This window comes from Nesoenas mayeri, assembly GCF_963082525.1.
Source record: "Nesoenas mayeri genome assembly, chromosome: 27".
In the NCBI taxonomy this organism is placed as follows: Eukaryota; Metazoa; Chordata; class Aves; order Columbiformes; family Columbidae; genus Nesoenas; species Nesoenas mayeri.
In genome coordinates this window covers 2041326-2185504 of record NC_137555.1, presented here as the reverse complement: position 1 = coordinate 2185504, position 144179 = coordinate 2041326, and the positions used below count along the sequence as shown (strand labels likewise).

At 42.9% G+C, this 144179-nt stretch overlaps 4 protein-coding genes across 6 annotated transcripts; 2 read left to right on the top strand and 2 right to left on the bottom strand.

Moving 5' to 3' along the window:
• Positions 1-33096: 33096 nt before the first annotated feature.
• Positions 33097-40740, bottom strand: CDCA2 (cell division cycle associated 2). Of its 2 annotated transcripts, none has more exons than XM_080360138.1 (12): positions 40665-40740; positions 39418-40010; positions 39185-39315; positions 38499-38652; positions 37824-38026; positions 37041-37119; positions 36371-36603; positions 36084-36171; positions 35544-35716; positions 34994-35072; positions 34640-34692; positions 33097-33513 (listed from the first exon to the last, which is right to left on the bottom strand). In XM_080360138.1, the coding sequence occupies exons 2-12, from the start codon at positions 39947-39949 to the stop codon at positions 33325-33327; spliced, it is 1914 nt and encodes a 637-aa protein (XP_080216264.1). In that variant the 5' UTR covers positions 39950-40010; positions 40665-40740; the 3' UTR covers positions 33097-33324. The 2 variants fall into 2 exon arrangements, with proteins under 2 accessions (XP_080216264.1, XP_080216263.1); XM_080360137.1 differs by lacking the exon at positions 40665-40740 and adding an exon at positions 40547-40561.
• Positions 40741-41129: 389 nt separating this feature from the next.
• Positions 41130-49639, top strand: KCTD9 (potassium channel tetramerization domain containing 9). Of its 2 annotated transcripts, XR_013923366.1 has the most exons (13): positions 41130-41212; positions 42143-42264; positions 42870-42913; positions 43073-43169; positions 43660-43718; positions 44293-44421; positions 45026-45093; positions 45196-45291; positions 45719-45868; positions 46225-46330; positions 46553-46686; positions 47079-47239; positions 47460-47578. XR_013923366.1 is itself a non-coding variant. In XM_080360104.1 (12 exons), exons 1-12 carry the CDS (start codon positions 41165-41167, stop codon positions 47574-47576), a joined length of 1170 nt encoding a protein of 389 aa, XP_080216230.1. In that variant the 5' UTR covers positions 41130-41164; the 3' UTR covers positions 47577-49639. The 2 variants fall into 2 exon arrangements, 1 of the variants encoding a protein (XP_080216230.1); XM_080360104.1 differs by lacking the exon at positions 47079-47239 and having other exon boundaries at positions 47460-49639.
• A 2946-nt stretch (positions 49640-52585) lies between these two features.
• On the top strand, positions 52586-54936 carry GNRH1 (gonadotropin releasing hormone 1; the record flags this gene model as incomplete). Its single annotated transcript, XM_080360264.1, has 3 exons — positions 52586-52726; positions 53028-53123; positions 54898-54936. 3 exons carry the CDS (start codon positions 52586-52588, stop codon positions 54934-54936), a joined length of 276 nt encoding a protein of 91 aa, XP_080216390.1.
• Positions 54937-59933: 4997 nt separating this feature from the next.
• Positions 59934-124013, bottom strand: DOCK5 (dedicator of cytokinesis 5; the record flags this gene model as incomplete). Its single annotated transcript, XM_080360182.1, has 52 exons — positions 59934-60035; positions 61818-61933; positions 63368-63506; positions 65742-65919; positions 66662-66828; positions 66937-67074; positions 67865-67948; positions 69893-70069; positions 70537-70623; positions 70987-71071; positions 71272-71353; positions 73246-73387; positions 74546-74650; positions 75329-75418; positions 76187-76306; positions 77183-77273; positions 77380-77420; positions 78124-78280; positions 78485-78570; positions 79538-79692; positions 80167-80225; positions 81077-81177; positions 81504-81582; positions 82191-82285; positions 85391-85489; positions 86135-86230; positions 86901-87037; positions 87304-87410; positions 88231-88301; positions 89036-89147; positions 89637-89771; positions 90999-91099; positions 91860-91949; positions 92467-92564; positions 93387-93579; positions 93913-94016; positions 94513-94585; positions 94737-94835; positions 95096-95220; positions 95713-95838; positions 96447-96589; positions 97887-97959; positions 98652-98781; positions 99888-99969; positions 100243-100400; positions 100541-100676; positions 101514-101662; positions 103624-103720; positions 104551-104606; positions 105435-105475; positions 109143-109226; positions 123971-124013. The coding sequence occupies 52 exons, from the start codon at positions 124011-124013 to the stop codon at positions 59934-59936; spliced, it is 5634 nt and encodes a 1877-aa protein (XP_080216308.1).
• Positions 124014-144179: the final 20166 nt, after the last annotated feature.

Below are 144179 nucleotides of genomic sequence, written 5' to 3'. Positions count from 1 at the left end.
AAGATGAGGTCCAGCAGTGCACCTCTTCTAGTTGGCTCCTCCACCCTTTGCATCAGAAAGTTATCGTCATGCAGAAATAAACCACCAAAAGGCAGGTCTGAGAAAGCACGTCAAGAAATCTTTTAAAGCACTATCTTTAAATTTATTTTGAATTCAAGAAATTCAATTTTTTGAGGAGTTGAAGCAAGGCAGGAAGAAGACACATGTACCATCTTGTACTGCACTACTGTTAGGCCGAGATTAATGCTTATTGAAAGTAATTCAGATTCCTGCAAATTTTCCGGAAAAAGAGAATCAAAAAGTACCTTTAGAGTTTGCTTCCTCCTCAAGTACCAGTGGCTGCATTTTGTGCTGTAACAAACACAAATTCCTACTGAGCTGCTAAATAAATGCTAATGATTATGATCATCCTTTTCTTTGCTTTCCCCCCCTCCCTCCCAGGATTTTGTAGTGTAACTGAACACACCAATTTATCTGTGTTACCATCAATGTTAAACTGAAGATAGAATACTGTTTCCATTCACAAACAATTTGCTGGAAAGCATCCGGAGTTTGAAATGTTGATGATGGGTGGGGTTTTTTCCTCCTTTTTTTTTCTGCATTGTTTTCAAAGCAATTTAACAGAGTTGAAAAGGTATGGAAAAATCAAAGTTTCGATAGAAACGAGCATGAAAAAAATAACCTCCTATATTTAACCAGTCTTAGCAGCGAGCAGATATGCTAAGTGTTGCAATTCCAGTTATACCTGCTGTTAAACAAAACAAGAATATATTTTAACAAAAGCTAACTAAGACCAATCAGGTTGTTTTAAATGATATTGCAGTAAGTACCTACTAGTACTGAGTTAGTTTTTCAGAATGAAAGCAGGAGGTACCAGAGCCACAGCAGATTCTGGTGTCTCTGGATGAGATGTCAGGAGAGGGATGGAAAATCGACCAGCTTCAGCTTTGCTGCTTGTTTTTACTTTCCTCATGCTATTCAGTATATTTACAATCTGCACATTTGTTACTATAATAAATGATCCATCTTTCAATATTTCAGGCTTCTTTTGTGGATTTGACTACAGATATTGACCAAATAAGAATACAAAACGTTCTTCGAGGTTGTAAAATTGAGAGGCTGTAAATCTGGTTTTTACCTTAAGTTACAATGGTGTCAGTCGTAGCGGTTTCAGCAGTATAAATTCATTTACTTCAGGCACAAGGACAAAGTGGGACAAAGTCCTATAGGAAATGAATTTGAAGGTTACCCACTGGATCTTGGACTTCTACACTACTTAGTATCAGCCATGCTTTGGTGAAGCTGAACAAAACCGGCTTCCTCGCTGCTTTCTGCATTCGTCCGTGCAGAAAAGAATGAAAAGCACAGAGGAATTACGCTTCCAGACGGTATCAGAAAATGCAGAGAAGTTTGGCTTATTTTATTTAATTTTTTATTCCCTCATTTTGCATCCTCTGCTTGGAAAGAGTTGGCTAAGTATGTCAGGTTCCTGCCGTAATTGGAGTCTCTGTCTACTGAGATCTACAGTAAGTAATAAATAGATTCTCACCTACCTACTTTCTGAAGCTATTCAAAGCCCACCTGGGCTACTGATGTTCTTGCTTACAATGGAGAATAGAGAAGGAGCTGAAGGATTTGACACTGCCTGAAACAGACACTTAATAAATAGTGTTCTCTTAAAATTATTAAAACCAGCTGGCCTTGCTGAAACAGTGTAGAATTTAACTTGGGAGAATGAAATAAAGATAAAGTCAGAATAAATTCATCTTCTGCTTCCCAGCCTTGCTTTCCTCATCCCGCTCCCTTCCCCCAAGGCACCAAACCTGTTTTTCATAACTGCAAAGAGAAAGGGGGGGAGAGAAGAAAAAAAATCCAGGAATTCCTACTAAAAGACATCAGCCAAATTTCAACTGTTCCAAAAAACATGAAAACCATTTGAACATCTCCTGTGTCTCCAAGAGACTGGTAATTCCCAACGTTTGGCTGCTTAGCTTCAAAAATCGAGAGGGACAACAAAAGGAAAAAGGAAAATTTAAAACACAGGAACAAGCTTTCCAGTCATGAGTAATGATTTTCAGGGACCCAGACTGAAAAACACCTGCCTTGCTGATAACTGATTCCCTTTAAGATATGTCAAACTGGACTGCCTGGAACACATTCACCTACAGTGAAATTTTTCACTTTGAAAAGAGACTTAGCTCCTAGATTTTCCATTAAAATAACATCAATCTGGTTTTTAATCCCTAACGGAGTCACTGAGTGTTTTGGAACAAGCGCATCTCCGCTCAAGTGAAGTCCAGCAGCATCCGAATATCGGAGAAAAACTAAGAACGTTGAATATTTTAACTGGCATAAAGATTCACTGGCATGAGAGGCCCAGCATCCACACCCAGGGAAAGGTTCACAAGTTCTTCACTGACCACACGGTCCAGGCTTTTCCAAGCATCACCCACAGACCATACAGCACCAGTTCAACTGAGGCTCGTTCTGGAGATGAGCTGATGCAGGATGGGATATAAACCCTCCTGGGAGAGCGGCACAAGCACCAAAACAAACCTCATATGCAAAATAGACTGAGCTACGGCCTCAAGGATTTTCAGTACCTGAGGTTTCTGTTCAAGATTAAGAGGCAGCAAGTTGTTTTGCAGGCAGAATAGAGGAAAAAAAGGAAAAGAATATTCTTAGAAGCTCATTTGTCATGCGACACATGATAAGTGACTTGAAGAAATGCAGGCACTGGCCATAAAGAAAAAATAAAAAGTATCATTAATTGTTGAGCTTGTGTTCAGAGGTCAGAAGCCTGAGGTTGAAAGGTAGTGGGGGAGCATTAACACTCACAGACACGGAGGGAAAGATTCTGATCTTTCCTATGGTGATATAAAGGTAGAAAGATTCCTCTGACGGTTTAGCAGTAAGTGTTTCAAAAAGATGGACCCAATTTCAAATCAGCTGCCATTTTTGAAACAGCCAGTGTGGTACATGGATCTTTAGCTGGCTTGTCTTCCTAGAAACACAAGTTAACAACTGCCAGAACGCTGCATTTTATACAAAGTCTAAGAAAAAGAAGGTTGTATTATTAGTATGAAGGTTGAAGTATTTGAAGGAGCATTTGGTAAGAGAAAATGTACCTTTAGATACCAAGCCTGCTGTCTGGTGGGGACGTCCTGTGTGTCTTTCAGAATTTCACGGTAAGCAGGAGTTAAAACCAGAAAACCTGTCAGAAAACAGCAAGTTTATTTGGATAAAGTGCCGCACTTGGCTCCTTTAGTCCCGTCTCCCAGTTGAGCAGGGTTGTTATCTAAAAAGAACAAGACACAAATACTAATTTTTATTGCAACCACCAGGGTTTAGACTTCCAGTTGCATTCGTTTTATTAGGAAGCGGGTGATCAAATTCCTCGGGCAGCGTGGGACATTCTGAAAGGAGCATTTTCACTGAATTATAACAAGAATAAAAATCCCAGTTGGTGAAAGTAAAATACTTGTAAAGAACATGTCACCTCCTCAGCTGCTGCGGTTGGCTGGAACGCTCTTTAAAAGCTCCTTCCGCAGCCCGTTAACAAAACGACACCTTCAGCACACGATCCACACAAGGCTGTGTTGGTGCTCAAGTTCAAGTTCTGCCAACCACCTGCTAGAGCCGTTTCTTTCACAAGAATTTCCTATTATTGTGTTTTGTTAGTCTGGGGGCAAATTTATGACCCAGGGCCTTTATTATGCACCACTTTTCATCAAGTTCCATTTGTTTTAGTTAGAGCTAATAGTCAAAGAATTGAATCACAAGACTAGGACAAGGTCCTAAACATGTATGTTTTTCTTTAATTTTAATAAAATAATGCTCAGCTCTGGCAAAAATCTTCCTTTTGTAGATTTTAAAGCAGTGTGTAGGACAGAGATAGGGAAATGGAGGCAGAACCTGTCCAAAGTCATATAGGAAACTTGTAAAAGAAGCAGAAGATGCACATTCCAGTTCTCTCCAGCAGCTCAGGCAGAATCTGACAGTGCTTAAAGTGTTTGCAACATCATAAACACGCAGATGAAGTGGTTGGGATATCGCATTGAGAACAGAACAAGCACTGGGAGAGTGTCCTTGTCCTGAAAAACAAGGCTCCGAACTAATTCGGAGGAAAGGGGGAAACTGGCAGATGAAAGGAGGGGGGAGAACTGGTCAACAAGAGGCACGGAACAGAACTGAACCTCTTCATCCACTCCTTCATCAACATGGAAGCAATTCAGTCTGAGGTCCACCTGACCCACCAAGGGTGAGTCAAAAAGGAAAATATCATCACAAAACCCTCTGAAACAATAGAAAGTCCAAAAAAACCCCTCTAAATAAGAGCCCCCTCCCTGGTGCTGGTGTCCCTCCCGCACCTGACGTGTCGCAGGGCTCACAAACACCTCGTGTGGCTACCAAGACCTTGCAAATCCCAACATGCCATTAACGGCATGAAATCAGAACACAAGCCTTGATTTATGGAGGCCGGATGATTCCGTGTCACTCACTCACCGTAAATTGATTAGGAGACGGCGAGGTCCTGTTAGAGAGATGTCATATTCATGCAGAATTTATTGCCTGATCTCACGCGAGCACACGGGGAGATGGAGTCACCATGATCCTGATCAGGGGGGTGTCCCCTGATCAAGGCAGAGATGTGCACCAAGGTGCGACCTACAGCCACGAGGACTTGGGTAACACCAGCCACTTGGTAGTTGGTGGCTAATTAGCGACAAGGTCCTAATTGCCTTCAGTAGGCTTTGAATCAGGCTGAGTGGGTAGATAGCTGGCAGTTCCCCAGAGCCAAAAACCTGAAATAGTCACTGTGAGGTGGATTCGCAGCACGGGGAGTACGATTCTGCTTATGGGGAGAAGCATCTCGAACCCTCCCGCGTGTCCCATGTGTTCCACCTGTTTACCAACGCGCGCGAGGACCAAGACGAGCCGCACAGGGCTTTTCATCTTCAAAGAATTTTGCAAACCTGCATGTCTTTGCTACAGAAGGATAATTACCGTAAAGCAGACAGCATGGATTTGTTTAAGTGAGAGAAGATTCTCAAGCTAATTTTAGGGATTTGAACAGAAGGCGACACTCCAGCTGGGAGAAGATTTCCGCCGAAAAGAATTTTTTGATGAAAACCAGAGGGCGAGGGGGGAGTTTCACAACATTATTTCCCCTCCTTTTCCTAACCTGCGCGGTGAAATCCACGTGGGACACGCGTTGGTAACAGCCTTTATCACCGAGGGATGGTCCTGCAAAGGCTGCCAGCAGAATCGGAACCGGAGACCTTCTGGAACAGACAGATCTCAACCAGGGAATAACAAAGGAATCTCGTGGGCTGGTTGGTTGTTTACAGGAGGAGTGGATCAACATGGTGCCCTCAAAGAAAGGAAACCTTTGGGGTCCTGAACACAAGCGCATACCTTAACAATTCCTCTGTATCTGCATCACAGCCGGGAGTTGCTGTTGCCTTAACCTGAGGCAAAAAGCAAAGCTCCTCAACATGCTGAAATACGGATCCTTCCCCTCCTCCAAAGGTACCGGACTAAGATAATCTACCTGAGATTTCTGAGCGAGGTTTTGTTTGGTCTTTTTAAGGGAACCTGGATATTTGGCAGAATTTTTCACTTACTCAAGAATGCAATTTTCTGAGAAAAAGAGTTAAAAAGCAGGGAGGTTTCAATCAGCATTAGCTCTAATTCACCTGCTTTGCAAATAATGAGAAATTTCCTCCCTTTTAGGACAACAAAAAGGTAGAAAATCCTCCAGCCGCAGCAGGACATTTCTTCACTTTAAATTGCAAAAGTGAAATCTCTCTGCAATGCACATTTAAACTGCAAACAAAAAAAAAACCAACCTAAATCACTGAAGGTTTGCAAAATATTTCAAGACTCAGAGTTACTCTTGGAATTGATCTTCTAGGAATAACTAAACTAGCAGGAAACGCACAGAGGAAAGGCTGGACAGAATTCTCTCCCTCCCTTTCCTACCACTGCAGCAACACCCCCCGCGTGCTCTGCTCTCCCTCTTTGGAATGCACAGTGAGAAGAAATGAGACAATGGACCCGGGGCTAATGTCCCTGGGTGCCCATCCAGCTCTGCTCCAACTCAAAAAAAAGACATTTCGAGTTGCTCAAGAAACCCAAACGAGTATTTATAACTTCCTGACAGCCTGGATTACACAAAGCTTTAAGATCACTCTCAGTCTGCCTTGTCCTTTCTCTCCCTCTCGACGATAAAACCTGTAAGTCTTCAGGGGGAGCCATTTTTCCCCCAGATCCAGAATCGACGCTTGGAATCTGAAGACACCCCTCGCTTTGAACGGCACTTGTTGCCAAATCGCTCTCTCCCCATCCTGTAGCAGCTCAAGGCTCCGTTCCATCAGCGAGCGTTTCTTGAGCAGCCCTGATTCAGAAGATAATGGAAGGCACAAAAGGAAAGCCTTCCAAGTGGTAGGTTTCAGGGATAGAATAAGCATGAATCCTGGCAAAAGCCATGGTGGGACTGCCAAGAAATTCTATATGATGCAGGTGCAAATAGTTTTTAAAATTCAGACTCATTAAAATATGTATTTTGCAAAAGGAATTAAATTAAAACATCTGGGAACTAGGGGAAAAGGCTGGGGGCTTGAGAGGAGAACGGGGTTAGGCGTATGCATATATACACACACACAATTACTTTGTTTCCAGTTAAAAAGTGGATTTGAAGGCCCCGGACTTCATCAGGATCCATAATTGTGGGAAAGTAACCTGAAGATGCCAAACAACAGGAAATTACCAGAAGAATCTGTCAGCACAATCAGCTGCTATTTTCATTGTTCTTTGGCAAATTTATACACAGTCGGGAACACCTGGGCTGGCACGCAGCCCGGCCTTGACTAATTGCCAAGGGAGAGGAGCAGTCATTTGTCTTCGGTGGGGTTTCCTACGCTCGCTCCTCAAAACATGTGGTTTCACTTTTCCCCTCTCTCTGCAGGAAATGGCAGGACAGTGAAACGCAGAATAAATGAGTTCGATTCCAAGAGGTTGCCTCCTCAGAGGCCACTCCAAAAATAACTGTCTTGTGAGAGGCTGTTAATAACCAAGATTCTATATACTGTCTTCAGCAAACAACATTTCAAAGGCACAGTGTTCCTTTTCTCCCTGGACCCTATGTACATTAAAAACATTGTGGGGGGAAGAAAAGGAAGGGAGGGGGAGAAGGAAGAACCTGGGCAGTTAAGAGTCCTGTATATTTTTGTGGGGAATTCACACTCTCTTCGAAGTGCCTTGCAAAATCCAACGCACCTCAAGGAAGTTGCTTGGATTTTCCTCCAGGGCCAAGCAAAATCCTGCCACATTTTTCCAACGTGATTTCAGGATGAGCAAGCAAGTCTTTGTTAAGCAGCTCTGTCGATCTCCACCGTCATTTGTTGAGGAATTCCCCTTGATTTTACCTTAAGGACGGCTCGCTCTCCATCTCGTGCCTCCCACACCCTTTGAGAACTTGGCACACCTGATCTCAGTAGGATTACACCAATGCACAATTGTTTAATCCCGAGAAATTCAGGCACAATCCCACCAGCAGTCAGCAGTATCGAGTTAGCCTTTTGATTCCAGAAAACGACAAAGGATAGTCTAAGATTTGTAAAAGCAAGGCCGTGGTTCCTGCGCCTTGCATTTAAGGATCCATTTCTAACTCACTATTTGAAACAGGTATCTGGTGCATGTGTCTTATATTAAAAAAGCAAGTCCCCTCCCAAATGTAAGTTTTGAAATGGATTTTAAAGCGGTGTGACAGACAACAGAAGAGTCCCAGCGATCACCTGCATCGTAGCTTTATCTCTGCCGAGACGTTGGTTTTGACATTGTAAGACTGCACTTTAGAAGATCACCTCTTTACAAGAACCACCTGTCTGCAGCGACAGCTTTTTCCTTTAACCTCCAAACAGATTTTTAAGGTTAACATACCACTAAAAAAAAGTGCCCCCTCCTCCCATTACCACTGATTCTTAGCAAACCCACGTTACCCCTCTAGGTAGCACAAGCATGTTTTATGTAATTCTTTTTTAAACCTGAGAAACTTTCTCATTTAAATTGCAGAGTATTTTACCATTTTGGATGGTCTTATGTCACAGCAGCAGCAGGATGTTTTATATTGAAGTGTATATCTGCATTTGGTGTATTTTCACCTGCATCTTGTCCAAATCCCACAATGATTTAGTATCTTGGCACTCTTACAGCAAAGAATCAACTCAAACAAAACCCCCAAAGCCCTAAAAAACCCATTTAAAACATACAGCAGATGATCATTAGGTTGGGTGAAGGAGCTAAAGGAACATTTGGGTTTCATTTGGTTTCAGTTGCAGGGTAGAACTAAACGGTAATTCTAAACTGACCCACCTTTTCTTTCCTTTCCTCAACACAAGGTGAAAAATGTGATAGAACATTTTACAATATGCAGCACATCGGTTATACTGCAGCACTGATAGAGTTCAGACTTGGCTTATTTTCTCTACGACTGAGATGTTTTGACATGTTTATTTGTTTAATTTGTTTATTTTGACTAGCTCTGATTATAATTGGCAGCAACGAGCAGAATTAACATTAGACAGTGTCTTAGACTTGTCGGTTACAATAATGCAAAAGGCATGTGAAGACAAATTCTCCCAAGAAGTGACAATAGCTGGAGTTTGGTTCAGCTGCCTCCTGGTTTCCCTGATGCACAAGTGACAGAATAGCACTGGAACTACACGCTGCCCATGGATTTCAGTGCCACAGGATCAGACCCTCGAACAGCTGAAAACACACCAGCTCTTAAAATTATAAAATGTCTTTGTCAGTTACTCCAAAGCCAACAATCCGATCCATACTGACATACTATCCTCCGAATTAACAGGTTTGAATTGGAACCTTGACATGAATATCACAGGATGTGCAAAGTGCATTTAGCCTTAGATGTACTCGTTGGACTGTTACTGCCAGTAAAGAAAAGGGCTCATCTCCTTTCCAAATCAGACCCTTCATTTATTCTTTGGAGCTTATTCATGTCAGGCAATGAAGACTTTCCTCAACATCACTTTCCTAAGATATCCATCACCATTGTTACTTTCTTGCACCAGGACAATGGTTTCTAGGGTACTTTTCTGGGTTTGCCTTGGGTTTTTTGTTCTTAATTGCAGTCACCGAAATGTAACAAGAGTTAGAAAGGAGGGAGGAATCTATTCAAGACAGGCACTGTAAAGCACTTTCGTCAAGTCACAGTAATCCAAATGTTTTGCTTCAATTCAGTTTTAAACAGCTTGTATTTAAACTGACAAAAACAAGAATATTTTCTGAGCTGCTGCACCCTTCGCACAGGCTACTCTGCCATGATATTGCAGCCCATATGTTCCACAATATCACACTTCTCAGCGCTACCTAGGTGAACGATAACGCCAACAAATCCCCTTCTGTGCATGTAGACAATACCGCGTGCGGGTGATAAATCTGGAGCCAATTGACAGAGTTTACTTTCCATATCTTGCGGTGCTCTGCAGAGGTGATGACACTTCATCCTCTCTGAGTTTCTCTCCTGCTCGCTACCCCAAAACACTGTTTCAGGCCTCAAGTCATGGCCACATTTTAGCATCAGAAGATATTTAAACGAAAACGCTGTCAGAACACTACGTTGCTACATTACCGAGCAACTAAAGCATTCCCTGAACTACTGAACCTTAAAACACCATCTTTAACCTCTACCAGTTAAAGACCAAGATCAAATATTCAATCCAGACCTTTCCCATGATTCCAAAAAAACCCCACAGACTCCAGCTGCAAAATCCAGATTCTAACGCACGTTTCCAAGAGCCTGACATTTTAAAATTCAGAGTCCAAACATCTTTACAGTGCAATAGGTATCCAGGCCAGATGTCAAATTCTTCCACCTTCTCAAAAGGAACATTCAGGTCTGAGATCATCAGAGATAAACTTATGACACTTCACCTGCAAATCCCAGAGAACATTAGAAGGGGAGTGAAAAGAAAATGATCCAGTTTTTTCCAGACAGGAATCTGAAGCACAAACAAAAAACCCCATGATGTCAAACACAAGAAAGGATCATAGAATTCAACTGTATGCTGTTTAGTTTTTAGCAGATTATGCTTTTTCTTTTCCTAGAAATAGGCATTACCCGCAGGCAAGCTTGCTGATGCCTAGTGCTAATACAAAGCCTAGTGGCGAATATAAGGGACAACTACTATCAAACAACCAAGTTGTTTAAATACGAAGAAGACAACTCACGGCCAAAATAACGTGGTAATCGCACGGCCAAGATAAAGCAAATGAAAGCTTTAGGCAAGAGACCAGATTTGAGACCAAAAACACAGCCCAAGACAAGTAACCGACATTCTGATTTCCAGATGACTCATATGTCAGCGAATATATGGTTAAGACCACCATGTGGGCCAAAACCTCTACAGTTTGCTCGTCCACCAGCTAGTAGGACTTTTCTGAATTAGGTGAGTGGGTTTTGGCCTCATAGATCACCAGCCGTGTGCATTCAGTTTAAATATCCAGCCAGTGTTTCAGTGAAGATTCATTTGTCATGTCCCTTGGCACTTTCCAGTCTAATTATTGAGGGCTGTACAACCCCCTCTCCTCACCCAAGAGTCTATTGTTTTTAAAGTGAGAGGATACAGCTCAATCTAAAACCAAGAAAAACCACAAGATCTCAGTTGCACATAATTGCAGAAATAGGTAGAATCTTCAATTTCTAGCCTGCGCTTGTGTAGATCAGGGAATAACTTCACAGCATCTTTTAAACTCCCTTCACATATGATCTTTTAAAAAAGCCAAGCAAACAAACCAACCAACCCCTCAGGATCTGCTCAGTCATCTTGCTCATATAGCAACATTATGGACCAGGTTTTCTCCAGATTTTACACAAAATAATTCATGAGTATCCCCATTTTACTGGTGGGAAACTACAGCTGGGCAAAGAGACAGATGAGCACGCAGACACCCCCAAGCTCACATCCTAAAGTGCCGCTCACTTGGAAATGCATCTTTTCCCTCAGCATTTGAAATGACAGTCTTTTCCAAACAATTCTACATGTGCAAAGGGGATAAAATACCTATAAGAAAATGTGTTCTACTGGTGAGCTTCCCGGGGGGTTTGAATGACAGAGCGTACAACACCTCAATAGTGTCTATTTAAACAAAGGAAGCACATTGTACATGTCTCCGACATTTCTCCACAGAGTTCAAGGCAGCAAAGGTCACTGTATACTATACCTTTAAATAAAGTAGCCCAGATAAAGGGGAGAAGCCTCAAGCAGAGCCTGCCAGTTGTGACAGGAGAGGGCTCTGTAGGTAGCTGTCTGTTGCCATCCAGTGGACAAAAAATATAAGCCAAAACCAGAGGAATAAGGGTCCAGAATTCCCTCTCAGTGTCTTTCCTTTTGGACTATATCTGAACTCCTGTTCCACTATGTTATGAGCTTCTTGTTGTTTGCTTTTATGATAGAGAGAATTTCTTCTTGTTGATTGAAAAATCCAGTGAAAGAACAGCTTGGATCAAATCTACATTTCCTTTAATTAGCTCGAAAGACAGGCTGAGATGAAGAAGGCGGAAGGATGAATGGGAAGGGGAGAGTAGATGAAACTCTCATGCCAACGGCAAACAAAGGGTTTGCTTTGCAATTTCATGGATCGAGCAGTGGTCAAGGGGTGAAAACCCTAACTGAAAAATTTTAAATAGTACTAAATTAATGTACATTGAAAAGCTGGCTAAAAGTTTTCTTTTGTCATTAACAGTTGTGATTCAAGTTACCTCCGGGCTCTTCCTCTCCTGTTGTAGTTTACCCAGGGATAACAGTGTTCAGTGTAATTTATGCAATGCCAAGCCATTGGGCTAAACCTGTACAACAGGAGTTTTTGATGCCTGGCAGCCCCTTTCAAGTCACCACTTCACAAGAGCAAACAGCAAGAGAGGGAAGCGGGAACTCTGGCTGGAGGAGTTGTTATTCCTAATCCCACCCTTGGAGATTTATGCTTATTGGCTTCGATGACAAGATCAGAGCAGCTCAGCAGTCTGCCAATAATAGCAGCTAATACATTGACATCATGTGCCGTATAATCCAGAGAAAGTCGCCCTGCCTCAGTTTCCCCACACAGGAAATTGCAACATACCTTGACCTTAGTTTATTACATCTTTTGAACTTTGTAATTGCAGAGTCCCACTAAAAATTAACTATTATTAATACGCTATCTTGTGTGAAGATGGCACCCTCATTTCCATGTGATTTCAGTCTCCAGAACTTTTTCAGTTGGTAAACCAGCAAGGTTTTCGCTATTCCCCGAGAGCTCTGGGAGCTCTCTTACCCTCACAGAGTCACAGAATGTCAGGGGTTGGAAGGGACCTGGAAAGCTCATCCAGTGCAATCCCCCCATGGAGCAGAAACACCCAGATGAGGTTACACAGGAAGGTGTCCAGGCGGGTTGGAATGTCTGCACAGAAGGAGACTCCACAACCCCCCTGGGCAGCCTGGGCCAGGCTCTGCCACCCTCACCCCAACAAGTTTCTTCTCAAATTTAAGTGGAACCTCTTGTGTTCCAGTTTGAACCCATTACCCCTTGTCCTATCACTGGTTGTCACCGAGAAGAGCCTGGCTCCATCCTCCTGACACTCCCCCTTTAGATATCTGGAAATATGAATGAGTCCCCCCTCAGTCTCCTCTTGTCCAGCTCCAGAGCCCCAGCTCCCTCAGCCTTTCCTCACCCGGGAGATGCTCCACTCCCTCCAGCATCTTTGTTGCCCTGCGCTGGACTCTCTGCAGCAGTTCCCTGTCCTGGTGGAACTGAGGGGCCACAACTGGACACAAGATTCCAGGTGTGGTCTCCCCAGGGCAGAGCAGAGGGGCAGGAGAACCTCTCTGACCTACTGACCACCCCCTTCTAACCCACCCCAGGTACCATTGGCTTCCTGGCCACAAGGGCCCAGTGCTGGCTCATGGTCCCCCTGCTGTCCCCAGGACTCCCAGGTCCCTTTCCCTACGCTGCTCTCTAATAGGTCATTCTCTCAGTCTCAGCTGACACAGGAGTAGGAACCCAGCTGCACAGCATCTCACGGGAATGGATCAGTCAAGTAAAATGTCCTCAGGGAAATGTTTTTTGGTAACCCCAGCGAGTTCCTTGTTGACGATGCATTCAATATATATACATACAGGGGTCAAACGCACAACCGGATCCATCAGCATCCAATAAAACAGCCCTCTCTTGTCAGGTAGCTCCATTTACACCACTGTAGGGTATAAACCTCAAAGCTTTTCCCCAGGTTTTGCACACACCAAACAGCACCTCAGCAGTGGACGGTGGCAGCAAGTTCCACCCGTTGACTTCCCACATGCTGAGAAGCACAAGAAATCTAACAAGTAAACTACTGTGGCAAGATCTCCAATTTGATTTCTGCAGATGTCCTGATAAATATCCAAACATTTCGGCAGTTCTCCAAACTTATGCTGAATTACAAACCTTCTCGAGACCTGCTCCATTGTTATTCTTCAAAATTCCGTCCAATTTGGATGGTGAGGCGTTCAAGACTTTTTTTTAAAGCGCAAAGTGAATGAAAGGAAGGGGGAACAAAAAGTGACTAACCCACCCCACCATATTTATTCTGTTATGTATCATTTAAAAAATGAGCACTAAAAGGCTGAGTGGAGCTCACCTGACGTTTTTTAATGTACTGTAATTTCTCAGGAAAACGCTTTGTGAAAAGTAAGCAATATATCCTAGCATATAAGTATGTAACCGTAGTTTCCCCCACCATGCAAAACATCTGTGACCTTGCACAGAGGTCATCTCTGCAGTAGTGTTTCTCTTTACTTTTAAAGAAATGTCAAGCCATTTTTTATACAAGACTTATGACAGGGTGCTGTTTATTGTATCACAAAGCCACTATAACTCCAGCACAAGGAAACTGCTATTATTTGGAGAGTATATATCTTTCTGACTAGCAGTAAAGATGAAAATAAGAAGGGTCCTTTTCAGAGAGTAAAAGTCAGAGTCTCCCCTAATGACACCAGAATCTTCTCTGTGACTGAAAAATGAACCATTACTGGACTACTCAGTCAGATTAAGGCTCAAATTTTATGCTGGGATTTTCTATCAGGTCACACAGGGTTTGTGCTCATCTACCACTGAAAATGGTGCTTAATTCCCATTTTTTTGAGGTCTCTCACATGACCACACAATCACTGTAGCCACTAGTCTTAACATTTCAGCTCCCTTCCGCAGAGATGGCCTTCCCTCCCCACACCATTCTACACTGAATCAAATTTTCTGTTTCATGTGGCAAGTGTTGGAGAAAATGTCAAGGACAATTTAGGGCAGAATAAAAATCATTCCCAGTCACCTCTATTTCCTTTTTACCTTTATCATGGAAAATTGCTTGTGGCTGTTTCTGGTAGCTCTGTTCGGTCCTGAATGAGTACACTGTGGGGGCACCAGGCTGTGACAGCTGCATCTTTTAAATCAGAAGTCTAACTGAGATCCTAACTAGTTGTGTTCATGGAAGGTCCCTTGGTACTTTTCGCAAGACTAACCTCTGTATCCTGGCCAAATTCCAGCTCAAGTAATTACAATCTACTTTCCCAAACACCCTTCTTCTTTCCCTGCAGCACTTTCAATTGCATATGAAATTATTCTATTATCTAATTATAATAGGGCCCACAGACTCCTGTCAAGCCTGGGGATTCGATGCGGTGCTGCAGAGAGAGCAGCCGCACACAGAGTCCTCCGGCTCCCCAGCAGCACAGCGCCAGCGTTCAGACCTGTGACTACGTCGCCGTGACTCGGAAAGGGCAGACTGAAGAGCAGGCTTCAATTTGAAATACAATACAGTACATTAGTAAAAGAACAAGAAACGAAAGAAAGAAATACGTACGCTTAAGAAAGCAAGCAAAAGAAGGACAGGTCCCCGCTGGTGGTGTTTTAGGCTGACTGTGCTGTTTAATCAGTACCAGCCCCACAGCAGTTGAGCACAAAGGTGTTCAGTGCAGATCTGCACGGTTAAGAAAGCACCGTCCAGGAATGGCCCAGCCAGACCACGCACGTTGAAGAACCACCCGAAGAGTCATCATCTAATGGGTCTGTCCTGTACCTGGAGTATCCGTGCTGGCTATAGATCACAGATACATAGCTTCCAATAATGCAGTTCCAAGCTCAAGTTAGGAACTGTTGCCAAGAGGGAAGATATATTGGACTGGCTTAACACCGTGTGAACGGAACTACCTGCCTTGGTGCTTCACCCCGTTTTGAAACCTTTGCTTTCTGGAGTGAAGGGGGAGGTGGATTGGAAGGGATCAACCTTTCCTCATGACATATGCGCACAAGCATTGAAGGCGAAACACAAGGTGTTTCAAAAAGAAGGACCCAGTTTCAAAGCAGTATAATAACAAATTGGGTCCATCTTTTCGACATACCCTCTACTAGATTTGTTTATGAACTCCATTCCCATTTAAGTAGCCAGATTTTAAAAACCAAGCAAACGCAAATACAACAATGCATCAGAAGTTTGAAATACCTTTTCCAGCATATTCAATGAAGTCAACTACTCACAAACACTACATGGCTTGAAATCAGAGAGATGGAATTTAGGAGCATAGAATTCGATGGGTCAACAAGTCTTTTTCCCGACCATTTTGGGAAATTATCTTTGAGATGTTTAACATAAAACTGACCACAGAACATTCATTTGCTGCAATTGCATCCCAGCACTCAGGAATTCCAACAGCAGAGTAAAATAAAGTGATCAGAAAAACGTCAGCGACTTCTTTGAAATGTTTGTTTGTGGTTCACTGTCACTAATTGGAAAAAGAAATATTGGAAGTTCTTTGGGGAGAAGATTTGTTCACTTTTTTCTGCTACCCATCATAAGTCTTATATTTATGTAACAGCTATGAAGACATTTAAGTTGAGATTGTTGTTGCCTTTGCACCTTTAAGCATAGGTTTTGAAGTGTGTTTCCTTATAATGCTATAATTTAACTTGAACATTTTCAAATGAAAATGGCAGCAGGATGCAGCCAGCATATGCTATGTAGTCCACAGAGGGCAATTATTAATTTCCCAGTGGATACCTTTTCTTATGGTGACTGGCAGTGGGGGTTTTTGTTTGCTTTTTATTTTTATTATTATTATTATTACTCACGCCTTTTATTTAAAACATTGCTAGATGTCTGTATCTCAATACACCTGCTGTGCCAGTGATTACACTGTGTTTAATGGCATGTCTATCTTGGGAAAGCACAGCCAAGTGTAAGAGGGGACTGAGAAGGACAATAAAACAGCTGTTGAGTTTGTATGTCCCTACGTTCCCTTTGAGGAGCTGTGACCAACCTGCTATGGCCTGAGGAGTATCTGAGCTCCAGCCCTGGCTCTGACACTAACAAACTGTTACGGTCTTGCTCAAATCTGTAACTACTGAGCGGGCTTGTAGCTAAACCCTGAAATGGTGCAGGAAAGAAAGATGAACTTTTCCAGAAATGTCTTCTACTGATCTAAATTTTCTTCTGCTGAAGCTAATAATTGACATGAGGACAATGAAACCCCAGTAGTAACAGCCCCATCAGTGCTAATGAAAATGTTTCAACAATGAGTCTCTGAAATGCCCCAGGATCCTTGAAGATCTTCCCTAAGAATGTAAATCATCATTACAGGCCAAACTCAATGGACAAATTTCACACCTCATCACAGAGTCTGACAATCTGTCAACTTGGACTAGGAAAAGACACGCACAACAGTAAAGCAAAGACATCAGTGCAGGTCTACAAGAACACAACTAACTACACTTTAGTTCAAGCTTGACATTTTGATTTTGGTCCTTACCGGAAAAACGTCAAGCGTGGAGATGGATTTTTGCTTCTTCCAAACACAAACTGTCTGGTCTTCTGCAGACAGACACTCAGCCGATAGCAGCGGCTGCAAACATGATGCAGGCAGGACCAAGATCCACACTTAAAAACAAAAAAAGGAAAGAAAAATCAATCAAACTTGTTTTAAATCAAGTGTGAACAGCTCAATGACTCTACAATATCAAACCACTGTTACCCACAGTGCTACCACACTTTGTGCATTTCTAACAGCTTCTCCTCGGCAGGCAACAGAAAAACACCAACAGAAGTTCTGCTTTATTCTAGGATGAAGCCCAGAATCCGCACGGGTGGATCCTGATATCTATTTAGAGTCCCATTAATTTTAACGAACAGTAAATGAGACAAAATAAATGATTTTTGCAGATTCACCCAGAACTTCTTCCTTATGAAGCTGCTCTTGACAAGAGTCATTCCAAACAGAAGTCCAAGTTCAAATGCAGCAATATAGCGATACATGAAAACCAAGCAAGTTTCACAGACTACATGTTACAGATACCGGGCACGGAATTGGTGGGAATAAAGATTTGATTCCCATAATACTTGGACAACTCATTATTAAAAAATAAAAAGTATTCCACTAACTGCATCATTTCTAGTGGCCTCTTTGCACACTTGAGGCTGAAGTAGTTACTGGAGAAAGATCAAGGGTTAAGCTGCACAATAGCACAAGACTTTGAAAGAAATAATAAAAAAAAACTTCATCTAATTTTTTTTTCCAAATTAAATCAAGAACATTCATAATTAGTTTTTACACCGGAGACATCTAGTGGGAAATGAAAGAACTGAAAGAGCCATAAGCTGCCTTCGCCCTTTCATTAATATTTGCTCCCAAATGCAGGTCAAATAAATCTAACTCACAGTTTGAAATGAGTAGCTTTAAAACTGATGTATTACTTTCTGCTCGGATTTATGCCACCCATTTTGGATAATTACTCCCAATGCTTTTTCCCTATTGTATTCAAAGCTTCTTCATAAGAATGAAACGAAGTTGGGTTCCTTGAGATCTCTTCTGCTTTTAATAACTTCTCATTCCCCTCCACCCCTCCCCATCCTCAAAGATTACTTCCACCTTTGCAATTTAAAGCAACTGGATTTGTGCTGGCAGACACCTTGCACTCATTTATATATGGGTTTTGTTCCCTGCTATGATAAATTTCACTGTCCAGGCACACAGTAAAAGACCATCCTGCCCTGCATCCGGGGCCCTAAACCTGTGAAAACGTACCCATGTGCTTGAGTTTATACACCGAATAATTTACTGAAGCACATATGTAAGCCCTGTCCTCACAAGATTTATGCACGTCAGTAGGGTTACACACAGTGCATAAAGTTAAGCGCTTGTTTAAGTCATTATAAAACCAGGCATGGAACAGGCAAAGGGTGAAACGGAAAAGAGATGCATAGAAAGGTGAATTAACTTGCCCTGTGTCACAGTAGTCAGGTCCACATGGCACAATACAACAACTGTCCAGAGACACTTGAATTAGTTCTAAAAACTTGCTGTCGCAGGAAGCAGTTTAGTCCCACTAGCAAACCGCTCTGCTCAGGCTAATGTACCCGTTAGGCAGGAGGGCTAATTAGTCTGAGCAACGCATCACGCCAACACCGCTCTACAGCTTTCAGGAGCTGAGCTGAAACATCTATGACTGAGCAGCATCACGTTACGCTTCTTAAGAGCACGCAGGTAACACCAGTAGGGACGGAATATCTTCAGCGCTTCTACTTAGTGTTTTGGTTTATTGCCCATCTGGCCGCACCAGCACGATGGCAGGGAAGCCATTCTGCCGAAATCCAGCGCAGGAGCGTGTCTGTGCCTCAGTGCGGCACAACAAAACAAACCAAAGGGAAGTACCTACTAACTCCATTCCAACCATTTTGATGTAGAGAGAAACAAAGGTAAGAAGTGGACGACTGTAAGAAAATGCAACACAACTTTGTGCCTTACTCTGGGCACGGTGCTACAAACAAGACCAGAAAATGTGTCCCCAGTTCTCTGGGCCGTGCAGAGGAGCCAAAATAACCACATGAGTTCTTCCCTACAGATCTGGGAGTGACACTGAGGCCTTCAAGGCTGATCCATTAGAGACTTCTGAGCTGCCATTTCATTACAAACCAACATGGGAAATAAAGCCTTCTCTGCTGCCGCTCCTTTGAGATCTATAGGCTTTCTAGAGGTTTCATAAGTAGTGTAAAGTGACAAAAGGCAGTTCCCGTTTATTAGTATCTGCCTCCTGCGTATGCAGAGAATTAAGGGCAGGTACATACTACCTGTGGTTTACCGGCTACATTTGAAGTTAACGATTGCATAACACTGGATCAGCTTAGTGCTTAAACTTCTACTTCATTATTTTCACTTCCTAGATATATAGTTGCTTAGTTATGACCTTTTTTTGTGAAACGTTGTTCTTCAAAAGACACGTACCTGCTTGCTTCCCTTCCCTCAAAAGACCACATACCCAGCTGTCTCAAATCTGAAGTAACAGACCCATTTGCAGCACATATGATGGAGGCCTCCAAGGCTCAAATTCATGTTTAAACTACATTCAAAGCTCAGTATCTTTTTGGCTTATATCTTCATTGACTAAGCACCCCAAAATGCTGCTGTCTGAATTGCAGGTAGACTGAAATGAGACCTCAGATTGAAATTCAAGGAAAATCTGAACGTGGCTTGCTCTGGAAGGAGAGAGCTCACAGCAGGAGAGACTGAGCCCAAGGGGAGTTAAACCAGGACTGCAACTGGAGCAAAATCCCTGGAGATGAGCCCAGGCACTATGGAGAGACAGCCCAGAGCTCATAGTGGCTGTGGATAATATCTAAGAGCATTTTGCACTGGAGTTTTTTAACTGCCTGGGCAGCAAAACTTCACAGCTCCTCTATAACCTCCCAACAAGGAATTAAACCTGGTGAAACCAAGTGAACCTCAAAGCAGGGTAAGGGTAACGCTGCTAGAAGAACCAGGGTCCATTTTTTTTATTTCAGGAATTATTTAGCCAGGAAAATCACTTCAAAGAACAGATTTCCTGAAAAGCCAACCATTCAGACCATGGAGGGAAGAAAACAAGAATTATCACTGTTGTCTAAAACCACAGCTTTGCACACAAAGCAACACCACAGCCATTCACAGAGCAGCATTTGCTGTGAGCCAGCTCTGAGGTGATATCCTGTCCCCCACACAGCACCCCAACAACATGAGGTTTTCAGCTTCTCCCCTCCTCCTTTCAGGCATCAAGCTACACTCATTAGGTCACAGAAATAGAGAAAATATAAATAGAAAAAGTAATTTAAGAGGAAAATGCTCAGAGAGAACTTACCCTCTGCAAAGTGTCCTGTGTCCAGAGCCAGTGCTGAGGAGGAGACTGGAATCAGGGGTGATGGGCAACACCTGAGCCCAGCCTGCCCACAGGTGACAAATCACATCACCCCACACCTGTGTCTGGAACGTCCTCCTGGCCTTGCCATGCCCCTCCTTTGTGGAAAGGCATCCACAATGCCACATAGCCACAGAATTCAACCAGAAAAAAGGAGAAAATGAGAATATAGTGATTTCCTTTCTGTATTTCAGCATACCTGGAGTTACAGCCACTTCTGTTGTGAAAAGGGGAGTTAAAAACTTGTGGATTTTTTTAATCTGTTTTGGGTTCATCACAGTCATTTAATCATTATGTCACTGATTCCTGTGCATGTGTATAGATTTCTCTGCATGCATTACTTGTTAAATCTGTCTGAAAGGGCGGAACTCAAAGATGTACCAACGTTCTCTATGCATAGTAACTGCTAAATCTTTGAGAAGCTTTTGTCTGCAGGGATGTGCTGGTTTAGGTGTGGCTTTCAGCAGCACATCACAGAGGAAGGGCGCACCCTTGGCAACCGCCAACGTTTGATTTCTGCACTTGTTTATTTCTTTGCTTCCCTTCAGCACATCCAGCAAGTAATTGTGAAGGGAAAACTTGTCCTCTCCCAGAATGAGAAGCTCTAGGATATCTGAAACACTATAAAGACAAAACAAAACAAATTGCATTTGCTTACTTCTCTAGAGGGATTAACTGAAGTCCTGCCAGCTAAAAGGAAAAAGCTTGAAGAGCAAGAAGCAGCTACATGGAAGGGAGGATAGGAACATAGACTTCTTCAGGCAAGGAGACTTGTTCCACCTGCTGAAGCAAATAATTCCTCTTTGTTTTGTTTCTTCCTCCTTTACAGTAGAGCTAAAGTCTTGTATTCCTTGTCCCCACCTGCTGGTAGCAAAGAATTACCAGTTTTCTAGGCTGGATCATAGATGAAAATGCTTAAAATGAAAAACCAAGTTGTATGGTGATGAGGAGAGGGGAGAAATTTGAGAAAGACAGAGTGAGATATTAAGCACTTTGCTGAAGAACAGCTTTGGCTGGAGCAGCCAAGATGCATGTGGCACTTGGGCTTAATCGTGAGTCAAACTGGCCATTTTCCACAGGCCACTGTGACTTGCAGCTGCCCTGAGTGAAAGCAGGAAATTGCATTTTTGCTATTTATAAACTGTGAGAGTGAAATAACATGAATACTGTATGCCTCTCCCGATCCCCATCTGTGGGGTTTTAGGTATCTTACATGCCCCAATAGATTGTGCTTCTCAGATCTTACAAGGGCGTTCTCATCATATCAACCCATAGCGTGGTTCAGCATAATTGCACTGTTGCCTTCCATTATATTAAACTAGAGAAATTACCTTTTGGGTCACAGCTCAAGCTAAAATGGTTCATTTTTTTGCAAGTAGTAGGAGCCAGTGCTTTTGGAACATGGTGGCTGTTTTATCTGCATTGACTTTGTTACCACATGGCTCGTTGAAGCACGGTCAAAATCCTAACAGGGCTACAAGCTTCTTTACAGAGCTTATTTTCTCCTGGCCTTATTCACATTTTGTACCTTCATGTATGTCAAAACCACAACAGAAGAACAAAGTCTCAAAGTCAGCCTAACACGGCAAGGATTATCTCTAAATCAGTGCAGTTTGCATGTAGCCTAATGCAAAAATGTTTCAGAAAGAAAAATCTATGTGATGCAGCCATACAAACATTGCGGCAATAAAAATGAATGGGGTCACTTCCAGTGCAAATGTGGAGTTACGCCACCAGCTGAAGAGTACTAACACGTATCACTTCATGCTGCAAACAAACACTAAGCTTAGGTTGGTGTTATAGTAAAATGCACACATATAGATCCTATACCTTGTAAAAGAAGTAGCTCAGGTTGCAAGCAAGACCTTCTGCAGCATTTCTGTTTGTTGCAACTTCCCTGATGAGTCACCTATGTGAGCTTACAACAGAGCGCTAACTTACCCAAGTGAGTTGTTCAAACAGATTATGGCTTGTAAGCTTTCCCCAAGTACAGCACTGGTAACTAGAGACTCTGGTGCTGCACTACTTACCAGCTGAAAAAGAAATCTACTTTCCACTAGATATTGTGACGTTCAGCCTTTCGGGGCAGGAAAATTCCCCAAGGGATGGGAAAAGCTACAGCTGATGAGCACATCCACTAAAACAATCAAAAGGGCACCGTGATTGTACCAAGATAATGACAGGAAATAAAGATTCTATGCACTGAACACTCCAGTATATTTAATCAAAATGCTTCTCCAAAGTGGCTTCCTAACTTAAAACTTGTTCTGGCATTTTGGAGCTTCTGAGATCCCTCCTGTCACTGTCACATTTGGTAATCAACCCTATAACCTGCGTCAGTCTCAAGTCCTTCCATGGCAGACATTTCTTCCCTGTCTACAGGAGGCTTATTAAGACTCGTGTCTACAAAGCACCTGGAAAAGGGACAACACAGTTTCAGAGAAGTGCTACCACTTCTTTCAAAAACTTTATCCTTAGATCCCACAAAATGTGCAAACGTGCTCTGCAAAGCCAGCGAAGGGACTAGGATCTATTGTAAGTATAACTGATACTTTTCATAAATGGGGCAAAACAGGAGAAAGGGACAATGGAAAGGAGTTCCAAAAAGATAATGTTTCATTGTACAAACACTGCAAGCGAAACTCCCTCTCAGCTGGGCAGCTGAAAATAGTCCCAAAAGTGTCAACTCATCCAACCACCATGAGAAGACCCTTCCCAAAACCTGCTCACGGGCAAGAACCCACCACCTGACTCTGTCTTTGTCATTTGGAAGAAATTCTCCTAAGAGAAGCCTGAAAGGTGTCTCTTTATCTTAGAAAAAGGTGTAAATTCCTCTGCCAGGATCCAGTTTCAAATGGTGTGGCCATTTAGTAGAAAAGCTCCAGACAACCTGGATCCCAGGACTCTCGAGTGCTGCGTAACAGAACCATGCAGAGGCCATGAGGCTGTGGCTGAGCATGCCTGATGCACCTTTAACAGGCTACATCAAATTAGGAGTCCAAAAAGAAATTATTACCTCCCTTCACTTAAACATCTATTCTTTCTTAATAAAGTATCTCAGGCATTGAATTTCAGGCTCAGTGTTTTCAGGGATATACGGGTTATTTCCAAGCCGAGCTATTACCAGTGAATGCGGTGACATTAATATGAGTAAATGCAGGAAAAAGGATGAAATAAAACATATCCTATTGAAGGAAATGAGAGCTCCTTAAGAAAGAAAAACACACATAGGAAAGACGTGGGCATATCAGGATACAAATGGGACACTGGGGAGTGCCGGATTCCACAAGCATGATGTTATTGAAGTGTTTGATACCAGAGTAAGCACCTGCAGATATGAATTACATCCTTGTTCAGACCACTAACATCGGAGTACTGACATCTCAGGAAGTGCTTATGTTATATTTCAAATCCCACTGCCAACTGCATAAATATCAAATAAATCAATCATAGATATAAAAGACATTATCTTAAAGACTTTAAAAGGCTGAACAAGCCACCTCTCTTCTAAAAGTGGCATCACCGTTAAATCATTGGGGCTTTTTCAGTCAGTCGCACCTGAACGGCAGCAACATTGATGCTGTTGACCATCAGACATTAAATGCTTCACCTCCGTACACAGAGATAGAATCAGTATAGAAAGAGTTAAAACCAGTAATAGCTCAGTGATCATATCAAAGATTTTGCACACTGTAAATGCACTTTCCTCCTTCCAGAGGTGGGCATCTCATTTTACACGTGTGGAAACTCTGCAAGGACTTGTGCAATATCAAGAGAGCTCTGGAATGTCAGGAGCACAACAAGCTCAGGACTAAGAGTCCTTGTAATGTTTATGAGACCATGCGGTCTTTATTTTCCAGTGTATTTTGAGAAGGTTTTCCTGACCAAGACAGAAAATGCCATCTAGCAATGAAGTGTTCTTGTGATACAAAGACATTTTGTCATTTGCATGTATCAGCGAAAAAGACTATTAAAAAATAGACGACGAATATAGTTCATCTAATTGTAAAGAAATCTTGTGATTTAACTGGAAGTGGCTGTCTTGAAAAATCCAGGTTTGAAGCTTCTGCTACATTTTTAAAATGAAAAGTGTGCAATTATCAAAATAGAAAACCAAATACAGTAAAAATAATTTGAATTGTAATAATTCTGTGAGCTTTAATAAGCTAAGATCTTACTAGTGTTACGGAATTCTGGATTTTAAGAACACTTTTCAATTTAAGAGTTTCCCCATAAGCTCTTCTTAGATTAATTTGTTATTTTTCCTTGCTTGCCATGGGAGTCTTAATTACTATTGCTCCAAATACAGCTACCATCCATCTTCATCAAGCAGGGACTATTTGGCCACAGCGCTAAATCATCTGGTGCAATCAGTTTTTAAGTTTGTTCTACAGTGAAAAAATGGCTGAGAAAGGAAGCAAAAGTAAATATATCCTTTTAGGTTTTGTTAACAGCAGCAGGAAGATAAAGTGGCTGTTCTACCGAATATTCATAAGAGTTCAGAATTTTTAAGCAGAAGTGTATTATGAGCCACATTCTGGAAGACATGGGGGAAAAAAAAAGGGTCTGCTGCAAAGGACAATTTCTGAATTGGAATGAGGTTGTGAATTGAAAGTGTTGGGACAACGGAGGCCTCAGCAGCCCTGGAATTGCCGATGGCTGAAGTCTGTGCTGTCACCGACTTGGCTGCATTTGTTCTACGGCAGAAATAAAACATCCAAAGGGCTGGTTGCATCAGGGCTCTGGCCGACAGGTCCAAGTGCTGCTCATACAATCGAGCCTTTTTTTCCCTATTAGAATAACACAGTACCACTTGTACGCTCTCATCCGGAACCCACTGCAGCCAGCACGCGTATTTCCACCCATTTCAGTGTGATTCAGAACCGTCTCTCTTCTCACAATCTCGCATTATCTACTATACAGTTCGTTACGGAATGGTTTCATAAACTGAATGTAGCAATAATATGCACAGTGTAATTAGTGTGTATTTAATATGATTACATAATTTGAATATTTTGGCAGAAGTCTTTTACAATCCTGTGCCAATTTCCAGTCACCAATTTTAGTGCCAGTCCCTCAGCAGCTGGACCAGCTTAATGGTCCTTCTTGTTATGAACAGTTAAAGTCTGCCTGTGATTTTATTTTTCTTAAAAAAACCCCACCTTTTAGAAAGATTAGATATCAAATAGGAATAGAGAAAGCATCTGTAGGGCTTGGCCTTCTCTTCAGCCTCTCATGGTTGTGGAGTATCCTACCCTTTGAGTAAGAGAACCAAATTAAATTAAGCGTTTGCTTGGTTTTGTTTTTCTAAGGAGTGACTGAAGGCGCCAAATGAAAGATTTGGGATACAAAAAGCCTCTGTTTTCCCATCAAACAAAACTGGGGAGTAGAACATGTTTTGCCCCAAATACTGATGAGAACACGACTCACAAGTACCAGAGGAGGCTCCTTTCTAATTCAGCTCCACAGTGCAATTCAAGCCACACATGAACCACTAAGTGACCTGCCCTGGAACATGTTTGTCCAGGATGTTGTTCTTCTAAGTTGTACTACAGTGGTATGTATTTTCATTTTATATCCTGTAAGGTGTGTGAACTAAAGATGAACAATTCAAAACTGTCCAAATTCAACTTGCACCTGAAACATGCTTTTAGGTCCTTAACCGTCTGCAAAACCAAACACAGACCTTTATAGAATTATTATTTGAAAGCTGAGTTGCCATATTTAAAAAAAGAAAAATCTGAGATCTACAGTACTAAATTTAAGGAAATATATTTCTCCTTGTTCTGAGGTTTTCATCCAATATAGGAAATAATATCAAGTGCCTCCATCTTTGATGGGGAACCAGTCCGTCCACAAAGGAAACACAATCCTGCTGCAGCTCAGACGTTGTTCATATGGCTGCTGTCCCATTAATCCACCCTAGTCCCTCCATCCTCTTAGTCTTCTCAGAGGTCCCTCTTATTTTAATCCCTAGCAAAACCCCTAAATTCAGAGTTTCCAATGAAGCTTTGATAATTAAGATTTCATTAACAGTTTGCACACAAAACAAACGCATCTTTCTGCAGCGTTACTGTCAGAAATGAGACATTCCATGACCAGAGTTCAGCTCACAAGATACACTAAGAGCGGGGGAAAATGTAATGACAAAAACAAAGAAGGTTCAAGTTTCCTTCAGAAAGTCTAACCACCCCCCTTCCCTCTGTTCAGCTGCAGTAAGGTGAAAGGCTAAATGTGGACAGAACGGTAATATGTAAGCGGTTTCTAAGCTTTCTGGTGGGAATACTTAACAGCATAAGTATGTTTCCCCTGGAGACCTTCTCCACCATTTGGTCCAATTTCTTACTCCAAGAACTGAACCAATTCATGATGTAATGCTCCAGGGAAAACATTCCTCTCGAAAAAGAGTATCTTCCTAGGGAGAAGTTTGAAGAAAACATCTTAATATTGTTTAAACAGCTTTTGGCACGGTCATACTAGTTGCGCTCTATTCAATACTGAAAGCAGAAGAAAGGCAGGCTAAAAATATGGAAACAGAAAGTTTTAGGATTTAGTTTAAGACTTCTCCTCAGCTACCACCCCAAGTCCCTGGCCTCTGCTGATCCTTGGTGGAATGAGAGAGAAAGAAATATTCAGAAGCAGAGATTTTCTTTGCTAACAGAAGAGGAACAATTTAAGGCTTTGGCTATTCTGTATGTCAATATGAAACCACATCTTTAATTCTGCCCATAGCCTTATCATTTTCTTTAACTCTTACATAAAGGTGCCATTCCAAGACACTTAACACCGCAGATAAGGCAGTGACTGAGGCTTTTTGTGGCTCTATTAAAAATCACAGAATCCCAGAATGTCAGAGGTTGGAAGGGCCCTGGAAAGCTCATCCAGTGCAATCCCCCCATGGAGCAGGAACACCCAGATGAGGTTACACAGGAAGGTGTCCAGGCGGGTTGGAATGTCTGCACAGAAGGAGACTCCACAACCCCCCTGGGCAGCCTGGGCCAGGCTCTGCCACCCTCACCAGGAACAAGTTTCTTCTCAAATTTAAGTGGAACCTCTTGTGTTCCAGTTTGAACCCATTACCCCTTTGTATACCTGTAAACATTAATGAGGTCACCCCTCAGTCTCCTCTTCTCCAAGCTCCAGAGCCCCAGCTTCCTCACCCTTTCCTCATAAGGGAGATGCTCCACTCCCTTCAGCATCTTCACTGGTGTCATCAGCAAACTCACACTCTGTGAACCAACTTGGAATTTTGGTGACTGGCAAGAGTCAGACTTTGGTGTATGAAGCACGAGGAAGCGTTGGGAAGGCAGAAGCAAGGGCAGCAGGCAGAGCAGAGGGCAGCACCTCCAAACCCGCGGCAGTGAAACACAGCCACGCAGGAAAACTCAGCGAGGTACCACAGGCCTCTGTCTACTGTGAGAAGCAGTGGGAGACACGCAAAACCAAATGTAAAGTGAACATTTGAGGCCTATATTCCATAGCTTGTATTATGTAATGCTTAACATTAAGATAAGCTACATGTACATTACCTACCTTATATAAACCTCACAAAGCTTTCCTTGCAAAACTCACCATGGGTACTTAGGATTTTTTTTTCCTTGCAAGTAAAATGATCTTTTTATTCATCATTAATATTTGTACCCACATGATTACTTTTTCCTCTATAGCACACACGAGGATACTCAACATACCCAACTCACAGTTCAAACACGAATTCCCTTACAACCTTAATAGATTTGCATTAGTGAATATTATTTACTACCAAAACTCAGCTTTACTGACCTTCTAACCATGGAACTAAGTGCATTTGTTTGTCCAAACATTTGTGTGACATAGGCAGGTTATTTATGACAGTGAAGCGTGGCTTCAGAAGCATCGTCAGGATGACTCCATTGATTTAACGGATGGTGATATTAGATCCATATTTTCCACCCTGATGTTACAGCTGCTGGCAAATAAGTGAAAGACAAAGAGCAAGGAAACTGAGTAACAACTTAATTCAAGAATAGCACAAAACCAAACCCAGACCACAGAGGGAATAAAAAGACCAGGTTTTTGATTCCCAGCTTGTTTAGTTTACTACATCATTAGGGCTTTCCAGGAACGATCACTATTTGTTCTTGCAACTTCCGTTCAGACTTTGAGATACCTTGTTTTTAAATCATTAAAGATTTAAAAATAAATCTACTTAAACATTAAGAGTTTTGCACATTATCTCTTCAAAGGGACTTGTGCTTGCAGGGTGGGATTGTGAGGAATAAAAGGTTTGTTTGCAGGGTGGGCGTCATCCAGACGTGGTGTCTGTTTTGATAGATTTAGTTTTAGTCCTTCGTTGTTACAACACTTGGAGGCCTATGGGCGTGGGTGGCTAAATTAAATTTATTATTGATAAATATGGTTGCTCAGACTATAAAACACGTTGAACAACATGAACTATCTGGGTTACACCAAGGTCTTCACTGATCTGATTGGCAATGCCGAAAGGCAGCAGTAATCCTGCACCATAAAGAGGGTATTTAACCTGAACTCGAGTGAAGTTGGCAGCCAGTCCAGCGCAAGCTTCTGTCAAGAGGTTTTGCTATTAGTTTGCTGGGTCTTGTGTTTGTAGAATTTTCAGTTTCTTGGTGGACCCTAAACTTTTAAAGCCTTGAATCACAACTATTTATCACCCATCAGGGAGCTACATAAAATGTATTTTCCTTCAGAATGACTATTCTCATAAAAAAAACTAATTTAAAAAAAAAGAAGACAATCAAGATTTGATTTTCTTTTTAATCTACAATCTACCCCAACTTACATGGATTCTTACAACTAAATACTATGAACCACAAAAATTAATGCCACCTGCAAGCTGTAAATACGTGTATTATTTAATTTTTTCCCAAGTATTTTCTTTGGCTGCTACATTCAGCCGAACAAGGCCTAAAAATTGTCAAACTAAATTCTTGTTTAAGAGTAGAGCTCTAACTACTGCCAGTTTGAGTGAAACACACATCCAGGTTTAGGGAATATGTTTTGTTTGTTTTGGCTGCAGCGCAGGGTAGAACATTTTCCATCCCATCCGAATGCAGTCAAAAAGGTTTTGAAATATTGCACAATAAAAGCCATTCATTATATCTGTCTCCTCTCCCTTCCAAAAACAAAAATGGCTGACCAGTTCCAAAGCTGTGCAGGGGGCAGGAAAATGGGAGTCAAGGGGTCACTGGAAAGAACCCAAGACTAACACCAGGTTTTTCAGGTTTGAGTTAGAGAATATGTTCCATGCCCTCATTCCCAGCGCACACAGGTTTTTCTTCTCCCCCCTCCAAAGCTTGGTTAAAGTAGTTAATTGCTCTGTTATGCACAATTTACAGGACTTAATTACAAAACTAATACATTAGCCTTCTTGTCTATAAGTCACAGGCCCAACTTCTTCTTTTTCCACGGGGACACAGTGAAATTAGACCTGATTTCAAGTTAGAACATTTTATTTGCACTGTTTACCTCCTAATTTTAAAGAAGTGCTATTTGAAGGAATCCGCAACTACACTTTACAGTTTGTTTTTAGATTTAGTTCCATTGCTTACCTACCTGTTAGCAGCTTGAAAATGAGATTTCTTTCACTGCCCACTCCTGTGTGCTTAAGCTATACTTGGCATACTCCAATGGCTTTTTTCCCCCCTCTCTCCATTTCCTTGTACATAGATCTAACAATGCTTTTCTGTTTGCTCTTCGTGCATAGGTCAGTTCATCACTAAAGTCTTTCCAGGTCTAACTGAGCTATGGGAGTGCTAGAGGAAGAGTAGAGCACAAACATTTCAGTGCATTTCTAAACAGCAACTAGACGAGATGAACACACAATAGATAAATTCATATGCGACACTTCTGTGCTTCAGTACCCCCTTCTATTGCCCAATTAGTCAGAAGCAAGTAGAGAAAAATAAGCTGAAATGCTATGTAATTACACTTACTTATTAACAACATCATAATTACAGAGTGGCAAAATAATCAGTGTTTCTAGGACCCACTGCTTGTCCTCTATGTCAGTCAGCACATGATAATTACATGGCAATCTGCTAAATGCAATTATTCAGCAATACACACTTAGTGCTGTTATCATACTTGAGGCCATTTAAAGTCTATACAATACAGCACTTAACGTTAGTGAAGTACCTTTAAACACAAAGTAATCTTTGTCACAAGTCTCTAAAGAGAGAAAAAGCACCCCTTTAGAAGAGTAAATGAGAGGTGAAAGAGACTGGCCCACATTGTGGATTTGTTTAGATGCCACTATAATACACAGACTGACATGGACCTCAGTACTGCACAAAAAACAGTCAAAATAGTGACTCGAAGGGAAGGCTCCAAATGCCCGTTTTCACACGGAGGCTACGCAAACTAAAACACGACTCAGTCTTACACTGCTGACTTGGTGCATTCTTCTGTCTAATGACTTTGCGAGTAAAGCCACAGGCTGTATCACAGTGACTAAGCTAACCGCATGTGACAGAACTGTTCACATTTACTCCGGATAGTGCTGCAATTAACTTGACACCTGTCTGCACTTGCACACAATCCACCTTTATTTTCATTCCTACACCCCAACATGGCAATGAAGACAAGAGACCACTTCAGAAAGTGCTTCTATTGATTGAAGAGGGATCTTGCTGGTCCTTCAAAGGCTAATGTTAATTCAGCTTTAGAAAGGCAGATCTGAAAATGGAACAGCACTGTTCACACTTCGTCTGCAACAGCACGGGCACCAAGTTGGAGGTGACACTATTTCGGGAGTCTGTAGAGATACTCTCCTGAGGAAGAGCAGCGAGTCCCATGAGATCTGGATGTTTCGATACTCAGATCATTTTGCTGGCCTTGCATGACGAGCTCTGTCCCAGCTTCCCCAGGTTCTTCCCATGCTGTGCGCGCAATTCTCCGGATCCCTACTCCAGAACAGATTCTATCTCAGGTCTTAACGATTCAGCAAGTCCCAAATCACCTCTCGCAACCCTAATCTCTAGCAATCAGAAAACACAGCCAGCAGAGACCTCAGGAGGCCATCCAGGCCCTATCCTTACCCCTAGGAAGGATCATATGTCATTCCTGACAGATATTTGTTTAATCTGCTCTTAAAAGCCTCCAGTGATGGAGATTCCACAACTTCCCAAGGCAAAGTATTCCCGTGCTCAACTATCTCTGCTGCTGGGACTTTTTCTTAATGTTTAACAGAGACATTTTTCTGTAATTTAACCACATTTTTTCTTGTCCCATTCCATACAGATATGGAGAACAGATTATCACCCCCACTCCCTTACAACAACCTTCTGCATAACTGAAGACTTGTTTCCTCTCAAATCCTCTCCAGATTAAGTCCCATTAATTGCAACCTCTTTATTTCTCTGTAGGTTCCAACCTCACCCTCATGCAAACAGCCATCAAGCATCCAGGGAGGCGTCACAGCCCCAAGCCTGACAGGATTCATGAAGCGTTAGGACAAGACTCTCAGATACATGGTGTGAATTTGGGGTTGCCCTGTGCAGGGACAGGAGTTGGACTCAATGACCCTTGTGGGTCACTTCCACATCGGGACATTCTATGACCTACATATAATTCCTAACAACCCTTCTCAACCAAGCTGTGCTGGGAGGAAAACCCAAGCTGTTTTCTTCGCCTTACCCTTGCTCTTCTATTGCTGACTCTACTTACACTTCACATATAAAGTGCACTTAGCCTACCCACTCAAGAAACCCCATGGGAGAATTCCCTTCTACTGCTGCCATGATTGATGCCCAGGACAGCAACACCACAAACAGCACATTCTGGGCAGCGTTTCAGATGAAGCCCTCTAGCTAGCTTACCGCCTCTTCCTCCAGGACAACTCTTTACTTGACCTGACTATTCAGGTCTGGTATACATTATCCGACACCCACGGTCTCCAACGGTTTCGCTCACTGCTAGATTTGATATCTAAACTCTGCTAGGTAAACCCTAACATCTCAGCTGCAACTGCAGTGCTCTACTGTTTAAGAACACAATGTGATTTCAACTAGTCATATTGGCATTCATTGCATAAGCATCTCACTTTTCCAGATTAACCTCAGTGCATTGTTCGCTTGCTGTTTTGTTGTTTTTTTTTTTTGAATGTTAGAAATAGCAGCTATTATTAGCTTTGATCTCAAGCAGCTTTAGATTTTAACCTTACCTAGTACCTCTTCAAGGATTTTGTACATTATTTTTAAATTCAGTTACAACCATAAAACCTCATGTCAGACTGCCCTCTCCTGGTAAGCCAACACACCGCTGTAACAACAAGGTGCAACCCAAGTAACTGTTGCCATTCTGTTTCCAAATCCAACATTTTCATTGTGACACAAAAGCAAACCCCAAAATGAAACACCGAGGAGACTGTTTTGATAACTTCAGTAATGTTTCCGAAGTAGCATAAGATGAACAGTATTTAAGTGTAGAAATTTCTTTCAAGTTGCCTTAGTTCTTGTCTTGGGAAAAAATAATGTCTGTAGAGAAAACGTGGCATAAAAATGAAACTGTTCTGTTTGCTTTCAAGCTTTACAAAAGCAGTCAAGTACATAAAGTATTTTATTCCACATCAATTATGTTAAAAACAAGGTCACAGAAGAGATCATTTTCAACAGAAAGCTATTTCCTTCAAGCTGGCATGGGTACTTCACTAGGGCTGAAACAGAACAGTATGAAAAATGAGAGCAACAGCAAGTGTTGGAGTAACCACCTACAGTCACCACTCTTTATTAATTGCTCAAACTAGAAAAATGAAACCAGTAAGATGACAGGTCAACTACTGAATAATGCACACTGTATTTAATACACATACACCGAAGACTGGAAACATCCAGAAAGGAAATACAGCTTTATTGTATGATAAATGTTTCATTTTTCATAGCCAATTTAATGTTTTTAAATTAATGTTATATACAGTAAAGATTTACAAGCTTTTTTTTTTTGTTTTGATCTGATATCCAAGTATAAATTAACCAGAAAACTCATAAGGAAATACAAGTGCGAGGGAGAAGAAAACAGCACTTGAGAGAATGTAAGAATCTAATACTGACCTTCACTTTAGAAAATCAGAGAAAGCTGAACACTCATGCTGCGCGTCACTCTCCTTTCACCCCTGGTATACAAAACCTCTGGAATTTCAGGGATAGGTGTGAGAAGAGGTTTCTTCGAAGCCATCTCTCTTTCCCCATATAAAGATTTTTTAACTTTTTTTGTTCTTCTTTTCTCATAGCTTGCACGTCTTCTTTTCTGAAAAGATTGAATAGAGCACAATGTACAACAGGAAGAGCTTTTTCCAATACATGGCAGATAAAAATAACAGCAGAGGCAATGTAGGCCCGCTGATGAATGAGGTGGGTGCCCCGGTGACAGAAGATACAGAGAAGGCAGAGTTACTGAATGCCTTCTTGGTCTCTGTCCACTCTGCGAGGCTGTCCTGAGGAGCCCCGAACCGCTGAGGCCCCAGAGGAAGGCCGGACAATGGAGGAGTTTGCCTGGATTGATGAGGACTGGGTTAGGGAGCAGTCAGGCAATCTGGACACCCATAAATCCATGGGTCCGGATGGGATGCACCTGCGGGTGCTGAGGGAGCTGGCTGAGGTCATTGCTGGACCGCTTTCCACCATCTTTGCCAAGTCTTGGGAAATGGGAGAGGTGCCTGAGGACTGGAGGAAAGCAAATGTCACTCCAGTCTTCAAAAAGGGCATGAAGAAGGACCCGGGGAACTCTAGACCGGTCAGCTGCACCTCCATCCCTGGGAAACTGATGGAATGACTTATCCCTGATATGCCTGGAGATGGCACCAAGGATAAGAGGGTCATTAGGGGCAGTCAACATGGCTTCACCAAGGGGAAGTCATGCTTGACGAACCTCATTGACTTTTATGAGGACTTAACAAGATGGATGGATGACGGCAGAGTGGTGGACATGGTCTACCTTGACTTGAGTAAGGCATTTGACACAGTCTCCCACAGCATCCTCACAGCTAAACTGAGGGAGTGCGGTCTGGATGAGCGGGTAGTGAGGTGACTGTGAACTGGCTGAAGGGAAGAAGCCAGAGAGTCGTGGTCAATGGGGCGGAGTCCAGTTGAGGCCTGGATCCAGTGCAGTGCCTCAGGGGGCAGTGCTGGGGCCGGTATTATTCAATATACTCATCAATAATTTGGACGAGGGAATAGAGTGACTGTCAGCAAGTCTGCTGATGACACCAAGCTGGGAGGAGTGGCTGACACGCCAGAAGGCTGTGCTGCCATCCAGAGACCCGGACAGTAAAAACTCTTATAAGTGTCAGGAGGCATAAAACCCAACAATTCTACCCAAAGAAGTTAAAAAACGTAACCAAAAAGAACTAAACAACATCACTAAAGAAACTTACCTTCCTTCTAGTAGAAGAACAAGTTGTTATCGTATCAGATTTGTCAGTTTCTGCTATTGCATAGGAAGAAAATAAGAATATTAAGTTAATAAAAATTAACCACATTAGAGGAAATCACCCAAATAAATTCTAACATTATACAGAGCACGTTTAGTCATCTTAGTGTTGAGTAACGTTTTCTGCATGAAGGACTATCAAACATGGCAAGATAAAACAAACTTAAGAGCTTGCTTTACAAAACAGAAGAAAACAAAACTTATTTGTTAACAAAACAATTAGCACTTACACAGCTTTTACAGTTTTCAGATACAGAAAGATGCATTATGTCATGACAAAAACTCAAGTTGGAGTTACCTTTTGCATTGTCAACAGGTGAGAGGTCGTCTGCAGCAACAGAGCGCTCCACTAACTCTTGAGGAGGCTCAACAAATTCCTTGAAACAAAATAAGGTATTTTAGCAATACATTGTACCAGATATATACTAGAAAACACCTTGCCCATTACCGTTTGGAACAGCCAGACAATTGTGGGGTTTTTTGTTTTCTTTTCCTTAAAGAACGTGGCAGCTCATTTGCTATATATGGCAGAAAGAAATAGAGTCTCAAAAGTATATAAACAAGCCAAGCCAAAAAAATTTCATGGGCTACTAGTACTCAACCTTAAATGTAGCCCTACAGGTCAAAATGCTATTTAGAATTCATATAGCAAAAGAAAAAGTTCTCAATGCCATCCTAAAACTTCAAGGAGACTGGATTTTAACATTCTAGTTAATTCTTTTCAAAAGCAAGCAGACTGGGGAAAGATTAAACCAAGATTGAACATTCATAGAGATTAAGAGGCTGTTTCTATAGCTAAAACAAAAAACCCCAACACAAAAAGCACACCGAAAAACCCAAGGACTTACATCACTGCAATCGAAGTCAATACTTTGTAAGCCTGGATGTCGGATGGGTGTTGCTCCTTTGCACAATGGAGTATTTGCAGGCAAAGTTTCGTCAAATATTTCTGGGCTTAGAGCTTCTCCAAAAGTAACCCTTCTCTTCTTTGGCTTTTCGGAGCTCTGTCTTTCAGTTTCCTCTGTTGTAATAAAATACACAGACTGTTGGTGAACTTGAAACTCTCAGAGTAAATACTTTTCAAGGTCTTTTTATGGGTCTTAACATTCTCTTAAAAATCACTCCCCGCAACCAAACAGCAAAATACCACCTTTACATGTACCATGGATTCAACCAGGATTTTCAGCATAGCTTTATTACACTGTCAAGAATTAAGGAAGAAAGAAAATAGGCTAGAAAACAGTATTTTCCACTTCACACAGTAGAATGCCATGTGAGCTGCTTCAGTGGTGGTTACTGAATATCATTCTTCAGATTTAGCAAAGAAGCAAACCATTATGATCCCACAAAATACTCTGCTTATTTAAAAAACAAGAGGTGAATCTGACCTGTTTGCAACGTTTCAAAGGTTTCTGCACAACTGGAGACTGTGAGAGATTCACCTTCTCCTCCATAGACTGCATCGTTTAAGGATTTCTATCAAATTTAAATGATACAACCATTTATTCAACACCATTTCATTCAAATATTGTCATTGTTCAAATCAAAAGTGAAAATAATTTTCGTGTAAGCAACATTTATTAACCAGTCCTATTGTTTAAACAAACTGCTTGTTTTCTAAATTCACAAATGTGCATCCTTAGAGTTGTAACTCTGTAGAAGTCAGAGAACCAACCTTTGCGTTCTCCGTTAGTTGCTTCACTGGCGTTTTCTTTAATATAGATGGCAGACGGGAGCCACTCTGTCCGTGTTCGTCTGAGGGAACGCTGCCCGTTTGCAGTGGTGTGCTAGGTGCCTTGCTGTCATCAAATGCTTCCAGGTCGGGTTCTTCTGCAAAACTAACTTTCTTTCTGCTTAGATCTGATACGTTACTTCTAACATCCTCAATGATGTCATCAAAATGGAAATCTTTAGAGAAAGTAGACAGATATGACAATTAAAGACTGAAGTAAAAGTGAGGAGACTTTAGTGTTAGCAACATGAAATATAATGTGGAGCGCCTCAGAGATCAGTACTGGGGCCAGTATTATTCAATATATTCATCAATGATTTGGACGAGGGAATAGAGTGACTGTCAGCAAGTTTGCTGATGATACCAAGCTGGGAGCAGTGGCTGACACGCCAGAGGCTGTGCTGCCATCAGAGACCTGGACAGGCTGGAGAGTTGGGCAGGGAAACATTTAATGAAATAGAACAAGGGCAAGTGTAGAGTCTTGAATCTGGGCAGGAACAACCCCAGGTTCCAGTATAAGTTGGGGAATGACCTATTAGAGAGCAGCATAGGGGAAAGGTATTCTCTAAAGCAAGAACATAGCAAAGATTGCAACAGTCACAAATGCTCTTACCATGGCCTGATCCTAAGATATCTCCAATTTGACCAGCCTTCAATGACTCAATAGGACTGTCTTGCTTACAAACCCATTCCTAGAGAAAAAGATATGTGATTATATGTACATTTATAACATCTATTTATATACACACCCACACAACACAATAAAGGAAAGAGAATCTGCTGAGTTTTTTGTGAAGCACTTGACATAAGTCTGGTTTGCCTCTGTCCTCATTACTCATCTGTAATATCACGAGGATACTTCTGAAAGTGTTGCTTCAAGTTAGCATCACAAGTACCAACAGGAATCAACACAGAAGAATAATACTGAGGTTTTAAATATTTTTCACCTGATTGCTGAACCTTTTAATCCAAAAAGAACAGGTGACACTTATCTGATTGAACAACCTGACATTTCTCAAATCAGTCTCAATATTCAAAGATGGCTGGTGGTGGAGGTACAAGTAATGAAATGCTGCCTTTAAAATAGCATCAACTACAGAGGTTTTTTAATCCCATGAAGAAGGATTTCAGTGTTTTCTTAATCACTAGAAGACTAGAACTGATTATAGCATCCACATTGAACATTTGCATGTAAAAGACAACTGACCACAGCCTCAGAGGAACCAGCAGCTGGTGTCTGAGGTTCAGCTACAGTCCCTGTCAGTCCAAACGGAGCCGTGTCCGTGACAGATTTTGCTTCCTTTGACTTGTCATAATAAGATGTAAAATTCCTACAAGGGAGAGTTGCTGTGCTACTTGTTTCCTCCATGTTCTTTGCCCTCACTCATGTAAGTACCTTTGAAACAGCAGCAGCAGGGTCAGCGACAGTCACGTTTTGGCATGAAGACAAGATGGTGCACATCTTGGTATCAGAATTGATGCTGTTGGTCAAACTGTGTCTTAAATTGTCTTTCAGATCAGCTCCACTGTTGTCTGAGATGAACTCTTCACTCCACTGCTCCACATTCCACTGTTTTGTAAAAGGTGCTTTGTCCTGAGCTGCAACAATCCAAAAGAAAACAAAAATCAAACAACAAACCACAAAGACAAACTTCAGATTTTTCAATGAATGCTCTTTTTGTGTCTCTTCACCAAAAGGATGGTGAGACTGAAAAAGTGAGGTAATTTTCTAGTCAGGAAGAAGAAAACACATGACTTTTTTGTTCTACTTTGAAAATAACATCACCAAATCTTCAAAACAAAGCAAGTTATTATTTTCATATAAATGTTATTGACACCACCAATGCTGGAGAAACAAACATTGTAGTTTTACACTATCATCTTCTCACAGTTTCCACAGCGCTGCCCTCTCCTGCTTTTGCAATACTTCCTATTTTCATTAAGGAGAATGTCAACACCACAGTAACATTTATATTAAGTGGATTTAATATTAAAGTGTTTGTAGTTTTGTACTTTTGGGCCTAAAGGAAGACCTAAAGCAAATCATTGACCAGAAATGTAACCAACTCACAACAGCCTGTTTCCTGGGAAGCATCATTCACTTGTGACAGTCCAGAGAAGCCAGTCTCCCCTCCTTCTTCTTCTTCTGATAATTTAAAAGATGATTGAAAGGCATTTATCTTTTCCTTCAACGACCTGACATTTTCATGTTTAAAAGGACTAACCTGCTAAAACAAAATTAACCTCATGAGACACTATTTTTCCCCAAGATGACATGTGTTATATCACTTTGTATTTGTACTTCATAAAACAAACTCAAAGAAACAAATCTTGTATTTAGTCTGCTGCAATCTTAGTTGTATGGTAAAAATACGCAAGAAAGGAACTGTATCAAGAAATCTGCCTTTCATAACCTGTCCCTCTAGACCACATTCAGAATTCACTTCACTTCGAACTGCCAAAACCTCCATTAGCTAAAAATCAAGCATGGCAACTGCAGAAGAGTAAAGCTTATGTTAAACAAAGATAAAATATATGAGCAGGCTACATATGCAGAAAAGACTCCAGACTCTATGCAAACAAACCCTCTAACATCCCCTTATTCTCAAGGCAGGTGTCCAAGAGAAGCCAATTCAACTACAGCCATGGTTACTCCTTCTGGCTTCTTCCTGAGATTTGTCTTCTCCTTCCACCAGCGTATGTTGATTCCTGGGGGGAACCGAACTGACACGTGAGATACCTGAGAAAGACTCTCACCTCCGTAAAAGCAGCTTTTTGCCTGTTGATTCTCTGCTGGGCAATGAATCGAATAAGCGTATTATTTTCTGGCGACCCTCGTGCTCCAATGGTTGATCTTCGTCTAAATTTTAATGAAGTTGGAGACTTCCCTGAAATGGGGACAGGAGAGGAAAAACAAAAGAACCTGACCTAAATGAAAGCTGGATTAGGTGGCCTCCGCGTGTCTCTCTGAGAAGTTACTCTGTCCTTACCTATAGATGGTTTAGTAAAACTTTCTTGAGTAATCCCAAATTCACCAATTGTTACAGTTGCAAAATCAACAGGTGTTTTCCTGAGTTTCTCTGCTATTCCCCCATCAGATTTCTCTTCTGCTTTGTCCCTATTAGGCGTCAAGTAGCATTCACCCCCCAAAGAACCAGATCCACATCTTGCAAAGTTGTCTTTACTGTTCAAAGGCAAGGGAGGTTCAGCCACCACGTCCCCTTTTAATGTCCCAAAACAGCCTTCGAGGAACTGACAGCTGCCCAAACCCTCCTTGTCGTGGTCCGGCTCCTTCTCCAGGCGTTTGCTGTAGCGCCGGGTCCGTTTCTGCGGCTGTGCCTGGTTCCCATCAGGTAAATTCTCCTTCCTGGATGCCTTGACAACTTTGGATTTAGTCGCTTTGCAAATCTTCTTGTCTTTTGGCAGATCAGGGGAAGAGGCCTCGTCCTTCTCTTCAGCACATCTACTCTCGTTTTCTTTAAGCTCTAGAGGGGCATTTTTACTCATGGATCGTCTGCGCATTGTTAGTGATTTATTTTAAGAACCATTCAATCAGCCTTGGCTCTCCTGTAATTAAAGACACCTATCAAAAAGAACAAAAGATTTTAATAGGTATTTGGGAAGAGCAAGAGTTCGCTATCATTTCAAACTGCTACCAAAGGTTTAACAGTGTGGTGGACAGTCAGCTCTCCAGAAAGCTGCACAGAGAGGCCACAAAATGCAAGCACTTTAATGAAAAATACCATGTAAACCTCCAACGGAAGCACTTCATGAGTAAGGAAGTATAAGGCTGTACTTTCACCCTTTATTAAACTTCAACTTCATGTGTTAAGCATCATCACACTGCCAGTTTTTCTTTAAACATTGCAGCAGTAGCAGGTTAATACTAACTGGAAAGTTTTAAGACACAGCATTTTTCGCAGGGAGCAGCGCCCAACCCCGGTCGTTCCCAAGGGCCTCACCACCCTCCCCCGGGCGCCCCAATTCCCTCAGCACCACCTCCCAGTGCACCCCAAAGCCCCTCACAGTCCCCACACCCCCTCAGACACCCCTCTAGCGTTTCCCCCTCCTTTACACCCCCTCAGGAACGCACCCACCCCTCCCTGCACCCCACCTTACCACCAGCCTCCCCGCGTCCCCTCACGCCCGCCCCAGCGACCGTTGCCGCCTCACGCATTCAAACCGAGCCACGCTACAACGTATCCCTCCGCGCCGCTCGCCCACCCCTCGCACCCACCGGCCACCACGGCCAACGGTGCACGGAAAGAAGCGGCTCACACAGGAGCCGGTCCCAGGCTGCCCCGGTCCCCGGGCGCCGCTCGGGCTTCACGGGGCGGGGAGGAAGGGAGGGACTCTTTGTCTTTCTAGGCGCGGAGGGATCACCAACGGTCGCTCTTGTGCTGAAGTGCAAGTTTGGAAAGAGAAATAAAAAAGGTCCATTCGCGAGCCGCACCCACGTGACAGGCGGCACCAATCAAAGGCGACTCTGCTCCAAGTCACGCTTTATGCAAATATAGGGCTTTACTCCTCCTCTGATTGGCTATCGGCTGCGCCAATGCCGGCCCGCCCCCACCGCTCCGTTGACATTTCCCCGCCCACCCCCCCTCGCTCCGCCCACTTCGGTGGAGCGTGCTTCTTATTGGCCAGCGAGTCAGGCGCGGCAACACCGCCATTGGCCAGAGCGCTTGTCGGTCAGCGCTCGCTGTCTTCCGGGTTCGGAGCGGCGGCCGCCGCAGCATGAGGCGGGTCACGCTGTTCGTGAACGGCAGCCCCCGGAACGGGAAGGTGAGCGGGGGGTCCCGCGGGGACGGGGCTCCCGGAGCGCCCGGGGCGGTGACGGTGGCGGGCGGGCGGCTGGAGCGCTCGGCCGCCCCTCCCGGGGGCCGCGGGGGCCGGGTCTGGTGCCGCTGCCGGCGGAGCGGGGGGGGTCCCCGGCGGCAAACAGCGGCTGTTGGCCTGTCTGGGGAGGGGGGATCGCCACAAGGCGAGAACTTCTTGTTGGAGTTCAGGTCACCTTGGTTATTGTCACCGATTGGGGCACCGGGGCGATCCGAGGCTGGAGCGGCTCAGCTGGGGGTTGGGGTGTTCACCTGGAGAAGAGAAAATCCGGGGACACCTTAGTGTGGCCTTTCTGTGCTTAAAATAAAGATGGGGATGGAGTTCTGAGTGGGGCCTGTTGCGATAGGACAAGGGGTGATGGTTTTAAACTAAAGCAGGGGAGATTTAGGGCAGATATAAGAAATCGTTGATCCCCAGGGTGGTGAGAGCCTGGCCCGGGTTGCCCAGAGAGGTGGTGGATGAACCATCCCTGAGACATCCCAGACCAGGCTGGACGGGGCTCTGAGCACCCTGAGCTGGTGCAGATGTCCCTGCTCATGGCAGGGGGGGCACTAAATGACCTAAAAAGGTCCCTTCAACCCAAACCCTTCTGTGATGATCGATTCGGGTCCTGCTGACATGTCCCTGTATCGTGGGGAGCACATACATTAAATCCTGCGCGGTATCAAGTCTCTGTGTGGTCTAACTAATTCTGCACACGTTCTGTGGGATAGCCAATAAAAACCAATGGTTTAAACTCTGCTCTGTTTAAACCCATGTAGTAATGTTTCAAGAGTGAAAATAAGGTAATGATAGCCCAGGGACTAAGTCTGAAGTGGCAGAAATGATATGAAGTGGTATGAACGCAGTGCCTGCAGCCACCTCTCTGTTCCACAGGTTGTGGCCGTGTATGGGACTTTATCAGATCTGCTCTCTGTGGCCAGTAATAAGCTGGGAATAAAAGCGACCAGTGTTTATAATGGGAAAGGTGGACTCATCGATGATATCGCTTTGATTAGGTAAGGCTTACCCAGTGAAACTAAAATCATGGGAGCGGATTAACGGACTTGCTATTAATCCTCTGACCTTAATCGATAACCAGTGATTTCCTTAAGAACAGATCTTGTCATTGCCAGCCAGTGTGCCCAAAGGTGCTTTCCTGCCTCAAGGTAAAATAACACTGTCTTTTGAACTTCAAAGCATTTCCGTCTTGATGAATCAGAACTTGATACAAGCTGGAGTTTATGCATTTAACATCCCCCTGTGCTGATTCACAGCGCAGTGCACGTACCAGGAAAATCCCCCCGTTCTAGCTGGCACTTGGGTAAGTTTGCTTTGAAAAGGAGACAAACTGGAGCATTGCCTTGGCTTCACAGAACACTCCAACAGCGCGGAGAAAAGCAACTATTTTGTAAAAGTAAACAGAAGTAAGAAGTGATGCCTACCTGGCTGATATCTCTAGTGAAGTCACTCCTATTACAATCCACTGGAACCTGCAAAATTAGGATCAAAATCAGATACTAAAGTTCTAACTAATAGCGACCTCTTATCATTTACTGAAACTAAAAACTAAGGGTTCACTTACTGATTATAATTAATCTTTCTCTTCCCCTGCCCCTTCCAGGGATGACGATGTTTTGTTTGTCTGCGAAGGGGAACCATTCATTGGTAAGTCTGTAATTCTTACGTTTAACCTTGTGCTTCATGGGAGGAGGTTCTGTTAAGTTTTATTTCCTGGTGTTTTCAGAAGGTTCCTCTTACCACAGGGAGGATTCAGAAATATTCACAGTTTTTCTAATAATTACTGTGTCTTGCTCATCTGTGCAGATCCTCAGGGCGATGGGAGACCTCACGAAGAACTAACAGGGTCACACACGGATTGGTTGACACTCAATGTTGGAGGCCGATACTTCACCACTACACGGTACAAATGCAACTAAGTTGGTTTTGTTCTTAAACTACTTGATTTCAGTGGTTATAGCAGCTGGAAGTGAGTGTACGTTCAGTTCAGAGGCTTCAGATGCTCTTGCAAAAGAACAAGAAAAATAACTTACTATGGAGTAGGAGTTCTTTGACTTGTGCAACTTTCTATTGCCTATTTGCTACCACAGTTTTGCAACAGATTAATTCTTAAACAGTTTACACATGAAGTAAAGCTCAAAAAGCCTGAAGAGGCCTGGATTTATCATTAGAATATCTCAGTTAAGTGAGTGCTTTGTATTTAAATTACCATTGCGATACCTCGGGTCAGAAATATATTTTGTTAGCACGCTATATGAAATGAAATCAGTTCAGTGCTGTAGCCATTGGAACACGTATCGCGCACCAAGGGCAGAAAACACAGCCCAACCAGAAGGTTGGCTCTGGAAGAAACACTCCATGTGAAAATAAAATTGTACTGCCTTGTTTTCTAGGAGCACTTTGGTTAATAAAGAACCTGACAGTATGTTGGCCCACATGTTTAAAGATAAAGGTCAGTATATTGGAGTAAACTTTACTTTCTAAGCTGAAAAAATAGCAAAGTAGGGAAAAGGCACTAGCATGTCGAGACTCTTGTTTATACATTAAACTATCCAAAGTATTAACGTATCCAAGCAGGACGTGTTGTTGTTCTGCCCGTGTAATGCTTATCATCTCACAAACTGCAAATAGAACTTCCATCCATAGTTGATATCGTGGGGTCTTTTTTTGGTTGGTCGTTTGATTTTTATGTTTTCATCTTATTGTTGCTCAGTTTTGCCAACAGAAGCGATGGGCAAACGCGGTATGAAACAGCCTTTAGGAGATTAAAATCTCAATGCTGCTTTTATTCTAGCAATGATTCTTATGTACGTGATAAAATGTTTTAGTTATTTATGGCACCAGTGAAATAGTTTTAAGGTGATTTCCCTCCTCCCCCCCAGTTTTTTCCTTCCTTTCCACCCAAAAAGGCCCTTTGGGTGGAGTATTTCATAACCCAGTACTCCTTTGTAGCGACAGCCTGAAACTGAAGCGAATGCTCTTTTGTTAATATATGACATTTAATTGTGTGTATGTCGTGGAAACAGATGCATGGGGCAATAAGCAAGATCACAGAGGAGCATTCCTCATTGACCGCAGTCCGGAGTATTTCGAGCCCATTTTGAACTATTTGCGTCACGGACAGCTCATTGTAAACGATGGCATTAATTTGCTGGGTAGGTATTACCTGTATGACAGCTCCTAAATTAATACACTTTACAAGCTGAACTTTGCCCTCAGGTAAACATGATAAAGCTGGTGGGACTTTGCTCATCTAAACGTTTGAGATTTTTCTTTGGTGAATTAATTCTCAAGCATTGCAATTCCACGTGCTTGGTTTAATGAAGAGATGCTGTTTAAACTTATTTATCTTGAGAGCATTAAAAATTCTCCGCACTGGATTAATATCCGGCTGTAATTCAGAATTTGATATTTTGAAGCTAATGCTGGTATTGGAAATACCCTTTTTGGGTTATTTTTTCCTTTTAGCTGCAAGCAAGCTCACTCTCCTTCTGTCCAGTTACCTCTAATAGAATTTATGTGGTTGTCAGTTTTATTACTTCACAGATTTCTTAGAGACTCCTTAAACTTCAATAAGTTCATCTTTGTTAGTGTAGCAAAAATGTCTAAAAGTTATAACAAGTAGGGAGAATCGCTAGAATTGATGCTTCTCCAATAGGGAGGATGGATTAACCCAAATTCGCTGGCACGTTCTTGCTGTGGCTCTTCACTCTCATTAACAGCTCCCTGTTAATAACGACTATTTCTTTCTTTCGATAGGTGTTTTGGAAGAAGCCAGGTTTTTTGGTATCGATTCACTAATTGAACATCTAGAAGTAGCTATTAAGGTAACTTGTTTTCTCTAAGACACGACTGCACAGGTTGTGTTCTTCCAGGCAATAAGTGATTGAGTCCTATCCGCGTTAGCTGGTAAACCACTCTCTCCACAGAACTCCCAGCCGGCTGAGGATCATTCTCCTATATCGCGAAAGGAGTTTGTCCGATTCCTACTGGCCACCCCAACCAAGTCCGAGCTGCGATGTCAGGTGCGAAAATGCAAACTTTGTCTTGATCTGTAGTGTCTGGTGGCGAAATATCCTGCAGCATCGTGTGACATCGTGAAATTCCAACTCATTTTTAAATGGGTTTTGATCCCAAGCTGTGGCAGAGAGACCTTAACATGAAATTCAAGTGCACTATTTGGGCTGCTTTCGTTCGTTAGGTTCAAAGTTTCCTGGGTGAACAATTTAAGCTGATTAAAACGTCCTTGGTTATGCTAGTGCGTTCTACAATGCTTAATAGCTTTGTATTTACATTTCATTACCCTTAAGCAGTAGAATGGATGGTCTTGTGTGTCTATATCTATAGCCCTGTGTATATTTATATACACATGTACACATACACAATTCTCTTAACTGTTTTGTGTTCAAATCTACGCCTTCTGTAACTTTTGGGGGGTTGTTTTGTTTTTAGGGTCTCAATTTCAGCGGAGCGGATCTTTCCCGTCTAGATCTTCGATACATTAATTTCAAGATGGCAAACCTGAGCCGCTGCAACCTCGCACACGCCAACCTGTGCTGTGCGAATCTCGAAAGAGCCGACCTCTCTGGATCAGTGCTGGATGTAAGAATGGTCACGTCCTGGAAAGTCTGGGCTGTCCTTTAGCTATTTTAACAGAAGAGGAACTGGAACAAGCAGATAAGCGTAAAACATGCAGTTCTTCAATATTTCCAGCCATTGTTCTAGTTAGACCACTTCAAAAGCTTTTTGAAGCTATCTTAAATCTAAAGAGAAAAAGGGCGGTGGGTGAGAATCGTCTGCCTTCCTGGTGCTAAAGAAACAGCATAGCAATCTTAGACAAGGCTGGTGTGCTTTTATAGGATTCACTTCCAAAACAGAAATGAAAAGCATACTCTGATCATTTTTGGTATCTTTCATCTTGGCACTTTTCTGACTGTCACGACCTGTCTCTCTCTCAGTGTGCAAATCTCCAAGGGGTGAAGATGCTGTGTTCCAACGCAGAAGGAGCGTCTCTCAAAGGCTGCAATTTTGAAGATCCATCAGGCCTTAAAGCTAATTTGGAAGGTAAGAAGCTTTTGCCTGGTAGGTGCATGTGAAAGATTTAGCTGTGGTTTGTACAATCCACGTTTTCATGAGAAGAGGCCACAGACACCAGACTGTGTGAACATAAGATTCCAAGTTCTGCCTCGACCTCTATCAATTGACGTGGCTCTGAGGAGGCATCCTCCTGGAGATACGGTGTTTTGGACTGTTTTTCCTTGTAAAACTACTGTGTGTGTGTTCTAGGCGCTAACCTGAAAGGCGTTGACATGGAAGGCAGCCAAATGACAGGAATTAATCTCAGAGTGGCAACGCTGAAAAACGCAAAACTAAAAAACTGTAACCTTAGAGGAGCAACTTTGGCAGGAACTGATTTGGAAGTGAGTTATGATCCATTTTATATCCCAACTAGTCAACTGATGAAATGTTGAGGATTGCTGGCTTTTGGCTGAGCTCTCCAGCTTCAAACTAGACAGAGTGTGCTGATCTCTTTCAGTCCTAGTGAGCTACGGATGATCTAAGGAATCACATTTCATTCTAATTTGGATTTGCCAGCACCTCAAAGCCGCATAAATGGCTTGTACCATCTCAAAAGTGATGCACGAACATGTGCTACACTGAACTCTTGGGGTGAGATCAGGCCACCACTGAAGAAAAATGCAGTTTCCTGGGTTTGGGGGGGTGTTTTTGATCCTGGGATGTGATTTGTAGAGTAATGATGGCATCTTACCTGACTGGTGGCACGTGGTACACTGCTGTCTCTGTTAATTAGACAAACTAGCTCCTTTTGCAAGCTGTGGACTTGGCTGTTTCATCCTCAAATACTAGAGAAGAGTTCAGAGTAACGTCTGGTGAGATTGCAAGAGGCAGCTTCTTTCTGGCTTTGTTCAGCAAGCATTAGTAAAGCCTGGAAGATAATTTGATATGAAGAGTGTAAGTCTAACAACTTAAAAACAAGTCCAGATGTTACTGTAAAAAAAAAACTACTCCCTTACAAGAAGGAACTAAAACTCTAAACTGGAGTGATAGACTAAAAACTTACACTTAAATTTATGGAAGTATATGTGGGTTGTGTGTAAAGGTAGTTAAGGTAAAGTTTAGAACTAAGTTCTGGGTATACTCAAGTAACGTTTATTTTCTTTATGCCATTTAGAATTGTGATCTATCAGGTTGCGATCTACAAGAAGCTAACCTGCGGGGATCGAATGTCAAAGGAGCCATCTTTGAAGAGATGCTGACACCTTTGCACATGTCTCAGAGCGTCAGATAGGGCAGAAAATACGCCGAAGAGGAAGGAATGGAAACATTTATTGTGACGTTCTTCACCTCCTCCCCTTATTCAGTTAGAAGTCATGGTTATTAGACAACTTACATTTGCGGTAGTGCCTACGTAAACTCTTCTTTGGTCACTTTTAGGGGAGGGAGATTTAAGAGGTAGAAACGCTGTTTCTGCCTTTGTGAACAGAGTGAGGAATGGGGCTGGTTCTACAACCAGAACGTGCGGCCGGTTTGGGGCGGGAGGGTTAAATAGCTTCATTGTTTAGCATTGCCTCACTTCGGAATGCGTTTTAATTTATAAAGCACAATATATGCAATTCTATTTATTAAATCTGTAGCTGCAATATGAATAGAAAATGTTATTCATGGATAGTAGCAACAAAGTTCAGGTTTACAGTTAGACTAGTGTATTTAGAGTTAGTTTCGTCATTCATGCACAATGTATTAAATGAGAGATGTGGTTTAGACATTGTCCACAGGATGTTTTCAGGTACTCTTCTGGGGTGAAAACAGGAGTTAACTGTCATCATAGGTAATTTATTGCCTTGTAGTAGTTTGAATGCAGGTATAGAACAGCTTTATCGTCTTCTATAACGTGCAGGGGAAGCGGCTTCCACTGAAGGGATCTGCCCACACAGCGGATTTAGTTCTAAAACATCCCCGTTCGGAAATTGGATGTCTTGTTTAATCCTTTCCAAATGAGTCTGCAATTGCACTATCAATCACGGCTGGTAAGAGAAATTCTCTTGCTTTCAGGTGTCCTGGAGGAGCTGGAGATTTTTCATTCTTTGTGGGGAATTAAATGTACGTAGGAAAATAGAAAATACTGTCACCAAAGCAGAGCTAAGCCCTGGGGCCACAGCACATGCTCCGTCATCCAGCATAGGAACAAATGGCCCGTTTCCCCTCAAAATACTATGCAAATATGGAATTCTTGAAAGTGTGGGCATAATCCCTTACTGGCCAGATCTCAGTGTCCCACTTCACGCCTGCTTCAAGTGGCTGTAAAAGCATCTTTCATAGGGCAAAGTGCCCTTTCCACAACTGCTTTACATGTGAGCAAATGGGAAACTATGCGAGTTCTGCAGAGCAGAGGCCGCACAGCATCTCGTGAAGTGTAATGAGCTGTTTCCATTGTAGTACCGATCTAGCTCTCATCTAACACATTTCTTTTACACACAATCAAAAAGCACACAAACCTATACCAAAAAAAAAAAGGTGCATCAAGAACTCTTACCTCAGATGCTTACTTAAAACACCCCAAAGTTAAAACTAAGCTTGAATCTAAGGAAATGCAACTGTTACTGGAAGTTAAGAACCAATGTATCCTAAAGCTTATGGAAGGTGACTGTGTTGTTAGCAGGCGTTTGAGTTCCACCCTCACTTCAGGGGGTTGGTTTTTCATTTTAGTGCAGATTTCTTGTCCTCTGAACGGTTTTGTTGTCTCCATAGTTGTTATGAAAATGCTGCTTTGCCATCAATCTAGAAAGATGAGATCAAGACCAGTATATGATTTCATCGGGAGGAATGGCAGGATTCTCCCTTCTTTTCAAGTTGAGTTGACTCAGGCATATGACATGAACTTCTGGGACTCAAAATCCCAAAGCCATCTGGTTCAGGATTGGGATTTGATTTCCTCCAGATTCCATGGCCTCTTATCTGGCCCTGGGACAACACGGTGAATACACCTCTAGGTTCAAGGGAGATATTGCAGTGTGATTTTGGAGTCACACCTCATCGCTTTCATTGAGAGTGATGTGTATGTTGCAGTAGAAGATTCGTAGGGCTAGAGAAATAAATGAATTATTTTTCTTTATCATATTTTGTAGCTGGCAGAAGTAAAATATTGTATGGAAGAAATATCTATTTTCATAATCACTGTGTATAAACTATATTTGAACTTTCACTGAAGCACTATGTTTTGAATAATCACAGCATGTGGCATCATTCATTCACAGATGAATTTAAGGTACCTCTTTTGCTATGACAAAGCTGTACGAATAGCCCAAAGTGGCCTATTTGGAAATTGCAGGTTCCGGCGTAATTTAAATTGCATTAATAAAAGTGTGAAATATAAAAGTGTCTTGGTTGTCTTAATTTAAAAAAATCTCAATCTTTTATGGGAAGGACAACAAGTTAGAAGGGAACACAACTTTTAACTATGATAGCTTCTTGTATAGAGACTTAAAAATACTGCAGCTAAAGTTTGGTTTGCCCTTTGTAAGAGCTTGACTGTCACCTTAGCCTGGATTTGTGTGTAGCCAGTGTCTTCTCAAGGTAACAAGTGTTACCTTGTGTTGTGGGGAGTGCCGCAAGGTTTCTGATGGAGTTTGGGAAATTTCACATGTATTTTGTCTTGTCATTCATCTGGAGCACTTCTGGGCTCTTCTTTTGTCTCCACCCTTCATATTGGCTTAATAAAATAGTTGGAGTCAGAAGTCATGAACCACAATTTACGTAAGTATGTGTGCTATTTAAAACGCGTTCCACGTTAGATTGTCACTGCACAGCACAAGCAGCTCAACTGTTCCGTCTTAATGAGGAAACGCTAAAGCACTTCTGGAAGAAAAAGGCTTTGGTCTGGAAAGTGTTCCTGGTTCAGTCTAATTAACTCTGTGATAATACCAATACATCAAATCAGTGCTGTAGAGCACCTCAAGAACAAAACTGGAAAAAAATACAGTTCTTCTTTCCGTTTCTCGCCTCCAGGACCCTTCTTTGGGGTAGGAATGCTGTCTGGAGAGCCCAAGAGACCCAACAGGGTAGGATATGCCTTTCTAAAGTGTCTGATAAAAGGGAGGTCTTGATTCTTGGAATGGGAACCCCCCAACCCCAGGTTTTCCTGACCAGTCCCTGGCTCCCGTAGGTACTTCACAGCACTAACAGGCATCAGCATTTCTCTCCCCAAACCAGAAAAATGAGTGTACTGGAAGCTCTGGGAGCTCCTCTGAAAAGTCTCCATCAACCACACTGCAGTGTCTGAAGAGTAAAGAGAGGTCGCAGGATGAAAACCCAGCTTCACGTTGGATTTTTTGAGAGCACAAAGCTGGCACCTCCCAGCCCTTGGATCACACTTCGTTCAGACTCGGCCACAAATCAGAGTAGTCTGGTGGTTTGTGTTACACGAGGCCCTAAAAGTACTTGTGGGCAAACAAACCAGCCGTAATCTGGTTTGTAACCTCCCAGCTCCTTTATGTGACTTACGACCATGGTCTCGAGTTCCAGAGAAGATGTGGAGCGGGTCCCTCCCGACGTGCTGTTTGTTCCAGCTTCGAGCTGATCCAGCCTGCGGGCAAACATTGGTGTGAGATATTGAGGGTAGATTTGTTAAACCTAGCTTAAAACACTGGCTTAGGAAAAGGTGCAATTATTAGGCTAAGCAAGCCCCCTTCTGCCTTTAAGCGTCATCCCTCAGGGTGAACAACATCACTGTTTACCTTTAAATAACCTTAATTTCTGCTATGCTCATCAGGGAAGAAATGAGCCCTAAGATGGTGTTACAGGAAAATCTCCCTTCTGCAGTGATGTGCCTACGCCAAGCTAATATTTCTCCCACTGAAACGATCTATTTTCACAGCTTGATCAGTTTATCAGCCAAAGTTAAATGTTGGCTACTCCTGCCGTGAGTAGGAGGAGCATTAGAACAGGAAGAATTACTCTTTGCTGGAGCCACTAAATCCTCCTTAAATTATTTACTTATTAAATTACTTTTAATCCATTAACCTCCAAAGGGTCATGGGAGCAGGAAGAGAGGATGTTTGGAGAACACTAAACATGATATATTCAATTGCACACAAAACAGAGCATAGGAAGTCAAAATAGCTGCCAGATGGAGAAAAGAATTACATTTCTGCAGTCAGAATTACTGAAGTCCTGCATGCCATCAACTCCTTTATTAAACTGCAGCGTGTGCGTTCTCAAGAATGCAGAACATGCATAAGCACACAATATACAATATCTATAAAATCCAAAATAATAGCAGAGTCCTATTCATGAGGCTCCATCATGACAACAAAGCACCTTGAAAACTGATGTACCAGTCCCTTTGATCAGTTTAACTTTGTGTTTTATAAAGCAAAGAATATCAAGGAAAGGACTTTCAAAGGAGTGAGCGAAACGCTCTGTGCTCATTTATGCCCCTAAGGGCTGTTTCCTTCACACCTGATCTACAGAGATAGAGACGCAGCTGAATTCAAGCCCAAGAACTTTTACTTCAAAATTAGAAGTCACTGAAAGAAGAGATTGTGTATTTTCCAGCCATCAGCTGGATCGGAACGTCGGATTTACAGCCTCTTAAAAGAAAGGCTGTTACTTTTATGGCTCCTAGAGAAAACAGCTGAATTTAATAGCCACGCCAGGGGGGTTCCAATTATGCGCTTTACTTCTGCTGCATTAAAATGATTTTAAGACCGAAATTGCAGCCTGTGAGAGAGAATCAGATAAAGTCACCTGCTGTGAAAGGTTTGGGAGGGACTGTCTATAAAAGGGAGATGACGAGCACGATTTTCAAACAGAGAAGAGCTGGGGTTCATCTGGAACCTCTCTTGGCAAGCAGGTAATGTGCTTGAACAACACATCATATTCCATTTTCATGTATTCCATGCTTACAGATGCTTGTAGTAAAAGAAACCTGCATTAAGAGAGGCTGCAAATAGCACTTTTTGAGGAGCTGGGGCATTAGATTAGAAACTGGCTAAAATGAACATATTTATCATGTATCAACAGGGACTTGGATGGAACCTTTGAGGTCCAGACATTCCCTAGAACTCAGAAAGGGTGTTCAAAACCCCTAATTTAGATCTTCATCCAAGTTTTTGAGATGTTAAATCTCCTTTTAATGAGCGAATCTGCACTTCGAGAGGCTCCAAATCCAGCTGTGGCTCACACAGGCACAACACACAACTGGAGATCCAGAATTATAACACTGTCGTAGTTTTATAAGATACAAACGGACCTGTAATGTCGTTGTGAGATCAGAAGGATGTTTTGCTCTCCCGCAGGATGGAGAAGTCCAGGATGATCTTGGTGGGCGTCCTCCTGTTGGCCCTGTCCATGGAAACCTGCTCGGCTCAGCACTGGTCGTACGGGCTGCAACCGGGGGGGAAAAGGAACGCGGAGAACCTGCTGGAATCACTTCAAGAGGTGGGTTCTGGAGGGGAAAACAAGCCTGTTGTTTTAGCAAGAAAAGAGTGACACAGGCTTTAGTGTGTACGCGCATCTCTGGCTCTTTCCCCCCAGACATACATACATCTGTATGGACAGACGTATTGTTTTAAAGTAGTGATTGGCATTAGGGCAAGATGACATTTGACAGCCTTGCGTTAGAACCTGCGAAGGAGACGCATTTAAATAGTGTAGTGGAGCAGTTTCATCTGTAACTCGGGTAAAGGGGCTTTAGCAGAAAAATGTCTTTTCGTGACGGCTGTATCGCTTCCCAATCCAGATCGCACGCGACATGGAAAAATTAGGGGAAGTGCAGAAGAGCGAATGCCCGGGCTCAACGCAGCATTCCAGGCTGCGGGAGCTGAAGGAAGCCGTGGTAAGTGTCACATTCATCCTTTTATCCCTATGGGGAATTAGAGATCAGTCCAGGCTGGGAAAGTACACGGAGGACAGAGAAGAAAGGTGCTGGAGGAGCAGGAGGGGGCATGTATGTCGAGTTCGCATGGCAATACTGGCTCTGCCCTTTAAGTACCTCAGAGTTCCAGTCTTAGGCCAGGACTACATTATTCTTGATGCTCCCGCTGTAGCGATGTCATTACTCAGTAAATTAAAAACAAAATAAAGCCAAACACATTCTACTGGAATACAAATCTCTGCAGCACTCACAGATGCTCAACTTCAAAGGCGCTTTGCCAGTGGAAGGATGGAGCCATATGGAAGATGCTGCTCCCAAGGTCCCCAGCCTGGGAAATGTATTTTCCATTAGATGCTCTAATGCAATGACAGCAGAGACTTGACATACACGCTAACTGCCACACAAAGGATGCTCCCCAGCAAAAACGTGCTCTTTAATTAATATAGCGACACCTTGATGAGGCCAGATGGTCACCGCTTTCTGGGAAGCGTCTGCGCTGTGTTCGAAGTTGAAACACTCAAATCTCCACTTCATTTTTGAAGCCAAACCCAAAAGTTTCAAGTAAACATTCTTGTTTTTCACTGAGGAACCTGGCCTGAAAACAGCTCATAAACTCGGTAACAGGAATATAGACGGGTAGAGTCTGACTTCCATTCGATTTTTGTATAGAAATTACCTAAACTCCAACTTTTTAGGTTCTCTTTAATCATATTGGTACTGAACATCAAATGGGATCTTTGCCCATGACTCCGGCTTCCAGTAACACTACCTGCACTATGAACAGCAGCTTAATATGAGCTTAATATGCTTAGGCTATTGTTTAATTGCAAGAGAATTTGTTAGGCAGGAAATGATACCACAATAATTACCAGGATGCTTGAAATGAGTCGAGGGCAATTTGGTCTTTTATTGCAGAGCTGAAGGGCCCCCCCATTGGATTCTCAGGTTTGCGCAGAAACTGCTGGTAATCTTGCACATACGTGTAAAAACTGCATCAAACTCTTAGTTTGCAAGTCTTATTCCTGTAGCATAGTCCAAACTACATGGCCTTCTTCTTTCTAGCCACTTAATGACATTGAAAGCAAATTAATACTGTTGCAGATGCTTTTTCGGTGTAAAGACTTGCTGCAGTTGAATGGGAATACCGTGCAATGAAAGGGGAGGTGTCTGCAATGAAAGGGGAGGTGGAAAAACCTCCAATTATCTTCATCATTTCCTGGAGAAGCTGGTAGTGAGCACAAACAAAACCACGAGATACAAAAGGGGGAAAAAATGACCCATCCAGACAGCACATGTATCCAAAACACCTCAGGCTTTCAGCTCAGAGGTAACGCCATAAACAAACATTCAAAGAGGAGACCAGAGCCAGCAGGATGTGACACGGGAACAGGGTTTCCATCCGAAACGCGGTTGAAACTCTGTGGGTTCCCGTGCACTCTGAGCTGCCGTTAGCACCGTGTTCAGCAGCTGTTGGGCTGGAGCCGCCAACAGGTGCAGCGCTGGGCACGAGCTTTGGGATGAAAAGGTCCATTATGAGCGTTGGTGACATTATACCGTGCGATCACATCCACGGGCAGGTGGCAGAGAGATCGTGTCGGGTCATATTTATGTCATTCTAATCCTCCTTCCAACAGAGACCGCAATATGAATATTTTAGCGTCTGACCAGGCTTTAAAATTCCATCAGCCAAGTTATTTCTTCTCTTTAAAATAAAGCATCCGATGTGTGTTTACAGGGAAGTCTGATCGAAGGAGAAGCCAGACGGAAGATTTAAACCCACAAAGCCAAATGGAACAATGGACCAAGAATACAATTTCAGAGCTACGTTAAAATCAACTCCTTTGCTTAGATGGCGCTATGTGCATAACTGCTCTGAAGTCACATTTAAGTAGCAGAGCATAATTGTGTAGATTATTAGCTTGTATGTAAAAGCGACAGGGACTTGGCAGCGCCGAGTCTGCTCTGTGTCCTGCAATGAAAAATGTGGCTTAAAAGCTTTTGTTTCAGTTGTACAGACAACGCGTGGACAGAGGCACCGTCCGATCTCATTGCTCTCTGGATAAAACTCGATATGACTTTGTTAAAAACCACGAATAAACTTACTGTTCGGGTGTCATTCCACTTGCGCTCCGGTAGTCCATGTATGAAAGACTTTTATGTGCTCGTGTTTTACCGGTTCACTCATAAAAACTACATTTATTTTAAAAAGGTATTTACAAACTTTACAATAGTTAATACATTAAACAAAAAAAAAGACCATGAAAATTTATACACCTTTGCTTTACAGACTTAGTGAATCATATGGCATTTACCCAGAGAGATGCAGACTCCCTTTCCAAAGCTTAACTCCTGCTCTTTCTTCAGAGCCACTTTAAAAGCTGCATTTTTGGCTGATTCAGTTGCAGAGGACTAAAAGAAAGAGAAAAAAAGGTATTTGCAGTCTGCAGAGCTGGGGTTTATACTAAACCGTCACATCCAGGAGCTCGAAACACTCACAAAACCACGTTACACAACATCCAGATTCTCCTGAATTCAAGACAAATGTCTCCCAAGCTCTATCATGTCACAGAACCTTTAAAACACCAAAAATGACACCGATTAACAGCATGCATGCTTGGGCTGGATTTCAGAGCTGCTGAGGACTTACACCTCCAGTTAAAACACACACAAACTCGCTCTGGTCCACTAGAACATTTGGTCTGTGACAGTAAATAAGGTAGAGAAGTTCTTAATCAAAAGAAATAAGTGAAAGAAGGTAGCAGTAGCAAGTCAGGAATGTTTTCACTATTAAAAGAACCCTACAGTTAAATTAGAGACGTCTTATACTTCTTATTTCCATTTACAATTACAAAAATAAATAAGGAGAGAAAATCTGAGCCGTTCCCACAAGTCTAACTCACTGTTCATGTGTGGAGCAGACACTGGGCTGCACAGTGGGAAGGTTATTGATGCAGGTCCTGCATATACATGACGGTATTTTGTGGCACTGCAGATCACAGAGCTGTTCTCCCTGGAATCGGTGTCCTTTCCTAATCCAATAATCCACTGCAATGGAAAGCTGTCTGCTCCCCTCTTCCCCTGCTGTGGATTAGAGCCTGCAACATTTTTAAAGGAATTTATCACAGCATGATAAATTTTAATTAAAAGCTCCAGAAAACAAGTGTTGAGCATATTTCTCCAAATAATAATAAAAAAAACCAAAATCCTCTAAGACTTGAAATTTAAAACTGGCTTTGAACAGCACGGCTATGAAATAGGATTAGGTTTTGTCTTCTCTGCAGACTGGATATGTAGCTTTGAGATTGTTTTATTCAAAACCATGAGCTGTTTGCTTTAATTTCTGGTACACAGAGACAACATCATTATGGACAGTTCTCCTACCCTCATTTATAGCCCTCCAGTCCAAAAGCCATTAGGATACATTTCCAACAGCACCTAATTAACATGGAACGATGACCCTCACTTTGAAAACAAAGCAGTGAGGCTTTAAATTGCCTCTGAAAATTAAGTCTCAGAACTTAAGCATTGTAGCAAAAGGCAGAACACTAAAAAAGAATGAGGGACCTGGTGGGATTTCTCATAAGAGTGTGGGCACTTAATTCCACTTAATTAAAATCAGTCAGGCCCCGTGCTTATTCACACACTTAAATGCCCAAGTGCCTTTAAAAATCTGACACTTAGAAGACAACGTTTTTCTAAAACTGGCACAAAGGCCTAAATCATTTAGGCACAGCACAGAAATTCCGCCTTGTACCTCTAGGCAAACTGTGCTGACTTGTATCAGCTAAGAACAGAACCACAGCCAGTAATGTGTTTAAGAAAACCAAATGCCTATTTGTGAGTTAGTTCACCAAAAGGCAAGAAGGGAGAAGAGTTTACAGCACTCTGGACTCTAGAACTAAAATAACACTAAGAAAGAAAAAATCTCCCAGTTCTGACCCCTTTTCTGGCATAGCAACTTTTCATATATATTCCTAATGCTGGCAGCTGCATGATCCAAGGAAGGAAAGGAGAGAAGAGGATAATTAACCACTTGCATGCTAAGTACTCTGTTCATAAATCCAGCCTATAAAACTGCAAGAATGGCAGTCGGAACCATGTCTCCCCAAGTTAAAGAGCATTATGCAAAGGGTCATTAAAGATCAGCTGAAAAATCCTTCCTGTGGTCAGATTTGTAGGGAATAGTTCCCTCCTCCAGGAAAAAAAACAACCAACTTTTGCATGTACAAGGTCCGGCTATGAGTTTAAGCTACGAAAGCAGATCAAAAAGGTAGGGAAATGAAACTAAAGAATCACTTGGAACCAAAACACCCAAACGTGACAGGTAGTTTGTTACCCTCTACACACAAACCATCACCTGGGATTCCAGCAGAGTCTCCTGACTTACCAAAGGAGTGAAAAGCAAAGCTGCTCTGAAAGGAAATGCACCTAAGAACGAGAAAACGGGCAGATGTAGAGCGGGGAAAGGCACTGAATTCACAATAGGTGGTGTTAACACGTCCTGCTCTCCAACCCAGACCACATCCTGCTGTTCTGCCTACAGCAAAATTCTCACCGAAGACAGAAAGTTCTCACTCAAGTGAAGAGTTTCAGAGGATCCTTTGGTTGGCTTGTGCAGCAGAAGGAAGACAACGGCTGCAAGAAGAGCAAGAATGGACAAAAAATGAAAGACGAGAAAACCCTTGTGGTTTTCAAGTCAAGCAGCATCCACATCCAAGAACATCATGTGGAGCTGACACGTCCACAAAGGTTTCAGAGATTTCCCCTGAGAAGGAAACGGCCCCGAAGACGGTTGTATGTACGCTATAGCAAACCCAACCGGGGATGTATGTGATGTGACTGCAGCTTCCAAAACGCTTCCAACCTGCTTTGTGATGTGAATCCAATGTGACCCTTTGTGGAAAGCAAGCTGGTTGGGAGCAGCAAAGCACATCCAGCTTCTGCAGGTTTCTTTGGGAGTCACGCTGAAGGCAAAGAATGTGTAGGAGCAAAAGAAAGGACTAGTTCAGACTGAACAAAGCAAAAAACCCAAACAAAAACATGATCATTTTTGCAGTAAGGTAATAAAAGCCATTTAAGTCATGTGAGCAGAATTATGGTGTCGTAGCCTGCAAAGAAACAACAGGATTTGTATTTACTACTGTGAGCAACATCCTCAGCAGCATTTTTAGTGTCTTCTACCAGACCAGCAGAAGCTAAATGACAACTATAGGTAACAAGCAAAATTATTTCCTGGAAGACAGAGCCCACGACAGCCTCTTCATCAATGCTGATGATAAATAAACAGGCCACAAGCTGTAACCGAGCAGCTAAAGTTTTGTATCATTTCAGAAATGAACTTGGATCCAACTTCCTCAGCTGGTCCCTCTTCATGATGAGTTTAAAAAACCTCGAACCTTCCAAAAAGTTTGAATCTGAACTTTGCAAACTCCCACATTTCCCAAGTTCCACAGTAAAACAGAGTGAATGTTTTCTCTGGAAAATATCAGTGAAAAGTAACAGCCCCGACACAAGCTGTGTATTCTATAAACAGGTGAGTTACACTGCAGCAGGCTGGAGTAATCCAAGCCACAGGAAAGCAGATGGTTAATTGTCAGGTCTTCCACATGCATCCCAGATCTAAATGGCTCCTTGAAGTCTGGTGGCTGTTAAAAACCTGTTAATAGATGGAGGGAGGCTATAAAACAAAGTGCAAGTGCTGCCACAAATGGCTGCAGGGAGAAAAAGAGGATGAGAAATAACTATATTTGTGTGAATTTGCCCAGCCTAAGTAAAGGTCACGGTAACTATGAGATTTGTTCCTGAGGTCAGGATGTATAACGAGTTTTCCACCCTCTCCAAGTTGCTGGTACCAGTACAGTGTTGGTATCAACGCAGCCTCTACTCAGCTATTCACAGGAGAGAAGCAACTTTTTCCACCCTACTAAAAAGCACGAAGGTGAAATATTCTACCAAGCCCTGGACACAAGCACAAACCAAGCAGGTAACATAATTCAGGGAGGAATATCAACTGCTCTCCAGTGTTAAAACCAGAACCAACAGTGAAATTATGACAAAGCACCGGTGAACCTAAACTCTCCATTGGGAGTGAGCAACTGCCGCTCCTTAAGCAGAAACGGGATGAGGCACAATGTCTTCATCTTAAATACATATGATGACTAGCGGGAGAAAAAGACTTCTTATTCTGCTAACGATGCTCAGGTCTGTGCCTGCAATCAAGAACCTTAGGAGGCTGCACATCACACACCAGCTCCTGAGATGTCACTTGACAATTCAGGAATGGGTGTGATCTGCTTCACTTCATGCAAACAGGGGCAGGAGGAGGGATCGGTGCAGAAGCACAGCTGTAAAACTGTACGGGATTCATGTGAAAACACTATAGGACATCTCACCGTGGCGTGGCTTACCTTGTTTCAAACAGTGGGGTAAATCACTTACAAATGACAGCTTTACGCTAGGAACGAGCTGCTGAAATTGCAACAGTGGGGAAAAAAACTCTGGACAGACAAGACTAAAATAGACAAGAATTCCAGTAGGGCGACTTCTCCTGCTACGTGATTAGTGTTTCAGTACCAGAAAGTAAACCAGAGGTTGGGAATACAGTCAAAATATCAGTTCCTTTTGGTAGTTCCCAATGAAAACTCCAAGGGGAGGGAATGGAATGGCAGGCGAGATCAACAGTCTTTAGGGTCAGGGAGGCCCAGCATGTCGGTACAAAGGAAGCGGTGATTTCGGCCCAGGCACTTGCTGCGACCCCAGCAGTGCCGATCCTCACTGCACTCCTTGCTCTGAAGAGACAACGCTGGATTTCCTGGTTTTCGGGGGCGGAGGGGGAGGTTTGGCTTCACGTCTGCTGGGTAGTGGTGGAGCAACCTGAGCAGATCAAACGAAAACACACAGGAAAATAAAGCATTACTGGCAAGTCAAGACATTTTGCTTTGCCAAGCAAGAAATCCAAAAGGTCCCGCACTACTCGATGTTCCCCTCAGGACAAAATCTTTGAATTCGGCCTCTCAGTGCTACATGCAATTGATGGGGCAACAAGGACAGATCCCCAAGGGATAACAGACATGTTTTAATTGCTAGAACACGCTTTAGGTGCAGATATACTTGAGTTGTTTGTGACCTGCAGCATGACTTGCAGTCAGAGCCATTTGTCCCTCTGTCCCACCTTCTGTTTATCAGTAAAATGGCAACAAACCCATTTCCCCCAAAGTTTCAAAACTCAACTGTTTTCCTCTTGGTGAGTGGCACCAAGTAGAGGTCAAAAGGATGTAAAATGCTTCCAAATCAGAGTGGTACAACCAACAACAAAACAGCAGCAAGTGCAGTTCTACTAAAGCAATCGCAGCCTTCCTGCCCAGCACGGGGGCGCGTAGGATGTTTTATTCTTGCAGAGAATTGCACCAGTGGGTTCTCTGTTTGTTTTCAGGGTCATCCCCAGAAACAAATGAGATGCGAAAGGCCAGATGAACAAGAAGGTTGTGTGGCTCACCACTTGCTTCCCCAAAACCGCCAGCATTTCGGGACTCTTTTAAGTGAAGGAGAGAGTCAGCTTGACAACAACAGAGCAACAAAGCCCTTCAGAAAATACTTTTACAATCTCTCTTTACAGCCCTTCCAATCCTCCTCACTTGGCCGCAAGCCAAGGTCAATGCTGCAAGCCAGGACATGTTAGTAATTAGTTTTCTTACAAGGCTCAAGGGAAGGAGGCTCTTTCATTAATCCTCTCCAAGCAGTGACTCCCACAGCATCCCCAGCGCTGGCCCATCGCCACCGCGCCCCTCACCTATAGCGGCTATACTGCCCCTTTCAGAAGCACAACTCTGACCAAACCAAGGGCAAAGCACAAAACCTCCCATTTATTCCACGCTCCAAGTGTCGTATCTCTAACAAAATCAAGCGATCAGCTGTTCTGTTGTCTTCCCGTAACGTATTTTAAGCGCGGTCATTCTTTACATTCTTTTTGGTCAAATTCCAGTTCATCTCACTGAGTACTCCACAAATCCCCTTTGCAAACTGGGCTGGGGAAGATATCCATCCCTTTCCCTGTTAGAAAAGTATGTGGTCTGTCCTGTGCATTGGTAGCAGTTACAGTCTCACATCAGAATCACCTACACCTGGGCAGACAAAATGGTTCTGACACAATGACCAGAGTGTTTGCACGTTAAGTACCTGCAAGCTGCTTGGAATCCCACAGTATAAGAGAAATGCTAGCGAAACAGCATTAAAGTGACAATTTGATGTTCCTAGAAGGAAACCAACATTCATAATTTCTGAAAACGTGAATTTTTCCCCTTCTTTTTCAGGACCGGATTACCGTGCTGCTTTACACTGATCATGTTTTGGAAACTTTGCAATCATTGTGCTTGTCTGTTTTCCAGATATCTTCCCACCCCACACACACTTCGCCCGACCGAGGCCAACGCAACTCCCACTTGAAAAAGAAAGGGGGGGACACTTCATTTGATAATTTGATAGCCTTCTCTTCAAGCAAAACACTTCTCTTATTCTTCTGTGGTTTCACGGAGCGAACCACTAAAATGATTAGACAAGTTTCAAGTTGCGCCACCCTAGAAGCAGCTTGGAAAATTCCACCGGTGTCTCTTTCTCAAAAGCTGCTTTCCAAGCCCACGTCAGCTCTCATTTCCTCACCTCCACCGAGTTCCGCGGGTTGCTGTTCTCGTAGGGTTTGCTTTTGGGTGGAGGTGGCGGGGGGGTGCTCTGTAAGCTACCAGCTGCCAATCCATCGGCTTGCAAGGAGGGAAAACCTACAAGCAACAACAGTAAGAAACGACGTTAAAATAGAAGGCAAAGGAACAGGAAATTGGGTTGACTATGTAGAATTTCAAGGGAGATCCATTTAACGCCTTGTGCTTCCGATCTGCTAAGCGTTCTCTGCTTTAGCAGCGAAACCTGGATGGATATGTCAGAGTAGAGTCACAGTTGTATCTCCCTGAGGTTCAGAATGCCCAGAAGAACTCCATCTTCAGCAACTGAATCTAAGCTTATGTGAAAAACGCATGCCTGAGAGAGCAGAAAATGGAATCCATTAGCACATCTGCAACGTGCACTGGGGTTTCCTTTCAGCCTGGGCCTCAACCTGAGAATTCACTTTGATTTTAACTCCAGTTGATGGAGTAGATAAGCACCCAAACTTCAGAAGGATTCTTGGGAAGCTGCCCTGCTACGAGTGTCAATTAAAACCGCTTGCTGAGTACAAGAGTGAGGTTTCACATTCCTTGCACACATCCTTCTTCATTTAGTATTCCTGCATTTGTTTGTGTTTCTGGTTGTCTCCCCAGCCCGATGTGTGTTTTTTGGTTCTAATCCTCTCTCAATAGCTTTATGCTAGTTCAGTTCATTATCTACGCCAGATTCTGAATTTATACCCAGGTAAGAGGAAGGACAGTCAGGTCCTACATATGAACATTTGTTCCTTTAAAAAAGGAGCAGCAGAGTGAGAAACGCGATGGCAAGGAAGACGTCAGCACTGACACTACAATTGTATTTCTACCTTAGCCATATTTATCTGCTGCTCCAGAATTAACTACAGAGCTTACTGGATACGCAAGGAAGGTAACTGCACAAGTTACTGATTTTGCTAATTCTTCAAGATCAATTCCGTCTCTTTCAGGTGTGACATCTATTAGCTGAGTTTCCAAGCTGCAGAGCAACTTCTAAAACCTTCTGTCACGTGGTGGTAGTTATTGTTCATTAATTAACAAAGCCTTCAAGGCTTGCCCAGGCAATTTAGCCATAGGGCTGATCACAAACCCAATGCTGGATTGACCATGCAGTGAGTTCACGGGGGATATTCCTCTAGTATGTGCTGTCACCACCTGATCCGAGGCATTTCCAAGTATCCACCTTGATTGCATGTGCTGTTCACCCTGAGGTTTAACATCCCTTCCCACAAGTCAATACGGGAGAAAACACGAAAGGAACTGGAAAAGATAAAAACTCTTCTCTGGAATTCATCTGATACACTTATTTTAACAAGCGATACGTAAGTCGCAAGTATGATCTTGGGTAACGCTGCCAAATTCTGTTACCTGCCAAAAACTTCTACAAACATTAACAGCCCAGAGTCACTTTCTGTGAGCTACTTCAGAGCAGTTCCCCCTCTAGCAAATACACAGTAATTCCTACTACTGCACATCCTGCCCTGAAGGATGCAGCAACTGCTCCCCAATAAAACTTACTTTGAGTTCGTGGTGTTTTGGGAGTGATGGGCGGCGGGCTGCGAGGTGCTGCCTGCTGGAGCGAGGAACCCTGGAGCAAAGTCAGTCTGTTGTCTCCTAATTGAAGACTCTTTGGTCTCTGTGCTTTTCCTGACAAGCCCTGGTTGAAATAAGGAGCAAAGAAAACCTTTAGAAGTCAGTAAGGATGCTCCACGCGTATCAGATAATCGGACCCGTCACAAAGGCATCGACACGCTCCAGAAAAGTTGCGTTCAGGTGAAACACAAGAGTGAAACCACAGCACCAACTAAGCTGTGTCTAAATACCCTGTGCTCCTGTGATACATTCAGTTTTCTGTGAGACCTTACCAACTAGAGCACCAACAGTAAACTGTTTTTAACAACCTTAGTGTATTAACTAAGAAGGGAAGGCACCAGGCTGAAAAACGGGTGCATCTGACTAGAGTTCTATGAACAAATGTGGGAGTGGGACAATAAGTCTTTCCAAGAAGGTAAAAAGATTGAATTCTCGGTGCAATCAGGAGTGCTAGTGCCACCCAGCTCTTTAGGGCTGTGAAACAAGCCTACTTCAGGCTTTACAGAGCAAATCTCCTGCATTTGGGACTTGAGAGATGTTTTTCCAGTTCCTGACACAGTGTCACGTGTGTCCTTCTCTGCTCTTCACTCAAATCATGAGGCCACCCGAATATGGGTGAGTCTGGTGCATGAATACGACGCTCCTTCTACATAGCAGTTTATTGCTTTACAGAGCAGATTGTCACTTACATGTGTAATTAGAACGACTGAGCTCTTTCAGAGATCAATTCTCCACCATCAAGCAGCTCAGTATTTCTCCCTGTGCTGAAGGGAGCACACGTTGGCGCACAGTGAATATTAAACTCCATGACATGTAAAAGTGCAGGACGTACAGCCAGGCTTTGGTTCCCTCTGGCTTTCCAGCTCCCAAGCAGCTCAGTGAAGAGCCGCATAACATCAGTCTGTCCAATTCCTGTGCTGGACACTGCAGATCAGCTATAAAAACCAGCTCTTTCCGTACTGCGCAATGTTCTTAAGCATGAATATAACCCTTAACTGGGGGGAGAAGGGAAGGTGGGTGTTCTGGTTTGCATCTCCGAGCTCTCTGCAATGCAAAGTCTTGGACAGGCGTGCCTTAGTGTCCTAGTGAACACTATATAAATGGGCTCCATCCCAGAGCTTTTCTCTCTAGTTTTACTTAATAAAGTGATCAGCAGCTGACAGCACAGTTTGTGGGTTAAACTCATTTAATTCTATAGCAGCTTTTCCAGAGGCAGAAGGCCAGGCCTCCTGAACCGCTAATATTTACAACCCCAGGTTTTCCTGTCAATACCAAATGACATGATTCTAGAGCCACGGTTCCCTTTTATAAATATTCTGCAGACTCCGAGTGCTGGCAGCGTCACTCAGATTTGATGAGAATTCCTGAATATGTAGCAGCATAGCCTGTTCCTGCCAGATTCAGTCAAGATCTTGGGAGGGAAAGGGAAATAGAAGAATTCATGTTTTCTCACTATTTACACAGCCTATGTTAAGTCAAATTAGCTTCACCGAGCCACCCGCTTAAATACTCAGATGCCTAATTCTCGCATACTATGGCAGTTCAACAGTCTTCGCATAAATCCAAGGTCACACAACTCTGCTTTTGAGCTGAAACTTACCCGTTTCTATCAGGCAATCATTCTGAATCCTACTGTCAATCTGAATGGCTGTCTCCAATACATTCCTCATTACAACACTCCTGTGCGGGTATAAATTCTCTTGTATCCCTCCTTTGCAAATAACGTACTCAAGGAGCAAACCCTCCTGTCCTCAAGCAGGAGGTCTGGAGCAGAGCACACACTGGAAGAAGCAGTTTTTCTAAGTCCCAAACTGGTGACCTAACTACCAGACCATCTCTTTTCAGCTCGCCAATCACTCACACTGATCTTCACCTTGCAGTACATTTGATTTGTGCAGTGATGCTGAGTGATAGCAGCTGAACATCTGGCTGGCCAGCTGGATTTTTGAGCGGGCGAGCAGTATCTGGTTGCTCCAACAAAAACAGAACAATTCTGCACGGTGCAGAGTGCATCACGCAGTCCTCTGCTCCCGGGAGAAATGAGGGCACTGAGCACCTAGATGATACATTAGCGCCTCATGCTTCCAGTTTGGACCTTAAACCAAACTGCCGTTCAGCTTGTGACACAAGTTTTCCAAATAAATAAAGCAAGAATTACCCAGATGACCAAGGCTTTTGGTATTTGAACCCCTCCCACTATTTAATGATGTTCCCAATGACAAGCATGGCTGAAAGCAATGGAAACACTAAAATCTCCTGCTGTGGATTTTATTATTGCTATTATGATGATTATTTTTACCATTTTGGAGGTCAGTTCTGTTTCTGGCTCTTTCTCCACGATAACCTGAGACTTGCTAATACTCCAGTCCTTCCGTTTGAGTTTGCTAATCCGGTTATCGCCATCATCTTTCACGGGCAGCTCCTCAGCTCGGGAAGCTGTTGATATTCTTCTCTCCAAGAGAGGCTCCAGAACAGATCTGTGGTCCACACTGAAAGAGTGAAAAAACCATGAAATGTTAGTCCATCAGACAGTTGTCTGTTAAAAAGCTGCGATCTCTTAGTCTGCATAACAGGTTATTGGGAAAAACTGAGTTATGAGCTTAGAACTCTCAGTGAGATTTGTGCTCCTATTTTACCCCAGCAATTTGGAGTTTTATGCCTTGTAAGATAAGCGTGATCTACTTTGAGGGAGCTAGACCTGCATGTTATGCGGAACTCTGCTCTGTGACCCTGAGCAAGTCACCCAGACTCCCTGGTGATCACTGATGTAAACTGGAAACGTTTCCATGTGCGGCAGCTCCTTTTAATGCTGCGTACACAGCTGCAAAGAGGTAGGTGGAACAAGTACCATATGAATATGCACCTCTTCGCGAACCACATCAAACTAAATCGCCTTGTAGCATCTTACACCTCTGTTTCCCAGCACTCCTGGGGATCAGCAATAGTGCACATCTGAAATACATTGCCTCCATCGCTCCCCAGCATCGTGGAGACAACTGGGACTCCAGAGAGAGTCGAGGATTCAATTCCCAGAACTCTCCTTAGCTATGCTCCAAACTCTGTCTGTAAAATGGCAAAACAACATTGGCCTCCTTTTAAAGTTTTAAATGTGTAGCTACTACTATCGTGCATGGAATAAATCTTCATTTTAAGAGTAACTAATTTTCTCAAAGTCATATCCCTGCTCTCGTAAATCACATGTAAAGGTCGATTACTAACCCATCGGAACCCGGTCTGGAGGAAGCGCTATCAGATGATGTGGAAGATGTGGAGATGACCGAAGACGCCACAGAGGTGACGGAGAGACGTCTCAGCATGGAAGACATGATGTAGGGCAGCACGACAGAGCCGGACCTGCTCGGTTTCCTCTCGGTGAGGGAGGGAGGCTGCACATAAACACGCTTGTGAACAACCACGTAACACCAACTCACAAGTGGGAAAGAGGAGAGGTGCGTTTCTTTAAGGAAAAAACCTAAACAAGCAGGGGCACTTACCAAAGTTATCACACCATACTGCTTCTCCACCTTCTTCTTGAGCTCCTTAAAACAGGCTGTCAGTCTGTCGTGCAGAGGCTTCAGCTGCTCCGTCAGCTTCTCACCGTGGATCCTGATCCCTTCTGCCAACAACGGCATCTGATAGGAGGAACAAAATTAAGCTACAAAAGGACAGATCAGCTCTCTTATTCCAGGAAGGAGGGTTTTTATGCATGTTACACATCTCAGATGCACTCAAGGGACTTAAATCAATGTGGCTGAAGTTTGCATAGGCAAAAAAAGCAATGGTACAGTAAGGAAGTTCATCTACTGACACAACTTGTGACACTGTAGTAACCTGTTTGAGCTCCATGTGTTCAAGAAAACAAACCCTTTCCCCATCCATGCCTATGGCTTCCATTTCACCACTCAAATTCCATATTCCGCTTTGGAAAACAGAGCGTGTTAAATGTCAGTGTCACTTCTTAGCCCCAATGCTGTGTGACTGTGAGGAAGCTTTAACCGGGCTCTGCTGTGCGGAAATATGTAAAAACTGGTCTGCAGGAACGCAATTTGAATTACAAGAAAACAGGGCAATTTTTCACTCCTCTGCAGGTCAAAACAAACACGTTTCAATGGTCAGAGTGACAAAACATCAGGCCTGATGATTTCATGAGAAGGGAACAGATATGTTGTTACTGCTGAGGGAAAAAATAATCTATCCCACATTGGCAATTATTTCAGAATAACATTTCAGAGCAACCCAAAGCACATGGAACATTCTAGGCCGCAATTTTACAATACAGCAGTTTCCTTAAAATAAAAAACCAACTGTGCACATATCCAGATTGTCCTTACAGCATTTACCTGCATTATCTCTGCAAAACAACAATGGTGGAAAAACCATCTGCACTCACACTGTGCTTCCCAGTCTTTCCCAGTACGATACCTGTAGAGCTATTAGTTGCTTAAGCAGTTCAATTTTATCTTGATCTTCAGGATGTTCTTGAAGATATTTCTCTGTGAAAAAGGCCTGAAAGCAAAGAGAAAAGATGATATAGACACTATGCTGCTTTCACAGCAGAGTGAAAGATCCCCGTGAATCAATTGGCGTTATTCCTCATAGCAAAGTTTGGTTTTGATAACTTCCTGCTGTAAAGCTGAGGGACAACCAACCATTTGTTGAGAACAGGGAAGAAAAGATACTGAAAACAGAATTCCTCCTTTCTAAGGGTTTTCTTCAATTCCAGTTCCCTTCTCATAAACCAGCACTGATCTGAATAACCAAGGTTCTATTACTTGTCACTCAAATGGGAGTTTTAGATCCAGCCTTTGAGTTCTCACCTAAAAAAGCCTCATTTTTAGCACTCGGCGCCCTCCGGTACAGGACACGCAAACAGCCTCAGCTGCACAAGGCGAAGAGGGGGAACATCTGCCCGTGCTCACCTTAAACGCCACCATTTAAGCCCGTAAGTCCAACACTCTCACCTGGGGCTCGTTATGCAGATTCAGTAGAAATAAAGACTGCGCTGAGAGTTTGGCTCCGCTTGATTCAACAAAGCACCTTCAGTCTACACTTGTTACGCGTTTACCTTTCACCAGCAGAATCTGGTATCGGTTTAAAGTTGAACAAACACAAGAATACTTTCCTGGAGTGAAGACTTAAAACGGTGCCAATTCACATTATGTGCTGCGGCGCGTTGCACTGAAACGTATCACAACGAAGAATTTCGTTTTTCTTTTTCCTAGATAAAATCCCTAATAATTTTTCATTTGGTTTTAAAACGCGTCTCTGATCTATTTCAGCCTCTGCGTGTATTTTTTGATTTCTGGACTGTATGTACAAGTGTTTATAGGCCTAGTGGTACAAGTCTGAAATAGGCTGATGTCAAGAGGAGGTGAGCTTGTGAAACAACTGCCGGGTATGTCCCAGAAGATTTTTCTTGAAAGTGTTTAATTATTGCAAGAAGAAAAGCGCATGTTAAAAACACAGACTTTGGCTTTTGGCTACAATGAAACAATTAAAGCTCAAGTTTTTAGCCGCCCACAAAAGCCAAATGTTCTGTACCGATCTTCAGTTGAAATAGGAAAATATGAACCAGAAATGAGTATTTCCAGATGTGGTTACAGACACTTTGTGTTTCCTAGTTTTAACTGCTTTCCCACTTTCGTAATTCTAAACTTTATGTCAACCTTAATTCATAAAATGGGAGGATTTAGGGCCAAATTCAGCCCTGGCAAAGCATGCGACTCCTCTGGAATCAGCAGAGTTAGACCCCAGATATATCAGACCCTCTCCCATTTAACTTCTGCACTTCATTTCATGTGACTGGAACACATCTGAGAAGAATTAAATGTGTTTTAACACCATCCACTCAGTTTATAGAAATGAGCAATATATTTTGTGCTGGCAATACCATCATTGGATACTTGGAATAAACAGCTCAAGTTAAACATCACAAAAAAAGAACATACACTGTTCAGCTGAAGTCAACTGAATAAACCTGGATAGGAAACACTGCTTTTTTTCCTGAAATACACGCTCTTTGCTGCAAGACTGCAAAGACAGATTATCTGCTGGAGAGAAATCCTCATTTCCTTACCATTCTCTATGAATACAAGGGATAAAATATTAGATCTTTTGCTTTTCTTCATTACTTGCATCATTCACTGGCCTGACCAAGCACCTCAATGCCCTCATGAGGCAGGATCATGTTATTATCGCCGCTGTAAATGAGGCCTCAAAGAGACGCATCACTCATCACTGTGGCAACGTACAGCACTAAACTGAACACTAAACCACCTTCCAGTCTAGGGGAAATCTCTTATCTGTGTTCTTTTCTCCTCTGAGTTCTGAACAGATACAGCTACAGAAGGAGGAACAGCCAAAAACTGAATTTCAGTGCCCCCTTTTTCAATCCAGGTCTTGGATACTGCAGAGGTCAACAGATTGAGCTACAGAGAAATGAGAAAAGACCTTCTCATAGTTGGTGTATCCGCCCATGACCGCTGGGTCCACAATGCCACTGAGGAGCATCGAGAGAGGATGGACGGGCAGGCTCCGGTCCCAGCTGTGCTGCTGGACGATGTTGCTGATTTTCTCATTCGTTAGCTCCATCGTTTCGATGGCGTTTTCCAAGGGGCTGATCTCTTCCTGGATGACAAGAAGAAACAGAATAAATCCTCACACACCTCCACTGAATATGGAGTATTATAACTCCTCCGCTATGAATGGCAGCCCAATGGTTTCCAGCAGGGGATTTTGGACCCCTGTGCTAACTATCTTGCCATTCGGAGATGAAATCAGGAATGATCTCACACCTCAACCTGAAGGAACAACAATTTGGGACTTTGCTGCTGACTGTGGGGTACGTTACAGAAATAACCCCCGTCCCAAGCATCATATAGTCAATGCAGAACTTCACTGCCTTGCGTGGAGTTGTCTGCAGAACAGCATGTGAGAATACAAGCACAACAAAGAAGATACACGTTTGCTTTTATCCAAAGCAGAAGTTACTGGTGTGGAACATCCACCAGTGGAAGGATGTTCTAACTGATTCAAGAGTCTTGACTCACCAAGAGATTGGAGGGGATGAGACTCAGCCCACATGCAGAACTCACCGTTGTGATCTGTTTGACTTCAAACCACTTGAGGATGCCAGGAAATGAATAGGCTGTCGTGTAGGTTGTCCTTTCTATCCACATATTCTAGTTAGAGAAGGAAAAAATTCCAAGATGTAAAGAAAATATTGGTCTTGCGATTCAGTTCTCGTCTGCAGTACAGCACGGAACCAGCTTTCCAGCACGGAACCAGCTTTCCAGAACAAGCTGGCATGACTTACACAATGAACTTCACCTTCACTAACTGGGATGGAACCCAGTGTTTCTGGCAACAAACACCACCTGTACTATTTAAATGGTATCTTACATTTTAATAGAAAAACTCCATTGCAACAGGTAAAGGAAAAAAAGTGTGAAGGTGTTGCTTAAAGTGCTACCAACAAAATACATAAGTGCATAGAACCATTTTGTCACAGCACAGCCATCTGGCATCAACAGCAAAGGACTCACAGCAAACTCGTTGTCTGGATCTTTTTCTCCTTTCCTGATGGGCCGGGAGTGTGTGAACTGCTGCACCTCGTTTGCTCTGTAGTAGCTAGAAAGAAGCAGAGGAAATGGGGAGTTTTCTCATGTCTCATCCTCCTTACATAAATGTTCCTGTTTCCTCTTAAAACAACCACGTTTAAACCAGATTATGAAACAAATTTACACAAAACACAAAGGCACTGCACCTTGTGCCCAGGCTAGATGAGAAAAATACAGAGGAAATGGTGAGGGAAAAGGAAAAGCAATTACTTTAAGATCTGTTCAGGAACAGGTTTATCTTTATAATTAGGCGGCAGGTTCATCACAGGCTTCACAATGAAGCACTGCACATCTGAGCAGCTGCGGTTAAGGATGAAAAACTATGGATCCTTTTGAGAAAACAGGAGAGGGAGAGAAATACCCTTCCTGTTTTCACCAGGCTTCTCAAAAATCCCCCATGCTTGTCATGTTTGAAGAAAAATACTTAGTAGTTCATCAACAATCACTGTACTGGAGGCTTTACAGGAGTAAAAACCTGTATGGAAAAGTAAAGCATAAACAATTTGATCTACACGTATAGATTATTTCTGTGAATCACTCGCCAACGGCACTCTGAAGAGGGAATGTTTTACTCGTGGGTAGGGCAGCCCCTTACATCCTTTATTTCACCAAGGGTAGTTCTAACAGTATTTTGAAAGCAAATCCAAGGTCGTCCTGCCCGAGCTGAAGAGCCAACTGGATACCAGCCAAATCCGAGCCCCAAACCGCATACCCACAGTAGATCAAGCACTGAGCCCAAGCTAATATATTCTTGCTCTCAGGAGAGCTTATTAGCTTGGGCTTCACGCCATGCTAAGCACGCTGCACAGCTTCGAGTTCAGAACTGGGGGAAGATGAGCCCGTTTAATGGTGTAGGCATCCCCGAGACGGTGTGCAGCTCAATTAATATCTCCAGTACACTATTAAGAAAAAAAAAACAAAGGAAGAACAAGCCATTTTATCATAAACAGATTCTAAGTAAAAAATAAAACCAAGCAAAACCAAACCCTGAATCAACGGAGGCTAAAAAAGCACAAAATTAAAACAAACTATAGAACCATCAACCCTGCCTAATACAACAGTGATCTGGGCACTCAAACTCATCTTTTCCGAAGGTGTTTGTAAGAGTCCGAGAAGAACCTGTACCAAATCCAAGCAATGCAGCTGCTCCCCTTTATAATGGGGCTATGCCAAGGACCCGGAACCAAACACCCCCAAACTCTTGGAAGAGTTCAGATCTGGATCCAAATTCTGCAGTTCAGGTTCATCTTGAGCCAAAACCGTTAGAACAAACACAAACAGATGCAAAGGAAGTAGCTGAAACAAAGCAGCAATAGAAGAGGCATTTTTTGATACCAAGTTTGGTCTTGAATGAATTTTAATTTCCTATGTGGATTTAGTGCTTGGCAGGATTATTGCAAGGGAAGCATCTGGTTTCACTGCTTGAGTTGTGCCTTTGTACACGGACTTTTAAGGCCAAAACGGACCACCAGATTCTCAAGTTTGGCCTGTATAACACAGGCCAGAAGCTCAGTAACCTGTTTTTTACTGATGTACATCTTCCAGGAGCACACCTGCTAGCGACTGCAAGTCACAAACGAGAATCTGAAGCATCTTCACTAGGTTGCAGTTGGTCATGCTCACAATTAAGAGGATGTGAAGCTGAGCGGTGTGCTGCCTCAGAGCCTGGAGTTCCACCGGCATACAGAAAAAACTAATGAAGAAGCTCAAGAAACAGATTTAATCAACCTAAATAATCACTTAACACTTTGTAAAAAGTGACTTCTACAAGGGAAAAAAATACTCTGCTGGTTCATAAATGCTAGTTAACTGCAAGCAAGAAAAGAGCACACTTCTACTTATATCCTGCTTTCACTGCCTGTATTTTCCCCTTCCACCTAGAGATACCAAACCGGATCACACATACGCTATAGTAGTCAGCACCAGCTGCTTGAGAAGGATGTACAAGAAATCCTGCCCTGCAATCCGTTCAGGTTACACTCCAACAGCAACTCCTTTAACTCCGACAATATCCACCTGTCTCTCTTTTTCAATACATTGACATTCACCATTTCAATTCTGGACGGCCTTATTTTCATGCCTTCAAAGCCCACCCTGGAGCAGTAAGTTCCTTGTTTATTATTGCTGTTTACCAATTCTGTTATTCTAAGAAAGAGGCCAAAATGTCTTAGAACCAAAAGATACACTGTTTAGGAGAAGCCTTGATCTCCTCTCCTGGAGGGGCAGTGCTGGTCATCTTCTCAGCACTAGGAAACTGGGTCAACAGCTTCAGGTTGAAGTCTTCCCGTCGTTCATACTCCTTGCCACGGTAGATAAAGATCTTATTCTGTGGGTAGCAGAAGAGAAAGAGAATTAACACTGAACAAAGCAATGAGAAAGAAGAAACATAGGCTGGAGTGACCACCCAGCAACCCTCAGGAGCTGCTCTGCATACAAGCCTTATTGAACGTGTCCGTGCTTTCTAGCACTCTTAGAACTCACACATTCAACACACACAATATCACTCAGGGCACTGATTAAGAGAACAAGCACCCCAAAAAGTTCTTCAATGCACAGAACCACAAGCTCCCTGCCAGACCACTTATGGTCTGAGTTAACTGAGGGATCTCTCCATGCACAAAGACACAAGTTTTACCTCCAATCCACTCTTGACTCTCTTCAGCTACCATTAATAAGTGGTCAGCTATGGCAGTTTTGCACCATAGACCATGGCCAATTATTTTTCCAAAGTGGCCACCAAGTAGAGGTGGTTTCTGGAAGGGATGGATTCAAAAACACGACCTGGAACTAAAGCCTTTGATGCCATCCAGTTCCCCAGTCCTAAGTTAACATTCTTCTTTTTTATTAAGGTTGGCTTCCATTTAAGGCCAGCGACTTCAAACAATTCCAGTATGAAAATGCAAATGTTCCTTAATTTTAAATAGGAGTTGGGAATATTTTCTAGTGTTCTGCACCCTGCCCATCTGACTCACTTTGTTCTCGTGTTCCAGCCAGCACAGATCCAGCAATGCTTCCAAACAGGAAGCAACTCTGCATTTTAATTCTGCGTGGGACAGGATCTCACTAATGTTCTTGAGCATTGAAATGATCCACGTCCTAAAAATTAGGTTGATTCAGGCTAAAAAGTAACGGGGTAAATTCTTGACAAGCAAAGAATTTTCTAACGGCAATCACATTTCTCAGGAAGTGTATAGGGCACAAATACAAAAGGTTGATTCTGTTTAAGTCCATATAACAACACAATCAGCTAACAAACCCTATCGCAACACGCTAACTTGATTAAAGCTGGTCACACCAAAAATCTGTTCTCTCACTTGTCTCTTTTTATATGCTGAAATGCTTTGAAATACTTAAGGGATTTAGATTTCTCAGTGTCATTCAAAGGAAAAGGAGTTTGGTGTCTGAATTTTCTCGGAAGCTCTGCAAAAATTGTGACTTTTAGGGTACCCACCAGTCCAGGACTCGAGTGCTGAAGAATTCTTACCCGGAGGAAAGAGGGGAAACCCTGACCGTAGTACCCGACAGCAAAGTATTCTGGTTGAGGTCTCATTGCCTTCATAATATTCTCATAAAAAGTGGCTCGTTTTTTCTGAAAAAGAAAAAGTCACCAGCATTTTTCTTTTTAAATACAGTATCTCATACTTATCCATTTACTTGGTTAAATATTTGGTTTGTCTGGGCCAGAAACAACTTCATTTCCTGGTCTGCAGACATGAGAATGATGCCATGTTTTTCAGGATTCCAGGAGGATACTTGAAATCTATTGCACCACAAATTAAAAACAAATATGTTCTGAAGCACAAATGGTGACAAATGTCAGAGAACTGGCAGAAATAAAACTGGGCAGATGATTCTCCAACGAAAGAACATAAAGACCATCTGGTTACATCTTTAACCACTAAAGACATAATTCAGAACCAAGATGATTCTGTAGTTCTGTGTTCATACACGGTAGTTTAATCACAGAAATAACGAGGTGATGGGATTTATGGAGCCTGAAAACACACCATGCAAATGTTACCTTATTGGATCTACACTAAGAATCCTAAACATCTGCACACAATATTGTCGTGCTAATTACAAGGTCAAAATCACACACTTTAAAAAAGAAATACAAAACCATTCTTCTAACAGTAAGCTTTACAAAACCATGGGGGTTATGTTGGTTTGTTTGTCTTTAGCGTAAATGTATTTTGGGCTTATCCTGCTCAACAATATTAATTTAAGCAGTCAGTAGCCTGCTGAAAATGGAGAAAAAACATCTTACCAGGAGATTACCAAGTCCCTCATAATCAAAGACCTTGTTTTCGTACATGTCAGCCAACTCTTTGCTCAGTTGAATGGCTTTTTCCCACATCTCCATGGAGGGCGAAGGGAGGCAGGTGGGGGCAGAAGAGCACAAGCGAAATAAAAGAGTGAGTTAAAAGCGTTCGTTACCGCAGATAGGCAAACAAAAACTTTGGCTGATTTTCATTCAGGCAGCACTTTAATGCACTGCCAACTTTCCCTTAGACTCCACGCTGTACATTTTTTGCAGTGATTATTACAGTCGCACAGCTCTTTTGATTTGTAAATCTGAGAGTGATTTACAAAGCAAGGTTTCTAGTGTTACTCCTGATAGGGAAAAACTGAGGCACAAACTGGTGGAAGGACATGTCTGAACAGCAAAGGAGAGAAGCCCAGGTGGGCTCGTCCTACACCAACACTTCATCCCCTCCATCATCCTTGGGTTTGTGTCGGTCCTAGTAGAACCAACCAACACAAGCTCAGCATCAGCCAGACAAGCCGTACTTACCACAACGCAAAACCCTGACAAAAGCCATTACCCAGAAAAAGAAAGGAAAACACCTATAGTTTTCTCATCTACACACTATTCTTGAACAGGGCTAATTTTTTTCAGGTGCTCTTTGACTAACAAGGAAACAGAAGGATCCAAATATCTCCAGGATGCATACATGCCCTGCCCATGCCAGCACTGTGCTCTTCATTCAAAAGCCAGGCCTAAGCATCAAAGGCCTGTTACAGAATCACGTCTGCTTTTCCCCTTAAAACCAACTTCTGCCAGCTACGTTCTCCAAGCCAAGAATTCACCGGCGAGCTGCAAGAACACTGCAGAGACACTCACTTTGCCTCTGTCAAAGAAGGAGATAATTTCTTGGTAGAGCTTCTCCTTGAGCTCCTGTTGTGAGTAGACGTAGTAGCTGTCTCTCTGCAGCAGGTGAGGGACACACGGCTTCTCCGACCACTAGGACAGAGGGAAAAAAAGAGGCAAAGCTGAAAGAACCGCGACATTCTCGCATGAACAAATCCTTAGAGCAGACAGGCTCGCCTTCTGCAGGATGCATTCCAGACAAATCCATCAGCAATGCAAAGGGAGAGCAAGGAAGGTTTGCAGTGATATAAGTTGAGCTGGCTGGCTGATGTAAAGCAAGAATGCACAGAAACACTGCAGCTCAGCAGCACGCTCAGAATCACAAGTAGCCAGCAGGCAGGAACTTCTTAAACAGCTCCATCCAGCTGCTCAGAACATCCCATTATGCTCTTCCACTACACGCATAAGCAGCCAGAAAGCTTTGGTTAGACACAACGTTTTTTCTATGTTAAAAGTTCATTTTAAGAAGTCATCTGAACTTGTAGCAATTTTTCGAGTCATGTTTAAAAATCACTTTAACATGTTAATACAAGTTTAATTATATATGCAAAGCTGGTGTGATTTTGGCTTAAGATCTTATGCTGAGACACTAACTGAATATGTATGTTTTATTAATCTGTGGAAGACATGAAGAGGTTGACTTAAATCCAGATTAAGGTGGCTTAGGCTAATGTATTTTATACTGTTCACACAGAAGTGGAAAAAACTGTACTATGGACATTTTCTCCCAGTTCACTATAGCACTTTTTTCACCAAGAGTATGTAACAAATTGAGGGTAATAACATTCTTGTTTTCAACCATGCAATTTGCAAAACTGTGAAACTCCTTACTGACCACTACAGCTTCAATAATGCAAAGTCACAGTAAAAAGAAAAAGAAAGGAGTTAATTGTTTATTCTGAGCTGTTTGCACTTCATTTAAAACGCACACCCTGACAGTGGAAACTAGAATTTGCTTTGGTGTAATACCTGGAGCAGCTCTGCATGGAGGAGGAGAGTGTACGCTGCCTCTGTGAAGTTCTCACAGTCTGTGTGCAGGTCTCGGAGCTTATAAAGATACCTAAATAAACAATAAGCAATAGTTACTTGATGGGAAGGACTCCTGTGTACACAACACCAAGAGAAAGAAAGGCTTCTACACAGCTCTATGGAAGGAGACAGCCTACCTGATATAAATGTCCTCTCTTTTCTTCTCCTTGTAAAAATTCTGCCAAGAATAGAAAGAAGTCAAACTTTCATGATTGTGCTAAGGATTTGCATCATCACCTCTAGACAGGCAACTTAAGCATCAGTTTTAGACATTACTAAGATCTTTGCTGACATTTTGCCTGCTTAGGTGAATATATCCCTGCAAACATCCCTAGTGTTAGGTTAGCCTAACCCTAACACTAACTCTAATGCTAAACCAACTCTAATCCTAACTGTAATCCTAACCCTAACCCTAACCAAACCCTGACCCTGACAATAACCCTGACCCTAACCCAAACTGAAGTTTAACCATAACCCTAAACCTCAACGTAACCCTAACCTAAGCCTAATCCTAATGCTAAGTCTAACCCTAAAACAACACAAGGTGGGGCTACTATCCCCTCTAGAAAAGGGGTAAGGCAAAGAGAGACAGTGACTGTCCAAAGCTACACAAGCTCTTTGCAGCAGAACAGGGAAATAAGCCCACACTTCCCAAACGATCAGCTAGCCATCCTTCCTGCTTGTATTTCAGGGCCTCAGATTACCAGGTGAAAAAGGACCAGCTACATCACTTAATTTTGAGACTGCACGTCTTTGTTTTATAGCTGGTAGCCTGATTCAGGCCCACGATTAACCAGAAACGGCATCAAGAATTACTGAAAATCCTTCAAAACCCACAAAAGCCAGGTTGGTAAAGCAGCACCCGTATCGGAACCCCGTACCAGCACGTTGACAGTGCAGCTCATGCGGTTCTCCTTGCTCTCGTCGTGCATGATGGTCCTGTAGTCCAGCAGGTTCTCCAGCAGGCTGCTGACCAGCCAAGCGAACACCTCCCCGGGCACAGACAGGTATTTGTGCTTGCGACAGTGCTCCAGGAGCCTGCAGGTACACCCGGAGGGACAGAGGGAATACTCAGTCATGGTTCTGAGCCGTGGTGATGAAACTTGAGTGTAAACCACCCAAACAGCCACTCAAACAGTCAAATATGTTTCACTGCCTCTCTGTTCACTGCAGGAGTGAATTAGGGTTTCTTTGCATTAGAAAAATAGCCAAAGAAGAGTCGATGTTTGCTATAAAACTTACAGTTTCTCCAGCAAAATCTTGTATTGCTCGTCCCCTCGGCCACCTTCCACTTCCTGGTCCAGCTTGGTTATCAACTCATTTTCAAACTGAAAGGCAAAACCCCACAATTAAACAGACGGCAACTCTAAAGAGTGTGGTCTGAACACCACCAATGCTTGTGGCTATTTGTTTTAACTGCCTCGCCATCAGACACTGGTTTTACAAGCCAAGCTAGAGGACGCTTTCATTTTTGAAGCAGAATAAAAATGATAAGAAGCCAAGATGAGGACATTGGAGCAAAAATAATCCAAGTCCTTCCTCTTGTCCTTGAGTCACTGGAAAGTCCTGCTCTGGGGTAATTCTGCCCCTTCTCCCCCATCCATGAGCTGCTCAGTTTTGCCACGATAAAGCATTCTAGCAGCTGGCTTACAGATGATAATGGTCATTTACTCACCCTAAAGAAAGTGAACTACTACCACCAGTTAAGGGCAAGTCACAACTCTCTGGCCATCATTAACACTTGCGCCTACTAATTAAAGCAACTTATAATGCAAGAGAGCCAAGTTCTGTGTGATTATCTGCCTGGCCATGAAGATATGCCCTGTTATGTGCAAGCAAAGAGGGATTAGTCAACATGTAAGCAACCACACAGTGTTAACACTTGACCATCCAGTAATTTTCTTTATATAATTTACATTTACAGCCAAAGATCTTGGGGGAGTTTATACTGTTACTATAAATATAAATAGACATTAATTTTCAGAGTACTCTCTTAGGGTCTCCACATTGATTCACAATTTAGATGTGCGTATCCACACACCTGCAAGCCCAGAAAGGTACGAAAACAGAGGAATTCATTAATTATCAGTGTCATGCAAAGGTACAGTCAGGGACAGAACTGCAGAGCCCTGACTCCTACAAACCACTTAATGATAACGTCCCAGAGTTCTTGGCAAAACACTCGTTTTGTGTGAGCTTTTTTCATCTGTTTTGGTTCTGTTTCAATGTTCTTTCCTCCTGCTTGCGCAGTGAATGCTGCACAACATCTGCGCCGAAGAGCTCGGGCTCCCTCACCATATGGAAGTTTCTGTTCCCGCTGAAGTTAAACTCGCACTGCATCATGTCGAAGAAGATGGGGATGGTTGCTTTGCGCAGCTCCGGCTCCGGGACCAGCGTTACCTCCAGGATCGGCCCCACCATCGCTGGGATGAATTTTATTTTGTGGGGACCTGCAAGAAAATCAAAGTCAGACGCACCCAAATGGCAGCATTTAGATATCCAGATGTTTCAGCACATTATTCATATAAAGGCCATAAACCACATTCTGACTAGAATGCATATTTTACATGGATAATGGCTACTTAGAGTTAACATGTTACAGCTCCAAAATTCAGAAATAGTCCAAGAACTGAATTGCATGCGATGCTGCAAATCACAAAGGCTCTCTGAAAAATTCTACTCTTGTCATTCATATGGCAGAACATCCTATACAAGGAATCTAAGAAATTAGCTCAGCAGCTGATGTGAGAAAAGATCAGTTTTTACAAGCTATTCACAGAAAAAATAAGAGATTTTGTGCTCTCAAACAGCTGAATCTTAAGTGTATTTCCCCACATTAAACATGAGCGGCTTTTATAAAGAAATAAAGGATCCGAAACCCAGTTCAGAGCTTGAATAAAGAGAATTCTTTAGCTGGAACTCACCCAGGTTATACCACATATCTCTTATTTTGAAGCCAATCTCTTTCCTCATGTCCCCATACCTAGAAAAAAGCATTAGAAAGAAAAAGCTGAAAAAGTCCTATGCACTAAAATTACCTTTGCAAAGTGGCTGAAGAAATTTAAAGGCAAACCCACCAAATCTATTACCCTCCCCTTAAAAAAAATCAGCACCCACAAACCTGCATAGCCAGGGCACTTATAAGCAAGGGGCCTCGCAGACTGCAGTCCTGCTGCTTCACACAGTTCTACCCAGAATTTTGTGGTATTTAGTGTTTTCCCCTAAAGCTTTAACTGCTGACATGGAGAGAATGCAAGAACCAGGCTTCTTAAAGCCCTCATGGCAGCAAAAAGATGACAAGCATTAACTATATATGCCCTAATAAAATTTTACATCAAGATCTACAAAGATATTTAGGCACTTGGTTCCAGCTCAATGCAGGAGTAAAAGCTCTTTGGTGTCTTTGTGAATTTGGCCAAGCTACTAAAAGCTACTACTACAAAAAACAAAGAGAGGGGACTAACGAGTTGCAGGGCTGTTAGGTCTTGCTTACCTACCTTACATTATTCCCGAGGAATCGCATAAGGTATTGCTTTGAAACTATGGCAAGCCTCCTGTTACAGACCTTACAGTGGAAAGAGTATTTTGGCAAGGTGCTTAAATTGAGCTCAAAGAGTTCAGGATCTGTCTGACCAGATTTAGACATCCACAGTGTAAAGACCTGATATTAATATCTGTCCTACTCACCCATCCTCCCTTTATTGCCACTCATTAATCAAGCACTCCATGGCATGTTTAATCTCATTCTGAGATTGGATGGGGTATGTCTGGAGCAGGACAAGTGAAGCTGCTTAAAAGCAAAAAGGCCTGGCAACCTTTAAAATGTAAACTCACTTCTTGATAATTTTGTTGCGTTTGGCTTGTGAGAAGGTCTCCAGCTGGAGGGATTCGTGAGTGAGAAAGGCCACTGCCAAATGGAAATAGTTATTCCAGAGCTGTGGAAGAGAAACAAGTCTAAAACAGGAGAAGACAAAGGAAAAGCACAACCGAGCATCCACTATTTCATCCCTCACTGGTTAAGCACAGCTCGGCCACAGTCAGCACGCTGCTCAACCCGACCTTGCAAAGACAAGGATTTGCTTGTGCTTTCTTGCTGCACTAACCGCAGTTCAGAACTGCTTTGCATTCAGTAGCTTTGCTATAAAAGATTATGGACGTTTTCCATGAGCGTGCTCCTCATTAACAGATCTGTTAACAGTGGGGTTTTCCTGCCTTTCAGCACAGGGGCCATAAGAATTTCCAGAAACGATGGAATTATTACCTGGAGTTCAAAATTTGCTTGGTCCAGAAAGAAGCGGTTGAGTACAGAGGTAAATTGGTTCACCGCCCGGAGGAAAACCCTGGAAGAGACAAATAACATCAAAGAAAAGGTGGATCTTGAAAAAATACTCTGTTGATATTGTCGGTGTGAACGTTAAACTCTGTATCACGGGCAGCAGGTTCTGGCCATGCTTTGCTACTTAGCACAGCAGAGAGATAACGAGCCAAAGCCACTCGAGTTGTACAGACTGCCTCAAAAAAGCCAAACAAAATGCACAGCAGAGACAGGAGTGAACCGGGGGAGTTCTAGTGGACAGGCCAGCACACTAAGCCCTAGACCACGTTTCTGTCCAACTGTAGCTGTGTTTGCCATGTGGTTCCCCCAGAACAGAAACCAAAAAGGCTTCTCTGATTTAGGCTGCAGTAGACAAGTGACGGGAGGAAAGGCAGCATGGTTTCCATTGTGTGCCTTTGGGCAGGAGAAGAAAGAGTCCCAGATTCTTTAACTGAAATGTGCAGGCACTACAATTTACTGAAATCTACTTTAAATCACCCTGAAACTGTAAAAAATAAGCCTATGTAACTCCAATGATTTGCAAGCCTGCTTGTGTGAGTCCCTCTCCTTTCAGAACCAGAAAAGCACCAAAGCAGCAGCAAGACTTAAAATAGCAGCAACTATTATATTTACCTGCTCTGCATCATATTCATGACCATCCAGTCGGATGCATAGACATTTTTTCCAATCAGATCCTTAAACATAATGAATGTTTCCATCAGGAAGTCCTGTTGGAAAAATAAAACCATCGGGTTGAACATGGGAGTCTTTTATCTACATGAAATGCAAATGTTTGTAATGGCATTGATTAACAACTGCATTGATCAGCAATCAATACACTGCACCTCTTAAGAAGGATGTCTTATTGTATGGGTATATTCCAGTAACTACATTATTTCTGACATCCCATCCATTCAATTACAGAAGGAGAAATAATTTCACAGAACATGTTGATGTGTTTAATTAAATTTATCTTTACTGTTTTGAATTAAGCTGTGTTGGAGCGAGTTCTGGTGTGCAAGCTGGCTAGAAAGCAAAACCAATAGTCGAGGATTTGTTTCCCAAGGTCTGAATGATGACAACGTAACAGCCCTATGCAGAGGGAACAGAGTGCGCTATCAGCAAGTTTGCTGATGACACCAAGCTGGGAGGAGTGGCTGACACGCCAGAGGCTGTGCTGCCATCAGAGACCTGGACAGGCTGGAGAGCTGGGCAGGGAAACATTTAATGAAATAGAACATGGAAAAGTGTAGAGTATTGCATCTGGGTAGGAACAACCCCAGGTTCCAGTATAAGTTGGGGAATGACCTATTAGAGAGCAGCGTAGGGGAAAGGGACCTGGGGGTCCTGGGGACAGCAGGGTGACCATGAGCCAGCACTGGGCCCTTGTGGCCAGGAAGCCAATGGGACCTGGGGTGGGTTAGAAGGGGGTGGTCAGTAGGTCAGAGAGGTTCTCCTGCCCCTCTGCTCTGCCCTGGGGAGACCACACCTGGAATCTTGTGTCCAGCTGTGGCCCCTCAGTTCCAGCAGGACAGGGAACTGCTGCAGAGAGTCCAGCGCAGGGCAACAAAGATGCTGAAGGGAGTGGAGCATCTCCCGGGTGAGGAAAGGCTGAGGGAGCTGGGGCTCTGGAGCTGGACAAGAGGACACTGAGGGGGGACTCATTCATGGTTACAGATATCTAAAGGGGGAGTGTCAGGAGGATGGAGCCAGGCTCTTCTCGGTGACAACCAGTGACAGGACAAGGGGTCTCTACAGATACAAATGTACCTGTGAGCACTTAAATGGATTGTATTCTCTACAAAGACAACATTTGAAAATAAGAGGGACACAAAGAAGGTCACATGAGAAATTACCACCTTGCGAAGTTCACTGATAAAGAAAAAGTTCTGTTGAGCTGAACAGCTTGCTCTAAAGAATTGGCAAGAGACATCGCTGTAGAGAGAGAAATGGGCATTTGGTGCTGCCTCAGGAAAAATCCTCTAAGCATTATTAAATCAGAGCCTGATGGAAGGGTTTGGACTTGACAAGGGGCACCTTGAAGGTATCAATTAACTTATAATGGTGTTAAACAAACCAAGTAATGATGCAGTGCCAGGACTGAAAATACCAAAACACATAAACCTCACAATAAACAAAAAAAACCCCAATACACCCAACTACTGTAGCAAAACAAAACGCAATGTTCTGTTGGTATTAACAACTACCGCACCACCACAAACACAGCCTTACTCCTGTAGATGTAAAGATTTATAAAGATTAGATTACAACTTGATATTTTTGATCAGGATCTGTTTAAATGAAACACAGGTAGTTTTAATGAGAACTCACCCTCTTGATACATCTTCATGCAGAAGCTTTATGTGTATACACAGAAGAAATATCCTACTATTCTAGCCAGAAGATGCAGAAGCATGAAGCAAAACGTCTTGCGAGCATTTTCCCCTCTCTTGATCTCACTGTATCTCTTTGTGATCCTGTTCTCTTTATCTACTTCTTTCTACTCCTTTTCTCTCCTCTAGAGTTTAATTAAAAGCTTTAGTCTTGCTTGTGAGCGGAGCTTCACTCTGAAGCTTACATTTTAGGAAAGCTTTTAAGCACCTGCTTAACCCTACCTTCAACCTGGCTTACAACGGTTGGGCTCAACTGCTCTGCAATAAGGAGAAAAGATTGTGAATAGAGGCCCACTCAATGTAAAATCTGTTTCAGTTCTGGTTTGAACCCATCAGGTTTGAATTCCATCAGATTTGTTTTCCTAGCTCTTCCTCCTCAGATGCAGGATTCCTACACAAGCTTGCTGAAAAGCTTTTCGCTCATTTACTTGAACACAAGCAAAATTCCTCAATGTACCTGGCTTTTGTTTTGGCTTTTGGTTTATTTTCCAGAAAATTATTTGGCTAACATACAAAGCAATTCTACAACTAGCCGAGGAGTTCCCTCCGCAGTCAGTGCAGGCGAGTGGCCTTTCAGATGCGGTGACACCAACATGTGTGTCCTGTAGGTGGCCACGTTGCTCAACAGATCACAAGCAATTCCAGGGAACGAGAGATCACCTTGTCAAGCCAAATTGATGACAAACCTCTTCTTGTGGGTTTTGATCCGGCTTTTACAGGAAGAACAGAACTCCAGGCTCTTCCCCAGATAGTATTTCAATAAACAAGCGCTTCTAAGTCACAAAACAAAGAGTACGGGGACAAAAATAGACAGAACAGGTGCTGTGTCACACTTCAGAGACTTAGAGAAATTCTGATTTTGGTTCTGACTTGTTCTGGGCAGTCTGAGGAAAAACCTGCACAGAGTTGTTAATTCTGGGGGCCTCAACCAAACCAACACCTAATTTTCACCTGGATTCATATTGGAAGTCTTTGGGGACACAAATTTGATGCAGTTTTAACATGGAAGGAACTATTTGCATTGCTGCCCACTAAAGCAAGACTAAAGCTTTTAATTAAACTCTAGAGGAGAGGAAAGAAGTAGATAAAGAGAACAGGATCACAAAGAGATACAGTGAGATCAAGAGAAGGGAAAATGCTTTTCCTTTTCATCTTCACTCACTCTTCTGGTTCCTGACTTTAATTGCACAGACTTAAATAGTCATTAAACGTGTTTTTAGTCAATGACACAACTGCTTTTCTCAAGCTCTACTGAGTCAGCACCATCCACTGTGCATTCCCAGCAGGGGCGATGTGAATATATCCCCAGTGGCTGTGGCATTAGGTGCCCATAAGTCATTGCTGACAAACAAACTGAACACAGCAACTTGAAATGACCTTTCAGAAGCAAGAGTGTGATGTGTTATGGACTGAGCCAACCCCCCAGTCAGGCTGACTTACAATGATGTCCTGCCTGGTTTTGAAAGTATTGATGTAATGGTTGTAATGGAAATCTTCCATCTGCCTCAGGATGGCTGTCATGCAGGCCACAAAAATACCCTAGAAGAGGAAAAACAAAACATCTCACTTTTTTCCTGTATTGAGCACTGTAAATTTGAAGGCTGGTATATGCTGTCACATTTCTGCCTAATCAAATATCGCTGATCACGATCCTGATCATTATGTCTTGACATCAGTCTGACTGTTTAGTCCTCTACCCCAAAACGTCCAGCTCTTGATATTCTCGTCTTTCTGTACATGAAGTACAGGGCAAATTAACACATACCAACTTGGTAACAACGTCTAATATACCACACAGGAGTCAGAAATACCCCTCGGAGATGCCTCATCCTTCAGGATTTAATCCTATTCAGCCAAGGTGACAAAAGAGCATTTTTTCAGGAAACACTCCTTGTGTATTAGAAACTGCATTGAAACCAAATTCTCTATACACAAGGGCCCAAAGGAACTTGAAATCACAGCCAACTGTGACTCGGTTCAAACTGCCGCTGGAATAGGACCATTTGTATCCTAATACCTGGTCTCAGAAAACCACCAAAAGCCACGTTTGAGTGGCACAGAAGCCCTGCAGGGAACGGAAAGATGATTTCATAAACCATTGCTGCACACTGACATCTCCCAGGAGAATAAATTCCACTATAACAAATGGTGAAGTAATAACTGAAGCAAGTAAAAGGCTCTCACTATGTGCGGAGACTGTCTGCTCATTCCAATCACCGTGCGGTTTATTCTCCTCAGCAGGCGTTCCATGATCAGCTGGATGTGGGCAGCAGTGGGACCCTGGGGACAGCCCATAAAGAAAATCTGAGGCAATTCTTAATGTACACTGTTCTATAGAGTGCTCCCTGTATGGGAGGACTGTCCTCATAGTGGTTATTGTCATTAGAGGATGCAAAAAAGGCGATTTAAAACACATGAACAATCAATTCAAATACTGTAGGTATACGCTTGGTGAAGAGCTAGCAGAATGGATATATATCAGCTTTGTTAGCTCATCCTGGCATAGCTAAACCAAAGCTGCTGTTTTGATTTGGCTTTGTTTTCCCTAAATAGCTCTACAGTTCAAACTGTTCTTTTCACAGCAACTTAGAATCAATTTCCATGACTAATGTGGCAACTAACTGTATTCTCCTGACCGTTATCCCTATTTCTCAGCAGAGAAAATGAGAAACCAAACACTTTTATGACTTGCTCCAAATAATTCAACAAGCCGCCAAAGTAGCGGGGAATAACATTTTGGTCCCTAGAAAGCAAAGCAATTGCTTTTTGTACTGTAGTGATAACCACTAACTCAACCTTTCATAGTTGTTTTTTAGACGTAGCTACTCAACGTGCAAAGAGATTACAAGAACTACTCAGCAACGCAACACAACTGCTGTAAACATCATTCTTTAAGGCATAAGTTGAGAAGAATGAACCTTAATTTGCACGCTCGACAGTTGATGCTCACCACATCTTTGCGATCCAGGACTTCAAGAACGCTGCTAAGCAGCTGTGAGGAGGCCTCGTGGTCAGGCTTGTTTGAATTGTCATCCAACTGGCCACTCAGCTGATCTATGAGCAGCGGTAGAAGAGCATCTCTGCATTCTAGAATAGAGAACAGAGCACCACATCTCATTGGTCTCAGCAAGATCTTCAGCATTCAGTATACACAGGTACCACACAGTAGCTTTCAGCTCAACACTTTATCCTAGACACCAAAACACGCTTAAATCCACTTGAGAGACCACTAACAGACTAGAGAAAGTCATAAAAGACCTGGAATTTTAAGTATGGCATCAAACAGTACCCTGTCAGCTTCTGCTTCTTTCTAAATCAACACACTGGGTGAGGATCCTGCATTTGCTACTTACCAGACTGTTTAAACAGGTCACTCTCCACTATCTTGGTCATGCAGTTGAGCTTCTGTCGAACCAGCTGGTTGTCGGGAATACTTTGGATGAACTTGCTGAAGAGGACACTGGGGTGCAAAGCACAAGGTAAGCGGACGGTCAGCACTGTCACCCAGAATTATTCCACCCCACACTGTCCTGCATCCCAGCAAGTCAAGCAGTTTTGTCACTGTGTGGACACGTTACCTACAAGTGGTCTCCAGGCAAATTATTATGGAACCCTAACTTATTTTCAAGAGACTTAGCACAGGGCTTTTAGTATAACTAAACAATAATCGACACTGGCTTAAACATCTTAAAATAAAGCTTGCATCCCAAGACACACATAAAAGCTTATAAATAGGCAACACTATCTGACCTCCAGCGCCAGCGTACGATGATCCTACTTACTTTTCATACAAAATGAAAGCAGAATCTTGCAAAGCTTCAGCAGACCGCTGCTGATAACACTGAAACACTGCTATATACAACGACATAAGTGTATCCTTCCAGATGCCCCTTTCATCAAGAGTGATGACTCATTTCAATCTGAGATTCCATTAAATTAAATTCCATGTACATTTGCTGTCTGTCTACTGGTTACGAGCAAATTACTTGTGTCAGAAGAAGGGGGCATGGTTGGGAGGTTCTGGGCACCAAAGAGCAGAAACCAGTGTCATGAATTTCCTGAATAAATACAAGTGTTGATTTCCTGATCATGCCTTTGTCACACAGAATCACTGTGTGATTCCTTCGCACTCAACTGACTTCCTTTAAAGCCCTGCAAGTGCTTCCTTATATTCATGCATCATCACGTCATGATCAGAGTGGCTGTTCTTAGGAAAGTTTCCAAAATTCTCCCCAATAGATGAGCTGGACTTGGAGGACAAACAAAGTTAATACAGTTACCTGAGCTCAACAGGGTCAAATACCAGTTTGACATCATTTATGATGCTTGGCAAATACTTTAAAGCTGCACCCTGCAAGAAATTAAAAAACAAGGACATGAAAGACACGTGGAAAGTGAGACTACCTAGTTCCTTCTAAAAGGATGTGAAGTCCCTCTGTGATGTTCTCTGGCTGCTGACAGCACATACTCTGACTGCATGAGAATCAAAGCTGGGCTTTAAATCACCCAAGTGCTAATGAAAAGTTTAGAATCAATCTTTCCTTCAAACGGATAAAAGCACATTGGCTAGAAGAACTGAAATACAGCAACCTCAAGGCCTCACTGCCTTCAACAATTTAGCAGCCTCATTGCAGGGCTGCTCTGCTCCTCCTCAGAGCATCAACAGAAGGTTCATGATCAGGCTGACATGAGAAAAAGAAGGAAGTATAAAATCTAAGGCACATTTAAAACTAATTTGTTTTTTCATTACTTTCATTCCCAGCATCATGTTGATTTTTGCAGTGGTTTAACATTTCTATCTCCATCACCCTCAAGCATGGTGTTCCCGGTTGAAGTGTCTCCCACACTGCAGCAGATCACATCTTCAGGCAAAGCTCTCACCTTCATTTGATAAACTTTGGGGCTTAAATATTCCTTTCCTGTCATACACAGTTCATTAAAACAGACGTTCAGAGGTGCTGTGATTCATCTGAATGGGTTTTACGTGGCCCAAAGCTTGTGCCTTTTTCTGCCTTCCCCTTCCTCCCAAAACCGTCTCGGTTGATCTAATAAAAAATATTAGCCCTCCCGGCAAATTCTACATACCTTAATCTTGACAGCCTCCTCTAAAGGCCGGTCCATGAGGACATTGAAGGAGAGGAAGAGCTTGCGTATTGCATCATTAAATTCATCCCCATCTTCACTTTTCCCATAAAACCTACAAAGAACAGCAAGAGCTAGTTAGACACATAAATCTAAGCTAACAGTGTCAGAGCAGCTGAAAAATTATTTTATCACAGAATTCCAGGATGTTAAGGGTTGGAAGGGACCTGGAAAGCTCATCCAGTGCAATCCCCCCATGGAGCAGGAACACCCAGATGAGGTTACACAGGAAGGTGCCCAGGCGGGTTGGAATGTCTGCACAGAAGGAGACTCCACAACCCCCTGGGCAGCCTGGGCCAGGCTCTGCCACCCTCACCAGGAACAAGTTTCTTCTCATATTTAAGTGGAACCTCCTGTGCTCCAGTTTGAACCCACTGCCCCTTGTCCTATCATTGATTGTCACCGAGAAGTCGTTCCATCAGTTTCCCAGGGATGGAGGTGAGGATAGAGGATATCCTGAATATCCCCTCCAGTGGTGCTGACTGGAAGTAACTTGGCTGACTTCCAAAAGGAGACATAAGGACGGTAATGACTTTGTTCTCACCTCAGGTACAATATTCGCGACTGAACAATGAATCGGAACAGGTACTTCAAGGCTTTCAGGGCAGCAAACAGCAATTCTGTCTTGCTGGAGTCATCAGCATTTCCCACGTAACAGTTCAGTACTTTGGTGAGTTTCCTTTGGAAACAGAACAAAAAAGGAGAATAAAGATAGACCCGGCTGAGTTTCTGTGTAAGTGCAGCTTCCCTATTCCAGAGAGGAACCACAGTCTAACAAATACATATGGGACAGAGGTTCCTCTTCACAGCCTATTTCCTTCTGAAATCTTTGGCTTCATGGGATGCCAGATTTTTATAACCAGTTCACAAGTTCTCAGAACCCTACAGACTTGTCTATGAATTCCTGCTCCTTGATCTGCTTTTGTTCTTCCCCAAAATGAAGTGTTCAGGAAGCTGGAAAACCCATTTCTCCCAAAAGCAGCCTGACACCTTCTCCACGTGTTGGCGTTCCCACGTGTGGAACACAAAGTTCCCCACTGAGCGCTCTAAGAATGGGGGACAGAAGCTGCATAAACACATTATGAGTATCTGCTGTCTAGTCTCTGCCAAATCAGAGGATCAGCATCTTCTATGAGTGCTTTGGCAGCTGATATTTGGGTAAAATCCCTTTCATTACACAACTCACAGCACCCAAAGCCGTGGGTGAGTGACAGTCAAGCATCCAACAGCTCTTACATTTGCGTAGTCTACAGGTTGACTGAAAGCAATAAATTTTCACACGTATCTAAATAAATTCCGCACATCAGCTTCTTCCTTCCCTGATAAAATACGACTAATGATTATGATCTGAGTTTTTTAAATTGCTTTGAGTTCCACAGATCAAAACGCCACAGGGCAACAGAATTACTCCCATTGTCCATACCCCCTCCACTGCAAATTTCTTCCAAACAAATGACAGTCTACGTGAGAGATTTTCAATATCCTAGTGTATTCTCATGTAATCTGCATGTTTAAACCCTACCATAGCATTTTGCCCTGTTCTGGGGCCTCAGTGTGCCTGGCTGTAGGCAGCTGGTGGAGGTGAACTCCACTCTTATCTCTGCTACCATCAACCACAATGTTGCTCGTGCTGTTTCAGCCACGTCTGGTTCTGCTTCTGCTCCCCATGACCCCATTCAAACACACCCCTAAAACTGCAGCCTGGAGCATACAGACTATTCAAACCTCCTTCTGCTTAAAGTATTTTGGGGTGGATTGAAAAGGCTGAGGCAGATACTGGCAAGACAAAACATTTCCATGAGCAGCAATAGCCACCAGACCACACTTCTTATACATTTGTGTTTCTTTATCAAGTTCCAATGACACCGTGAGTGACAGCCGGGGGTTTGCGGTTTCCAATACTTACGCATACGCCAGGGTTGCACTGAAGTGCTTGTAAATATAAGTTTCAAGTACAGGGTTGAAATGCTGGAACTTGATGTCTCCAATCAAAGAAATAATAAATACCTGCCAAAAGTTCAAAAGGAAACAGATGTACAGAGCCACTCAACCTCTAACTCCAGCATTGAGTCAGTCTCTAATTGTAAGTCATTTATTCTGCTGCGTTATTTTTGTTTTCCTAACAGCATTAATGATACAGGTAGTGTTATTCATATTCTAATAGTGACTAAATACTGTGGTGTGCGCGACTAAATCACTGTTCGGAGAGAAGGCAGTGACAGCAGCATTTGGATAGGAAGTCTTAGAGATAAAGGGACCTACTTCTTAGAGCAACAACACTGACACAGGGACTAGCACTGCTCAGTCTATGCACAAGTTAAACGGGCACAGAGCTGCTGAAGTGCATTCTTCAGAGCTAAGAAATGACACTTTTCAAGCTAGAACTTGAGATTCTGATCATTATACTCAGAGCAAACGCTCAGTCCTATTCCTACAATGACACGTATTAGAGCCAGAACATTGTGTCCCCCTCTATTGACTCCCCCCACCAACATCAGCTGGATTCATCTGATAAATTGTCTCAATGCAAGAAGTTATCTGAAGAAATTACTGTAAATTATGTAAATGTTTATTACTGTTCTCACTGTAGTCACTAAAAAGCTCAGTGCATATCTCAGTCCTAGCTCCTGAAAATGCCTTAGGAACTGTTTAAATATAACTTATTTCTCAGAGCAAAATACCAGTCACTCACTTGTAGGAAGCAACAGGAAGAGATGGAAAACGTGGCTGAAAAATACAGACTCTAAATCCACAAAAAAAGACTCACCAGTGCATCAAACACAAGGAAGTCATAGGTTTCATTTTCTGACATCTCCATCATGATGTTGAAAAGCGCATCAAGGGTGTCTTGCAAAAACTAGAAAGGGAAAAAAATATGTTTTATATTCTACTGTCTTACTATCTTGCAAGAGACCTGCTAAATGCACTGAATCCTATCTGTACAGTTTAAGCTTGCACTGTGTCAAATCAACCACGTCCACTGTACTAACCCATGACATTTTACACAAAGATGGGTCTGCACTGACACAGCATTTACTGTAGTTGTTCAGCAGTTCAGTAAAACCCTGACCTTGCATAATCCCAAAAGATCCACACTTGTATCTTCTATTTTGTAAAGATCCAAGGAAAAATTAAGTCACTTCTCCCTTCCCAACCCTGTAACATTTGACTTCTGTAATTCTGGTGAATTCCACTAATGAGAGCTCTTGGGGCAAAGTATTATTTTTGTTCTGTTGCTCAGCAGCTACAACATCTCTCCTACACTGTGGAGAGAGCTTGTGGGTAGAACACAATTAATTAGGAACCTTAAAGGTCAACATCAAGCCCATACAGAAGTGTCTGCATAACGAGGAGACTCAAATCTCTGTGCACACCTTTACGATTTCTCCTCCTTCCACCTCCATGAGCTTCCTCAGGTTGTGAGCGATGTTCTGAGAGTTCGAACGCCAGTTCAGCAAACCCAGCAGGTCAACTAGCAAGGACAGAACATCAGCAATTAGAAACAGATTACAACACCACAGCTGACTTCATGCCTGCAGAACAATAAAGAACAAGTACTAGAGGTTATTTTTAGGATCAGCTTATAAGGAAGAGTCACGCTGACGTATACAATATTACCTTGAGATGGTACTTTTGTCTTGGCAAGACATTAAGGTTCACTATAAATGGAAGCTTTGGTGTAATTTGATAACGCAAGGCATTTGGTAGACAATTTTGCAAGCTCCTCATTCACTCAAGAGGAGGTATCTCAAGCTGGGAATTTTATTAGAGCGCATGACTTTTCTTACTTATGCTTGTATTTACTTTAGAGCAGCCTCTTGGAGATGGTTCTTGAAGTGAAAACTGAAACCTCTTGTCCAAATTACATTGAGCTGCAAAACTATTTATCACAGTTCTGGGACATCCCAGGTGGGCACAAGCTGGGAGCAGCCACACAGGTACAACGTGACAGAGCCACACCTGGGGTTATTTTCACGTTTCTTTCCCAAATTCTGAGTATGCTACACCAAGAGCCTGTCACTGATGGGTGCTGTTTCTATACATGCCGACAAACCTGTTAGATTTAACATGGGTGGTTTGGATAAAATATAATACAATGGCTTCATAAACATTTTTTATAGCTTGTACTGGCAACATGATGCCAACAACGCTGGGATCAGGCTGCCATTGACACATGAAACAAGATTAAAGCTGAAGCACTATGCCCACACATGCTGCAACACCAAAAGATCTGCATAAAGAAAATGTGTTCATTACTTCAGATATACAACACAACACCAAACGCAAGACCTACCATTCTGGGTGAGTTTGGTGGAGCAGATCAAAGTGGCAATCTGGAAACTGTCTTTTGTACTATCTTTAGTGGGTGTGAAGTTGGCTAAATGATGCAGATTTTTCCCCGAAGGAGCCTCCTTCTCCTCCATCTCCATTTTGGTACAAGGAAGAGTTAAATAGCATTTAGCGTCTTCCATTTTCTTGTTATCGCCCTGTGGGTTGAACACAGCAAAGACAAGGGTTACCCTGCACTGAAAACATCTCATCTGCGGAGCCACTTCAACACAGCCAGCCAGAGAGGCCTTTAAATGCCTTTTCACAGCTATAGTTCTTTACTCACGTTATCTATTTGCATCCCTAACTTTAGTTGCCCCTGCTGCCAATGAACTAAGCTCTTTACAGAGTGATTTGAAGCCACAGAGGTTTGTTTTTGCACCCCTCACTTTGTAGCTTTAACCTACACCACACTCTTCCTATTACTGTGATTAAAGCCAAGGGAGTTGTTTCGATTAAACAAAAGTGAAGACTGCAAGTGCCCAACCCACCTTATACACAATCAAATTGTGTTTGCCGTCTTGCAGCGTTGTTCCATCTGCATTCATCAGCTTCACAAAGCCCATGCCAAAAGCTCTCTCAGACTTATCCCTAGCTGCAAACAGAAATCTGTATTAGGAATTGTCTTATTTATGCCCATGCACTCCATAATGCGGCTCTCTAACTATGTGCAGCTCCTTTATTTAACAGCATCACACAATTATGCGATGGCAGGAGCAAACTCTGTGATCCTCAGCAGAAAGAACTAAAGAACTCTTCTTCCCCTCTCATCTCAAGGCACTTAGTAGGTAATCTGCAACTACACAGAAAAACATCCTCTCTGAAGCATCTCTTGCCACACAATTTTAGTGGCTGTGCTGCTACATGGACATATATAATTGTATAGATATGCTGGCTGGGATTATGCAAATCTGCTTGTGAGGTCTGGATGTGTAAGTATCTCACTGCATCTCCGAGCTACCTTAAGAGAATTTTTTGAGAGCCTTTCAAGGTCTTAGTGTCATGTTATTGATCTTATTTGGGGGCTCTGAAGGTGTTTGATGAAACCTCTGGCTACAGCACTCCTGCAGATCTTATTTGCCGATACTTACACTCCTGTGATGACCGATGACGGAAGGTGAACCTTAAGTGGCAACGACTGACTTCTTCTATGGCAATGGACACCTGCACATGACAACACAGTGAAACATGCAGCACCAGCAACCTCTATCTCCAGTCAATTTACAGGACGTTCTGTTACAGATGCAGCTACCCATTTTAAATTAGGTCTGCTTTCTACACAGAGGAAGCAAGACTGTAAATTACACACTCTTACCTTTACGGTTTCATACCAGCAAGGTTGCTTGACTTGATAATAAACAACAGACTTATATTCGGAGACACCTTCATAACCAGCACCAGGATGGATAGCTTTCTTTGGACAAAAAGACAGGGGGAGGAGGGAAAAGGGAAAGGTAAGGTCTAGAATGAAAGCAAAATGTATCTTAAATCAGCAATTTTCAAAGCATGTAACTGTCAGAGTTACTCCAAGTCTTTGCTTTGCAATCAAGAGAACTCAATGTGTGTTACCTCTATGAAAGTTTTATAGAATATTTTAAGATTTGCTCACATATCTTATCAATTGGGAAAAAAACAACCCAGCAGCCTGGTGAGCTCCCGCAAGGGCCATCGTACCTCTTGGAGATTTCCATCTTCGTCATGTACAGACATGGTGACTTCTACATTCTTGGGGGTCTTCTTCTTCCCTTTGTCAAACTCCCCTTGTACCAGCGTGACATAAATGTCATTTCGAACATCACCTAAAATTCACAGCGCTTCATGAAGCGTTTTTCTCATACACACACTGGTACAGGTTAAAATTTACATCCTCAGGTACCACGTTATCCTTATCTTCCTCTTAGCCTTTACTGACACCAGCTAATTAACGACACTAACATCACACCATTTCATCTTCATCTCAAACTACACAAATTCTTCTAAAATGTAGCATTACCCTTTTTATAAACCTCATTCTTTTCATAATGTTTTTTTAATGTACAGAGCCCTAGAGGGCTAAATCCATTTTGAATGGATTAAATAGAGCAGGGTCAAACCTATATGCAACAAATATATCCCTGACTAAACAGACATTCTTCTTCCAAAAAGTACACAGACTACTGCTTTTCAATACAAGAAAGGAAGCTTATTTTCACTTCTTTGACACAAAAAATAAAAGACTGGCTGGACATTTCACGAAAAATCAAACCAAATTTTCAGCTGGCTTTAAAATAAGTCTGTCCATAGGGCCCTACCAGGAAGGATTATCTCAGGGAATCCCATTTTGCGAGCCACAGCAGTTGATCTGTCTACGAGGTGGGAAAAATCCTTCTGAACCTGTGCTAGATCACCAGGAAGCAGCTTCAGGGAGACCCAAAGACCTGAGAAAAGAAAGATAATATTTATTTAGTGGAAAAAAAAAGGGCACAAGAACATGAAAGTCAAGCCTACGCTTAACAGAAAAGCATTTCTTCCCGTGATCTCCATGCAACAATGCTTTAAATATCCCAAGCTGGTTCTCTGTTGGCTCAGTCCTGTCTCCGTGACGCGGAGTGAGAGCCTACTGAGCAAGCAGATTCTACGAAGTAAAATAGAAATTTTCTGAGATTAATCCACTTGCATATTTGAATAAAGGCCAGACACACAAACAAAAAGAACCCTGAGTAACGCAGTTTAAATCCAAAGCCATTTAGCACACGCAACCAGACACGTTCACTTAAAAATATTTCATACAAACAGGTTTATCTTCTAAAAACATGAATTTACTAGCAAAGAACATACAACTTTACTAGTAAGAACAGCTCTTGGTTTTATCTTTTCTTGTAGCTCCCAAAGTGCCAGGATCACAATCATTACAAAGCCCATATGGTTGGCTCAGGGAAGGTAGCAAACCCCAGCAAGCCTTGAGCTCTGGACTTTCACAAGCCATTTATTTTCCTTTGTAAGCAAGAGGAACCTTTGCTTCCAGCTTCTCGCCCGGCTGCTGTACCTTGCCCTTTGTGATTCACTTCCTTCGCCGCGATGACTTTGTTGAAGACAGAAGTGAGGGGCTCGTTCTCTCCGATCACATGGGACGTTATCAGCGGGGACATGATGAGCTGGCGCTGTCTGATGTACGTTTCCATGGCAATCCTGAGAAGAACAATAGAGACTGGGAAGCAGACAGACTAACATCAAACATACTCTGTGAGAAGAAGGCTGCCAACACCTGGTTTCCAAATATATTTTCTTTAAAGGATTCCATAGGATTTTTTCTTTCCTTCTTCACCTGCACAAACCCAATGGAAATCTATTTAAACTTGTATTCCCATCAGATGAACCAAGCCTTGTCTTCAGGTGTGCCTCAGAGACTACATAGATTAACTAGTGATCAATTAACATAATTAGTGACTACTGTGAGATGACACAAGTGATGAACCTACCCCTAGTCACAAACACAACTGTTGAGCTTTGGATGTTGAACCTGACTTCACTCCTGTACCCTCATCATCAATAGCCATTCAAAGCACAGACAAAACGACGTCTCCACAGACTCTGTCCTTGTAGAGGTGCCCTGATCCGGATCAGAACTCAGCCTCATTAGAGGAAAAATGGAAGAGAACAACAAAAACGTAGCAGACTAACATCCTTCTGCAAAGGAACGGACACCCTTCTTTCCACCCATTCAGGCCCTGAAAGGGTAGGGGAAAAAACAAAACCTAAACCCCATACAATCTCTCCTGAAAATAAGTCGTCATAACATACACCAAATGGATTTCTATATTTGCACTAAATGGACTTCTATATTTGGGACTGCAACAACATGGCTGAGTTTACCCAAACAAGCCTCATTTTACTTACTGTAATGTGCCAAAAGAGCGAGTGATCAGAAAGCAGGCAGAACACACGAGTTTAACCAGCAATACAGAAATGCAAAACACATTGGAGCTTGAATTTCTTTCCCAGAAAGAGGGAGAAATCCCTTTTTTATTGTCCTCTGACTCGCCCTTACAATATACAATTGTATATACAATATACAACACACAGGGCACCGCACACCAGCACAGGGAAGAGCTGCCTTCCGTGTGCTCAGGTCTTCCTGAAAACTTTGCCTCTCAATCCCAATAATTCTGAAGGTCCCATCCCCCAGACCCCACAACATTACTTTGCACTGTGTTCTTTCCTCCCTCACAATACAGGCGCCCAGCAATTTCAGCCGCATTGCCAAAACTCCCTGAGCAATTCAGCCTGTCATGTCAACCAAGGGGAACAAAGGCTTCAGAGAAGCGACGAAAATCTTCTCCTTCAAAGAGCTGACTCCTGCCATAAGCTAATCTATTTGTAGAGCCCTTGGTACACTGCCAGGCTCCTTTACAGATTCGTCCTTCCCCAAAGGACAACCGCTTTAAATAAGCCAGATATGTGATGAACCCTCAAGTCCAGTACTTACTGCTGAAATGGAATAAAATGTTGCTTTTCCTCATCGTCCACCTTCCCATGGATGATATCAGTGATGTCCATCACTGCAACAACACAGGTTCATCACACAGTTTTGCCAAGTTGCTGAAGAATACAGAGAGCTTTCCCCGACCAGAATGCAACCAACAGTTGCTTATTTTGGGCCAATGCCACCCCTGACAGCAGCAGAGAGCAACACTCTCATGTTAACTTTCTAAAAACCCCTTTTTATTGATGCGTAAGTCAGCCTGTTATACTGAATGTTAGTGTACTCTGATAAAAAACAGGTGAGGACTCAGGCATTGCAAGGCAAAGAAATTACACTTAGATTACAAATGCTTTTCAATTGCATTTTGAAATTGTTTTCCACCCCAAATTTCAAGCAAGTCTCTGCACAAGAGATCACAGGAGTTGAAGAAGAACTGGATGTCTCATTCTCCAAGGTTCCTTTAAAAACTTGAGCTTTAGCCCATTAGTCCTGAGGAGCAAATCCCTCTTTGATAAAGATTTGAACAGTCTGCTGCCCTGATGGTAGGGTATTATCTTTTTAGTGGGTGACAAAACAAAAAATGAGCAGTAATAGCATTTCACCTTCACTTACAACTTTCATTAACAGGTCTCAAAGGGGTATTAAGCGCAGCTCAGGATAAGCATCTCCATTTTGAAGCCAGAGATGCTGACACAAGCACCTATTTCCCCATTGCCACCGCACTGTCCCAGCCCCTGGTGTTTTCTCCGCTGATGGGACCCATCGTACCTGCCACCCCAAAAGGCCGCCGGAGCCCACAGGTGTGTTTCTTCCCATCTTTCAGCTCCATGTGTCCCACCCTCACGATCTGACACACCAAGCTGATTTTCGGCCTGATCAAGTCAGAACTGCTTAAATCCTAGAAATTATTTAAAACACAGTTGTATCAATCTGCTTTATGAAGAGGACAGAGAGAATAACACTAGTTTTGTTAGATCGTACACATCTATAAAAGGAAATTATTATGTTTTTAAAAAAGTAAAGTCTTTGAGCCCTAGGAAAAAAACATACCAAAAAAACATTAGCAATTTCCACACAACAATTTCGAACCATCCCATTACTCTTTGATAACACATCCCAGCAACTGTACTGAAAGGAGAGTGAGTGATATTAATTGCCAAAACACTAGATCCTGAGAACAAGCGTAGGGGAAAGGGACCTGGGGGTCCTGGGGACAGCAGGGTGACCATGAGCCAGCACTGGGCCCTTGTGGCCAGGAAGGCCAATGGTACCTGGAGTGGGTTAGAAGGGGGTGGTCAGTAGGTCAGAGAGGTTCTCCTGCCCCTCTGCTCTGCCCTGGGGAGACCACACCTGGAATCTTGTGTCCAGTTGTGGCCCCTCAGTTCCAGCAGGACAGGGAACTGCTGCAGAGAGTCCAGGGGGGTTGTGGAGTCTCCTTCTGTGCAGACATTCCAACCCGCCTGGACACCTTCCTGTGTAACCTCATCTGGGTGTTCCTGCTCCATGGGGAGATTGCACTGGATGAGCTTTCCAGGTCCCTTCCAACCCCTGACATTCTGGGATTCTGTGAACAAGGCAGTTAATTTGTGCCACCTTTACTACTTGTCAAAAATCATTCCATTTGTGTGCAATTCTTCCATTAACATCTTGATGCAAAGAAGAGGAGGATCATCAGCAAAGCAATGAACAACACATAACTGATCTCAAGCCTAGATTTCTGGTACAGTTCAGCTCCAACAGAGAAGCGCCCAACAGGATTTTCAGAAATACAAGGCTTGGCAACACCCACTGATGGTGGTATTGCAGAATAATACATCTTTACTGCTGCTTTGGATTGATGTATTAAAAAAAACACTTTTCAGAAGCATTCCTCTGATCTTAAGTGTTCATGAAAAAACCCAAAGTGCCACATGACTCCTCTCTGCTGGGCGAGGGAAAGAACCCAAAACTGAGGTGTTTGCAGTGTGAGGGAAGAATTTCCAGAATGTAAATACAACAACTTACGGTAAAGACCGCTTGAAGGTTATTTAGTTTCTCAATTTCTTTAGGCATCCCATTACTGCCCCAGCGAACCAGGTAATTTTCACTGTGAATAAAGGAAGAAAAAATATATTCAATTAAACACCTGACATTCCCATTACCTGGGTAAAAGCTCAAAAGTATTTTGATCTTCTAGGAATATTTGAAAAACTCTGTCAGATTCTGAAATGAAATAACCTCCTTTCAAATCACCACTGGGGCAGCAACCAACAGAACTGAAAAGCTTATCTGATGGATCTTCCTTTCTAACCTCTCCTGGCTTCTTTAAAATGACCATCATGGTGGCTAAATCACTTCCACACCTACAAAAAACCCCTACCTGATGAACTTGGAGAGATCAGGATCATAGAGGCTCATTAACAGCTCTGCATCTTCTCCAATATTGCAGACAAAATTCTTGAAGTTTACATACAGGCTGTATGTGTGTGTTGTGTTGAATATCGGCTGCCCTCGGAGGTCCAAATTCTGTTGCAGGGACTGCAAAGGAGAGTAATTCCATGAAAAACAAACAAAATTTACTTCTGCTACCAAAGGACCTCAGTGTCCTTAAGAAACGTACAAATACAGTGGGTCACTAGTTACTTGAAGAGGAAAAAAGGCAGAGCCGAGAGATGTACCTTCTCTTCCTGGATTCTTTCCTCAATCCGTTTGGATGCAGTTTCATGGGACTTGAAGAGAGAGATTGTGCTGGTTTCATCTGGGTCCAAGATGTTCCCATTGTCATCTCGCACAACCAGGTCCAAACCCAGGATCCTGAGGAGTGTGCAAGTCACGAGGATGAGAAGAAGCAACACAATACTTAAGAAACAAAGGTGACTGAAAGAGTCCAAACCACAGATCGAAGTGTGGATTGCACTAGGCAGCCAACGCACACCAACTCCACCCCTTGGAATCATCACATTGCTGGTTTTCCTGTCGCAAAACACTTATCTCTAACCCCTCTTTTTCCCATTAAAGGAAAAAAACATTAGTCAGGTAACTTAATTCTAATACGACATTTTCTTTGTTCTCACTTAAAGATGTTTTTGGTTTTTTTAAAAAAGTATATATAGATATATTTCCATCAGGCTTATGGATTATTGCTAATTATTATTCTTTGCCATAAGCCTTCTTCTTAATTGACTTATTTGACCTAAATCAAGTCTGACAGACAGATAAATGAGTTCTGGAGACAGTCCCTGTTCTGTACAAGCCAGTGAAAGGTGGAGTTTTGGTGGCCTATAGAACTCTATCACTCAGTTGCTGATAAAGCAGATCAGTTCATAACCAGCATGCGAATCCTGGCTCCAGCCAGCAAGGCACAAACGTGCTCCATGGAAATCCGATCGTATGCCAGCATTTCTGCAGAATTCAGACAGGTGAGGTTTGCTGCCAAGTCAGAGATTGCTGGCATATGAAGAACCAACTGCTACCTGCCCACCTGCAGCCTCATCACATCCTGATGGGGACTGGAAGCCACAATTACCCCCTTCCCAAGGAAAAATGTAAATCCTAATTCAGAGTTCTCCTCGCGTGGTTGTTTACACCATCAAGAGCCTTTACCAGGATTTGGGATTCCCCCCGGCCTTCAAGACGTAGTTTGGAGTTCACCTGTTGCCGTAGTCAATCTTAGCGGTGACTTTCTTCTTGAGCTCCGCCAGCTCATCCTTGGGAAGGGTCCCGGACAGTATCTGCGACCGCCACTCGATCAGGCTGTAAGTCAGTTGCTGGACGTGCCGAAACTGTGTTGTTTTGTTGTCCTACAGAAAATAAAGGGACAATTTTAAGCTAGTGATAGCTCGAAAACAATGAGCTCAGGAAGCTTTCTGAAACGTATGCGCTTGAATCTACCATACAATTTGCATTTAACTAAAAATATCGGAGAAACTGGCACCATATGACAGTACAAGATTAGACCCACGGAACACATTCTCCAGTACTTTGCACTGCCAAGGTTAAAGTGTCTGGTCTCTGCAAAGAACACAAATGATATAAAATACTCTTAACTTGCCCCTCAGAACACCAGTCTAAAGGGAGTTATAAATAACCACCTTCCTTTGAATTTGGGCGAACACAAAGGGGCTGATGGAGGCTGGATGAGCCTTTTAGTTCTTATGGGGAAGATTTAGATATACACTTGGGAAACAAAGAAAAAAGTGTGTTAACTTGCATTAAAACAACTGCAAAGAGAAGGCAACTTGTGTTAGATTTCAGGGAAATACTGAGCAGATCTCAATCTGCCAGTCAGCTAAAGCTGAGTTCTTCTACAACCGTTTGCATCGCCTAACTCCTATTAACTACATGAAGTTCATTAACGCTTCCTGAAAACCACAGAAATCAAAGTAGTAATATGAAATGCTGCCAAAGAAAGAAATCCCCTGTATTTCCTTTTTCTCTTCAAGTACGTCCTTCCTCCTTTAGTGTAGTTTTTTTTAATACATACTGCAAGGGAATATAAAATAAACTCAAACTCATTTAAAACCACAACATTTTCCAAGACTGTTTTAAGACTTACATTGGTTAAGCACAGGAACATGAGAGATTTCTGCTCTTAAGAAAAATACATTCTGAGGGTAGGATCCTAAAGTTATTCAGAAAAAAAAAAAGGAGCTGGGAACAAAAGTCTCTTTTCATACAATAATAACATCACATACAGCTTCTCATTAAATTAAGAGGGTGGAACAAATTCTCGTGGTTTCGTGGTGCACAAACAAAACGTACTTGTGGCCTGGTGAAATTTTCAATAGGAAAGCTTGCGCTGGGTAAACGGAATGGTTAAAGCTAATTTAAAACCATTCTCTCATCTTAATTAAAGTCTCAGAGCACATACTATGCAGGCTGAACTCACCACTAAAGGAAGGAAAATCAAGTTTGACTCTGTCTAATGTGCCTTAATAATCACCTTGAAAAGAAAGCAATTGATTGTGAATTGCAGTTGTGTTTCTTTGAGCAAGAATGCACCTCCCTCAGCAGAACCACCAAACCCTGCGGTACTTTGGCTTCTGACTTTTCCGAGGTGACTATCATATGGTCAGGCTACTAAACAGATTCGTGGATGAGATGATGAGATGTCTCTCCCCCACCCTACTAATTAATATATGATTTGGCCTCTGCCAAGTCAAATCCTCCACACATGGCCCTAATTTCCTTTCCACCCTTTGTCTATCTTTGAGCTGTAGGCACTTTGGGGAGAGCATAAATTATTCTATTAAGTACCTAAAATACTTCCAGTGAAACAGGTTTCACACTCACTAAAGGTTCTGTTAAAACAGCACCGTGGTTTCATGCAGAACTTTCTCACACAGCTGAGATATCTTGTTCTCATTCAGGACAGACGGACGACAGGCAAAGCAGGAGCCCTTGTTTTATTATTATTTGATAATAAGGGTGACGGTGACTCAACCCAAGCCCCAAGCAGCTGACCCGATGCTGAATGTGACTCGTGCCAGCCAGCGCTTCATCGGCACCATCTCATCACACAGTTATTCAAGTACAGCGAACACCATGGTGGAGACCAAACCACAGTTCTGTCCGCGATCACACATCCCACTCAGTGGAGAGCAGAACATTTTCAGCCTCTCCGAAGACCAATTTTACAATAATGACAGTTCTTCAATTCTGTATGATGTTCTATTCAAAGCCTTAAAGTGCGCTGCAAAAAGCCCTGTCTCAGCTCATCTGAGGTCATGTAATAAAACACCAATAACTGAAGAAAACTCACCACATATAACTTGTGCCAGATAACTGCCCATTCCCTCAGGGTAGAAGTGAGCTCTTGTCCAAGGGGCAATTCACTCGGAATCACTGTTTCATGTTGCCTAGAGAAAAAAGGAGACAAGAGAAAAAAAGGTGTTACACTCAAGATTAAAACTTGGTAGTAAAACATCCTTTTTTGATAAATATGGAAATGGAAACTTCAGAGGGCTTGATATTCACACAATTCACACACACACAATGCCAGGATTCTTAAGTTATTCAATTGGTTTTCCAACACACGCATGCACATTCATTATTCATTTTTAATGCAAACGTGTTTCCAGTTACTGTCAGTTTTGTTCTTCTCAATGGATCCATTCCAGGAACAGGGAAACCATGTTTGGAAGAATCACCACGTGCAACGGTAACTTGGCCACGCTTACTAAAGACAAAAAATAAATGTACTTTCTCAAGTCTCTTCCTTTGCAACTGCCCTTTTCCTCCCACTGTAACGATCACAGAACCGGCTCTAAGAGTAAAACGAGGAGTCATTTCCGTCAACGTTTTCCAAGCCAGGAAGGAATCCACACTCCTGCTGGAGACTTGGCTGTGATCAGGGCTGTGTTATGGCTCACAGGAGTCCTCGGAGGAGCTAAATGCAGCTTGATCGACCTGCCTCACTCCTAACTTGTCTAGCAGAGCTTTCTTCGTTTTTACGAATAGTATTTCCCTGCACCTACGCGTACAACTGGTTTGGGTACATACAATGCTCTGAAAACAAGAAATGATGCAGCTCTAGAAGTCCAGCACAGGCGGGTGTCTTGCTGCACACACAGACCAGTAGCGCTCATTTCAACCACCACTACTTAAGCTGGTTTCTTCTTGTTTTTAAATGAAACAACACTCCATTGTTTTCGCTACCGAAAGTACATCTCAAGATGCGTCAACCTACCCCCGGTCCTTCACGATTGCCTCTTTTAAATGGATATACGTTTCGGGGAAAATGCCCTAAAAATAAAACACAGAAATAAAATGAATACATCACACCATAGGATATGACAAAAATGCATTCAACAGAAAGCAGGGGAAAGAGATAAGAGCAGGACCAGCAGAACAGCAGCTGTGACTGATATTTACTATTTACCTAGAACAGAAATGTTTTAGGTCCACCAGTTTTGGTATCAGAGGAAAAAAGACCATATGGAGCATCAGGTTGCACGCTTGAGCACTATACTTGATATTAGCACCTCAGAGAAGCCAGTTCCTTGCTTCACACTTGTAATGACGCTCATCTTCCTGCTACAAAATCCTGTAAACTCTTGCAAACTATCAGTCTTACTTGTTTGTCCTTGTGACAAAATATTCTTGGAGTCATTTGTCTGATTCCTGTGGGAATCCAGATTTCCACGCAGTTTTCACGTTGGTTTCACAAACCTCATCGCGTTTGGTTGAGATCCACGCTCACGTAATTTCTGTAGTATTTTCCAAGTCAAATCAACACTCTCATCTTACCACTACACGTAACTAATGTTGGATGCATACAGGTCCGTAAGCACAATAATAAAGCAATAAACCACCGTATGCAGATATGCAACAGTCAGTTTTGCTAGTTCAAATGATTACACGTGTTTACAATAGAGGAGTACCCAGCGAATGGCTCTGAAATATTTAGCTCAAGGGCATTTATTTCTATCACTAAGGAATATGGCACAGTGATCAGGAGACCTGCATGATATGAAGACAAGAAACACAGCAGAAGCGCAGCAGCTCGCAGCACCGGATGGGGCCGGGCCAGGTGTGAAATAAACTAAGAGTTCTTGAGAAGTGAGGTCTTACCTTCTTGGATTTATTTCGGAGCGTGTACCCTCGGTACCAACCTGCCAAAGGGAAACAAAGATGTATTTCTTGTTTTCCACTCCACCTCTTTAAAATTTTCCTTTCTACCAAGTGCATTTTCATCCAAATCATCTTATAGACGGTGCTCGAGTTCCACATTGTAGAGTTCTTTATTTTCTTCTATGACTGAGTCAAGTCTTCCTCCAAAGGAGGGCTCAAAGATTGATTAGATAAGGCAAAAAAATCCCAACCCTGGTACAGATATTGTTTCTCAATATTATCTTGACAAGATTGAGTAAAGCAATAACCATGATCCCCAAGACTCAGCAGCATCTCTCACTTTCAGATGTCCCTCTCCTCTCTCTTCAGCACCAGGGGTTTGACCCGTATTTTGATTTCGAGGTCACCAAAATACAAGTGTATGAAAGGTTGCTCTGGTTTTATGCCCTCAAGCAAGCCTCGCTTAACGAGCAGATGGAAGAGCAGGGGAGCTGTGGGCAACCCACTCCCAATCTCTTCTGCCACCTCCAAACGGTGTCAGACAAAGGGTTTTATTTCCTCTCTGCCCTCACCTTTATCATTTGTCTCCTACAGCACTGGATTTTGACTCTTCTCCTAAGGTTCTATTGCACTGAAACTGAAAACACTGCCCCTTAGCAACCATGAAGGGTATAGATTATGGTCTATAATACGAGTGATGTCCAGAGCTATACAGACAGACATCGCTGATCCAAGACGATTATGTTCAGCTGCCTGGCAGGGGGAGCAGCAGCGGGAAGGCAAAGGGATTTAAGGGAATAATCAGGTAAAGAAGAGAGTAGTGGAGGCTGGTGGGTTTCTTTCTTTCTATTTTTCTTTCCCCCCCCACATTTCCATATTTAGCAAAGGCGGCTCCATGAAGAACCACGGATCTGAGATCCCCTCAAGCATAAATCAGTATTTAGCGTGGTTTTGTTTTGTTATATTAGTGATCTGTGTATGTGTGAGTGGTTTGCTTTTCCCCCCACCCTTAGCACAGTTTTGGCCCCTTTCTCTGACAATGAGAACACGAATCAGCGTGACCACATAACCCCCAATATTCCAGTAGTACGTTAGGAGGAAAGAAGAGATTCCATTCCTTCCACGGGATGAAGACAAGATTATCCATCGATCATGGAGCAATGGATAAGGTACTGGATTAGGGATGAGAAGATTTAGGTTCTATTTTTATCCAAGTTTGGAATTAATTGAATGTTAAGTACAAGTTGTTTAGGGTGTGATAAAAAGCTCGTGGAATTTAATGAGAATATTTTCCCAGTGATTTCAATTCCATTTGACACCGTCTCTCAGCTTCCACAGCTTCCTCATATCTAAAATGGCCTCTTGGCTTTAACCATATTCCTGTAAAATATTTGGCAATTATTGCATAAAAGCACGTTGTATATTATTATGCAAAACTATTTCAGCAAGCACCTCACACAATCTTTTCACAATTCTGCTCCACTTTTCAATAACCACATTCATCGTTTTAAAAGGAACAAAAGCTTTCAGCAGCGGTCAATTGATTACTTGATTTCTTCTTTAAAGGCAAAAAACCTGCCTAAACCTTCAGAGGAGTGATAGATAACTCTCTTGAGTATTTTCTCCAAGCAGAGATGTGCTAAATGCAAAAGGCTTTTCAGTTGAAAAGCGAATTCAGTGCATTTCAGCTACTGCACCATTCTTTAGACAACAAAAAGTTATACAGAGACGCGATCCCAGGCCATGTGCTTAACCACAAGGTCCCTGTTCCTCTTCCACGGTCAGGTCCTGTCTCTCAGTGCCAAACACACATGCTGCGCTGAAATAAAACAAGGGATTGCTTCATTTACCTACAGTGGCCGGAGGAGAGAGAAGAGGCTGAAACGAGGAACAAATTCAACGCAAATATCTTTTCATCAGGAGAAGAAACCGGTCGGAATCCCGGGCTGTGGGCACACATTCCTTCTGCCTGCAATTCGGCCAGTTCCCACAGCTTACATGCAATAATAACATATACTGCAGATTAGAAAGTATTCCCCTAACCAGAAATGTATCCTCCCCAGCTCACTACTCAAGGACAGACTCCCAGAGAGTCAGAAAATCCTGCACTGGAGCAGCTTTCAAACTACTGGACGCAGCAAATTTCCTTCTTTTCTTGGATTTTGCAGCATATGCCCAGTCTTGACAACCTTTGGCAAACAACAGGATAAGCTCTGCTTATCTTCTTATCAAGCGGAAAAAGGAATTTTGTACAAAGACTTCATGCAACCAGACAGACAGACAAAGGAGGAAAAACAACACCTTGCTTTGCTGTTCACAGGAGTGTATTATGACCAAAACACCTAAAGTAACAAGACCGTGGTCTGCAGAGGGTGTATGGGTATTCGTTTTAAAACGAAGTCTAATAAAACCGGTATCCTGCAGATCTTCACGTGTAATGCAAACACCATGCTGTTTCAAAGCCTGCCCGAAGCCCAACTAAGAGATACCAAATGTTAATTAAAATTGGTCTCACCCACAATCCAAGCCTAAGTGCACAGTTGCAACCGGGGCTTATAAAACACTAGGCAAAGCATCTGTTTAGAGCACGGGAACGGAAAGCTTCACCAACAGAACTGCAATGCCAGAGTCTCAGCCCAAATCCGGCCAACTTGCCAAGGACTCCCAGCCTCTTCAATAGGCCCCTATGGGATGCACCAGTGCAAATGAGCGGGGATTTAGCAATTTAAAGGTGCTTTCTCTCATTGTGAAGGCAGTTCAACAGCAGGGCTGCAGCAACTGCACCTTAGGAATTTGCCGGATCTGTGCAAAGCCACATAAGTTTGCACAGCACAGAGACACGTACCACGAGCTGCATCCACACCTTCCAGCTTGCACTTTAATTCACTTCGTCACTCTTTGCTTCTCACACACCTCCCCAGCGTCTCAGCTGTATCAGTGTTATGTCTCCAAGCTCTTCAGCCAGTTGAGGGTCAGATAACTTTGATTGTTAACGTCAAACCCCAGCCTTGCTGCCTCACTCGCGAGGAACAAACTGTGCGCTCCAGTTCTTGCAGACAGAGCGGAGCCAGCCAAAACCCAGCCGCAGAACACAAAGAGCCTTCAAGCGTGTGATACAGAGAGCCCTTCACTTGAATACGGCTGGGGAATCAGCGCCTGCTGCCTCCAACCAGGAGGAAAAGGAGGCACGTTCGAGGCGACTGATGGAGCAAACCGAGGTGCAACAGCCAAGAGAACCCTCTGGTAACTCACAGAAGATGCTCTGCTGTAACCTCATCTGGGTGTTCCTGCTCCATGGGGGGATTGCACTGGATGAGCTTTCCAGGTCCCTTCCAACCCTTGACATTTTGGGATCCTGTGATCACACGACTGTACCTGCGCTTGGCCGGGCACGGGAAGAGCCAAAGTCAACAGGTGTGGTGTGAACACAGGAATGAACAGCCACGAGTGTTTCTTTCTCCTGCAGCATTAGTGCAATCTTACCTTGGCAAACCCCTGCCAGGAACAGCGTTGATACCATCGCCGCTTCTCTATTTTTCATACCTTTTTAAAAGTCAAGTGCATCGAGCAAACACTACACAGCAAGCTTTGCACTTTCGTGCATATCAGAAGTTGAAAGTCTAGATCTGAAATGCACGTTACTTAAAAAAAACCTCTTGATTTGTTATATTTACTTTCAAAAATGACCGCAAAGTCATGGCAACCTACCTTCATACATCTCCAAAATGTGAACGGTGTCGCCAACTTGCAAGGAGAGCTCCACATCTCGGGCAGCATCGTAATTGTAGATGGCTAAAAAGGGAGAAGAGAGAGATGAAAAACACAACCATGAAAGCTGGAAGATAATCTGGCATCGTAGCACCTGTCAAAAGCAGAATATTATTTTGAAAAAGCACTATAAAGTTATAAAGCTAACCTGTGTATACAATACATTGGAAAAGTATGTAGCATATGTATTTCCAGATACTATCATCAGTTCCTGCAAGGAAAAAACATCATTCTTAACAGAGTTTGTCATTTACATTTAAGCGTGTGGATTTGTGACACTATATTAAGAATCTGCATCTTCCCACTTTACTGACAACCTGCCCAGCAAAGGTCACTGCTACCCAGGCAGAGGTCATGGATCAATTAGGGAATTGTCATTTTTTATTAGTGTTTCAGAGGACTGACTGCAATGTAGCACTCACAGGCACCGCCAAAACAACATCCACTGGATGTCGTAAGAAAAAATGCCACTATTCTGTATTAAACACCTCAGACTATTTGCCACCAAAGGCTCTTTCCAGACAAGAACCAACCTTAGCACGAAACCTTCAGATTCTCTGCAGATCTAATCCCCACCAAAGACAAAGCTAATCTGAATGCTGATCGGATTCCCAGTGGGAATAGGATTAAGTCCAGAAGCCCACGCTGCTAAACTGCCTTCAGAAAGTGTAATTTGAATTTGCTTTCAAACAAACACAAGTAAAAAAACCATAAAGCAATCGGGGAAAATGCTTCGCTATGGTGCAATGAATTGATCGGCCAAATCAGAACAGACCACTCCCTCTAGCAAAATGAGGTGATCTTATTTATGTATTTGAAACACTGGTTTAAGTACAAATCACATCTTAAACGCAGCAACGCAATATTCTCACACGTGTAAGTGTTGTATTTAAGTCTCCAAATCTGTTCCCCAAGGAAACGTATTAGGGAAGCAACCACGATGTTTATTTATGTAACGAGGGCAAATAAATCCCGCAAACATTTGCAGGGGGCTTTGGGAAAATTCTTCAGAGGGTTTGTGTTTGCACAAGTCGCTCTGAAAAATCAACAAATAAATAAAAAACGGAGCTCCTGTGTCAGGAAATTCGCATCGAATGCCCATCATTCCCATCAGGATGAGGTCTATTGCCTCCTGGCGAGGGTCCAGCATAAACAAATGACTGTGGCTTACCGCACCGGAAATTATCTCACATATTCTAGTTTTCTTTAAAATATTGTCACTATAAATAATCCAGCAGCAGTAGGCAAGCGATGTGAACTCGCTGCAGTATGCGAAACAGACGCTGGTCACCAACAGATACTTATTTTACAGCATTTGTTCACGGTGGCACCATTCACGGCACCCACGTCAGGGCTGCACGGCCAGAATGTCTTCAATCTATTCCAGTGGTTTCCAGAGGGCTACAGGAATGCGACTGGACTTTTGCTCCTCCGGCACTGGTTGCTTCAACATCCAGTTTCCTCTCTCTCCTCTGAGTGGTGATCTGGATATTCAGTTTAGACATCTTAAAGGCCCCAGAATAGGCCCAAAAGTAAAACTCCCATCAATATTTTTGCAGAAGAATTTGGATAATGTTGATGACCAACAACAAACGTGAAGGTACACAGGAGTAAATCGGAGTAACCCGTTAAGAACTACCTTGTATCGACAGATGATGAGATCATAAACCAACGCAAAAACTGGTTAATATTGTGTGTAATTCAGTTAAAAATAAATCTTTCTGCTAGATATAGAAAATAACTCTGCAAGGGTTTGCAGAGGTCGGCATAGAAGTGCAGTGCCTGATGTCTATGGACGTTAATAATGTGACAGCACTGTCAAGATTTAAAGCAGAGAGTCTCAGCCCATGTCTATCTTGGCTGATGATATCCTGCTCACTGGAGTTTCCCCCTGTGGTTACAGTTGGACCAACTGCCTCATTTTCTGCCTTAAAACACTGCTTGGGATTCCCGTTTAGTTTTGATTCCCTGTTTAGAAACAGCGCGTGTGCTTATCCGTATAGGGATTCCTATGTACAAGTCCTAGATGCCTTGGGTTCCTTCGGGACAAACGGACATTATATGAATACCAGGCTGGATTTTTCCATAAATTGCTGCTTTAGCTCCAGACAAAAGCAGCCGGAGCGACAGTGGGTGTCTAACAAAAAGGTGGGTGGGCACCACACAAGCTTTTCTTTTGAGAACACAGTTAATTCCAAACCAAGGAGCGCGACAGCCACAAGAAGAGGGAGAACCGAACACTGCAGTTCCCTCAAAGATCACAACGGCCACAAGAGAGAACTAAACGTCGCAGTTCCCTTCCCTGCTTTACCAGAAGGGTTTCAGATCCCAATGTGCAGCACTCACGAGCCAAAGGAACAGGATTCTGCCACTCTGCATCCCCCAAGATTTCAGTACCTTGCTTTGCTAGACTGAATTAAACAAGAACGCAGGGTCACTGTATATAAAATCTGGTTCTGCGCAAGGTTATAAAAGACAAATTGCTGGCATATTTTCCCTGGGAGCTTTACTGTTTGGAACTGATGCTTCCTGCCGCTTGAAGTCAGTCCTGTCCCAAACAGCCTATCTGCAGCTATTTGAACTGCTGAGCCTATTCGCATTGTGTGTATTTAATCTGACCTCGATCAGACTTGAAAGAGAACGGGAGCTTCGCATAACAAACACGGTCACGGGATGATAAAATAGAAATCCTTCACATAAAACCCTCACAGAGCAGCAAGAAAGGAAGAAGGAAAAAAAAATGCAAAGACTTTTGTCCCCAAATTTGCAGGAATATCTGAAGTTGTCTTTTTGCTTCAAGTTAAACTTCAGCTGAGATTTTGTCCTTTGAAATACACTTTAGAATGGTGATCTTGTTCCTCTTCTCATCTGAATGAAAAGCAGCACCGAGTTTGGCAAATTTAATCTAAATAAAGAGGATGGAGTGGAAAACATGATCCATAAGAAGGAGATACTGGGCTTGTTTTAATGACCATATTATTTGAGCCCCCCATATTATTTGAGTCCCCCAATTTGACTAGTGAAAAGTTTATGAAATGTTTTTAAAACAGTCTATGGAATTCATTACGGGGGAAGGTCAGAGGAGTCAACACCAGGGCTGGTTTCAAAAGGGCAACAGATAACTCCGTGACCGGTGACAGCAGCCAGAGCAATGGAGGCGCAGATAAGGAGAACCAATTTTCATGCTCCAGGGCAGAAGGTGATTCCTCAAAACGGATCGGGCCGGAACTCCACAGGCATTGCACAATGGGGATACACGCTATGTCCTGAAGCATCACGCAAGTCACCAGCAGAGACAAGGACGGCAGGAATGGCAAAGGAACCTGCCTTAGTCTGGGCTTTCCAAGGCCCTGACTAACAGCTGACAGAGAGCTGGGGCTTCCTGACAAGGCAGAGTTTGGTGTGGGCTGGCACACGGTACGATTGCGATGGGAAGAGCTTAGTTATGTCACTCCCTCCAGTTGTACGAAGACAGATGATTAATCAAAGCGCACATTCCTGATCTGTGAGACACCCAGCAGCGGCACTTAAAGCAGCGCGAAGCCTCAACGTCGAGCATGAAAATGAGAAGTACAACTATATTAAAACAAAACAAAACACGTTTTGAAAACCCACAAAGCTTCACTTCGTCCAGGAGCCGTGGGAGAAGCTTTAATTTGCAAGAGGTTTGTCGGCAACTCGAGCCTCACCGAGCTCTTAGTGAAACCAGGGGGTGTTTGGGCGTGTTTCCATATCAGGCTTTTCTCTCCTGTGCGTACCAACAGCATTCATTTGGAAGGGAGGTGATGGTGCGGGCAGCTCTGATGCCACAAGCACATCTGGCTGCTCTTTAAAGACGCTTTGCACATCTGGACAAGTGATGTCCGGCACTAACGCAGTGTCTGCCACCACCGCCACACAGCAGACGGGCAGCAGTTGTTCCTTTTGCACGTAAAGAAACCAAGGACAGAAAACCTGCGTGTCGCACTGTTCATCTGCAGCACAGTGAAAGATGAAAAGCAAATATCAATTCCTAGAGCCATTCTAATCACACCATAGCTCACTTTCAAGACTGATCTAAAAGGGAAGCTCAGCTAAAATGTCCAAAACTCAAGGGAACGCGGCAGAAGCTGTCACACGCTATTTTGTGTGTAATTCACGGCAGAACGATACGGAAAACTTTCCTCAACAACTTATTTAAACGCATGTGATATGTGGATTATTGGCCTGGAAAACACGGGCGCTGCAAGATCCCTTATCTCCAACTCGCTGGAAATAACCAGCCCTCCGCCCATTCTGAGGACACGATAACTGCTCCCAAATGCCATGTCCCACTCCTGCGAACCCTGCGCTGGCCACTGTCTGATGGGAGAGGGCTGTGCTTGCTGCCTCGGAACAAAGAATCACATTCAGCGCTGCTGAAACAACCAGACTTGAGCTCATTACATCTTTCAAGAGTCACAAACTATTGTACGAAAACAGAAGTATGTGCTTTTATGCTGCAACAGCCCTGTGTTAAGAAATGGCATTTATGTCGGACAACCCCATTTGGAGAAGCCTGGTATGCTATCTGTTGCCAAGATATAACCAAAAATACAGTGGCTTTATTTAAAAAACAAGGAACTGCCCAAGGAATTAATTCTTAATAGGAACAAAGGCTTTTTGATGTTTGAGCAAAAACGTTCTTGTAACTTCCCAGGAATTTGTGTCTGAAAAATTGAGAATAGCATAATTAAGATTTATATGTCAGACTAGTTCAAAAAAAAAAGTAAGTCATGGTTCAACAGTGTGAAACACGTCCATTAACTCATAGTTATGAAGAATATCACTGCTCCTGAATTGGTGGATGCTGACATTCAGTCTCAATTCTACAAAGTTCCAAATGACTGCTTATTATTTTGAATGCAAATAATCCAGAATAACAGGATTGCATGGATGGAAATGCTTTAATTACCAGCCATCGTTAGACTTCAGAGCCAAATATCTAATGAGCTAGAGGTGGACCTTGAACATCTTGAGTACTTATTGTTTCAGGCTGACCACACAAATACACTTGGAAGGACTTTTACTTACCCTGATGTCCTGCACAAGCACTCTTAATCAAACTAATTTCCTAATTTGAGGCTGGGGAAGGTATCTTTCAGTCTTGCCATCAAATTTAGATATTCCCGTCTCCCCGTTGTAGACTGGATCAGATTTTAGGATCGATGGTTTAATCTCTTAAAGCCTGAACTGCTTTAGAAATAAACCAACTTCCCGACCTCAGCCCATGGGAATATGGAGCCAGGCAGATCACCTCATGGTCTCTTATGGCTTTAAACCCTACAGACTAAAACCACAGTCAGTTCCCCAACAATGCTCCGGAGCAAGTGGCAGAGCCAGTGACAAATTAGCCCGTGTATTTTAATTAGAGCTCCTCAGTAGATTCAGATCAGGCAAACTGAGATGATTCAGAACTGCCGAAGCATGAGACAGACTGATTATAAAGGAAAAAGAAATAATCTCCATCTTTTCACCTCTGCAGAATTCCCATTAGTCATTTCCCCCTCAAATATTTATTGCTAAGTGTTTATACCACAAAATAAGGGAGATTCTGTTCTCCGAGTGCATCTATACAGGGCAGAGATACACATCCCAAAGATACACTGATTTGGACACCAGTAATAATATCACCACGGCGTCAGGTGTTTCATCTCTTCCTAACTGTGCTCGGGGTAGAAACTGCCCAAGTGCAGCTGCTTCTGTGATCTGAACCACACAGAAACACTCTGTTATATCTTACAGACTGGTAACACATACATAAATTGTTAGCTGTTTCATTTTCTTCACTAGGCTCTCTACTCTCTTTTATTATTTTCACTGGAAAGGGCCCTTAGGGATTTTAAGCTCAGATAAATAATTAATCTACATTAGCTGTCTCAGTTTATGTCTGGAGTAAGAGGGAGCCAATGGAGGAATAAATCAGGACTAGCAGCGTAAGAGCCAACCTGCTCCTGAATATACTACACCCAGCTTAATTCAGCATCGAAACAGAAAAAGGGAAGATAAAATAACAAAAAGCGTTAGCTGCAGTGTAAAATGCATTTAAGGCTTCCATCTGCTTCAGATCTGGCTGGTTCAAACCAAACAACGTGTAATAGCAAGTCAACGTTCAAGTGGGATGAACAGATGCGGGAGAACCCAGCTCGGAACTCACGGGCCAAAAGCAGCTTCCAAGCACAAAAAGATGACTTGCTGTAATGGTTCCTGGAAGATCTTGTGCTTTCATCGAGCAAACCTTCCTTCAGTTGACAGAGAAGACAAGAAGCCAGTGGCAGCACACTGGAACTCGTTTTCTGATTAATTCTGAGCAGTACAGAGCTGGCTCCTGCAGCAAAGGTGCAGCAGTAGCCACCAATATTGTTGTTACTACTGCACTACAGAGAAACCTCAGATCCTGGTGCTATCAAAGCTGCATTGTTTACTAGTTCTAATTTCACAAAACACACCTACCTAGTCTGTTTAATTGCTTCATTTAGCAAGATACACATTCAAGTGCTTTCACCGTGACACAGTGACCTTCTCAACATGCAGGACACGAGATGAGGCTGCTCCTTTTCATCTACTGGTGAGGCTGCGAGAGCCAGATACCATAATGACGGGCGCCTTATAGATCTTATTAGGTTAGAGGGTGCTTGATATTATTGTAATGTGCATATCTTCCAAGCCCTGCAGGTTTATTTTGCCTCTTTGAAATCTGAGCAGTAACATCTAGCCTGAATGGTTAGTATTCTCCTGAAAACATATTAACACATCATCTTGTCCTTTAGAGCAATCATTCTAACCTCATAACACTGTTTCAAACTATCATAGGAACACAGAAATCAACAGTTTTGACACTGGCTTTAGCTGAACCAGAGTCTGGTTTGTATTCAGGTTGGCCTATTGATATCAAGGGAATTCAATAAAAAGTATTATGCGTTTACATTGTGCATTTTGGGACCTACATACCTACATTTTAACAACTGCATACACCTACTCGAGGTCTGAAATCCAGTTTTCACACAAGTAACCTCTGATTCCAAACGCTTCCACCTTATGGCTTGTGAAGAAACAGATACTTATTTACAGTACGCATACAATTGCAACTGAATTATACTAAGACTGTAACCACCTTTTATTCCTCCAAGCCTGCAAACCTGCAACTTGTTTTTGGATACATTAAGTACAAGAGTGACTTCTGCAATGAAATTTTCAAGCAGATTTGTAAAAGCAAAAAGGCAACCAAAACCATCACTTGATAAATTGGACTACTCAGCTAATTCCCAACTTGAAAGTGTGTGGCACTTTCAAAAGAATTAAGTGAATTTGCCACTGGCTTTGAATTACTGTCCTAGTTCTTACTGGGCAAAACATCAAAGGACGTGAAAAGAAAACTTGGAAATACTACTGTACGGAGCTGTGTTACTAACTAATGAGTTTTGCTGTATGCATTACTTCCAGAGGGAGTGAGGGTGGAGATGAGAGGAGCTCGAACGAGTCAAACACTTGAGCACGGAGTCCAAGATGCCTACGGGCCAGTCTTCACCACAGAGTTCACTCCAGTTAAACCTTCAGTGCCGTCTCTTGGCACCACCACACCTACACGGATCCACGCTCATAGACCCACAGAGAATCTGAAGCTGAGGGACCCCATTGCATCAGCTGCAAAGGAATTACAGCCATGAGTTTTCATACAAGTGTCCTCAGGTCTCCAACCCCTTCCCCGCTCCATCCGTGTGCAGCAGGAGACAGACAAGCCCTCTCCATTCTCATCCATCTAGCTGCTGCATTTTGAGAAACTTTGGATATGCTGCCAAAAAACCCTTTACCACCTCTGTAGAAACCAGCGCTTGAGCTGGCATGGGAGGGCTCACACAAGGAGAATTCCTAATATTCATAACCATAGAGATTTCAACCGGCCTCTGCACCTTCAGTCCTTCTTCAACACGGGCTTCGGAGCAGACTCCTCTCCCATAATGGATGCTTGTGGTTTCATTGATTCGTGTTTGCAAAATGGCACAAGCCCCGGTCAGGAACAGCCACTTTCACATTTCCAGAGACCTTTCATTCCAAAGCGTTTTTATCTTGCCTCCTATCTCAGGTAACAAGCAAACAGGGGAACAGTGTTGAAACGAAGAACCGGAGATCTTGGCTGGGAACTCAGGCTCTTACTCAGGATGGAAAAATACAAAAGCCAAACAGGAATATCGATCTCTTGTTGTCAAGATAAAGAACAAGCTAATCCCAAATTTGCAGTTTTAATTAAACTGCACAAGATGCAAAGAGATAAAGAATTTGGAAGCAGGTACCACGTGCTGCAGCCTTCCCTTCATGTTCTAGAGCTCACATTGAGCTCCATCTCTGCATCCTGAAGTCCCCACATTGTCATTGCAATGAGAATGGAAGTGCTACAAGAATCAGGTCTCTAATATTTAAGCGAGTTGCTCTTGCATTTAAAAAAATAGAGGAAAAAAAGCGCACTCTTTCAGAATTAATTGGCCACTATTTGCCCGTGACATTCTGAAACAGTATTAGAACTTCAGAGCTGAAGTTATGAACTGTTTAATTATTACGGAGGATCAAAGTACCAAGTTTTCCCAAGAGCAGAAAACTATTATTATCTCCGTTGTATCTCAAAGAACTTTTTGCCCGGATTCAGCACTTTCCACAATGAAGTTCACTTTTACTGGGGCAACTCCTCCAAAAATCTGACAGTATCAGACATGGTCAAAGCTTCAAGAGGCTGCCAGGACAATTTATGCTTTACCCCACGCTCCCCTCTGTCCCTGGGACACCCCCCCAGGAGCTACAATGCGTCCCCAAAAGACACTTTTATCACTTAACCAACCAGTCCAACTCGCACTCAGTAACATCTGCCAATTTTGAAGGCAATCGTGACCTGGCCACCTAGAAAGCTGGTTAGTTATTCGTATTTATGCTCCACTTTTATTAGGATGTGCTTCCTGGCAAATGCACCAAAATTCACTGCAGTATTTTAGGCGCTAAATCATAAGTTAAATGCATTAGACCTCAAAACATAGGTTCATTCTAGTAGCACGGGGATAAACGCATTCATGACTTTGGACTAAGGTGGCCTGAAGCTTGGCCATGGTTGTGTCTTCAATACGCTAGCATAAATAGGATGTTTTTCCCCTAGAAGCACCAATTGAAAGAAATGTCCTACCAGTCAAGTTAAGCGCAAGTGGATTATTCCACATTTACTGCTTCTTGATCAATATCCTATTAAGTTTTTCCAGTTTGTGAACTTTCATTATTTTGTTTTTAATTTCCGTCGCTCCCACCTGCATCGGTGCCAGCAAATACGATCTCACGCTGAAAGAACCACAAGAACGTGCAAGAGACCGGTGTGAATCCACAACTGGTGGAACCTGGTGCTTCCAGCCTCGACACCTCTGAGCAATTAGACACAGAGCTAATGAGCAGGAGCCAGCTCAGCCAAACCTCCACAAGCAGTTCTGGATCCCTCAGGAGAGGATTTGGAGCCTCCAGATACGAACCTGATTGTTAGTAAGATCAATCCTGTGATAGTCCATAAACATCAGGACTGCTGGGGATGCTTCAAGGTGGATACCCAAGAGCCAAAGTCACAAGGCACTTCTAGAACTATTGCTTTTCAAAGTAAGAGCAAGAAAAAGGATGGTTACAAGTCCTGTTTATGTCAGCAATGCCTTTGAAGTCCATAGGATTAGTTTCAGAGGGAATTACTTAAGGGGTCGAGTGGTAATCACCAAAAGTAAGAGAAGACAGACTTGGGCTAATATGGATTAACAAAAAATAGAAAGGACTATGGAAGTGAGAACTAGCACAGCTGGCTTTCACATCAAACAAACTGCAGACACAGCAATAAAAACTGAGGAACTAAATCAGAAAGAAAGTGTGGCATACCACTCTGAAGATTCCGAACTTTTGGCTGTCAACAATGCCAAGGTTTTTGTTTTGCCCTGTTCCAAGTTTCGTTAGTATTGCCACCAACACAACAATTTTTAGACGCATTATAACAAAGCAAACAGAGAGGAAACATGAGTTATTTATAGAGTGTTTGTATTGATAGAGAGGAAGATCATCACTTCTGCAATGGGAATGGGCTCTTCCATCCTCCTTTGTCAAGCCCTTGTCAAGAACCTGCTGCACAACAGTTGCCTCCAGTTCCAGTTAGAAGGGAAGTCCAGGGCAAGGAATAAGTTTAAAACAAATGTGAATTTACCTCTAATTTTACATGATGTGCAACTATCAGTACTGTGAAACTCCTTTGATCACAGACTATTTTGGGACAACTTTGCACAAGACGTACCAGTTTTGAACACGAAGCCAAGACCTGATAGCCCAGGATATCACAAATGAAACCATTAGCCAGAAAATCTGATTCTGCAGCACTCTCAGTTCCTCTCTGCATTTCTGCTCACATAAATCACAAATGGAGCTGGCAGGCACTGGTTTACATTTGAAAAATTACTGCCATTCCTAAGACATGACGCAGCTGATTGTAACTCAACCACCACATGGTATTTCAACAAAGTAAATACTTCTTCACGGCAAGGAAAGTCCTTCGCTTGGGTGCCTCCAGCAGGGAAAAATGTAATGGGTTTTAAAGGCCACCAGTTAGGGGTAATTACCTGTCCGTTTACAAATATATATATATATATATTAAAATAAAGAAAAAAGAACCAACCAACAAACAAACGAGGTAATATGGTTAAGGTCAAATCAAGCCATCCCCTTTCGAAGAGCCACCCGTGTATCTGCAGACTCGAAATGCAAATGGGAAATCCTGCAATGGGATGTGAAGATGCAGAGAGAGCTTGGGAATTAAAGCTGCCCAAAAGCCTTTCCCTCCCAGCTCCTCGCCTTCAAAAACACACCAGATCAAACCGCTTTCCGCAGAGCAACCAAACTGCTTTCATTAGCTCCCCTTCAATCCAGTATTTTAAGGCATTTTCTAAATAAAACAGGACTCTGGTTTTACTCAGAGACAAAGGTTACAAACGATGTACTGAAATACCTCACTGACCAGCGGAGTTTTTGTGGGCTCACAATAGTATTTTAAGTTCTACATTTAACAATCTGGAGAGATCACAGGCAACAAATGCTGCTTGAGCTTTCACGTGCTCCTTCTAAGCCGACGATCACAATTTGTGGCTTTCAGTATTTTGGTGAACGGCCCATGGTGAACCTCACATCGCAGAGCTCTTCCCATAAAACTTCGGTTAATAATTTCTTTGCGGACTGGCTGAACAACAGGTACGTCCACAGCTCAAACTACATAATCATCAACAAACACTTCACATCCTGTTAGTTCAAGAAGGTGACATATAAAGCGTGTGTGCACCTGAAGCATCATTACAGTCACCTGGAAACCGTTCTGGCTGAAAACTCAGCGCTTTGCATTTCAGAATTGGTGCTGAGCTGGGTTGGTTCCTGTCCTGGCTCACCAGGCTGCTCCTGCCTGTAAGAAGGATCAGAAAAAGGGTTCTGAGAGCAAAATGGAACAGATTCTCTTGTATTTGGTAATGAAACCATTAATACAGTCTTCTCCAGTCCACAAAGGACGCCTGCACGCTAAGAACAGATGATGGCTAAAGAGCTGCTTTTAATGTAACACTTAAGCTGAAGTTAACGCAAGCCCATGTCACTGCCAGCAGAAAAAGAAAATAATGACGTTGTTGATTCCTTATGGGCTAAGTTAATAATTTTAAAACAAGCAGATAATAAAAGTTACAAATGGTGGGGAGTCATTCAGGCACTCTTCCCTTCAGAGCATGCTCTTTGGACTGAAAAGAGTCGGCAAGAAAGGCTTTCTGCAAATGACACGGTTTATGAGAGAAGCACCTGATCAAGAATGGGTCACTTCATTTAGTTTGGCGCTAGAACTGAAGAGCTTTCAAGGAAGATATACCGGGTAGTATCTTTCCTTTCCAAAGTAGAGGTGAAGCACGTTGCAAAGCAGCTCTGTGAGACCCAGAAGATCCTGGTGCTAGGAGAGGCAAGATGTTGCCCATCAGACGACCAGCAACAGTTCTGCCCCTTTACAAGGCTGAGGCTTCCAAAATCCCATCTGCTACCGGGTCCAAAATACATTTCAAGCGAGAAACAGTGAGCCATTTGTCTCTCACTGTGTGTCCCTAAAAACGCCACAGTTTCCAATGTCGCACCCTCTGCCATGTCAAACTCAGCCCATGTGCCACCTGGATTATCCCCGATAGAGGTAGCAGGCTCCAGGTTTAACCAACTGAGGACAGAACCAGAGGGCAGCAACTCAGTTTGAATGGGCAATCGACAAATCTGTAGAATAACCCACGAGATAACACATCCTGAACTGAAATGCAAAAAAATCAGACAACTGACATTGAATCATATCGTTTACTTCTTGGAATTTCTGACTGCGTTATGATTTACAGGGATGTGTTTAAAATAAATGCAAGTGGCTTTATATTCATTTCCAAAGCACAGATGACTAACAGCCACAATATGTGTGTTCTTTTTGAAAGGAAGGAACTTGCATCTTTAAATTTCACAGCTACCCATGCTACTAGTGAATGAAAGCTCTTACCATCTAACGGCCTGTATCATGCAAATCAGTGGTATTACCCTCATTACAACCACCTCCATAATTAGTACTAACGGGAACCTTGGTTAGGAGGCAGACTAATGGCCCAAGAAGCTCATGTTTCCCTTTCCATCTTCATTAACTTCTTCAAAGCACAAAACCAATGAGGACCGGTACCTGGAGCACAGCACGGGACGCAACTAGACAAAAAAACAGTGAGTCTGCAAAGATCAAATTGACAAAACCCGATTCCATTAACGCCATGTATCAAACACCACTTGACAAAACTACTCACTGCAAAAATCATTCTGTTTGCTGCACATCGATTAAACCTGTCAGTTCTGGTTGCGAATTAAATGCAAGAGCTGAAGCATCGCAGGCTCTGTGTCGGTTTGGTCCCTGTGTCTGCACACAGCTGTATGAGCACACAGAATGAAGGGGCTGCTGCCCATGAGCACACTTTCGGTTTGGTAACATAAAGGAAAATGCAGTGTTTCCCTCCACCCCGCTTACTCACGGGCCGGTGCCCTTTCTGGCAGAGGAGCTGTCATAACCAGCAGCTGGCTCAGGCCAGCACAAAAAAACTCCCCGGAAGCCAATAAAAAAGGAAACGAGAGGAGTGCCTCTGATTCATCCCAGCGCCCAGGGCCATTCTGGAGGGAGCGGAGCCTTGCTCAAAGCTGGGCTTGAAAAAGCCCCACCATAACCTAGCGTAGCCAATCATACCAGCATCATCTAGTCTACTTCATAATAACGCCAAAATTTTTAAATTCCTGATGGTCAAAGTAATCTCGCCAAGTCATACCTATATATAAATACATTAAATAGCCTGGGCTGTTACCTACACAGCAAGAAACAAAGTTCAGGGCGTTCAATACACACCCTCCTGGTTACCAGAGCAGAACTTAGATAAGGTTGTGCTGCGTATGGTGTCTCTGAAGCCTGAGCCACAGTCCTGCGAGAAACGTGCTGCCTCTCTGCAAAGCCAATGGGAAACCCAGTAACTTACTTCAACCCAGAAAAAATTGTGCAGGATGAGGCTCTTCACCTTTAAACTCATGGACTGAACTTGAATAAACCACCTCATGGAAGTCAAGGCAATTAACACTTTGCAAGCATGAAATTATACTCTTTTCTCACATCAGGAAGTCCACAGCGAACACAAGGGGCAAAGAAGATCAGTCTTCATTAAAACAAACTATCAGTTGTTTGTGTCATTAGTGGTTTCCTGCCTATTGCTCTCTGCCCAATTCTCACAAGCAACCTCAAAATTATGTGGTTTTCAACTTGTCAAACTCTCAAGAAAAGTAGAACTGATCAGCAACACTACTGATGATGTTCCTCCTCGAGAAAAGCAAGCCAGCATTCAACTACCTCCTTTCAAACATCAAGCAGCAGCAGTACAGAAGGCACAAGGTGTCAGGCAAGTTTTCACCATTCCTCGCCCTACATCAAGATTTCCATCCCCTGCAAAGGTGTCAGACACAGTCCTGAAATTACTCACTACAACCATCTTATCCTACCATTGCTTTTTCTATCCGTATCTTCATTTTCGCTGCTGCGCTAGAGCACTCCTCGCTATAAAACACGCTGGAGAGGCAAAATTACAAACATCAGTCCCGAACTTGCAGGATTGCAGAAACGCAGAGCTCTGGGCGTGTGAGCAGGACACACACACACTGCATCCATCCCTCCATCCCTGCGGGTTCAAAGAGTGAACGCTCACTGCTGAGAGCTGAAAGTGGAAGAGAGGAAGGAGAGAAAGAAGGAGAGAAAGAAGGAGAGAAAGAAGGAGAGAAAGAAGGAGAGAAAGAAGGAGAGAAAGAAGGAGAGAAAGAAGGAGAGAAAGAAGGAGAGAAAGAAGGAGAGAAAGAAGGAGAGAAAGAAGGAGAGAAAGAAGGAGAGAAAGAAGGAGAGAAAGAAGGAGAGAAAGAAGGAGAGAAAGAAGGAGAGAAAGAAGGAGAGAAAGAAGGAGAGAAAGAAGGAGAGAAAGAAGGTGTGTGGAGCAGAAATGACTCAAGGGCATGCGAAAGAAACGATTCTAGATGGGGAAGCAAATGAACGCGCGGTGCAGAGAAGCCGCAGCGCACCGGGGAGGGAGCGGAGGCTCCCGGGGGGGTCAGGACCGCAGGGCGGGGGGCGACACAAAGGCAGGAGCGCGGGGAAGGGGCACATGGGGCGGGGGGTCCGGGCTGGCACTCACCGACCCCGTACTTCTCCCGCTTGGTGGGGATCCAGCGGGCCATGGCGGCGGCTCCCCGGCCGGGTTGCGCCGGGCTCAGCGCGGCCGCTCGCCCAGCGCCGCCCCGCCGAGCCCGGCCCGCTCCGCCATGGCTCCCAAACTTCCCGGCAGCCGCCCAACTTTCCTGCCTCCCCCGCCGCGCCGAGCGGAGGAGAAGGAGGGACGAGGAGGGAGGAAAAAGAGGGAGGGAAGCGGCTCGTCCCCGCCCCGGCGGGGATCACCTGCTCCCGGGCCGGCCCGCCCCGGGGAACCGACCCGCAAGGTGCTAATGGGACACGGGGGAGGGACACAAACACTGTCGGGAACGGGGGCAGCTACGGTTAATGGTTCTTATTATCGCTATTGATGTATAAACACGCAGACGTTTTCCCACTGTTAATATAAATAGGTTTTTTTTTTTTGAAAGTAACTCATTAATAACTAAGAAAACAAAAGGGTTGTTTTAAAAGTTAAAGCAAAACAAATTTCTTTAAGAAGTAGTGTGGTGTAACGTCAACCCAGCTGGGTACTCTGATGTACGAGCCATGCCTCCAGATTAAGGTAATGGCCTTAAAATAACACAATGTAAAAGCAGTGTACACCAATTATAACTCTTAGAAGAGTAGATGGCAAAATATAAATATATACAATAAATATAAATATATAATAAATTTAAATATATAATAAATTTAAATATATAATAAATCTAAATAAAATATAAACCTTCCATAATTAGATTTTCAAATTGTAGGTGTTCTTGCTCCAGCGGGGGGATTGGACTGGATGATCTTTTGAGGTCCATTCCAACCCCTGACATTCTGTGATTCTGTGAAAAGTACTCGGAACATCTGGAAGAATGGTCACAGGACCGCACTTTGCTCAAGATTCAATGTTCTTGTTCATAAAATTGACTCAATGGTGTAAACCTCCGCTTGGCTCCAGCATTGTGAACTGGGACTCGATAAAGTATTTCAGATTGGTGACACAGAGACAGGAGCTGTGCACGTACCTGCGGGACAGGTTGGACGGTCTGACCAGAACCAGACTGGCTGCTTCTGTAGTTCTGTTGGTAGCAAATTGTTTGGGATATTCAGCAAGACCTACTACTTCATTAAGCAGTGCCATCGCAAATCAGAGCGGCAGATTCTTTGCAAAGCTTTAGGAGATCCAGGTTCCCCTGAAAGGCAACAAGAACTCTGATAATTCACAATATTGTAAAACCCGTTTAAATGCACTAACGCATGAAAATCTGGGGAGACAATAATATTTGTTGTTATTTTACATTACTAGTGAGAAGCACTGGGGGTAGCTGCACGGCTCAGCTGTTGTGCTCTCCCAGGCATATCACTTCATCTCTCTCTGATTCTCAGCCTCCATCCCTCTTGCATGTTCAGCACAGCTTTCCATGCTGCAGACTCTCCCACCTGTGTTTTTAACAAGTTTAATTTGCCTTGATCTTCACTGGCGCCTCTAAGTGCCAGAGTAGTATAAATAAGAATTAATTACCAGTAGCTTGCTCTAGCAAATAAACATGTTATTTGCAAGCCAGGATTTTAAACGTAAGGACACCTTATCACTATTGTACGATATACTGGTTTTTAACAATATGTGGTGATCTGTCATCCATCAAGAATGTGTGGCCCATGCATTTGTCACACACGCAGAGCGTTACTCATCTGGCTGTGATGTGCAGTAACGCTACACCCAGTTTGCAGCAGACGGCCAAACCCTTCTCTAAAATGATGTTTTGATCTTGTCCCAAGGGCTGCTCATGACACAACCGAGAAGCTCTCAGCTCCGTTCAGATGTGCACATGTGATCATGGGAACACCGCGGCTCCGAGGTTAAATACGGACATGGGCTCTTTCAACACTTCACCGGCACCTGAGGCTTCGACGAAATGTAGAACAAGGAAAAAAAGGAAAATATTTGCAAGCTGGAGTTGATTAACTAATTTGTTATTTATAAAACACTAATTCAAGCCAGGCAACCACGATCAGATGTACTGGCACACATCTGAATTCATTGCTCTTATGCACAAACCCCTATGATTTAGCAGTGCAGAAGAAGCCATGTGGAGCAGCCTGCTGCTTTTCTGCACCCCCTGCATTCCCTTCGGCCCAGGGAACACTCCGTCCATCCCTGGAGAGCTGCTCCAGCAATGCCCGAAGCGTTCATCTTGTAAAAGTTTCAGTGCTTCGAGCTGAACGCTCCTCGCCGCAATTCAAGGTGCCATGTGTGTGCCAACATCCGAAATTAGTTAAAACGACCCTGCTTGGAAAGAGAAAAACATCTGTTTCTTTTCTTGGTTTCTGTTCCACTTATGCTTAGCTGGAGCCTTCTGTAGCATCATCCCAAATACAGAAGAGAAACAGCTTGATGGTGAGTATCTCATAGGTGACAAGAAATGGACTGTGGGATGTGCTTAGACCTGGGGCCAGATTATTAAAGAAGGAAAGTGTTCATGAAGACGCTGAATTGAGTCTTTGAAAGACTATGTGTTTTCTGGCTGCAAAGACCTTTGGCCAGAGGTTCTCTAAGAGTCTCGCTGACAGTCTAGAACCTCGATTTTACTTTAAGATTCTCAAGTTTGGAGCTAAGCTGGCTGAGCTGTTGCCAGTATTTTCCAACCCAGGTAAAGCAAATTCTTGGCAGCAAATGAAAAAACAGAGGAGAGCATGAAAGATAGACAGACAAGTAGTAACTAGAGTAGCTGTTTCTGTTACTGAAGTAGGGAAAGTTGGTGAATGATTCATTAAATATAATGATTTGCAAGTCTCAGGGGCACATGAAGGAAGCAATCTCAGCTACCACTGAAAGTAGGTTTTCTTTCTGAAAGTATTTCATTTAGTTTTATAATATTACCACAGACATTTGTTTCCTTCTGTCTTGCTTTCTTTTAATGCTCAGGTGGTGTTTAACCAGGGCCATTAATGGTGAGCAGTCTGGACTCTGTTCTCTGCCCCAAACAGGAGCAGGACAGATAGTTAAATTCTAATTGAGGCTACATCAGAGATTAACTCAGTTTATGTAAATACCACATCATGTTACTGATGAGAGCTGGAGGGAATTTGGGTGACTACAGCTCATTCACATTTTTAGTGCACTAAGAAAGTCATTTTACTCCCGGGTCTTTTATTTCATAATGGAAAGAACAGCACGTTTGCAAATTATCAGACTGCTGAAGTCAAATCTTTACCTAAACCGAGCACTTCAAAGTGTGAAGTTAACAGACTCATTTTGAAGACACCTGTGAAGCACTGACTGCATCTTTTGTGGCCCAACTGGAGATCAAAAAATGTAATTCCAGTGCCCTCCTGTGTCTCAAATAAGAACAACACCGACCTTCACTGAATGAATGGGAAATAAGACTTTTCCTGTGATAGCACTGAAGAATTCTTCCAGTGACCAGCCTGGATCCTTTCTAGGTAGGTTCTGTGCATATACAAACCAAAAAGATGGCACTTAAATCAATCAATCTTAAGTCAAGATAAAGGATACAGCAACAGGGTGGAGAAACAGATTAAATAGTGAAGCAGTTGTAACACACCAACTAAAAAACTACTACCACAACTAAAGCCATCTGTTCATTAACTTAATAAGTCACTTCCTCTAGCTGATGAATTATTAGATCTGGTTCAGAATTGGACCAGATTTTCCGATCACCATAACTAAAAAAGCAGCAGTGTAAGCTATAAAAGCAATTAAATATGCAAATACACATGTACACCACAAACAGGAGAAAACAGTGGTTTTATCCATCTGCCTGCACATGTTTTATCATGGAATAGTATTTAACGTATTATCTGAAAATCTCACAGCCCAGATGAATTTTTAGCTGAATATTTCACTGCACATTTTCTTACCTAAATAAGGCAAATGCTTTGTATGGTAATGTTAGTTAGCTTTGTGACTTACTCTGCATTACCCTAGTGTCAGTTCTTTCTGTTGTTCTGTCAATGTAACAGAGACACTTCTAAACAACTTTTCAATGAACCCACTATGTACTTGCCACCCATTTCACTGGCAATCTCTTTTTCTGGATTATTCCGCACCAGCAAGGGCAAGCATCCATTAACCAAACCCAAGTTTACAGCTACTACAGCCCACCTATTAATTTTCACAGGGAACTAAGGTATGAGTGACATGTACAGAAGTACCTTCTCCTATTTACAATTAAGAGTAAGCAAAGGACCGTGTAACCGACACCAGCTCATGCACAGGATAACCTGCCGTTATCCTGCATGGTATTCTAGGCTGACAAGCAGAACATTGGTAAAGAGTGTTTCTGAGAAGACAACTAATAGAGAAGACGCTGGATAAATTTGCTGCTTTTGTTTAACAATACCAAAAGCAATTACATGATGTAAGCGGTAGATTTCCCGTCCAAAACCGATACATGTCTTGGGGACAGATTTGTAAAGGTATTTAGATGCTTAATGATGCTGAAAGGTGCCTAGTAGCACTTTAAAAATACCTTAAAAGCTAATTCCTGCTGAAATTAATGTAGGAACAGTGCTGGGTACGTCCCCTGGATTTCCTGCATCTCCCCCATCCTCACGGGGCAGAGCTGTTGATTCCAAAACAATTTTGCCCCTGTTGAGTTGGTGTAATAAGGTGCTGAGCAGGGTAATGGTTTGTTAAACAGGTTTATCGCTTTTTCTTAAGATGAATTTGACATGAAGTGCAATCATCTCTGTTTTGTGATTTTGTGCAAATATTTCCAAAGCCACCTGACTACTGAAACCTGACTCCTTTTCAATTAAGCAGGAATGGGACTATAACAACCCTTAGGCAGCTTTGCAAATTTCTGCCTTGATGTATCCGTAAGTCAGATGAACAGGTTCTGAGTAATCAGTCACTTGGTGTTTCCATTTTAATCGCTTTGTAATTTTATGTCTGAGTTTATTAAAATTTCAAAGCTTTGCTTGCTTACCCCTCCTCCATCTGCTTCTTTTTAAGGAAAGACATAAGAATCTTCCTATCTAGTCTGCATTTTATCCAGATGGTGATCTCTCGCTTTGTTCAGGCATGAATTCTACCCATGCAAATCAAAGCATCAATCATACAATCAACTTTTGCATTAGTTGCAAAGCTCGGGAGGATATTTGCTTCATTAGACAATTAGAAAATGTGAGGTGTAACACCACGTCTGCAACACTTAACAGTCTGTTCAATGCTGCAAATGCCAGCGTGATCCATGCCTTCATTTACTCATCTGCACCAACTCAATGTGAAAAGGCCAATACCTCCCTCCTGTAACTACTGCTAAGTCCCAAATCCAATATTCCTGAAATGAAACACAATGGGAAATGGCACCTCTCACTTGTAAAACTGCTTTTAACTGTCTTCATCATCTATAATTCACTTGAGTCCATTTATTGCTGCCACATGCACTGAGAAAGAGCCTCCCGGACCAGCAGCAAATTCAACTCTTCAGCTCATGAATGAACTGGTGCTGGAAGCCAGACTTTATTATTCATTTTAGTAACTCATTCAGTGGTCACAATCCTCAATGGATGTAAATCAACACAGCCACATTGAAAGAAATTGTTTTGCCTGCTTTTCACATTTCATGCACCAAATGTTGGTCTCAAAAAGGTTGTGACATTAATTTCAGTTGGAGATCGTTGACTGATATATTTCAAGTCATGATGCCAAGATCTTTCCCAACAGCTGGATATTGAATCATTTCTACAGAACTGTATAGTCATAGGGTTACATTTTTGGCCCCTTTCTAATAATGTTTTCTAGGTAAGGAATTGCATATAGCAGCCCCAGGAATGGTTTGGAGCTGTGAAAGGAAGCACAGAATTCTGCTAAATTTGAACAGCAAAAAAGCATCTCCAGGGCAATAAGTGTTTCATGACACCATTCACACCATGAATATGCCCGAGCCCCCTTGTGCTATCTGATGGAATCATTACTATGGAAATAAATGTTTTGTAGAAATGTATTGCAGATAAAATGCTTAATTTCAGTGCCAACATACTGTGGGGCTTATTATGTTATGTAGTTCCCATTTACAATGGAAAACTAAACCAGTTTTATAATCAGTGAGATACAGCAGAGCTCAGTTAATTTCCTGATAGAAAAATCAGCTTTGTTATTGCTGCTATTGTGGCATTCGTCACCTAGCTGTAAGAGACATTTCACTGCAAAAGACAAAAGGATAAAGGAAAAGATTACTGAATACAAAACTACTCCATATTTACAACACATGGAACGGTGAGGAATCCCAGAATGTCAGGGATTGGAAGGGACCTGGAAAGCTCATCCAGTGCAATCCCCCCATGGAGCAGGAACACCCAGATGAGGTTACACAGGAAGGTGTCCAGGCGGGTTGGAATGTCTGCAGAGAAGGAGACTCCACAACCCCCCTGGGCAGCCTGGGCCAGGCTCTGCCACCCTCACCAGGAACAAGTTTCTTCTCCAATTTAAGTGGAACCTCCTGTGTTCCAGTTTGAACCCATTACCCCTTGTCCTATCACTGGTTGTCACCAAGAAGAGCCTGGCTCCATCCTCCTGACACTCCCCCTTTAGATATCTGGAAACATGAATGAGTCCCCCCTCAGTCTCCTCTTGTCCAGCTCCAGAGCCCCAGCTCCCTCAGCCTTTCCTCACCCGGGAGATGCTCCACTCCCTTCAGCATCTTTGTTGCCCTGCGCTGGACTCTCTGCAGCAGTTCCCTGTCCTGCTGGAACTGAGGGGCCACAACTGGACACAAGATTCCAGGTGTGGTCTCCCCAGGGCAGAGCAGAGGGGCAGGAGAACCTCTCTGACCTACTGACCACCCCCTTCTAACCCACCCCAGGTACCATTGGCTTCCTGGCCACAAGGGCCCAGTGCTGGCTCATGGTCACCCTGCTGTCCCCAGGACCCCCAGGTCCCTTTCCCCTACGCTGCTCTCTAATAGGTCATTTCCCAACTTATACTGGAACCTGGGGTTGTTCCTACCCAGATTCAAGACTCTACAGTTGCCCTTGTTCTATTTCATTAAATGTTTCCCTGCCCAACTCTCCAGCCTGTCCAGGTCTCTGATGGCAGCACAGCCTCTGGTGTGTCAGGAAAGCTGTGATCAAAGTTTGTTTTAGCACTAAATACAGATAGGAAGGTGTTTTACCAACACCTGAGGAGCCGAGAGATGAAGTGAGTAGAAATGCCCAGACTATCTTTAGAAAGATAAGGATTCCAGCAAAATTCTTGCTGTAAGAGCATGAACTGCAAGCAGTGTTAATCAATGAGGGACACATTTTGCTCTAGGCAGTAGTTTAGTATCTTAGACAAACTCTGCTTATTGACGCCAGCGCGAATCCAGGTTGAGGTTTCCGAGGCCAGAACTCTCAACTGGAGCCACAACTGCAATAAAACAATAGGCACCAAGAGACCTGCAAACTCTGAATTCACATTTGACTTTTGTGCCAGTAATCGTGCTCCTCCCTCCTTTTCAAGATCATGTGAAAGATGAAGAGGAGGAAGTGCTGGCAGGCATTTTCATTAAAATCACTGGCTAATTCCAAAGTGCCTATTAGCAGAAGCCCTCTTGCAATGCCTGTGGTATCTATCCATCACAGCCAAATCATGAATATCGACTATTTTATATTTAATGTATCTCTTACATCTTTAATGTCTGAAGAGCTTGTTCCCGAAAGTGTCCTCAGCAGGGGGTAGCGTGGTCAGATTTAATCAAAATTTCCAAGGCTGGAAATGAGCTTCCAATAAATCTTCAGACTTGTCTTCAGCAGCCTGCAGTCAGTAATTCCAGTTTTAAAGCAGTACTCTTTCCTTCTTCTGCTCCTGGGAAGTCAATATGAAAAGTATTACTACAAAATCAAGCCTCTGATTTTGGCAGATTTTAGCAGAAAGCCAAATCCACTTATTGAAGTTAGAAGCCCTCTGATCTCACAGGAGTTTGATGCCTGCTTGTCTCTACCACCACAGGTAATTATTTCTTCAATAATAAATCAGTGCTGATAGAATGAAAAATCAAATCAATCTTAGAGCTGATGAGCTCAAGCTAATCCTAAATGCTGCAGCTTCTAGACCTAATCACAAACAACAAAGGCACCCAAGATAATATCCAGATCACACCAAATCTAAGATCCAGATACACATTTTGTGGCTCAGACGAATGTCCACTTAGTATTGACCTATAAAGATGTGGATGTGCCTTATTTTGTTACAACAATAAATGTTTATATGCAGCTCTTCAGAAGTATTAATCTACAGCTTAAGGGTTCTGGATACAGCACATTCTTTGCACCCTCTATAAAGACAAACCTCCCTATATTTACTTGCTGGGCTTGATTTCTTTGCATAAGCAGCTTAGAGATCTTCATAGGAAATGCTCTGAACAAGCATAAAGTTCGATTACATGATGTACACTTTATAATAAAAAAAATAAAGACTCTATGCTTCTTATGACTCTGTTCTATTTGCACAGGAATAAAAGAGCACACAAATGATACATTCATAGCCCTGAGAATTTCTCCATTCATCTAATACTGACTCTTTTAATGAGTTTTATCTTTCTAATTTTTAGTTCAACTGTCTTATTTCCCTTTTCTCCCATTGAAAAAGAGGAAAGAGACACATTCACAGTATGAAGAACCAACACTGAGAAACAATAGCAATACAATACTAATTTTTCTAGGGTACTGCCTGATGCGTGCAGCCCTGCTGATAACAGACGGTCTTCAGAGCTTTCAATGTCCTCTGTGCGCGTCAATTCTCTCCAGCTTGAAAAAGGCTTTCATTTTTAAACAAAATTTCTTGTAATGTCTCATTCAGTGTTGATTCTCCAGAACCAGAATCCTCCTCCTGGCAACCCCTCCATTCTAGAAATATAAGTCCTGTGTACTTAGTCCCTTCTTGCCCTCCCTTTCCGACACAAACCTTGCAAAAGGGGCGCAGAGCTTGAACATTCAGGAACATTCACAGACACCCTCTCTGTTGTCGCGATGCTCCCATAGTGCGAGGTTTGTTCTAACAAAGAATCTATTGCATTGTTTCATCCCTCCAGAAAAGCAAAAAACTTTTACGACAGTAATGGGATGGAGAAATCTCAGCTATGGGGAAATGGAGATGAACACTGAGGGCTGTGAACATCCTAAATCCCTTAGAGTGAGAACTGATGACAAATACATCAGTAAATACCAAAATCAAAGGCAAGTATGGAGAGGGAAGGCATTAGAAATAATTGATTTTAAAAGGTCTAAGCATACAGCCCTCACGTGGGAGTGGATATTGTGCATAGAAAGTGCTTTGTCTCAGGGGAATCCCTCAAGGTTACTGCAGCCCCAAACGGTTGTGAGAGGCGCTGTTACCTGCGTTCAGCACTAGATGCCACTGAGAGATCAGCGTGGAAACTGCCAGTGCTGGGCTGGGATGCTCTTCCCTGCAGAATCATATAGCCCTGGACCAGTTTCTGAAGAGGCCACAGCCTGGTTTGTGATTTTGCAACCAACAGAGACATAAGAGAAGATAAATGTGCTGTTCGGTTATGCTCTCGGTATTTTCTGCGTGAGAACAAAAAGTGCATTTGTGGAGTCACGCTTTGTGAGGATTCTCTGACGCTGTGCACATGAACTACAACTCAAAACATCTTCGCTTTTCAAAGCCATAAGTCCAAAATTTTAAAAGTGATTGAGTGGCTATTGGATTTTTAAAATCCACACTGAAGACAAACTTCACAGCAATGTATCAAATACCCTCTGTAGGCTTCACTCTGTACATCATGCCAACCCTGGTTTAGTTTTGTGTTTTGTGTACCACACACCCGCCACCAGCACTGTTTGTAACCCCGTCTCTAGCCAGGCCAAGCACCACGTTTTCACTTCTCTGTGCAGTCAGGAAATCCAAGCCACAGTCTATCCCTGCAATGGCAAAACGCAGCTCGGTGACGGGGAGACCACGGTGACAATGGACCAAGGGACATGATTCCTGCAGCTCAGGAGTGCGCCTGGGCTGCCGTCAGATCACTGTTGCCAGGCGTTCAGGAATGGATGCACTGCCTCTAGCAAAGCACAAGCAACCAACCAAGCAAAAGAAAAGAAAACTACTTGCTGGCAACTGGTGACTCCCTGTAGTAGGTCAGAAACAGCTTCCCACCGTCTTCCTATTCGGCTGGATTTTAATTAGTGAGTTCAGTACAGTTGTCGAAGAGGAACAGATCATCACCACTCTGCCCAAGGAATTCAGCCTAAATAAATTGAACACAGCAGCCCAAAAACATTAATTTCTTCATCAAAACTACACCACGAGAAAGGCAGGAAGACTTGATTATATCGTTGCTTTACTGATATCAAAGACTAATTGGAGTAAGACAAAGTGCTTGATCCAACACCAGCTTCATGGTGGAAGATTAAGCACTGTGGGATTCCAGAATTGGGCACACATCTTTTAATAAGCCTATGCAGTAACAAGTAGAGAGATGACAGCCTTTAGCCTGGGACATTAGTCCAGTCTTGAGATAGAAATTAGAGACACATACTACTTAAGAAATAGAAACCTCACGTAACTGCACAAAAAGGATGGAGCGTTTGGTCTTAAGAGGAAATATGTGCATTTTTTATGTGTGCTCATGTGCAATCTGTAATTCCTAGTGCAAAGCCTCCATCAGAAGGCAAATGAGAATGCTGGATGTCAGCTGCAGTAAATCAGCCCCACTTGCTGCCTTCAGTGCCATCCTGACACCACTCAGGCCTTTGAATGGTTCTCACAGCCTCAGACAGAAATCCATCAATTACAGGACTGGCTCTGACTCCTCAGTTTGGTGATTCAGCTCCCTTTGGTTCCAGAGCGTACCAGATGGGATGGCTGATGCATCGGTAGCAGTTCAATGCCTTGTTTTATAGAGGGAAGGCAGCAGCAGGCCCGATGTGCGATGTGATGGAGCCATCCCCAGCCCTATGAACATAGAAATGCTCGTTTCAGCACTGCGGGGAACAGACCGATCTCGTCTTGCCTGAGCAAAGGGACTCTGCATTCTTTCTTCTAAGATAGAAAAGAAAAATTCATAGGCTACCATAGTTTTTGCCCACTTAGGAAATATCAGATTCATATGCACGTAATGATTAGAAAATACACTATAGGGAAAAATTCTCCACTGGGCTGGAGTCCCTGTTCTGCAAGGAATCTCCTGCAAAAGACACAAGGCTGTCTACTCATATTGCAGTTGATAGGTTTAGTTTCTTCTGCAAGTATTCCAGACTTATTAACAGAACTGCTGGAGCAGTCCAGTATAATTAGACAGGATAAAGTCTTCCAAATGTTGTTCAAAAAAAAATCAAGGAGTGAAAAAAGATCTAATTCTTGATAATACGCTGCCAGAGATGGTACAATTCAGTAAAGCTCTCCTAATGGGAAGAGAATAGCAAGAGTTTATATCACCTGAGTTTTAAACCCCAGGCATCAGTCCTTTCTCGTAACACAGCAGAAGGAATGCAGGACAAACCTGGATCACCTTGAGTGGTATAGAAATAAATACCAGCACAGCAAGTCCTGGCAGATAGAGTCCACTTGAGAATTAAGAAGATTTTATACCTAAAAATGTTCCAGCTCTCTATTTACGTCAGTTCTGGCGCGCTTCCTCCTCTAACATTACATAAGATCAATGCATTCCTCTGACATATTGCCTCCCCCACAGGCTGCCACAGTTTCATACCAGGATCCCTTCTCCTGCCACCTGCAGAACGAGCATTTCAGAGCCCAACAGAACCAGGTCCTTTCCAGCTCTTTCCCTGTATGCAAAATCCAGCTCAGCAACTTCTCCTTAGTTTTCAGGCCACCCCTTCATAATTATGCTGATTCTCTGGCTGTGAGGAAAAGGACATGATCACAAACAAAGCATCTGGTACTTTTTTAGTCTAAACTGTGCTGTAGGCTCCATATCTGGTACATTAACTACTGAACTGTTGTTTCAGTCAACAAATTCAAGCTGAGAATGTGGCTAAATCTGTAATTAACGAAGTTGCAATAAGTTTTACCTCTCTGATAGAATCTAGGCTGTAAATCCACACTTCAAGTCTTCATATTTCTACATTGCAGAGATTATTTTAGCTCGGATCCCTCCTGCTGCAGATCTCTGCATTCCCTGAAAGAGATGGGTTGGATTTGTGTCCGTCGGGCAGGGCTGTTTTCTGTCTGTGCGCTGGCACTTGGTGGCACTCGAGCTCATCTCTGTGAAAGGAAAGATCCAGATGAATCAGCAGCATTTCACTGTTCATGCAGTTTAAAACAGTTTGCTCTGTAACATCGTTCAATGAGCTCTGAAGTCTGGCTCTGCACTTTCTTCGAAAATAGATGTGCTGTATAATTCTCAGAGAAATGCTGCCCACTGACAGTTTACTGCAATCTGCTCCAAAGTCGCCACAGAATTGGGAATTCTCGCAACATCAGAGGGAATTGAACTACTTATCTCATTTCCAGTGCCAAAAGTGCAGTGCACACTTCACAGACAAGGAGAAATTATGTCTGCCCTGTTATAATTACCGAAGCTGATCTTCCAGTCAGTCCTTAATATTAGCAGGTTCTATCTGGATGCCACATATTCTGCAGGAGTCCATGCATACAAATGAGCTAGCAGCAGGAGCCTGTAAGAATGTGCAAATTGCTATTGAATTATATCCTAAATTATAGTTTTGTTTCGCTTAAATATTACCTTTGGATTTAGGTTCGCAAAATACCTGCCACTTCTTCGGTTTCTTAGAAGAATGATCAAGTCTTGGATGCATAATATGATCAAAACATCAAGTAAAAAGGGCTGAGATTTGAGCATGAAACAGCAAGTACATTGGAACTCTGCTTATAGCAGCACTTCGTGTGTCAGAGCAGTAATAAATTACAAGGTACACTAAGAAAGTGCTGCCTTTATATGTAAAAATAACCGCAAGCACTGTCTACCAAGTTTGTAATACACAAATTCGCAAGATTTCAATATTCTGTTACAGATGGGTGGTTTTACATAGAGACAACAAACACTCGGGGGACTATGGAAAGCTCTGTATAATTAAACCCTACGCCGGTGGCTGCCCAGAACAGCAGAGCTGCCACTGCAGCTGGAAGGCAGAGCATCATTTCAAAATCTGCCTTTTAATCCTCTCAAAACTGCTTCTCAGTACTTTTAAAAGCCACCATCTTTTATGACTATGTGTAAAATGAGTTTACAGGACTGTTAAAAACCTCAAGAAAATTCAACAGCCTAATAATCTCCTCCTTGCAAGTGCCAAATTGATTCAGCACCATTCGGCAACCGCCGCAGCAAATGTTTGATGACTGTGTGAAGTTACTAACAGGGCGACATGCTGAAAGTGCTGTGCTGAAATCTCTGCCTAGCTGCTTCTTATACACAACAGAACCTTTTAACTCCCTACAGCACAGAATCAGTGAAAAAGAAAAGGGGTTTTCTGGACTAAGTCCCGGGTGAGCAAGGTGGGGACAGGCGCTGCACAAAGTCTCCCATCCTTCACGGGCTGATGAGCACTTTCAGATCCACAGCCACGCCGGTGCTGTGTCTGAACGTGGTCGCTATCTCCAATTATCATTAAATCGGGAGGGTTAACGAGACAAGACAGCCAGAGCGCGATTGAAAGCTCACTGCAGCACAGACTGCAGCAAGTGGTGGGACACACCCTGGTGAGATGCAGCACAACCCGCTGCCCTTCAGGCTCCATCCTCTGCTGCACAAACCTTAACCCTTTTCAGAGCAAACTGCCTCAAAAACTGTGCAGTACTCCAGCTAGAAACGCAAGATATAAGTGATCTGTATTCACTATAGATACCCTCTGTCCTCACAACAGAGTTTTGATATATATGTGTGGGGGTATATGTGTAAAGAGTATTTTAGTTAGTTGTTTTTCACTTGGGAAGTGCTTGCCGCAGAGGACGGGGTTTGCAAAGCCTGCCTGAGAATTTTAATTCCTGGCTCTTCATTGCACAGATCCACTACAAGGCAAGCGTGACAGGGCATTTTCCCCAAACCCACCTGTGTTATATGGTAAACTGAGGCGCAGGTTCCACACCAATTCTCTTCGAGGCTTTGATTACACTTTTGATGAAAAGTCGGCAATTTGTAAATCCAGGTCAACTTCAGCAAACACTTTCAGTGAGAAGAGTGAAGGAAACATTTTCTAAAGGAATGCCTTCGACTTTTAATTTCAAAATTGACCTGAATTTCTTTCCAAGATCAAAATTTCATCTGTGTGAGATTACTAAGCAAATCAATCCATTAAACAGCACGATTTATCTTGGACTGCTGTTCTTCTTTGCCACTTGGATAAAGCCGCTGTAAACGGATCTGAGGAAACTCAGACCAAACATTTTGCAGTTCACCTACTCTAGATTGTCTCTGGCTTGCAAGAGAGCTGCTGTAGACAAGAAATGAGAGCAGTCCCAGAGGTCAGACCTATTTGAATTTGGGAAGAGCCGAATGAGCATTATCCTTGCTCCCCTGTGAAGGGCAGCCCAGATTCTGAGTCGGAGAGCAAAGATCCCCTGGGACTTTATTAATGACTATGCAGCATGGACAAGGGGATGCGCTGCAGAACCATACGGCTTGCTGTTCTGTTTCCAAGCCTACATTTCTGCCTTCCTCCCATCCCTCATCACAAGTAGCTGTTAACAGACTAACTGCCTGAAGCTGCAGGGAAGAAAAGAAAATCAAGACAAAATATAGCACGGTGTGGAGGAAAGAAGTGAAATGTGTCCAGTTATAGAGGAAATGGGGAAAAAAGAAAAAACAGATGCCCTGTGAAAATGCAAACAAGAATGACATTGAGCCCTTATGCATAAGCCAGGCACATGCACCTAACAGAGAAAACGATGTTCTTTTGTATTCGCATCACTGCCTAAACCTCCCATTAACAGAAATAGAAATGTGACAGTAGCTTTTCAGTGCTCTGGCTCGCCTGTGGCAGCTCCAGGGCTGATACGTACTGTCTCGCTGCTGACAGCCGACGCGTTGAATCCTTCTCTGTGCGGTCAGAATGAAAATAAAGAACAGTGGCTTCCGCTAAGCAGGTGGGTTTGATTCTCCTTTACACGCAGGTGATTTAGCAGTGATTCACTCAAGCCACAGCACTCACTGGTGGGTATAAAGACATCCATATATGTGAGAACCATCTAACCCCAAACAGAAATGTCTACATTATACACCACTGGTTCTACCTAGTGGAAAAAATAAGGAGGGGAGGGCAGGGAGAAGAGATCAAGCAGGAAAGAAGACAAGAGAGCAGTTATTTTGGAAAGAATAGAGTTGCTTGGATTATTGACAGGCGGGATACATAAGGTCGGTTTGTTTGCTGTTATCTGCCAATGCACAAGTGTCATGTTCCGCTGTCACTGTTGATTGCTGGACAACTCAACGGGCACCTCTGAGACACCACGGCCAGGCTGGACAAAAGGGATCGTGTGGAAGACACGAGGTCAAATCCCTCTTGAGCCCATCCTTGCAAAACTCTCTTTGGCTAAAATAGAGGTGAAGGAAGCAGGATTTGGCACATGGTGACTTGCTACTAAAAATTTAGATGCTATCAGGTGATTCTCAGTTTTTCATGTGACATTTTATAACCTCTCAATAGTCTTGTGGTCCAATATCCCCTTTAAAAATCACAGGATCTACCAAAAGTTCAGGCTGAAATGTGATGTATACTGGAACATAACAGTTCAAAGCAGTTGTGATTGAGAACATTAGCAGGCTGGTAAGAAAGAGACAAGCCTCTCTTCCTCAAAAGCTTTTCCTTTCATGTTTGTTATCCCACCTGTTATTAAAATAAAGATCCATCACAGCTACAGACTCAGAGTTCTCTCCATACACCAGCTTCTGCCACTGTTTTGCATTTCAAAAGAACGCGTCTGTTATAAATGCGAAAGAGTAAAATATAGGAAGCGTTAGCTGTGGAAAAGAGAGGAGGATTCTCTGCGGGAACCTGTGCTTGTACAGTTCCTCCTCCAGAACTTCCACAAATCTACTGCATTCTCACCATTTTAGTATCACCTTACCTTGACATGCAAGGACCTTATTAAAATGTCACATCTAGGAATGTCAATAAGTGACTAAAGAGAGACATACTGACAAAAATACAACATACACTTTTGCAGAAATCATGATTGTAGTATGTTAAAAGATCCCCTGAATTGCTCATCTCCATCACAACTGCATTGAGCCAACACTGCTTCCACCTGGGCCCTTCAGGATGGTAATCAGGCAAAAGAATGAGAGCTAATTGCTTTGTCAGTGTATATTAGGGCACTGTGTCCACTGATATCGATCAATGAAGACGGGCTAGATTAGGCTTTTCTGACATTCAATTCTTTTTGCCTTGTTCAGAACAGAACAGTGAGGAAAGCTGAACGCATTTCTGGTCGTGCCAGCGTCACCACATAAAACGATCTTTAAAAGAAAAGTGTTCTAGCAAGAGGTTGAGTGAACAGGTCATTTTGGAAACCAGAGAGATGAGATGCAGGGAGACACTGTTTTATTTTTAAATCACATTTGCATGTGAAATCACAGCTCGCAGCCACATCTGCTGACCCCACACTAGCAGCTGCCCTTGTAATGTGATCTCCAGATTTCACAAACCAGCCCATTGATTAGCTGCAGGGCTGCAGGACAGGATTCTATTTATTGATTTATTTGAGCCTGGAGCAGCACAATCAATGAACATCGGCAAATGATTGATACGGGAAAAGCAGCAATAATCTAATATGGAAGATGACTTCCGTGCACAAACACTACTAATCAGATTGGCCTTCATGACTACCTGAAATGAAATTCAACCTTAGATATGATTCCAAGTTACTAGAAAGACTGCAAGTGATTATGTTCTAGACAGCTTCCTTCTTGACATTATATATTATTACTACTATGGAGGTACATAGAGTCTAATCCTAAACCGGGAAACCATACTGTGAGATACTGAATGGCTCTTAAAATAAAAGCAAGATAAAGTGGTCTGAAAAGCAGCAGTCTAAACTGGACTGAAACACTCCAATAAGAAGTTGTTGAAGGAAAAAGGATAATCAAATAGCTACAACAGGGGTCTGCGGGTAGAAAATTCTGGATTTTATTCCCAGCTCTTGGAAGGGAAGGCCTAATTAGAGCAGCCTCAGAACCCCTTGATTATGTTTTATTCTCAGGGCAGGAAGGTAGACTAGTAATTAGGCCACTACGTGTGAGAAATGAACTGAGAGTCATGACATGCGAGGGGTATTTCTCAAGGTCTAACTGTGCAGCCGTCACTTTAGAGCAGAGGATAACATGTCGTAACCCTGGCTTACCTTCCTGTGGAGCAGAGACAAGAGCATGTGCAAGTTTTGTTACCGGTGGATTCGTAGCTCTTAAAACAAATAGCAGCACAAATGCGCTAATGACATTACTCGATGTCTGATATTGGGCCTTATTCTGCTGTCTTTCCAATCAATGGCAAAATTCCTCCCGGATGCAAAGGTGGCAGATTGGGCTCATTAAATTTTGAGTAAATTCACAGCGCTAAGCTCAGCATGATCCTCTCTCCTCAACTATTGTTCATGCTGTAATCGGGCATATCCATCACACACTTTGCATCTGTCTGCGGCCCCTTTCCCTCGCCCAAACCTCATCCCTTAGTCTGCACGAACAATGGATGTGATGACCCTCTAAGTCTCTTTCATATGAGGTAACTACAAATGGGAATATGCCTTTGTTCATAACGTATATTACAGAACGGACAAGGCTGAGGTTAACATATGGCATTTGCTAATGGTCCCTCCTATCCCACATCTCTCATAGGAGGATAATTTAATAGAGCTGATGTCTATATCCCTTAACAAATTGAATTAAAAATGCTGCAGCAGCTGCACACGTAATAGAATCTACATGCTCTTCGGCAACCTGCTTTATTACGGGATGAGGTTTTAGGCAGTAATAGATGGTGCATAAGCAAAGATGCACAGAATTGGGGGCAGCAGACAAGACAACGCCTGCCCTTCACTATAATACCATATATAAAGATATATACAGATGCACTTACCCTGCCTCTGTGACGAATGTAGCTACCTGCCCATTTGTCTTCTCTCATTTTTTTATTAGAACTATTACTAATATATCACAAGAACAGGATATTTCTGGGATAACAATGTAACTCAATTCAGGCTGCTGCTCTCCCATGGACATCCTCAGAAAATCACTTAAAGCCATTACTACAGAGACCTTCAAGAGTACAAAATCCCTACAAGATGCGTTGTGGGACTCACAGGAATAAAAGGCTGTTACATGACTAGCTCTGTTTGAAAGTCCATCAATATTTGTGCCATTTCCAGCTACTAAACAGAGAATGCTGTTCCATTACAGACACGTGTGTACAGGAGATATAGGCACTAAAGTTTTGTGAAGTTCAGACACTACCAAAATGGGAGGCAGCTGGTTCATGCCCTGATGAAACGTGTTCATGACCAGTTTCACACTAAAGTCAGTCTCATGCTTACACATCTCTTTAAACTGGGACACGCATGACAGTTTTTTCCAAGCTATACTGCCAATATAACACCAGATTCACAGAGATGTAAGAAAGAAGAATATACTTGTTATACCCAAGTAATAACAGATCCTCTATGATAGGGTCCAGCAAATTTCTTCTTGCTACAACTTCAGCTAATACGTGACATCCCTGTAGGTGGTCAGCCTGTCCTTACAACAGCTTGTAACCAAGTCTACTACCTGCTGATGCACCTGTTTCATAAACCATTTTACTGTGGTCTGTAAGTGAAGCTGCACACTTGTGCATTTTCCTCCCTTCTTCAAAGCCTCCAGGACAACAAAGAGCTGGCATAAATAATTCACAATATGTTACCAAGAAAAGCAGCAAAGCTGCAGCACTCACCCATCATCTTAGACGCCAGTGATGTGACTCGCAAGTGTGAGATCTCGAAAACACTGTGGTTGGAATGGTCTCATCGTTTGGAAAAACAGAAGACAACCTGTCTGAAATAAAACCAATCATGCTGAGTCTCTGGTCTTTGTATTTATTTCTTGCTATGACAATACCAAACCGAAAGATTTAACCAGTGCCCCAAAGGAATGGAAAGTTATCGTTTCTACATTCTTGTCCCATTTCCAGACCTCTGGTCCCATAAAGTGTGAGGGTCAGGATGTTAAAGAGTACATATAACCCCCCACTCCCACATAGTTGATCATATAGGAACTGTTGCATAACAAAGGATGTTACGCACAAAGAATCCTCAGATCCCAACAGAACATAAAGCTTTTTCTAAGTTGGGCTGACAGAGACTAGAATAAACACGGCCTGTTCCACCCCCTGCTCACATCTGCCTGTTTTGCCACCCAAGTGCACTGGGCATTTCAGGGATTTTGAGGAGGCCCATCTGTAATTCCCCAGCCCAGAAGGCGGTTCAGTCTGGACACACGAGCACTTTCAACACACGGTCCGGCCAAACCTCGCAGATGTCCATCTGTATTAGTGGCTGCATCAAGGGCTCAGATGGCAGATATTTATTCCAATTATTCATGGGATGGCAAGCCAATTTTGTGCCTTGTTAAGTAAATTACTCCTTTAATAGGACGGTTTACATATCTGGTGTACTAGCCTGGGGAAATAAGAGTTTTCATTTTGCACATAATCGTTCCGAATGCTGACAGAATGCAGAAAAGACAGAGCAGCCAGCATTTTCCATTTGGAAAAGCTACTGATCAGATTCTTAAACAGAACAAATAATCAAATGTATTAACATAAGACACTAACAAAAACGTCCTCGTTTGGGCTTCACTTGGCAGTGGTGTAATTTTGGAGCAACTCAAGAGAAGCCATTAAATGACCGTGGTCCTTATAACAAGGAAATGCAATAGGACCACCTTTAGAAAACATTGCCAATACCACTTAAATGTTCTTTAACTGATAATTAGTCAGGACAATTCAAATCTCCTTTGAAGATAACTGATTAGTATTTGTGATGCATCTTGAGATCTGTAGATTAAGAGCTCCAGAATAAGATAATGTTTTACTCTATTATAGTCAATTAAACATACAGAAACACACATCGAAATTAAATAGCTGGAAAAACCTTGATGCTTCCTCACCCCTTTGTTTTCCTCCATCCTTTAAATCTATTTCTTTGATAAACAATTACATTTCAAGAGCCTGGTCCTCAATACTCCCTTTTAGCTCCACAAAGTGCATTAGGAACAATCTGCCCATTA

Excerpts from the sequence above, each read along its gene's own strand:
- CDCA2 (XM_080360138.1), bottom strand. The coding sequence starts at position 39,949 with ATGCGCAGACGATCCATGAGTAAAAATGCCCCTCTAGAGCTTAAAGAA. Across the intron at positions 39,316-39,417 it reads TTTTACTAAACCATCTATAG|GGAAGTCTCCAACTTCATTA; the intron begins GTAAGGACAGAG and ends TCCCCATTTCAG. Across the intron at positions 38,653-39,184 it reads AAAAAGCTGCTTTTACGGAG|GTTAGTCCTTTTAAACATGA; the intron begins GTGAGAGTCTTT and ends TTGTTTTAGCAG.
- KCTD9 (XM_080360104.1), top strand. The coding sequence starts at position 41,165 with ATGAGGCGGGTCACGCTGTTCGTGAACGGCAGCCCCCGGAACGGGAAG. Across the intron at positions 45,292-45,718 it reads AGTCCGAGCTGCGATGTCAG|GGTCTCAATTTCAGCGGAGC; the intron begins GTGCGAAAATGC and ends TTTTGTTTTTAG. Across the intron at positions 46,687-47,459 it reads TGGCAGGAACTGATTTGGAA|AATTGTGATCTATCAGGTTG; the intron begins GTGAGTTATGAT and ends TATGCCATTTAG.